This window comes from Cotesia typhae, unplaced genomic scaffold, assembly GCF_013202065.1.
Source record: "Cotesia typhae breed Kobodo isofemale line unplaced genomic scaffold, CoteBio_Ctyphae contig_59, whole genome shotgun sequence".
In the NCBI taxonomy this organism is placed as follows: Eukaryota; Metazoa; Arthropoda; class Insecta; order Hymenoptera; family Braconidae; genus Cotesia; species Cotesia typhae.
This window is the reverse complement of record NW_027423761.1, coordinates 1,782,215-1,926,393: the sequence shown is the minus strand read 5'-3', so window position 1 is coordinate 1,926,393 and position 144,179 is coordinate 1,782,215. Positions and strand designations below refer to the sequence as shown.

General features: G+C 27.9%; 2 protein-coding genes and 1 long non-coding RNA gene across 6 annotated transcripts; 1 reads left to right on the top strand and 2 right to left on the bottom strand.

The window, feature by feature from the left end:
- Positions 1-31,840: 31,840 nt before the first annotated feature.
- On the top strand, positions 31,841-117,178 carry Eip93f (Ecdysone-induced protein 93F). Of its 4 annotated transcripts, none has more exons than XM_074250636.1 (11): positions 31,841-32,173; positions 70,435-71,191; positions 83,383-83,939; positions 86,465-86,776; positions 86,869-87,108; positions 88,762-88,841; positions 91,474-91,876; positions 95,804-96,044; positions 97,397-98,240; positions 99,638-100,890; positions 114,575-117,178. In XM_074250636.1, exons 2-10 carry the CDS (start codon positions 71,098-71,100, stop codon positions 100,881-100,883), a joined length of 4,017 nt encoding a protein of 1,338 aa, XP_074106737.1. In that variant the 5' UTR covers positions 31,841-32,173; positions 70,435-71,097; the 3' UTR covers positions 100,884-100,890; positions 114,575-117,178. The 4 variants fall into 4 exon arrangements, with proteins under 4 accessions (XP_074106737.1, XP_074106738.1, XP_074106739.1 ...); XM_074250637.1 differs by lacking the exon at positions 31,841-32,173 and adding an exon at positions 50,359-50,492 and having other exon boundaries at positions 86,471-86,776; XM_074250638.1 differs by lacking the exon at positions 31,841-32,173 and adding an exon at positions 50,359-50,492 and having other exon boundaries at positions 99,638-100,571.
- Positions 48,133-48,786, bottom strand: LOC141532339 (uncharacterized). Its single transcript, XR_012480076.1, has 2 exons — positions 48,647-48,786; positions 48,133-48,527 (listed from the first exon to the last, which is right to left on the bottom strand). It is a non-coding gene; the product is annotated as an uncharacterized LOC141532339 (long non-coding RNA).
- Positions 117,179-122,615: 5,437 nt separating the features above from the next.
- On the bottom strand, positions 122,616-128,847 carry LOC141532275 (O-acyltransferase like protein-like). Its single transcript, XM_074250551.1, has 6 exons — positions 128,769-128,847; positions 126,404-126,569; positions 126,135-126,331; positions 124,736-125,043; positions 122,967-123,109; positions 122,616-122,881 (listed from the first exon to the last, which is right to left on the bottom strand). Exons 1-6 carry the CDS (start codon positions 128,822-128,824, stop codon positions 122,657-122,659), a joined length of 1,095 nt encoding a protein of 364 aa, XP_074106652.1. The 5' UTR covers positions 128,825-128,847; the 3' UTR covers positions 122,616-122,656.
- Between the last annotated feature and the right edge of the window lie 15,332 nt (positions 128,848-144,179).

Genomic DNA, 144,179 nt, shown 5'->3' with positions numbered 1-144,179 from the left:
CAATTTATTAGTGATATTTCAATTTTTCTCTTCGAGTAACCAGGTTGCCTTAGGAAAGTATACGATACAAGTTTTATTTTGTAGCACAGAAAGAAAAATTTCTTGACTGGAGAACAAAATTCTTGGCTCAAGAAAATTTTCGAGTGCCTGAAGGAAGACCGAAGTTGTGTTGGCTGAAGTTAAAATTTTTCTTGAAATTCTATTCTTGGTGGAAGTAATTTCTTTTTAATTCAAATGATCATAAATACTTGATACAATAAATTTTTATATTTGATCAAGATTTTTAGATACTTTAGGGAAGCAGCGCCACCTACTTCAGCTGAGAAAAAAATTTTCTCACCTTGAGAAAATTTTTCTCTTGAATATTTGATGCCCATTTTGGATTATTTTAGCGTGCAATTATACATATTGAATGAAAAATAATGATTCAATATTATTTGATCTTCCTATTTGACATGTTAATCAATAAAAATATTAATGAAAATTTACTTCTATCGAGATATTTAATTTTTTGGAGCAAAAGAGAAATTTTTTCAAGACAGAAAAATTTACTTCTATCAAGACCTAAATTTTTTGGAGTAAGAGGCTGAATTTTCTCAAAACAACAAGATTTTCTTGACAAATAAATTTTTTTAGATCAAGATACATATTTCTTAAAGCAAGAGAATTAATTTTGTTGGAATAAATGAAATTTCTTGTGTCAAAAAAAAATTTTTTTTTTCGCTCAAGAAAAGAATTAAAAAGAAAAATACTTTTTTGGCTCAAGGAATCCTTTTTTTCTGTGTAATTGTTACTAACGTCGATTGAAATTTATATTTTGTTCAGCCAATAAATTGAATATTTCAAAATTCTTGAAACAGAAAAATTTTAATTGAAGTAAACACTAAAAATCGGAGAAGTAATTTGAAAGGTTTTAAAAATGGTCAAGTAAATTGTGCTCTATAGGCAAATTGTACTTTTGACAAAATAAAACCTGTATCATACTTTTCTAAGGCAATCCGGTTACTCGAAGAGAAAAATTGAAATATCACTAGTAAATTGATTAATATACTGACTTAAATTAAGTACAGGTTAAATTTCTATCTTATTAATATTTGCGACAAAATTCAAAACTAATTGAGGTTATAATATCATCCAAAATGATTCAATATTATTTGATCTTCTCATTCGACATGTTAATCAATAAAAATATTAATGAAAATTTTCTTCTATCGAGATATTTAATTTTTTGGAGCAAGAGCCTGAATTTTCTCAAAACAAGAAACTTTTCTTGACTTAAATAAATTTTCTTGGATCCAGATACGTATTTCTTAAAGCAAGAAAATTAATTTTGTTGGAATAAATGAAATTTCTTGTGTCAAAAAAAATTTTTTTTTTCGCTTAAGAAAATAATTAGGAAGAAAAATATTTTCTTGGCTGAAGTAAACCTCTTTTTCTGTGTAAAAGTACAATTTGCCTAAAGATTATAATTTACTTGACTATTTTTTAAACCTTTTAAATTGCTTCTTCTGTCTTCAGTACTTACTTCAATTAAAATTTTTCTATTTCAAGAATTTTAAAGTGTTCAATTTATTGGCTGAACAAAATATAAATTTCAATCGACGTTAGTAACAATTAATATTTTCGAAAAAATGACGATTGCATAACATAACTTTTGGTTATTAAACAAAATAATGTGAATACTTTATTAACGTATAAACGTGAGTTAATAAGTAAAATGTTAGATCAGTAAGAGAGGGTATGCAGAAAACGAACAAAAACCAGTCAGTCGTAGTATTTGGGACAAGGTCAGAGACCTTTGAGCCAAGACGCCAAGCAACGATGCATATTATGATTCTCTTGAGCCCCTTCTTATTTTCCCACAAAATTGCACTTTCACTTTGTCACTCATACATTCTACATGGATACGTATGACAGGCTGTTGTTGTCATTGTTCGCAATATGATTGGCAATAACAAAATTTTAACACAAAACTTGGTCTTTAAAACTTTAACATGGAACAATCAAAATAACCGAAAACATTATTGTAATACTATACATTTACATTCGATTCAATGTCTACCATTACTGAAATGTTGATAATACGTGACAATAAAAAAAATATGCTACTTGGATAATACTCAATCAAACAATCGACAAATATTATTAATATAAAGAGAAATATACTATTGTTCTTCAAGTTTTAGAATCAATATAAAAATATATGTGTGCATATGTTTATATCGACATGTAGATATAATTGGGTATCATGTTTATGATTGCACGCAGAGTTTGAAGAATTAATATAGCTAATGCGTACTGATTTTCATGAAAGACAATTCGGAAAATTGAAATAAATTAAACTAGCAACCTGTAGTCGATATAGGACTCCAGATATTCAAGGATTATGAATGAGAAAACTTTGGCATAATTTTTTGAAATTTTTAATCACACACAGAAAGAAAGAAAGTCTTGAGTCAAGCGCAAATTTTCTTAAATCAAGAAAATCTTAACTAAGATTGACAATTTCTTGAACGAAGTTAAATTTTTTTAAGTCAAAAAAATTTTTTCTTGCTCTAAAATAATTTCGGTCTTCCTTACAATTTTCTTGGTTCAAGAACCTTTTTTTTTCTGTGTATAAAAAGATGTCAAAAATTCAGCTAAATAAGAAAATACACTAAAAAAATTAACTTGAATCAAGAGAAAAATTCTTGAACGAAGAAAATAATTTTGAAGAGTTTCATTTTCTTAAATCAAGACAAGAAATTCTTGAACTAAGTAAAATTTACTTAAACCAAGAAAAATTTCGTAATTTAAGAATTCTTTCACTCAAATCAAGAAGATGAAATTCTTCAAAATTATTTACTTTATTCAAGTAAATTTTTTTTTCTGTGTATGATTTTTAAAATACTGTGATTTCGTATGAAATACCCATATGGTTTTTAACTTTAAAAAATATTTCAGAGAAAGTCCAAATGATCCTACATTATAAAATACATGAAAGTCTTGAAGTTAGTCAAAGGTCGAAACTCGCAAAAAACGGGTCATGATTCATTATTGGTTAAAATTAAGGTGCGCGCGTAGCGCACTATTCAAATTTCTAGTAAAAATAAAAAATATAAATAATATAAAGTCTACTTTGTAAGTTTATGACTTGAAATAGGTTAAAAAAACCTTTTTTATCTCCATAATAATTAGAGTAGCCATAACAATAAAATTGGCAACGATTAATTTGAAGTATAAAATTATAATCTTCTAGAAATGAAAATAGATCGATAATTTATATAAAAAGTCATGCTTAGAATCGAAAAAATCTTAGTCTAAATCTCAAAGAAAAAAAACCTTTTTTTATATCTTATTATTTTGGAAATTGAATAAAAAACGCATTATTATAGAACCAATAAACTATTCAAAACTCCTACAAAAAATTGACTATCATTGAAAAATGTATGAAACCGAGAAAAGACATACCCAGATGGAAAAATATTATAATGATTTGCGCATTATAATGTCATTATAATGCGTGTCAAAAATATTTATTTTTCCGAAACTTCCCATCAAAAATGTCCAAAATACCAAAAACTCTGTGTTAAGATAATTAGGTTTGAGTTCTTTTTCTTGTTTTTCAATAAACAGTTATTATAAAAATTTAAGACGATATAATAATTATTAATTAATAAATTAATTTAGCTCAAATTTCAGCATTTCAAGGTCAAGAAACAATATTTTGACGCAGTGTTCCCGAATTGTTGTACAATTTTTTTGTGAAATTGAGTAAACCTCCTTTGATTTAATCGTTTAAGTAAAGCTTATGGAAAAAACGTTTTAGTGCTGAGTTCCTGATCCTTCAGAAAATTTTATTTTAAAGTTATCAATTGACCTCTCTCGCTATGACTGTTTCCAGCTCAAACTTAATTATCTGAAAGCAGAGATTTTGGTATTTTTTAGATTTTTTATGGGAAATTTTGGAAAAATAAATATTTTTGACACGCATTATAATGACGTTATAACGTCATTATAATAACATTATAATGCGCAAATCATTATAATGATATTATAATATTTTTCCATCAGGGATAATTTCTCATCAAGATCTTTCTGATGATACAAAATTTAACTAAAAAAATTTCTTCAAAAATAATAATACGATATCTCGTTTCAAAAAATTTTTATTAGTCTCTTGATTATCACCATAATTATTAAACCTACATAATGAAAATGTTAAATATTTAACACAAAATTTTTTGAAGCAATGACGCAAAATTTTTACTGTGCAGAGAGTACGTAAGAAACAGCTTTTAAAATTCTATGGGAACCAACTACATACAATAGAGCTAATTTTTATTGTTATATAATACTTAAAACTTCCAAGGTTATGTCATTATATTTTTCCGCATGTAAAAAGGAGTAACATAAAAACGAGGGTGCGCCGGAAAATAAGGTGCAATAGGTGTATGTATAATATTTTATTGCGAATAATCGATTGTCAACGTTTATGTTCACATATTGGCATGTGTACATAGTATTCAGTAATAGCTTATACTCGTGCGTTCAGAACTAATGAATAAAAAAATGAACTGAATAAATACATACTTATATTTAAACGACAATCAATGATGCATAATGAAAACTTTAAAAAATTCAAATGTTTAAAAATTTAGTGTTTTAAATCATTAATTTGCCGTTTTAACAAAAATTTCAAATCCTAGTATTCGTCAAACTATATAAATTTGAAGATAATTATTTTGGTTGAAGTAATGAATTTAAGGATGAAAATTCTTATCAATTTAATTTCTACCTGAAATAAAAAAAAATCAGAGAATTACACTGAGAGAAAATTTCTTTCGGAAAAAATGGATATTTTTGTGACAAGAAATTAATTTGATGGATATTTTAAAAAGTTTCACTTCTTAGCGGAGGAAATCAAAATTTTTCTCATTGTAATTTTTTTATTCAAAAAAGGTTTTTTAGATTTAGAAAAAAATATATTTCGATGGAAATTTGCAAGTTGTTTATCTAAATTTTTTTTTTTTCAAATCAAAGAATTTTTTCATCAAGAAAGTTACTGTGAGAGAAATTTTGATTTTTTCAGCTAAGTAATGAAATTTTCAACAGATTAATTTTTTATTGCAACATTGATTACTTTTTTTAAGCCAAGAAAATATTTTTCTTCTTAATTATTTTCTTGAGAGAAAAAAAAATGTTTTTTGACACAAGAAATTTCACTTATTGACCAGGCATTGTAAGAACTTGATTGAAAAAAATTTAGTAGTTTAATTTCAGATTCAGTACGTAATTAACAATTTTTAATTACACTTAAAATAAAAATTTGCGCATGCACATAAAAATATACAATTGTTAAACGGAAAAAAAAAAATATATATATATATATATATATATATCTGATTCCGATGTAGAATGCTAATCATGAATTTGTTACATACACACAGAAAGAAAAAAAGTCTCGAGTCAAGAGTAAATTTTCTTAAATCAAGAAAATCTTAAAGAAGACTGAAAATTTCTTGAATGAAGTTAAAATTTATAGAATGAAGTTAAATTTTTTTAAGCCAAGAAAATTTCTTCTTGCTCCAAAATAACTTCAGTATTCCTTATAATTTTCTTGGTTCAAGAAATTTTTTTTTCTGTGCACTGATAAAAAAATCAATTTGACTCAAGAGCCAAAATCTTAAACCAAGAATACCATTTTGAAGAAAATGATTTTTTTGAGTCAAGAGAATTAATTCTTAAGTCATTAATCTAGGCCTAAGAAAATTTTCTTGTTTCAAAAATTTATTCCTCTTAGCTCAAGAAAATCATTTTCTTCAAAATGGTATTTTTTGTTCAAGATTTTAGCTCTTGAGTCAAGTTAATTTTTTTATCAGAGAAGTGTGGAATATATTTATTGATTGAGTGTGTAAAAATATGTAGATCAATTATCTTTAATTTTTTTTCAAAGTATTTTATAAAATGCTAAATCAAAATTGTTATTAGTAAATTTAAAATTATTAAAATATATGTATTTTAATTTATGTAAGACATTGCCGTGATACGAATAAAAGCCATTCATTCATACAATTGTTATTATTCTCTAAAATGAAAATTAAAAAATTTTCATATTTTTTAAAATTATTATTTAATTAATTGAATTTAATACTTTCAGTGACCTACACAGAAAGAAAGAAAGTCTTGAGTCAAGCGTAAATTTTCTTAAATCAAGAAAATCTTAAGGAAGATTGAAAATTTCTTGAATGAAGTTAAAATTTCTTGAACGAAGTTACATTTTTTTTAGCCAAGAAAATTTCTTCTTGCTCCAAAATAACTTCGATCTTCCTTATAATTTTCTTGGTTCAAGAAATTTTTTTTTGCTGTGTATATGAAAAAAGTCTTTACTTAAATTTAATTCAAAATTTATTAAAATGAAAAATAAAATATCCAAGCTCTCTTTCGGACGTATTTAAACAAGTGTTAAGGCAAGTTAATAGCTTACAAAGACCATTTTCTAGTTTTAAATATTTTTGTATAAACTCTAATTTTCTTGTTATTTATACACTTTGCGAACAAAGTAAAATGAGGTCAAATAGATATCGAAATGTCAATACCATAAATATCTATGTACAATTCTTACGAAATTTTGGGATAGGTATTAATTTTACGAGCAATTGATACCATATACTTTCACAATACAAGGATAGTTTTATAATTTTGTCAACTCCCGATGACAATCACAATAAAATTCAAACAATACACTGCTACTTTTAAAATTTTCGATTATCTGTCTGTTTGTCCTTTTACTACTCTCACGCAAACGATTCAAGCCTATCCCCTCCACCCATTAGTACACGTACAGTGGTTTAGTCGCGCACGCAACACTCGTGTGAGTATTCACCCTATAAATTTCTGAGTTTATTCCTACACAGTGGCCCCCGCCTATTTTACATAGATGTTTATAAACACATCTTAATGACTCTAATTTTTACAATTTTGTCATATTTATAAGACAATATTAAAAAAATTAACTTTTTCAATAATAATGCGTTTTTCTCACCCTGAGAAAATTTTTCTCTTGAATATTTGATACCCATTTTATATTATATAAGCGTGCAATTTTACATATTGACTGAAAAATAATGATTCAATATTATTTGATCTTCCTATTTGACATGTTAGTCAATAAAAACATTAATGAAAATTTACTATCGAGATATTTAATTTTTTGGAGCAAGAGAGAAATTTTCTCAAGGCAAGAAAATTTACTTGACTTAAATAAATTTTCATGGATCAAGATACGTATTTCTTAAAGCAAGAGAATTAATTTTGTTGGAATAAGTGAAATTTCTTGTGTCAAAAAAAAATTTTTTTTTTCGCTCAAGAAAATAATTAAGAAGAAAAATACTTTTTTGGCTCAAGGAATCCTTTTTTTCTGTGTAATTGTTACTAACGTCGATTGAAATTTATATTTTGTTTAGCCGATAAATTGAACATTTCAAAATTCTTGAAACAGAAAAATTTTAATTGAAGTAAACACTAAAAATCGGAGAAGCAATTTGAAAGGTTTTAAAAATGGTCAAGTAAATTGTGCTCTATAGGCAAATTGTACTTTTGACAAAATAAAACTTGTATCATACTTCCCTAAGTCAACCCGGTTACTCGAAGAGAAAAATTGAAATATCACTAGTAAATTGATTAATATATCGACTTAAATTAAGTACAGGTTAAATTTCTGTCTTATTAATATTTGCGACGAAATTCAAAACTAATTGAGGTTATAATATCATCCAAAATGATTCAATATTATTTGATCTTCCCATTTGACATGTTAATCAATGAAAATATTAATGAAAATTTACTTCTATCGAGATATTTAATTTTTTGGAGCAAGAGGCTGAATTTTCTCAAAACAAAAAAATTTTTTTGACTGAAATAAATTTTCATGGATCAAGATACGTATTTCTTAAAGCAAGAAAATTAATTTGTTGGAATAAGTGAAATTTCTTGTGTCAAAAAAAATTTTTTTGTCAATATTAAAGAAGTGAGGTTGACATTACAAAGTTCATATTTTTAATGAAAGTAAATACAATTAATTAATATTGAGCTGTTTAATTGTGATGATAATTAATTTAGCAGAAATGTGATAATTTTAATAGTTTTTGTAACAAATAAATTATGAAAAAAGAAAATAATTAGGAAGAAAAATATTTTCTTTGTTCAAATGAACCTTTTTTTCTGTGTATTTATCAACTTGCAAATTACTCATGAAATAATTTCTAATTTTCATAACTTTTTAATTGATCAAAAATATATCCAATCCAATTTTGAAGCAAATAAATTGATAAAATAAAATTCTAAATTAATCTTAAAGCATAATTTATAAAAAATTTTGTAAAAACAGTGATTGTTATAATAAAATTTCTATGAAATAAATGGCTAATTACCTCCTACTAAGATTTAATTTAAACATAAAATTGATGCCAAATGCCTTAGCAACATTCACTTATCGTCCTTGTTGTCTTGTCTTGATGGGAGAACGTTAGAGACACAAAGTTGTAAAGAACGGGCAGCAGCGATAGTTTTGCCAACGTGCAGCTGGTTTTCTTTGTCGTGGCAGTTTGGCATGAGGTTCATTGGTGGTTTCCACACGATGCTCCCGGCCCCCTTCCCCTTGTCCTCTTGTATAGCCGATCGACGTACTCAGATCGAGTGGCAAAAGAGACAGAGGGGAAGAGTAACCAGCGTCGAGTTATTTCAACTTGGAGGCCGCCCGGTTCCAAGTCGTATTAGAACGCTCACAGATTATTACTTAGCGCGGCCTCGTGATCCTGAGGCATCCATAATAATCGCGTATATACGATACATACATCGTTTACATCTGATCACGTTGATTGAACAAAAAGGACTATCGACAATGCTTACATGTATTGCTCTTGCTAAAGTTTTAGAGCGCTCTTCTCTATCTATAGAAGGACCCTCTTATTCAAACCCAAGAAAAAATAATAATAAATTTCATTTTTATCCTCAGCATCAGCCTTCTTACAACAAAATCACTTCAGGATTACTATTAGAGACGGGTAAAGGTAATTTTCATTGAGGGTAAAAAATAAGTTTTGTAACTTCAAAGCATCTGTGTCTAAATCATTTTTTCATATATTCTAAATCCGTTCTACTTGTTATTTACTCTCCATCTAAAATATTATAATTGTTTTTAAGTGTTCTAATTTTTAAAACATTTTTTAATTGTATTTTTTAATTGAAAGAGTATCTAAGTTACTTGGATTTGCGTTAAACTGCGAAAAATTTTTATATATAATTTTTTTAACTTCACCCGGGTTGAAAATACTGCACGGAAAAAAAAATATTGATACTGAGGCCATTTATTAGATACCTACTCGTAGATTCTTACTGTAGCAATGTGTAATCCTACAAGAGCACTACTGTAGGGCTACTGGAGCGATCTATTAGTTGGCTAGAATCGCTAACCAATATTTTTCTTACAGAGCCCTTTTACCAGACAAAAAGATTTAAATATTTAATATTTTATATTTAATAACAAAAAATTTTATTATTCTATCGATTTAATCTTTTATTAATTATTATTGAAAAATTATACGGATAAATAAAAAAGAATAAGTAATTAAAAATTATAAAATAGATTACATATTAAATTAACAAGTTTTTGATAATACTTATTCATTTTTCATGGACCATTTAAAAAAAAATTGTCACAACAATTTAAGAATTTTCAAAGTTTTATATATTTTTTGATGGTCAATTTTTTAAGAAATTTTTTGGAGGAGTTTTAAATAATTTATTGGATCTATAAATTTGCTCCACCACATTTTTCATTAAATTATTCGGATTTGATCCTGTCATTGCACTAATTATTTTCAACTTTATTTAAAAACTACCTAAACTATTAATACCTCTATCGGAAAGAAAAAAAATTAACAAGCCAAAGTTTTCTTTAATCATAATCCATAACTCTCGAGAGTCGCATATAAATTATAGGTTGCTAATAAATAATTACAGTAATTTTGGAGGTGATAAAATGTGTCAAAAAACAAGACTGCGCGCAGAATCTGAGACTTCAACGAAGCATTTACCTCTCACAGCAATCCCGTATGGCTCTCCCAGCGCACCAACTTAGCTATTTTAGCCAACTACTGTATTCCTGCCAGAACGATCTAATAGATGGCTCTAGTAACTCGCTAACAATTGGTTGAGTGGGGATAGCTACTATAGCATTACAATATTGCTCTGAGAACGATATTTTTTTTCCGTGTAAAGGGACTCTTTTCTAGAGACTCTACCATAACGTCTTCTTTTCACGGCGTAGGCCGCGAAGTTTTACCCCCTCCTTTTTTTTACAAACTTTTCGAGTACACCCAGACGAAATTGAGAGAGATTGTAAAAAAAAAAGTCACATTCTAGTGTACCGATCAATGATTTTAAGTAAATTTTAAATAGTTAGTATTAAGTGGCGCTAATTATTTTTCTGCTGGCAGTTTATTATGAAGCGGACTTAATGTTGATAAAATAACGACCACGCCATAAATAAATATTAATAAAAAGATAATTAATATAAAATTAAGTTTTTTTGCCCTTGTGACACTTCATAAAATTTAAATATGTCATTGTATGCCTCCTATCCCTCAATAGTTAAACTTATGGAGCGATAATAACAAATAATATTGTATGTCATTCAGCCGTTTAGTGGCGATTTTGACAATGACTTTTTTTCAATATTCGCTTTAATGTTTGTGACGCGAATGTTCGAAAAAGAGCGTAAATTTCCGTCCTCGGCTATGCACCTCGGACGTTAAAATTACGCCTGTTTTGAACCTACCCACCACAAATCTTAAGCTCATATCGAAATATCGTCGCTGTCAGAAAACCGCCAGTTCACGGCCTTATGACATAAATGTCTCTTCTTACTACCTTAATTCGTAATTTTAAATGGTTAAGATCCAAATGAGATTCTTACTTGGAAAATAATAGTTCATAACAACTGTGAAACCTAAAAAATTACTTGTTTTCGGACTCGCATTGCTCGTCAAAAAAGCTTTTTCTCTAGATCCTTCTAGACGACTGATGTAATGATCAATTCAATTCAATGTTTTAAATAAAGAAGCAATCGAGTGATTAAATATTAAACGCTTCAATAATTTTATCATACTCTTAATAATTATCACTCTAAAGTTTAATTTGAAAGTTCCGCAGAAGATGTTTTTATTTATTGCTGGCTACTTGAACAGAATTGTAATGGTTTTTAAATAATAATTATTTCTACAAAATAAAAATTAAGAAAGTGTTTAATTATAGAAATGTTTCTATTAATTACCAATTTATTGGAACTGTTTATCTCAGAATAAATGTTCGTTTGATACGTCGTTGGTCGATCTACAACTTTGTAAAAGAAAAAACTTATCTATTCTCCAAGTATGGAAAATATAAGATGATAGAAAATTTTGCTAAATAAGCTGACAGCAATTTTTGAAATTACATAATCGAGTATTAAATTTAGAGCGAATAAAAATGATTTAATTGAAAAAACGATGTGCTCATAGTGTTTAAATTCAACTCGTCAAACTAGAAAACATTTTATCCAGAATCTAGTCAATTGCATACCATCTTTACACTCCAAAACCTGTTTAAAATAGCATCTTCTGCTGTCTGAATGCTCCCTGGAAAAAGATAGTTTTAATAATTTCCAAAGATTATCGACGAATAGCTTCAAAATGAAAGTTTAAGTACACTAAACTTAGAATGTTTTAAAGTTATTAAACTTTTAACTTTGTCAAGAAAATCTCTAATTTCACTCTCACGTCTTTTTGTCACTACAACTTGATTAATAAAATTTTCTTTCGAATCTAGTTGGGTCATATTCTATATGTCAAGTCTACCAATAGATTCGGACCCTTTCAATTTGGACAAAATTTAATCGAAATTTTTTTTTTCATCATAATAAAAATAATTCCCAAAGAAAAAAATAAAAAAACTTTGTTTTGAAAATTACTCAAAGTTGAATATATTATTATTTTAAAAACTTTTTATGAATTTGTAAATATTTACTAAAAATTTTTTTAATCCAAAATTATCGGTAAAATTGTTGTGCTTAAATGCTTTTCAAATATTTTCTATAAATCTAATAATTATTTAAAACAATATTTGACTATCCTTATATCTAAAATATATAACAGATATGATAATGCTAAGTGCGCAGGCGCTAGAAAAAAATGGCGGAGATATAACTGGATATAATCCAAGATTATACTGAGTATAATCCAAACTATCCAGGATACTATCTTGGATTATATCCAGTGTAATCTTACGCGGTATAATCAGAGATATTACTGGATGAAATGGAAGATTACCGTGAGTATAATCCAGATATCACTCAGTATAATCTGGATTATACTAGCTACTATCTGAAAATTTTTTATCACTGATATCACTGAGTATAATCTAGGATGATATTCAGCGTCATATTTTTCTTCTCGTGTACATTAAATTTTAATTTTTGATTTTTTAATATTAAATGTTTGTACTATCAAAAAATCCTGGAATTTTTTAAATATTTTTTTCTTAATTCAAACAAGAATTTTTAACTTTTTAACAAAATAAAAATATTTTTGATCACAGCAGTTAAAACGAACTCTAAATAGAAAAAAAAATTTTTTATATTGATATTGTAAATGCGTCCAGTCTTGAAGTTTTCAAGAATAAAATGTTTGACTATTTATTCAATCTAGATGTATAAATATAGTCTATAAATGTTCATAAGATTGTAAGAGAAATCGAAAACATAATTATAATTATATTATAAAATTATAATCAGAGTGATTATTACATCTGTAAAATTGTTGTTATTAATTTTTTTTTTTTTAAATTGTAATTTATTGTATTTTGTATTTTTACTTACCATTTGGCCAACAGGCTTTGACATAAATAAATAAATAAATAAATCAATCAATTGTTTCAACTCATTCCATATTTTTGCTAGGACAATTAATTTTTCCTAAAGTTCTACTGAAGTTCGTTGATGACTTCAATAACATCATTATAGCAGTTTTGCCAAGAAACCTTGTTTTAGACATTTTTTATTGATTAAAAGCCCCTATGATTTCGTATAAGTTGAATTTTGACCTTGAACATCTTTTGAAGTATTCAATATTTTAAAAAATTCATCGGAGACCTTTTTCTGAAACGTTGAATTTTCTACAAAAATTAGAAAATTAAATAGCGTGCTACGCGCGTGCATTAATTTTAATCAGTAATGAAACGTGGCCCGTTTTTTGCGAGTTTCGACCTATGACTAACTTCAAGACTTTCATGTATTTTATAATATAGGATATGCTCTGGTCTTACTGTCCTAACGAGCCATTAGAAAGTTACTTAACTTATAAGTTCAAAAAAAATTTGAAGTTTGAACTTTCGCTCCTTCTCCATGATATCTTAGCTGCAGCTCAATTTTTCCATTAGTTACGAACAAGAAAAAAAAATTAACCTGTTACATCAAGAAGAAGGAGAACTGCAATAGTTTCGGAGATATTGAAAAAAAAAAAAAAAATTGAAAAAATGTTAAGATTAAAAATTTTAAATAACTAACAGAAAGAAAATTTTTTTACTTTTTCTTTTAGAAAAATATTTTATAATGAATAAAAAAATTTTCAACAAATTTCATCCAAATTAAAAAGGATTGTTGTTATGTAAAAAAAAAAAAAACCGAGTTACTTTGGAGTGGTAAAAAATTATTTTTAATTTTTTTTAATTATCAATATTAATTTTCTCGCTTATTCGCTTTATAAAAGTCTGTATTGCTAGTTAATAAATCATTTCTTATAACAATTTTTATTTTGTAACTTATTCACAAGATGAAAGAAAATATTCTCTGTATAAATAAGAAAATACCGAAATTTTGTATGCCAATATAAAACACTTATCTCTTCAGCAAGGACCATTTTTAATGTCCATCTATAATAAAGATAGTGAGAATCGAAAACTTGTGATAATTATCACTTGTTAATACTATTTGCCTTCTCTGAAAATACTTGCGTGACTCTGTGTTTCTGAGGTAATTTACTTGACGATTATATATATTTATAGTAGCATATTAGGTTCAACACTTGTATTTTGCGTAGATCAAGTAGATAAGTACACTGAGAAAAGAATTAATGAGTTAAAGTAAAATATTTAGAACCACAAAAATTATTTTAAAGAATTTTAATGTTTTTAATCAATCAGAAAAATAACGCATTTGAAAAGGTGAAAGGGCGCATTGCTACAGGTAAGTAGAGATCCTTGCAAAAAGGGCGGATAAAAAAATTTTTTCTTGCCATTTGTTTAAAAATCATTTAAAACATAAAGATCTGTGAAAAAAAAAATTGAACCTCCAAAATTAGAAGGACGCAAGAAAATGTTTTTTAATACAAAAAATGTTGACAAATAATTTCACTGGACAAGTTAGATACAAAAAACGATCTACAGAAAAATAAAATTGAATCAAGTGAAAAATTTTTGAACCAAGAAAATTTTCTTAGTTTAAGAATTTTTCTACTTAAACCAAGATGAAGTTCTTCAAAATTATTTACTTCAATCAAGTAAATTTTTTTTCTGTGTAGTAAACAAAGAAAAATGAAAATAATTTTTTAGCTTTATGGTTACTCAGTTTCGGACTATAAAATTCATGACTAACATTTTTTTGACCTGTAACACGTTCATTTTATGAAAGTTCTTTAAAAATTGAAAATTGAAATTATAAGCTTTTTTTTTTTTTAAATTGTCAAAGAGAAACTGATATTGAGAGATTTTTTTCTTCAATTGTTGTCTTATATAATTTTTTTTAACATTAAAAAAATTTTAATTTTTTTGTGATTTTTCTAAAAATATTTCTAATTTTAATTTTAAACGATCATCATATACTTAGAATATGTCCCAGTTGACTGCAAAATTTTTCGAATTTTTAAGCTTAAGATTAGCCTTTTAATAAATTGCTCAAAAAAAAAATTAGAAAAACGGTTGACCCTAAAAGCCATTTTTGCAACTTCCCGCTAACTTCATATCTAAGCGCTCAACGTATCAGATATTGGGTTTTTGAGCTCTTCGAGCTCAAAAATATAGTTTTTGTGTTATTTTGAGATCTCCGCGCTCAAATAGATAGCTGTTCTGTGCTTTTGAGCTCAAAAGTCTGATAGAAGTTTCATAGAACACTATTTTTTGAATTTACAAACCACAATACCATAACGACTGTCTCGGATAGCTTCTGGTAGAGCCCTTGGCGCGTAACCAATCGATTCGGGTTCGAGTCCTGATCTGGGTTGTCCAAATTATTTTTTCGGTTACCGAAAATTCCTACTGAGTAAGATCCCCCCTTTCCCTTCATACTTTATTTCCGCAGCTCCCAAATTTGTCTTTAATGACAAATTTAGCTATGAATTATGGCTGAACTATTCAGTACACCTTTTTAGCTTTGAAAAATCGATGTTTAATTTTTATGAGTCTACAGAAAGGAAGAAAGTCTTGAGTCAAGCGTAAATTTTCTTAAATCAAGAAAATCTTAAGAAAGATTGAAAATTTCTTGAATGAAGTTAAAATTTCTTGAACGAAGTTAAATTTTTTTAAGCCAAAAAAATTTCTTCTTGCTCCAAAATAACTTCAGTGTTCCTTACAATTTTCTTGGTTCAAGAAATTTTTTTTTCTGTGTAGAATATGTCTATCGATTGGCGATAGAATAAAAATTATGCATTCTTTTATCATTTAACACGCGATACTGAACTACGGAATTTTTTTTTTTTGATCAGTGTACAAATCCAACATGATTACAATCAGCTCGGAAAAAATTTGCAAGTGTCGAGAGAAACAAATTATAGTCCGAATAGTTTTTGTTGAGTAAATACTTCGTATTATATGAATTTAAATCCGTTTCTATTAGTTCTAACTTATAATAAACTTCACACGTCAGCATTGACTCACTGTTGACGTGTTTTTAACTATAATTGTTTAATCTCTCATGTATTGCATTACCCAATCAAGTAAAAATTTAATCGAGAGTTGAAATGTTCGAACATTGATCATAAAATCTCGTAAAGTATTAATTTCATAGATGATATTACAAATAAACGCTTTTAGAAATTGGATAGATTTATTGTTCAATTTGTGCAATAAGCGTCGAAGAGTAAAATAGTGCCACCATACTCTTTGAACGATATGCAAGGAATTAAAAAGTCGAGCCAAGGTTTTTCGTTAGTTACGGAATTTCATTCTGATTTATACGTTGCAATATTAGAAACTTGTATTTGGATTTTTTGTCAGATGCCAATATTTCGTTTGTTATCTGGAAAAGAAATTTTCTTAGTTATTCATTCAGTTTTCCATTCTGTTGACAAAGATTACATATTTGATTTATTCATTTGGAATAAAATCAAACTTCTATATTTATGGGAAGTAAAAAAATTGAAGTTTTCTAAATTTATTGTTATGCAAAAGCAATTCAATGAAATAATAAGATTTTAAATAAATAAAAAAAAATAGTAGTACTATCACAGGATCAATTACAAATAATTTATTGGATAAGCGTGATGGAACAATTTTATGGAACCAATAAACTATTCAAGACTACTCCAAAAACTTCATATATATAATTAACTATCACTGAGAAATATTTAAAAGCGTGAAAAGGTATCAGTTCTGACTAAGACTTTTCTGATGATTCCAAATTTAACTATAAAAATTCCTTTAAATATAATAATATATTCGTCAAAAAATTTTACTCACTCTCTAAATCCCGTGTAAAAAAAAATTGTCCCAAAAATGTCCCAAGCTTGGGACATCCAAACGTGACACAATTTGGGACAATTTTGGGACATCTTAGAAATAACCAGAAATTTAAAAATAGTGCATTTAAGTAATTTGTCGTCAATTTTACGTATATTTTTGAAAATTTTAGGAATACTTCAATTTTATGACAATTTTACTACAATTTTAAACGTTTATTAAATGATTTAAGAAAAAATAATTTATTTTTGCAGAGCTGTAAATTTGTCTAGAAATTGATGGATAAAACATTTATTGACTATTTTTGGGACAGATTAAGTACAATTTTGGGACAATTTTAGGACATTTTTGGGACATTTTCGGAACAATTTTGGGACATTTTAAAAATATTTCCAGAACAATTTTTAACGTTTTTAAAATGATTTAAAGAGAGACAATTTATTATTGCACGGTCATGAATTTATCGTAACATTAATGAATGAAAATTTTTAGGACAATTTTGGGACATTTTTAGGATATTTTTAAGACATTCTTAAAATATTTTTAGAATTTATCTACAACCGTGCAAGAAGCAATTGTCTTAAAATTATTTGAAAAACGTTTAAAAATGTCCTAAAAATATTTTTAAAATGTTCCAAAAATGTCCGAAAATTGTCCCGAAAATGTCCTAAAATTGTTCCAAAATTGTCCCAACAATAGTCAATAAATGTTTTATCCATCAATTCTTAGACAAATTTACAGCTATGCAAAAATAAATTTTTTTTTCTTAAATCATTTAATAAACGTTAAAAATTGTAGTAAAATTGAAGAATTGTTCTGAAAATTTTCAAAAACACTTGATATTTTGTTAATCACAATACTTATTTTGATAATCAGAATACTTATTTGATTTTACTTTGTATTCTGATCATCAAAATGCTTTTTTTTTTTTTTTTTTTTTGTGGGTTTATCGCGAAAATCGATTCTATTTAGAACTACTTCGAAAACCTATCGTAATAAATTAACTGTTGCTGAAAAGCATATGAAACATCGAAAAGACACAAATTCAGGTCAAGACTTTTCCAATGGTACTAAATTTAATTTAAAAAACTCATTTTATCATATACATACGCCTGAGACTCCTATTCTCTTAATTATATAGATTACAGTAATAAACAAGATCATCTAGGATTTTGAATTTCTTATTTTTCCAATTCAGCTAATATGACATTAAAGTTGGCAGTCACTTTCCAATTTTTTAATTTTATTTAACAAAAAAAATTTATTCCAAAAAAATATCTTCAAAAAATTGCATTTTTTATTTTTAAAAATTTTTATGTGTCAATTTTTTTCATAATTTTTTTGCCATATTTTATTTGGTAAAGAAATTCTTAAAATTATTAAATATCTGCTAAATTAATTTTTATAAGCTAATTGCAAGACTCAAATATCATGATAGCAGCTCAATTTTCACGATTCATGATCAATAATCATATTTCAATAGAGATGTTGGTAATGAAACCAGTGTTTCACAGTTTATTAGCATCGTTCTTTATGATAATTTTTTTATACGATGACTGTGTTCTTATGTAATGGTATAAATCCGATGGTGAGTGCAATTTTACTTATTTTTTCATTTTTAATTGAATTACCAACCATTTAACAATATTTTTTATTTCTTATTAACCATTTTTTAATTTTAAAAAAGTAGAAATGATATAATGTAATTTAAAAAAAAAAAAAATCTTTTATAGTGGCTTAATTATTACCATTAATCGACATTTCCATAGTCGTTACCTATTTTTAAAATATATGAACAGCAAATCATCAATCACCTTATCAGCTGCAGAAAATTTTAGCTTAATTCGAGATTTTAGTTTGATTAAAGAGGCAAAATTGCACTGAAATTAAGTATATTTCAATAACCTGATTAAAATTTATGAGGATTCATTTAATTAAACGGCGCCAGCAATACAAATAAATGTTCTTTTTATTTGCTATCCTATGCTATTGAATTGTAATACTAATTCCTGAAGGATATTCTAAGAGTACAAGGTTACTGTCAATTCCAACCAATGTGACATGTAATAATTCTCTCTTCATCGACAATGGACACCTTGAAAAAGAAGTTTATAACTTGAGACAAGCAGTCCTATTCTGCCGTATTTAAAAAAAAATTGTAGCTAAATACGCGTGAGAAAATTAAGTTTACACAGAAAAAAGGTTCACTTGAGTCAAAAAAATATTTTTCTTCCTAATTATTTTCTTGAGCGAAAAAAAATTTTTTTTGACACAAGAAATTTCACTTATTCCAGCAAAATTAATTCTCTTGCTTTAAAAATACGTATCTTGATCCAAGAAAATTTATTTAAGTCAAGAAAATCTTCTTGTTTAGAGAAAATTCAGCCTCTTACTCCAAAAAATTTAGAGACAATTACTCCATGAGATAATTTCTCTCTTGCTCTAAAAAATTAAATATCTTGATAGTAAATTTTCATTAATATTTTTATTGATGTACATTAGCCTGAACATCTTGATAAAATTTAACAAACAAAACATCTTGTAATCTTAGTAGGGAAAAATGATATAGATCAATACTAAAATGTGACATCTATAAAGAATTCATTTTTATTCAATCATCAAATTTTTGATTCCAACCTTAATTTCTACACAGAAAGAAAAATTTCTAGACTGGAGAACAAAATTCTTGGCTCAAGAAAATTTTCGGGTGCCTGGAGGAAGACCGAAGTTATGTTGGCCGAAGTAAAAATTTTTCTTGAAATTCTATTCTTGGTGAAAGTAATTTTTTCTTAATTTAAATTATCATAAATACTTGATACAATAAACTTTTATATTTGATCAAAATTTTTAGATACTTTAGGAAAGCAGCGCCACCTACTTCAGCTGAGAAAAAAATTTTCTTACCAGAAAATTTTTCTCTTGAATATTTGATACCCATTTATATTATTTAGACATGCAAATAATCATATTGAATAAAAAAAAATGATTCAATATTATTTGATCTTCCTATTTGACATGTTAGTCAATAAAAATATTAATTAAAATTTACTTCTATCGAGATATGTAATTTTTTGGAGCAAAAGAGAAATTTTTTCAAGACAGGAAAATTTACTTCTGTTAAGAACTTAATTTTTTAGAGTAAGAGGCTGAATTTTCTCAAAACAAGAAGATTTTCTTGACTTAAATAAATTTTCTTAGATCAAGGTGCGTATTTCTTAAAACAAGAGAATTAATTTGTTGGAAGAAGTGAAATTTCTCGTGTCAAAAAAAAATTTTTTTTCACTCAAGAAAACAATTAGAAAGAAAAATATTTTCTTGGCTCAAGTGAACCTTTTTTTCTGTGCAAAGATAAATTATTCCGATCAATCTCGACTGATGAAAAGTTAAAATTTAATATCCTGACAAAGTTGCACATTGACATCACGTGTTTCCGGATTCTTATTCACCACTCCAGCTTCGTTTTCTAGGACAGCCAGTTTTTCACGCATTTTCGCGATAGCCCAAGCCGCCGACACTTGCTAACATAGCCTTCTTTCTTGTGTTCTCAATACGTTTGCAATTGGCAATCGACCTTTCGTCCTAAATATATTAGAAATTTTTATTAATTATCCTGTAGAAAAGTAGCAAATCTAATGTAATTACAATTATGTTTTATACAATCAAGTAATTTTTTGCTCTATGTGTTATTTTTATTATGTGTTATTTTTATCAGCAAGTTATTTTGAACTCCGTCGTAATGATTGTACAATTGCATACGACTGTATATATATAAACATTTAATGCAAACACTATATTATATACCTCTTTCTCACTACATGCATCATGTTTATACACGGACATGCACCAAGAGCGGGTATGTGGCACAAGGCCGATATTAGCATCTCTACCGGTATACCCCTACCATATTTGCCCCATCGCCACGGCACAAACTCTATCCGCGGAAACCTGTATTTTGGTTATCTTGTGACTATGAACGCCATCATTACTGCCTTCAATTCACAATCAAACAAAAGTACTCTATCTTCCCTTCCCCTCCCTTTCTCTTTATTTTTATTATTCTTCAAATTTAGTATGTACTAAGTATCTCTGTTTTATTTTTTTTATTTAACCTGCACATTTTTTATTATTGTACTTTACAGTACTATTCATAAAACATCCTCATCATTAATTGTTTTCAAGAATAATGATATTTGACCGTAGAGTATATTGTAATATTAGCAAATAACAGAAACGATAAAAACAAACTGTCATTAAATAATTATTTAGAGCTAGCTAACTATTATAAAGAAAAAATGTTTAGTTTGTCGTAATTATTCAATTAATGAATACATTTTCAAATTATTTCACTCGTGCCAGCTAAGGCGATAAATTTAATATCATTAAAATAACGTTAAGACGAATAATAATCGAAATTTCGTGATAAATAATTTTATAAAATTATTGTTGCAACAATGGATCAATTTAGAGATATTTTTGTTAAGTTAAGTTAAGTTAAAGTAGTTATTCTGCAAATAACATCATAAACGATCAGTCGTGTTGCAGTCAAAGTCATCATTGTGCATCTGCGATCGGTTAAATAGATAAATGGTAGCCAGCGAGGGTAGATACGCAATTACGGACAAAACGTACCACCTGCCAGATCGAGCGTCAACGTAAAAAGTATTGTATGAAAACGATAAGCTTGAGAGACATACAATAAGTATTATATAGAATACATCGCGCAGCTCAGCTACATAAAAAGTATATGCCCTGGGTTAAGGCAATCGATAAAGACCTGTGCGATCGTTACCTGGCGACTTTAGTACATATTGCACTAAAAAACATTCGCCATGAGTTCAGTAAGATCTCTCAGTTACGCCATTATACAGGTTTCGATGTGTGTTAAGGTATACACTAAGACTTTCAACAGGAGTTATCATTCTGAAAAAACTTAATGTACAACAATATCTTTACTTTTTGCACAGTAATCGTCAAACTACTATTTTCAAAGACTGAATTTTTATAATTTCAAATAAAAAATTAAGTTTTTTTTTTTTGGTTAGTTTAATACCATAAAAATACTAGACAAAAAGTTTTAACATTTTTTTATTAGCTTTCAAAGTAGCGTAAAATTGATTTTTCAGATAAGAGTGTTGCGAATGTAATTAAAGAATCGATTGTATAAAAATTAGCATCGAAAAACCCTAAACAGATAAAGATATACATTTGGAATTACATCTATTCCATCTATTACTCTCTTCGAAATTATATTCTTGGTTCAAGAATTTTTCTCTTGAATCAAATTATTTTTTAACTTCCCGCTAAGAAAATTGAAAATTTTCAAAAATCGGGAAGTTGTTGTTTTTACCCCGTTTTCTGAAAATCAAGTTTTCATCAGATCTTGACGTTTTGAGGTCTTAGCAAGCTTCTCTAACTATTCCCGCGATGGTGTCTGCAGGTGTGTGTGTGAGTGTGTGTGTGTATCTCATAACTTTTGTAACGGCTTGGCCGATTTGATCGCGGTTGGTGTCAGTTGAAAGGGCTTAACCAAACTTAGATTTTGAATACAATTTAGACCGATTCGGACCGGTAAATTTTGAAGAATCTTAAAAAACTAGGAAAAAAAATTTTTTCAAATCAAGTTTTTTTTTAACTTCCCGCTAAAAAAATCGAAGATTTTCAAAAATCGGGAAGTTATTGTTTTCACCCCGTTTTGCCAAAATCGAGTTTTCATCAGATATCGACGTTTCAAGGTCTCAGGAAGCTTCCCTGACTACTCCCGCGATGCTCTCTCTCTCTCTCTCTCTCTCTCTCTCTCTCTCTCTCTCTCTCTCTCTCTCTCTCTCTCTCTCTCTCTCTCTCTCTCTCTCTCTCTCTCTCTCTCTCTCTCTCTCTCTCTCTCTCTCTCTCTCTCTCTCTCTCTCTCTCTCTCTCTCTCTCTCTCTCTCTCACAAACAAATTTCTTAAGGATTTTGGTTTAATTGAGTTCAATAGTTTATATAAGTGACATTTTATCAAATTTTGAATTATAAATCTCTAACTGAGGCCTACCTAAAGCGGTTCGTTTTTCGTTATATGTACATAACGACTGCTTTACATATATCAGAAAATAAATCAGTGTTTAAATAAGTAATAAATATTTAACCGTGAAATCACGTTTTTTTTTTTTTTTTTTTTTTTTTTTTTAATATATAGAGTGTAATTCTGTTGACTCAGCTATGTATTAAGCTATTTTATTCGCATCATTTTAATTCTTGTTCAATCAAGCAATTGCAACAACTAATATCATTTACGGTTCTCTCAAAATACATGAGTAATACTGAAAACGTGTTTTTTCACACGCATTAAGTCTTACTGAAAGTTGCATGAACTCACGTATTCACATATTATCAAATCAAGAGGATATGGTGAATGTGGAATTGAAAAAATAGAATATTTTTTTTACAAATTATAGCCATAAGTACACGATTAAACATGATGAACAACTAATTTTACACCTTTTGTTTTCATTTAAATTAACTTTTTACTTAAAACTTTTGCCAATCGCTTCAACATTAATTTTTTTCATTAAAATTCATATTAATATAAAATGAAACAACATGTTGTTGGTGAAGCCGTGAATTCTGCTCAACATAAGGGCTCTTCAACATCGATAAGTTCGTATGTAGGGCAAAACTATACACACCATACATGTTATTGATACGTGCAATGTAAATTATTAATTAGCTTAACAGACCAAAGAACAATGTGTTAAAAATGTACTTAGCATATCTACTGTAAAAGATACATTGTATCAACTATAATACTTTATATTTAATTGTTTTTTTCTCCCAAAAAGATTTTCAATGTCGTTAAGGAACACCAAAAAATTCTTGAGTGAACTAAAATAATTTTTTTCTATAAAATCAAAATTTCTGAAATGAAGAATAAAATTTATTTAATACAAGAATTTTTATGCTCCAACCAAAAATGTTACTTTTTTGCCCCGAGATGATACTCTCTTATGACAAGAATGAATTTTCTTACACCAAGAAAGTTTCCTTGACTACACCCTCCCCCCCACTAAGAGCCGAAGCTTTGACGCTTAGTGGCGATAGAGGAGTGCTAAGTTAGTCAAAAAAAAAAAATCGGGAAACTATTAGCGCTACTTGTAATGAAAACTAAATCATAATTCCGACGTATCTATATGGCTATAGATGGAAACTGCAGGGCTGACAATCAGAAACTCCAGCGTTCGAGTTCTACACAGAAAAAAAGGTTCACTTGAGCCAAGAAAATATTTTTCTTCCTAATTATTTTCTTGAGCGACAAAAAAAAAATTAGAAAAACGGTTGACTCTGAAGGCCATCCTGTAACTTCCCGCTAATTCTATACCTGGGCAGTTAAAATTGCACTTATAACGTTTTCGAGCTCAAAAGTCTGATTAAAGTTTGATAAAATTCTATTTTTTAATTTTTAAACCGCAATTACTTTTGAATGAATAAACCGATTTTTACGCGGTTGGAGGTATTTGGCGTAGCTTTTTAAGCATCACACACACACACACACACACACACACACACACACACACACACACACACATACACACACACACACACACCAACATATACGGAAAAAAATATTGATACTGAGACCATCTGTTAGATACCTACTCGTAGATTCTTACTGTAGCAATGTGTAATCCTACAAGAGCACTACTGTAGGGCTACTGGAGCGATCTGTTAGTTGGCTAAAATCGCTAACCAACATTTTTCTTACAGAGCCCTTTTACCAGACAAAACGATTTAAATATTTAATATTTTATATTTAATAAAAAAAAATTTTATTATTCTATCCATTCAATCTTTTATTAATTATTATTGAAAAATTATACGGATAAATAAAAAAGAATAAGTAATTAAAAATTATAAAATAGATTACATATTAAATTAACAAGTTTTTGATAATATTTATTTATTTTTCATGGACCATTTAAAAAAAAAAATTGTCAAAAGAATTTAAGAATTTTCAAAGTTTTATATATTTGTTGGTGATGGTCAATTTTTTAAGAAATTTTTTGGAGGAGTTTTAAATAATTTGTTGGATCTATAAATTTGCTCCACCACATTTTTCATTGAATTATTCGGATTTTCTCCTGTCATTGCACTAATTATGTTCAACTTTATTTGAAAACTACCCAAACTATTAGTCTCTATTGGAAAGAACAAAAAATTAATAAGCGAAAGTTTTTTTTTTAATCATAATCCATAACTCTCGACAGTCGCATATAAATTACAGGTTGCTAGTAAATCATTACAGTAATTTTGGCGGTGATAAAATGTATCAAAAAACAAGACTGCGCGCAGAATCTGAGACTTCAACGAGGCATTTACCCCTCACAGTAATCCCGTATGGCTCTCCCAGCGCACCGGCTTAGCTATTTTAGCCAACTACTGTATTTCTGCCAGAACGATCTAATAGATGGCTCTGGTAAATTTCTAACAGTTGGTTGAGTGGGGGTATCTACTATAGCATTACAATATTGCTCCGAGAGCGATATTTTTTTTCCGTGTGTATTTTGAGAATAACTTTGCAAAGATTTGATATTTAATGAAACTTTGGGATATTCATTTTTAATGTAGATTAACTAGAATAAAGAAACTTGATCCCAAATTTTATTTATTTTTCCCGGTCAAAAAACTTTCCGAAAATCGCCGATTTTTTCGACCATTACAGTGGCTATCTCACTTAACGATACACTAGTTCATACTTTGGAGTATTGAATATCAACAGAGTGTAATACAGGGCATATATGGACATATGGACCAATATAACAGAGAGAGATGAGCGAAAGAAAATTTCTTGGACTAAAAAATGAACCTCTGTTCACTTCTGATAAAGAACTTAATTTTTTCGCGTAGACTTTCATCAACAATAAAAAAATGACAAGTAAATCTTAATCTCAAGTGTATCCAAAATATATGTTGAAGATTATTTTGATAACAAGCTATAAATATACGCATGTTTTTAATTTTACTTACGAGATTGACAAAATAATCTCTCTAACATCTGGTTACTTACTTCAATTCTTTAAGCCTTAAAATCTGCACTCAACGTTAGTCAACAGACTATTCTCAATCTCCGATGGAATTTAAATAATCAGCCTAATACATGAAAATAAGTAGCGTAAAATATATTTAAGATTTATTCTAACTTTTTAAGGTTTGATATTATTACAAAAACAGTAAATTTGAATAAAATGATCAAATAATAACAGATGAATACTTTAAAAATAAAAATTACAATTTCACAGTAAGCCAACCAATTATTGCAAGTGCAGTAGGCTATTGTCATTCAAATTATTATCTGTTATTGCACGCCCCATAGCGCGAAGTGGTTTATGTAGTGCTGTATTCCTGACATGTCAAGTTGAAGCAATTTTGTGGTTTTGAAATGATGCCATCGCGACCATATTGCAATTATGCGATAACATGAGGAGACACACATCGAGAAAACCATCTGCTCAATCTACCTTATAGTTTGTAAAAATCATTTTGTTTCTACTTTGAAGAAAAAAACTTTTTGAAAGAAATTTTAGGTAAATGTCTGAACATCTGTACCCTGATTTTGTATGAACTCATTATAACTACCGAAAAAATTAATACATCCAAACCGAGTTTGTTTTATTAGTTCCAGAATTTGATAAACTAGTGCTCTATTTCATATCAAGTCTAGTTTACGTAGTTTCTTTTTTTTTAAATAAATTTTATCAAATTTACCATGATCCATTTCCTTATTTTTCTCACATGAAAACTATGACGCAACTTCATCAAGCTAGATTTTTTTAGACTGCGTGAGCATATGATAATAAAAAAGACCGCCAATAATTAAAAAAAAATTAGGAAAACGGTTGACCCTAAAGGCCATCCCTGCAACTTCCCGCTACTTTCGTAATTAAGCGCTCGAAATTGCACTTATTATGTTTTTGAGCTCTTCGAGCTCAAAAATATAATTTTGATGTAGTTTTGAGCTCTCCGAGCTCAAAAGACTGATAGAAGTTTAATAAAACACTATTTTTTGAATTTTCAAACCGCAATAACTTTTGAATGAATGAACCGATTTTCACGCAGTTGGCGGCATTTGACGCAGTTTTTCAAATTCTATGATTCATTTTTAAACACAAATTGATAAGACCAAAAGTTTCTGTGTAATTCGAAAAAAAAAAAAATGCTTTTATTCGATTTCTTTCGTCAACGATAACTCACGAACGAATCAACCGATTTTGACCGGCTTGGTGGCAATCGACGTGGTTTTTTGATGTTAAGAGCTGATTAGTTTTTGGAATTGATCGATAGAGCCGTTTAAAAGTTATTAAAAAAAAACTTGATTTGAGAAAAATTTTTTTCGTAGTTTTTTTAAGATTCTTCAAAATCTACCGGTCGGAATCGATCCAAATTGTATTCAAAGTCTAAGTTTGGTCAAGTACTTTCAAATGACTTCAATCGCGATCAAGTCGGTCAAGCCGTTCAAAAGTTATGCGAGGTTTACAAACATACATACATACATACATACAGACACCATCACGAGAATAGTCAGGGAAGCTTCCTAGGACCTCAAAACGTCAAGATCTGATGAATACTCGATTTTCGGAAAACGGGGTGAAAATAATAATTTCCCGATTTTCGAAAATTTTCAATTTTCTTAGCGGGAAGTTAAAAAGTAGAAAATACTCTAAACAATTACTTGATTATTTTTTTTTTCTTTTAAAAATCAATTACAAAATTTGTTTTCTTCTTAAAAAATAAATGAGCATTAAGAGACGTACACTTTTGGATTTTCCAAATTTTTCTTCAAAGTTTAACTTTTTTTTTTTTTTTTTTTTAATATTCCTCATTATTAATAACAATTACTGCGCTAGTAATTGTCGTTTGAATGCCGCCAACCCCGTTTCGATCAGTCAAGCCATAAAATATAAGGAGTCGACATACTCTCTCTCTCTCTCTCTCTCTCTCTCTCTCTCTCTCTCTCTCTCTCTCTCTCTCTCTCTCTCTCTCTCTCTCTCTCTCTCTCTCTCTCTCTCTCTCTCTCTCTCTCTCTCTCTCTCTCTCTCTCTCTCTCTCTCTCTCTCTCTCTCTCTCTCTCTCTCTCTCTCTCTCTCTCTCTCTCTCTCTCTCTCTCTCTCTCTCTCTCTCTCTCTCTCTCTCTCTCTCTCTCTCTCTCTCTCTCTCTCTCTCTCTCTCTCTCTCTCTCTCTCTCTCTCTCTCTCTCTCTCTCTCTCTCTCTCTCTCTCTCTCTCTCTCTCTCTCTCTCTCTCTCTCTCTCTCTCTCTCTCTCTCTCTCTCTCTCTCTCTCTCTCTCTCTCTCTCTCTCTCTCTCTCTCTCTCTCTCTCTCTCTCTCTCTCTCTCTCTCTCTCTCTCTCTCTCTCTCTCTCTCTCTCTCTCTCTCTCTCTCTCTCTCTCTCTCTCTCTCTCTCTCTCTCTCTCTCTCTCTCTCTCTCTCTCTCTCTCTCTCTCTCTCTCTCTCTCTCTCTCTCTCTCTCTCTCTCTCTCTCTCTCTCTCTCTCTCTCTCTCTCTCTCTCTCTCTCTCTCTCTCTCTCTCTCTCTCTCTCTCTCTCTCTCTCTCTCTCTCTCTCTCTCTCTCTCTCTCTCTCTCTCTCTCTCTCTCTCTCTCTCTCTCTCTCTCTCTCTCTCTCTCTCTCTCTCTCTCTCTCTCTCTCTCTCTCTCTCTCTCTCTCTCTCTCTCTCTCTCTCTCTCTCTCTCTCTCTCTCTCTCTCTCTCTCTCTCTCTCTCTCTCTCTCTCTCTCTCTCTCTCTCTCTCTCTCTCTCTCTCTCTCTCTCTCTCTCTCTCTCTCTCTCTCTCTCTCTCTCTCTCTCTCTCTCTCTCTCTCTCTCTCTCTCTCTCTCTCTCTCTCTCTCTCTCTCTCTCTCTCTCTCTCTCTCTCTCTCTCTCTCTCTCTCTCTCTCTCTCTCTCTCTCTCTCTCTCTCTCTCTCTCTCTCTCTCTCTCTCTCTCTCTCTCTCTCTCTCTCTCTCTCTCTCTCTCTCTCTCTCTCTCTCTCTCTCTCTCTCTCTCTCTCTCTCTCTCTCTCTCTCTCTCTCTCTCTCTCTCTCTCTCTCTCTCTCTCTCTCTCTCTCTCTCTCTCTCTCTCTCTCTCTCTCTCTCTCTCTCTCTCTCTCTCTCTCTCTCTCTCTCTCTCTCTCTCTCTCTCTCTCTCTCTCTCTCTCTCTCTCTCTCTCTCTCTCTCTCTCTCTCTCTCTCTCTCTCTCTCTCTCTCTCTCTCTCTCTCTCTCTCTCTCTCTCTCTCTCTCTCTCTCTCTCTCTCTCTCTCTCTCTCTCTCTCTCTCTCTCTCTCTCTCTCTCTCTCTCTCTCTCTCTGTGTCTCTCTCTCCCTTTTTATCTCTCTCTCACACACAAACACACACACATATACACACACAATGTAGTCAGAATAACTTCTTAGGACCTTACAACATGAAGATCTAGTGAAAACTCGATTTTCAAAAACCGAAGTGAAACCAATAAATTCCTGATTTTTCTAAATCATTGATTTTCATACCGGGAAGTCAATTCTCGAATATCAACTCTGTGCGCACACTGTCTGACACACACAAAAACAATATTTTCTCTCTTAACAACCTGTTAATTCATAATAATGGACAATAAATTATGCTCAGTCAATAATGCTTATAACAATTTCGAATAAAATATTGCGGTTTCGATAACCGATGGTCGTTCCACCCAAATTCTAAATTTTTTAATTTAAAGTACATAATCTGATTTAAATTTAAAAATTGTGCTCTGTAAATATATTTTAATCGAACCGAAAAAATTTATTGACATTTTAAATTATTTTATACCATTATATTTTGAAATTTATGTATTATTAATCCTAATTTAACGAAAATAATTGACAGTTTTCAATTGTTGATTTACAATCTACAGGTCTGGAGTTCATATGTGTTTGAGTGCATGTAACATGCACGGAAAAATCGGACAATGTTGAGATAAGACAAAATATTTAGATAAAATTTAATCAGTGAAATACAAAGTACTGAAGGAAAAAAAAATATTCTTAAGATCAAAAATGAAAGCAACTTTGGTTGTTGATTATCTTGTAAATGATAGCTTTGTTGAATACTTTTTTTTTACCAAGAAATTAAAAATTTTCTTAACAAACGAAGGGATGTATTTTTTCGTAGTCTACAATTCTACTGCATATAATGAAAGTCATTAATTTATTTTATAATACAAATTATTATTGTAAAATTTAAATTTTGGTAATTGTTTAGTTTTGCACTCATCTTACTTTTTGGTAGATTAAACCGAAAACAATTACATTTTGTGATTTCTTTTAATTTATTACAAGAATATTTGGGACATCCAAACGTGACACAATTTAGGATATTTTTAGGACAATTTTGGGACATCTTAGAAATAATCAGAAATTTAAAAATAGTGCATTTAAGTAATTTGTCATCAATTTTACGTATATTTTTGAAAATTTTCAGAATACTTCAACTTTATGACAATTTTACTACAGTTTTAAACATTTATTAGGATATAGGATATAAAAATAGGATATAAAATATAGGATATAAAAATATCCTAAATTTGTTCCAAAAAAGTCCCAAAAATGTACTAAAATTATCTCAAAATTGTCTTAAAAATTTTCATCCATTAATCTTACGATAAATCTATAACCGTGCAAAAATAAATTGTCTTTATTAAAATCATTTAAAAAACGTTTAAAATTGTCTTAAAAATATTTTTAAAAAGTTCTAAAAATATTTTTGAAATGTCCCAAAAATGTCCCAAATTGTACTTAAACTGTCTCAAAAATGGTCAATAAATGTTTTATCCATCAATTTCTAAACAAATCTACAGCTGTGCAAAAATAAATTTTTTTTTCTTAAATCATTTAATAAACGTTTAATATTGTAGTAAAATTGTCATAAAATTGAAGTATTCCGAAAATTTCCAAAAATATACGTAAAATTGACGACAAATTACTTAAATGCACCTTTTTAAAAATTCTGGTTATTTCTAAGATGTCCCAAAATTGTCCCAAATTGTGTTACATTTAGATTTTTTTTTACACGGGAATTATAAAAATACATTTTTCAATTAGCTTTAGAACTTTTGTTGTTAAAACAAAATTTTTATTTTGACACCAAGTCATTAATAAAATATGTCCACGAAAGTTTAGCAATTTCTAAGATTTCTTCAGTATTCTACACCGATACAACAAATTTATTTTTTAAAAAATGGGCTTTATTGTGACAAGGAATTAATTTTTTGCAAATTTAAAAAAATTTTATTTTTAGCTAAAAGAATAAAAACTTTCTCACAGTAACTTTTCTTGAAAAAACTTTTTTTTTAATTAAAAAAAAAAACAAAAAAAAATTCAGACGGCTTGCAAATTTACACCCAATGTTTTCCCTGAATCTAGAAAAATTTTGATTTTTTGAGCTAAAAAATAAAACAGTTTAAAATTTTCAACAAATTTGTTTTTTATTAAATTACTAATTTTTTTTCAAAATAAATTTTTTCTCATCATTTGCGTGAAAATAAACAATAGTTCAGTATAATTTAAATCAAAAAATTCATTTAAATTTTAATCCTTCAACAATTTTAATTTCGATATAACTTAAAAAAAAAAAAACCTAGGATTGTTAAAAAACTCCAAATGTCATTTTATATTTAAAAGTATTGTGTGGGCCATGAAACTGAATTTTTTCCATAAAAAAATTTTTTTTTATTTCGTAAACAAAGAGCCATGTTTTTAACAGATAATCCTCAATAATAATAATTACCGTAGGAATAATTGTAGTAGATACATATTTTCCCTCTTTAATAGAATTCATTTATATAGCAGTATAGTAATAACATATATAGTTTTCATGCTCATGGACTCGAAACTTACACGACAGCAGAGAAAAGATAGGTGGGGATCCACACCAAGTTCTTCACCGACAAGTCCGCTTTGCATTTCCCTATACTTACGCTCGCATTTGTTCGTCGTTCGATGTGTGTGAGGTAGGTTAGTGAATCGGCGAGCGTTATCTTGATGCACAGAACGTGCAGACGGTCAGTATACTTACATGTGTGCATTACAAATGAAACGAACAAATGGAGTTTTTTAAATTATTTGTTATTCGAAGTTGTTGAAATAAATTCAATAATTAATTTTTTATTTTAATTAATTATTTCCAATTACATTTGTTAATTGTCAACGAAAATTTTTAGTGATTTAAGTGAAAAACTGTCAAATGATGACATTTAAATCATTTTTAAAAAATCAGTACAAGTTTTTTTGAAACAAAAAGTTAAACTCGTTTTATTGGATACTTAGTTTCTGTGTGAGTGCAAGCCAAGTGCATACGAAGTGCTTAATACTTAGTGGTTATTTGGATATTCATACTATGAAAAAATAATTTTTAATAGTTGTATAACTCCACTGACATTTGGTAAGTCTTTAATAGAACGAAAAATAAAAAAATTACTTAAATAAAATGATTTTTTTTACGTATATAAAATTCAACGCAAATATAGCCGCTCTGTTTCTCTGTTTATCCTCTTCTGTCTCATGATTAGTCATTAAGTAAAGAGGTAGCTATTGATTCGAGAATTTTTTTTCCGAAGTGCACGTAATGAATAATCATCGAAGGGTGGAACATTTATACAGGAATAAAAAAAGCTGGATAAAAAGCAAAAAAAATCAAAAAGTAGAGAAATCAGTTTGAAAGCATCTCCATACTTCATTTTCTTTGCCGATGTTTATTCGCCGTCGTTTTTCATGCGCTTGCATGGTCTGATTCGCTCGAGTGCAAATAGGGAGGGTTGTTTTATTTCTAAAGTCCGCAAATGCAAGTACAAAGTAATATATATATATATATATATATATATATATATATATATATATATATATATATATATATATATATATATATATATATGTATATTGTATGTTAACTTATCTTATTTAAAGATAAAAAAAAAATAAATGCACAATCTAAAAATATTAAATATTAATATTTTATCTTGAATTTTAATTTTTATTGGTAGTTTTAATATTGAAGAGAAACCAATTTTAAATACAGAGCACATTTATCCACCGAGTAAATTAATACACACTTTCGGTTGTATGTATGTGTGTAATACATCACTACGTAAGGATAAGTCATTAAACGTTTAAATTAGAGAAGACAGAAGTAGCTTTGTTTCATGAGCACTTGGTGTGCAAGTAATCGTTGCTAGTAACTGTGGTGTATATCATTTTCTGCTGATAAATATTTTACCATAAAAAAAAATTTATTTTTTTAAATTTATCGATAATAAAAAAAATTTTTTTTATAAAATTCTAATAGTTCTTTTTTAAAATTATTATGTTTATTTTGGACCAAAAAAAATTATTAAAAATTTTTTTTCTAATTTTGAGAAATTTTTAAAAAATATTAATTTTCTTAAAAATTCTTGAAAATTAATTAAAAAATTTATTTTAAAATTAAAATAATAATTTTCTTATTTCGACTGATGGATGACTTGTTTAAAAATTATGAACGAGTGTGTGTATATTGTGAATGTGTCGTTAGCATTTCATTGTGATGGTAATAATAATGAATACAATCAGTATTGTTAAAAGAAAACCTCAAGCAAAACATGAATAATTTTTTTTATTTTTTTTGAGAAGCGACATAATATGAAAAAGCGATATTGAAGAAAAAGAGAGTGTAGTTATTTTGGAATGACCGTGGCCCTGCTCTCGAGCCATTCTCTTTCGTTGAACATTCTGCATCAAAGAATGCATAGCACGGGTATATGACCGTTTCGACTTTCAATGTTGTATATAATACATGTACCATGTACCCGGTAGTTTGGCGGTAGAACCGTAATGCAGCTGGTCGCCAGACAAAAGAGAGGGGTGACGCACGTTATGGAGAATTTGGGGAGGGGGTCAGTAGTACTGAAGGCTTAATACTCGACACTGTATGGCAAGTTAACCCAGGTCAGTGTACGAGGACAGCAAATAAAAAAAAAAATAGCAGAGGGCGACGACCGAATTTACTCATTGTATTAGGGAGGAAGCAAGAGAATTTCACACGCCCAGGAACAGTGGAGAGTTATGAGTTTATGAGGGGTCAATGTTTTTGGATGAGAAATAATTACATCCGTTGTCAAACAAACCAACAATCTGTCGATGATAAGGAATAATATTTGCTGAAATAATTTATAATTTTGTTTTTATTATTTTTAGATGAATGCTTTATTACAATTTTACATTTTATTATTCATGTATGCGAGGAGATACTTTGCATTTTAAATTGAGTTATGTGATTCTTTTATAATTGATTGTTACTGATGATTATATGATCGAATTTTTCGACACTAATAAAACCTAACCACTTCACAAGCCGGAAAAAAATATTGTGACACTTTTCAAAATATTAAAAAATTTTAAGAATTTAAAACTTAAATTTCCTTTTTTAAAATCCCGTGTAAAAAAAAATTGTTCTAAATGAGTCATAAGTTTAGGATCCTAAACGTGACACAATTTAGGACATTTTTATGACAAATTTATAACACCAAACCGAAATGAAATTTCGATTTTAGAAAAATATTGTCGTAATTACTCAGAGAAAAAATATTGTAAAAAGTACTTTTATGACAATTTTAGGATACTTTTATGTAAAATATAAGAATAATACTATGACAATTTTAAGATATTTTTAGGACAATTTTAGGATACTTTTTTGTAATTAATTGTAATAAAAATTTGATACTTATAAAAAATACGTTTCTAAAAACATTTTATGTCCTATGATTGTCAAGTGTCATAAAATTGTCCTGAAAATGTTCCTAAATCTTTCATGAAGGTATTTTAAAATTGTCATTAAAGTCTCCTAAAATTGTCATAAAAGGGTCCTAAAATTATCCTAAAATTGTCATAAAAGTGTCCTAAAAGTATCCTAAAATTGTCCTAAAAGTATTCTAAAATTGTCATAAGTGTCATAAAATAGTCAAAAAAGTATTTTAAAATTATCCTAAAATTGTCATAAAAGTATCTTAAAATAGTCATAAGTGTCCTAAAATGGTCATAAATGTATCCTAAAAGTATCCTAAAATTGTCCTAAAAGTATTCTAAAATTGTCATAGGTGTCATAAAATTGTCCTAAAATTGTCAAAAAAGTATTTTAAAACTATCCTAGTTTTATGTAATAATAATAAACAACACGTATTTTTTATAAGTATCAAATTTTTATTACAATTAATTACAAAAAAGTATCCTAAAATTGTCCTAAAAGTATCTTAAAATAGTCATAGGTGTCCGAAAATTGTCATAAAAGTATCCAAAAGTTGTCATAAAAGTACTTTTTACAATATTTTTTCTCTGAGTAATTGCGACAACATTTTTCTAAAATCGAAATTTCATTTCGGTTTGGTGTCATAAATTTGTCATAAAAATGTCCTAAATTGTGCCACTGTTAGGATCCTAAGCTTATGACTCTTTTAGGACAATTTTTTTTACACGGGATATAATTATAGACATTTCTTAGATTTGAAAAAAATTAAAATTTCTCTCACAAAAAAATATTTATACTTAATTGATAAAAAATGTGACTTATATAGAAAAAAAATATATTGACAGCCAATCCCCTTTTTTTCTCGTATCGCACTCACTGCAAGAAACGGTACTATCTTCGTTGCACTCATGACTATAACGCTATTGCAATAGATAATTTAAAAATATATTATGTAGCACAGCGTTTTTTTTTTTTAATTCGTTTGCTTTCAAAATTTATCTAGGAGAGAAATATGAAGCTGCAATCGTAGGGATCCACTGTTAATAAAAAATCTTTAAGAAAGAAAAATTAAAGTTGAGCAAATAAATTTTTTTTCTGACTGGCGAAAAAAAATTTTTTCAAAATTTGGATTTTATTTTTAATATTGACAGAAAAATTATTTTTAGACTGCCAAAAAGTTTTTCAAAATTACAATTTTTTTTATCAAAAAAAGTGTCATTTTATATACTTCTTTGTGGCATCTATATGAAGCAATATTCTATGTAAATTATATAACTTCTACACGGCGAAAAAAACATAAGGGTTTTTCCTATTTTTTAAATGTTAACATAGTAATTTTTCCAATGGTAACATAAGAATTTTTTCGTTATTAACATGATAGAAATATTCATGTGACATAGGAAAAATTCATTTATGACATGAAAAAAATTTTTTTTTAATTGAAAAAAAATAGAAATCGAAAAGACACCATTCTGAAATTTTCAGGATAATTGTAGAAAATGTCAAAGTTTCATATGAAAGAAAGAAAAAAGAAATTTAAAATGTTTATTATCAAGAAATTCGGAATTTTTTCGGAAAATCTAAAAAATAACGATGAAGATAAGTTCGAATAATTTTTTTCTATTTTTTCCCAAAAAGATTTAATAAAAAAAATTTTGAAAAAAAAAAACTTCCCGATAAGTCAATTTTTGAAAAAGTTATGGCAATTTAAGCCACACCGTCCGTAATCTGCTGGATTTTTAATTTTTTCGAAATGTAAAGCAAAATTTGAAAAAAATTTCCTCGAATTTTTTTATCACAAACCGAGTATATATCACTGTTTTACTTTTAAAATATCTGAAATTGCTCGAATGAGAAAATTGTTATGTAAATTTGTAATTATTAAATTAAGTTACATAAATTTTAGTGATAAATGAATTTTTTCTATGTCACATGAATATTTCTATCATGTTAATGAAGAAAAAATTCTCATGTTAACATTGGAAAAATTTCTATGTTAACATAGAAATTTTTCCTATGCAAATCCCTGTTTTTTTCGTCGTGTATTATTGATTTATTTTATTATAAATTTTGATAGTTTTCAAAAACATACTGGCGATTTGTTAGAACAATAATTGAACAAAAAAAATTGTTTTTTAATTGAACATTGATATTTATTGACTGTTTGTTTAACTTCAAATTTCTAAGCCCAAAATTTGAAAACAAATGTAATTCGAATTTTTGAGCTTGGATTGGTAATTTTCAAGATAGAAAATTAAAAAAATATGTAAGCTGAAGTTTCAGGTACAAAAATTTTAATCATTAATTAGAAAAGGTGTTTTAATCAATAATAACAATAACATTGGTAATAATAATAACTTATCGGTCTGACACAATCCAATCATGGCGCTGCAACATGCTGTTGTCCTGTTGCTCCCATAGGACTGGTCCTGTTGCTTCCGCAAGTAAAAACCTGTTGCTGCTCCAGAATTTTGTCCTGTTGCTCCCAGAGGACAGCGTCCTGTTGCAGCAACTATTTATATTTATCATTCATGATTTATTCACCTGTCTATGTTATTAAGTAGAATCATTAATAAGAAAATGTAATTTTTTTTTTTTTTTAATTTATTTTATCTTTGGAAAATATATTCTTTTTCTCCTTTTTTTTAGGACCCCATTTAGTTCCCAAAAATTAGAAAAATTTTTTTTGGCAGCAACTGAAAATTTTTGTTAGTTATTTTGAAGACAATTAAAAAAGAAAATTTTCAACGTATAGATAAAAATAAAATAAAAATATGTATCCAATGTTTTTTTGCTCTAGTCATACTTCCGCAGTTGGAATTACAAAACATTTTGTTCGATACGTTATGTGCAAAGTGAGAAATCCGATACACTTGAATTTACGATATGAGCTTCAGATTATACGGTGCATCCACAACGGATTTAAGCCTGGACAAAAAAAAAGAGAATTTTCGGTTCAATCATCAATTTTATATTATAGGATGTGCATTATGCATTTAATTACTTATACTATGAATTTGGAAGGATTTTTGAAATTTTGCTCGCACGACCCAACTACCTTAATGATAATTAACTATTTTTTTGGTCATAGTCACAAACATATTTAGTATCAAAGTAACGATACTTTTTATATACACACAAAAAAAAAATTAACTTGAATCAAAAAAATAATTTTGAAGAATTTCATTTTCTTGATTTGAGTAGAAAAATTTTAACCTAAGAAATTTTCTTGGTTCAAGTAAATTTTACTTGATTCAAGAATTTTTATCTTGATTCAAAACAATAAAACTCTTCAAAATCATTTTCTTGAATTAAGAATTTTTCTCTTGATTCAAGTTGACTTTTTTTTCAGTGTAAGAATCTACATTTATTAATAAATAATCATTTATTCGTAACCATGTTTAGTATATGAAACATTTATAGGGAAATTTTTTCAAAAATCATTTAGATGTAAAATGACCGTCAAAATAAATTTCGTTTATTATTAGGTCAATTTATTAATAATTTATTGCGTGATAGCCGTCATTGTATTTAAAAAATGACCAATAGTCATTTATCAAGTTGGTCAATTGACGAACGCGTTCTCTGCCTTGCATCTCTACACAGAAAATAAACTTCTCGCACCAAGAAAATTCAAAGGAAGACAAAAGTTATTTCGGAGCACGAAGAAATTTTCTTGGCTCAAGAAACTTTGACTTTATTCAAGAAATTTTCAATTTTCCTTAATATTTTCTTGAGCCAAGAAAATTTACCGTCCAATCAAGAATTTTTTTTTTTCAGTGTAGTTCTTCCGGTCGAGCAACCTTTCAAGTTAAAAAATATTGACTCCAGTTAGAAATGCCCAGGAGATGCAAAAGTGATTGAATCGTTCTATCTGTAATTAAAAAATTATACAAAGAAGTATTTTTATTTTTCTTTTGTTATGATTCAATTCCATCGGTTGAAAATTCGAATGCATCTTCAAATTAATTCGATATAAGAAATAAGACGAGTTACCTTCAAAAATACACACATGATCTATTAGCGACCATAATGAAACACATGAATTTGTCAAATGAAACAATTTTACAATGACAATAACATTCATGCGGCACAATTGTATAATGCAAAAAAATCAAGTAGACTTTTGTGTGAGTTTCTTTGATATACCCCGGTAGCTTTAATCTTCAGGCGTCAAGATGAACGTTAGAGTGGTTGGCACGGCGCCATTGAAAAGCAGGAAAAACGACGCTGAAAGTACTACTCTTAGCCTCGTCGCTCCTTTGCTCTGTGGTACTCGGAGTTTTTCAACCTCTTTCAATGATCGTAGACCGATAGTAGTAGGTAGAGTAATTTCTAGGATTGACGAGCAACAAGTAGATACAGTTTTACTACTGTACACAAACATTTTCTCAAGATAACTTCAATATATATGTTCTAGCTTTATTGGATCTTTTTCTTAGTGCAACAACATCCCTCTACATATCTGAGTAATGATTGGTCATGAAACTGCTTAGTAGCACGTAAAAGTTGGTCTTAATTGTAAGCATAGGTACACAATAAAAAATTTTAAGTCAAAAGATTTTGTATTAAATATTTAACACTTTAATGTGTAAATTTAATATTTATTGTGTTAAATTATCAAAAAAATGTGTTAAATATTTAACACAAAAATTGCATGCCTTAAGCGCGAAGCGCGCAGGTACACAGAAAAAAAAGTTCACTTATATTGAGCCAAGAAAATATTTTTCTTCTTAATTATTTTTTTGTGAGAAAAATTTTGATTTCTTCAATTAAAAAATTAAATTTAAAAAAAATTTTCAACAAATTCATTTATTATTAAAACATGTCTCATTTTTTTCAAAAAAAAATTTTCTCTCAGTGTAATACAACAAAAGAATTTTTTTTCCTACTTTCTTTCTTAAGCGAAAAAAAAATTTTTTTTTTGACACAAGAAACTTCACTTATTCCAACAAATTAATTCTCTTGCTTTAAGAAATACGTATCTTGATCCAAGAAAATTTATTTAAGTCAAAAAAATGTTTTTGTTTTAAAAAAATTCAGCCTCTTACTCCAAAAAATTTAGTTCTTGATAGAAGTAAATTTTTTTGTCTTAAGAAAATTTCTCTCTCGGTCCAAAAAATTAAATATCTCGATAGAAGTAAATTTTCAATAATATTTTATTGATTAACATGGCAAATTAGAAGATCAAATAATATTAAATCATTTTTTTTTCATTCAATATGTCAAATTGCCCGCTAAAATAATATAAAATAGGTATCAAATATTCAAGAGAAAAATTTTCTCAAAGTGAGAAAGAAAAGCACAGAAAGAAAAATTTCTTGACTGGAGAACAAAATTCTTGGCTCAAAAAAAAATTTCGGTTGCCTGAAGGAAGACCGAAGTTGTGTTGGCTAAAGTGAAAATTTTTCTTGAAATTCTATTCTTGGTGGAAGTAATTTTTTCTTAATTCAAATTATCATAAATACTTGATACAATAAATTTTTATATTCGATCAAAATTTTTAGATACTTTAGGGAAGTAGCGCCACCTACTTCAGCTAAGAAAAAAATTTTCTCACCAGAAAATTTTTCTCTTGAATATTTGATATTGATTTTATATTATTTTAGCGTGCAATTATATATATTGAATGAAAAAAAAATTATTAAATACACACAAAAAACAAATTTCTTACGCCAAGAAAATTTTAAGGAAAACAAAAGTTATTTTGGAGCAAGAAGAAATTTTTTTGGCTCAAGAAATTTATCTTGTCTCTTAAGAGACTTTGACTTCATTCAAGAAATTTTTAATCTTCCTTGATATTTTCTTGAACCAAGAAAATTTACACTCCAGTTAAGAATTTTTTTTTTTTTTTCCAGTATATTATTTGATCTTCCCATTTGACATTTTAATCACTAAAAATATTAATGAAAATTTACTTGTATCGAGATATTTAATTTTTTGGAGCAAGAGAAATTTTCTTAAGACAAGAAAATTTACTTCTATCAAGAACTAAATTTTTTGGAGCAAGAGGCTGAATTTTCTCAGAACAAGAAAATTTTCTTGACTCAAATAAATTTTCTTGGGTATTTCTTAAAGCAAGAGAATTAATTTTGTTGGAATAATTGAAATTTCTTGGGTCAAAAAAAATTTTTTTTCGCTCAATAAAATAGAAAGAAAAATGTTTTCTTGGTTGGAAGTTAAATAATCAGAATCAAGACCTAACTCGAGAATATCATTGGAGTTCTTAACTGATAGTAACATTAGTAAATAACCGTTACCGAAGAATTGCCAAAATTTGGAATACTAGAGTTATGACCTAACATAGTTTGTAATACCAGAACTTAATTTGACAAGGAAAAGATGTGATAAGCCCTTATTTGAGCGGAACATTGGAAAAGATTGATCAGTGCCAATTAAAAGCAACCGAAACTTTGTCGAAGTTTAGATAACCACACTCGAACTCAACTAGGAAAGTATGTGACAAAACCTTAATTAAATATACCACTGGAAGGGGAAGTTCTAACTAATACTTAATTGTAGTCATCAAGATCTTGCCGTTGTGAGGAATACCGTATAAGTGAATGTATATTAGAAAAGAAACTAGTGTCTAATTAGGAAGCCGAATCTTCCTTTTCTAAAAAGTTGATTGACGGAAGTCAAGGTCATTTTTATAATCTTTTTATTTACAAAAAAACAAATTTAGATAGACAACTTACGAATTTTCATTCAAAATTGTTTTTTCCAAATCTAGAAGACTTTTTTTAGCAAGGAAGTCATCCCTGATTAAGAAATCTAATTTGAAATGATTTAAAAGCATCTGATTTGAATACTATATAGATATACCATTAACTTGAAGGTAATCATTTCAAATTATCTTTTTGAATCAGGGACTCTAAGAAAAATTTTGATTTCTTTAATTAAAAAATAAAATTTAAAAAAATTTTCAACAAATTCATTTATTATTAAAACATAAAAGTCTTTTTTTGTTTAGAAAACAATTTATTCTTCATTTCATTATTAGAAAACTTTTCGATCCAAAAGTGTAGCATTTTATTAATTCAAGAAATGGTTCTTGTACACAGAAAGAGAAAAAGTCTTGAGTCAAACGTAAATTTACTTAAATCAAGAAAATTTTAAGAAAGACTGAAAATTTCTTGAATGAAGACAAAATTTTTTAAACGAAGTTAAATTTTTTTAAGCCAAAAAAATTTCTTCTTGCTCCAAAATAACTTCAGTTTTCCTTATAATTTTCTTGGTTCAAGAAATTTTTTTTTTCTGTGTATCTCAATTAAGAAGTAGTATACTCCAGTTAAGAGCGTCGCCGTTCTTACACAGAAAAAAAGGTTCATTTGAGCCAAGAAAATATTTTTCTTCCAAATTTCTTTCTTGAGCGAAAAAAAAAATTTTCTTGATAGTAATTCGTTTTTTATTCAAATTATCATAAATACTTGATACAATAAATTTTTATGTTTGATTAAGATTTTTAGATACTTTAGGGAAGCAGCGCCACCTACTTTAGCTAAAAAAAAATTGTTCTCACCTTCAGAAAATTTTTCTCTTGAATATTTGATACTCATTTTATATAATTTTAGCGTGAAATTATCCATATTGAATAAAAAAAATGATTTAATATTATTTGATCTTCCAATTTGAAATGTTAATAAATAAAAATATTAATGAAAATTTACTTCTATTAAAATATTTAATTTTTTTGAGCAAGAGAGAAATTTTCTCAAGACAAGAAAATTTACTTCTATCAAAAACTAAATTTTTGGAAGCAAGAGGCTGAATTTTCTCAAAACAACAAGATTTTCTTGATTTAAATAAATTTTCTTGGATCAAGAAACGTATTTCCTAAAACAAGAGAATTCATTTTTTTTGGAATAAGTGAAATTTCTTTCATAAAAAAAAAATTTTTTTTTGCTCAAAAAAATAATTTGGAAAAAAATTTTTTCTTAGCTCAAGTGAATTTTTTTTTTCATATAGATCTGTTATTGTTTTTGATTCTTTTATCATCTTGATCGAATTTTCGTGTAAGATTAAATAATGTTCGATTTATTTATTTTCTTAATAGAAAAAAAATTTCGAAAAAAGTGAAAATTTATAATTTATAACTGTAAAATTTATATACATGAAGTTTTATTCATTCTGCACAGAAATAAAATATTGATTTAAAAACTACATCATAAATAATATTACAAAATTGCATTTCAAAGTACACAGTAAAAAATTTTACTTCATTGCGTCAAAAAACTTAGTGTTAAAAATTTTTGTGTTAAATATTTAACACTTTTATGTGTAAATTTAACATTTTTTCTGTTAAATCGACAGAAGAAAATGTTAAATATTTAACACAAAATTTTTTGACGCAATGATGCAAAATTTTTTACCGTGTAGTTAATCTTAGAATTACTTTGAATTTTTATGACAAATTAAATTTTTTCTCACCTATTATAGTGACACTTTTTCAGATTTAAAAAAAAAAAGTAACCATTTAAGAACTGTTATTCGTACTTTATAGAATAAAAAATTATTCTCAGTTTTTTCAGAGAAATATTTTCACAAGGGCCATGTTGGCTTTAGAATATAAATTCATAATAACCATCAAATTCGAAATTTATAGATTGCTGTATTTACCATAAAGATAATCTGTTGCTTTTGCAATAATTTTTTTTTAAATATTAGAAAAGTAAAAAAAAAAAAATACTATTATTTGATATTTAAAAAATAAAAAAATATATATTTTTTTTTTCACTTTTACGATACATATACATTACTCTTTTAACAATATATTGCAAGAGATTTTTAAGAATACTTTTCTTATCATTTATGTACATTTAAATTCAAGAGCATGAAACATCTACTGTCTTAGAAAAGCAACACTCTGTCTGACCTTGCAGACCAGCTATCCAGAACTTCCTTCTACCGTCTATAAGCTTGAAAAAATTTTTATTGTTAATACTTATAACATAAAATTGAATTTGTGCATTCCTTTTTTCTCTTAGTGACTTAAAATTTATTTTTTCTAAAGTAGACTGTAAAATTAGCAAATTTTCCAGTCTACATAGCAAAGAATGGCAAAGAAGTTTAAATACTTCTTAAAAATTTAATCAATAAAATTCTTGTAATTTAATTAAAAAAAATTTTTTTCAACTTATTCTGTTGTCGTTTAATGAAATTCGATAGCATTAACTTTCTCAGTTTAAATTTAAAATCAAGTTTAAGTCTTTAAATTAGCATCAACAAAGATTCCTTTTTAAATATAATATTATTTAATGAAGAATAAATTTAATGATTACAACTGCAGTTTGTCTTTTAACAAATGTTCTTAGCGTATATGTGACGCACAGTGACGCTGTATATAGTGCACCACGGCTGATACGATAAGCAGAGATATACGGTCAAGGCCTTTTTGCAGCCGGCGTCCGTTCCCTTTCCGACACGCTGGATACCCGTTGAATGCCGGGGTCGTTACTTGTGCAGTATTGCATATACCAATGAAAGTATTAACCATGCAGTCGGAGGTTCCTTGGAAATTACGAAAGACAGAATAAGTCAATTTTTCGGCGACGAGCATACACCACTTGCTTCGAGCCTTTTTAGCAAGTGCTGGCCAACAGCAGATCAACAAAAAATAACCGGTAAATTGGTTGACCTACTCTGCATGACCTTGAGACACATGAAACAATGAGAGCTGGAGAGTTTTTATTTCGTTTGAAATCGACAGTAAATTCATTTCAATTATTTTTATTATCCGAAACCGGACTCCAAAATTTTACAAGCGTCGTTTTATCCACACAAAAAAAGAACCAAGAAAATATTTTTCTTTCTATTTTCTTGAGCGAAAAAAAATTTTTTTTTGACATAAGAAATTTCAATTATTCCAACAAAATTAATTCTCTTGTAAAAAATACTCAAGAAAATTTATTTGAGTCAAGAAAATTTTCTTTTTTTGAGAAAATTCAACAAAAAATTTTGTTCTTGATTGAAATAAATTTTCTTGCCTTGAGAAAATTTCTCTTTTACTCAAAAAAATTAAATATCTCGATAATAAATTCTCATTAATATTTTTATTGACTAAAATGTCAAATTGAAAGATCAAATAATATTGAATCTTTTTTTTTTTTTTATTCAATATAATTGCACGGTAAAATAATATAAAATGGGCATCAAATAATCAAGAGAAAAATTTTTTCAAGGTGCGCGCCTACACAGAAAAAAAAATGTTCTTGAATCAAGTATATATTTTTGAAGAGCTCAATATTCTTGATTTGAATAGAAAAATTCTTGATTTAAGAAAATTTTTCTTGATTTAAGGAAATTTTACTTAATTCAAAAATGTTTAGTCTTGATTCAAGACAATTACCCTCTTCAAAATTATATTCTTGGTTCAAGAATTTTTCTCTTGAATCAAGTTAATTTTTTTTCTGTGTAAATTTGAACCAATAATGAATCGTGGCCCGATTTTTGCGAGTTTCAACCTTTGACTAACTTCAAGACTATCATGTATTTTAATTTAGAGGATTTTTACTTCGGTCTTCCTTCAGGCACCCAAAAATTTTCTTTTAAGAATTTTGTTCTCCAGTCAAGAAATTTTTCTTTCTGTGCACGCATTCTAGATATGCTAGAAGAATAAATAAATTGCTGGTATTTTTATCGTTAATTTTTGGGTCACCAATGCATTTAGTATTGCTTATATTATATATTTATATATAATACTTGTTCTTTTCGAAACTTGCATAATTTAATCATTCGGAATAAATAATTCATGATGATAATTTTATATTTCCTTGATAGATAAATATTCAAAATATGACTGTACATGAATAAAATGGTCGTTAAATAATTGAATTAATATTAAACATTTTTTTAGAGAATAAAAATTTTTTGCCTATTTAAATTCAGAAGAAACAAGATGGAATTAAAAACTGTATCTCGGACAAGTATGTGCCATAGGTATACATCAATGGATACCATATTTCTGTTTAATCTATAAACTGTATCGCTCTAATGCCCCTGAAGATTTTGTGAGGCTCCGCCTTCCACTTCTATCCGACCCATTCTAAACAAATGAATCATGCTCCAAAATGGCTGACTGAATTTAGACGTCACGTGGCTTCGACACACGCACTAGAAGTTGTATACATACACACATGTGTTGCGGGATGTCGAGTTGGGTGAGCAACTCACGCGAGCCTCACCAAACACATGCATACCAAACACATACCCAATGAAGACTATTTCTTCCCTCCGCTAACACTCATTCAATATGTCTTTCTCTCTTACATACGTCCTGCAAACAATTTAATATTGTTTCGGAATAAGAACTTCACTATTATACACTGTGCTGTACGATATCATACCATGAACTCGCCATAGAGTCATTCGATCACGTTCATATTGTTCTTTCTTTTGTTACGACTTAATAACCTTTCATTAATTTTTATTCACTGTTCCAAACCACGAGTATTACCTACACATTGCAATCATTATCAATGACTATTATATACAAGATTATCAATACATATCTATTATCATTAATGATAAATTTTTGATGTGTGTGTCTGATGTACAGATCGAATATGTCGATTTTGAGTTATTAGTCATACGTTACAAAATTTTATTAGTTATTGTTATTATTTGTGTAAAATTTTATTTAAAAAAGACATCAGCTTGAAAGTGTAATAATTTAACAAAAATGGTGGATCTAAAATATTTGAGAATGCGTGATATTACTGCAACAGTGTAAAAAGACCTCGAAAATCCACCTCCGCAATCGCCGTGGGCGGACATTTTTCGGGACGTGGCTTAGGCATTGGTTCGCTCGAACAAGAAGAGAAAGGCTTGATGCTTAGATGTGTAGTAAATAAGGGGGAGAGTTTAGAAGGCCGCCATAGAATGTAATGTCAAGTATAGGGAATTGGTTTTATGCTACACACAAACCCAATGGCGCAAACTTCTTTAAGTTCTCTTTTCTGAAATACATTAATTTTAAAGTTAGTTTATTGCGTCGAGTGAGATACATTTACAGTTGGAAGGGGGCTTGCAAAGCATTGTACGATGGTATTTAATCTTTATTCTGGGTTATAAGTGCTATTAAACTGCCATTTTTTATTTTTGCGAATTCGGTTTAGTTCAAGTGATATTTTATCTTATCTGTTTTGAAGTTATTTAATTGCTGTCTTTTTCTTTTACACCACATTCGAATGTTAGCAATTTTTAATCTGTTCAAATACGTGAAAATCAGTATTTTTTAATTTTATATAGTTATGAATGGTTATATTGTGACGCTGGGAAGAAACTTCACTTAATTAAAGAGAAAATTTTGAACCAAGAAGATCATTTTCAAGAATTTGATTATCAATTATTATATGAACTGGATCAAGTGATTCAGTCAAGTTAAATTTTATTAGCTGCGTCTCATTGTATATGCCATATATATTTATACTTCTTTATATGCGATCTAAAATGGACTCCAAATAATTTCTTTACTTAATTCGACACAAGCAAATTTTTGAAAAGGATTTTCCTACACAGAAAAAAAAGATTAATTTGAATCAAGAGAAAAATTCTTAAACCAAGAAAATAATTTTAAAGAGTTTCATTGTCTTGGACCAAGACGAAAAATTCTTGAACCAAGTAAAATTTATTTAAACCAATAAAAATTTTTTGGCTTAAGAATTTTTTTACTCAAATCAAGAAGATGAAATTCTTCAAAATTATTTACTTGATTCAAGTAAATTTTTTTTCTGTGTATCTCAAGATTTTTTAAGGCTAATTTTTCTATTACACTAAAGAAAATTTATTTTTTAAATAAATTTTTGAAAAAAGAAAATAATTTTGAAGAATTTTCTGGTGATGAATCAAGTAGAGAAATTTTTGTACTTTCAATTTACTTGAATCAAGAAATTTTCCACCTATCTTTTAAAATGATTTTCTTGATTCAAAATTCTCTCATTGTTCTATTAACAAAAACTTTTCGAAGTGAATCAATTTCAATAATTGAAAATTTCGAACTAAAATAATGCAACTAATCAAAAAATCAAAATTTTTGCATGAAGAAAATTGGTGACCAAAATTTACATCTTAAACGTTGCATGATAATATTTAAGTCCATATAGAGTCTAGAAATATGTTTGTACACGTAGAACAAAAATATGTTACAAGTCAGTGTCTTTATAAAATATTTAATTGTTTTACACGCCAGTCTTCTAAGAATTGCATTAAACGCGCGGAAAATTCAAGTTTGAATTTCGACTAAGTCAAAATCGGGAAATTAGGAAGATTTAGGTAATTTGACTCATAATAAATAACAATAATACCATTGAATATAAATTATAACAATTTTTAAGTTAATTTTTTTTTTTAAATTAATTTGATAATAAAATTTAAAAAAATGTTTAAAACGAATTTTTATTATTGTATCGTGATTGTACCGAAATTCAAAGCAGTAATAGCTTCTTACGTCAAAGATTTTATTCTTAAAGCTACTCCGTCAACTTCTGAGTAATCAAATCTAGACCGCAACAGTTGTTAACTATCAGAAAAATTTTTAATTCCATCGACCTTGGCATGATAAAGAACGAAGTTTTTGATAGAACCACAGAAATCAAATCGTTAAAATAATTGTAATAAAAACAAAGTAATTACAGGAATATTTATTAAAATGAGTCCACTGTAAGTTCTTTTTAAATTTAGACACTTCAATATTTTCTGAAGAAATCGATATAACGACCTCAAAGTTGGGTGGAGCTGTTGCGCAGAGTAATTTATTTACTTAATCAGTTTCGCATTGATGTTGGAGTTCTAAGATTACTGATGGAGTTATGTTGCAGAAAAAAAATTTATGAGAATAATACATCAGTGCAGGCATGCAGATACTATTTCTCCATTTTTAGTTGATGCGTTGAATTTTTTAATCATATTAGTATATAAAAAGTACAATGCAACGAATTGTCTTCTATTAAGAGTGTCATGGTCATATAAGTATATCTATTCAGCGGATTGGTGCCATTATGATATCAACCAGAGCACAAAACTAAAAACAAAAATATATTTTAACTAAAGAAGAAAAAAATAATAAATATATTGTTAGTAAAAAATAAGAATTTATTTATTTATTTATTTATAATAAAGAAAATGATTTACTGATTTTACCTTGAAGTAATTTTTCCTGATTGGCACTACCGAGCTGAAAATTCAATTGAATTTATTGATAATTTCTGCGTTGCATTCTACTAATACAATAATACAAATATCTCTTATTCGGGAGTGTATATATGTAAGTAGTATATAAGTATGTATGTGCATAAGATAGAATGAATGTTGCATACTGAAAGTGGTATGAACGAATCCGGCTAGTCGATTATTAGTATTGGTGTCTACTACTTAAAAGACTGGTGTAAGCGTTTATGGAAGTAGTATTATTGCGGATAGTGTATGTGCATGTGCATGAGGACGAAAATGCATTGGGAATAGTTTGGTACAACGTCAACGTCGGCGGAGGGCGCACGAGTAGTTATATTAAAGTCTGTAGTGGTGAGTCTCATATCGTTGGTGGTTGGCGGGATGCGAGGAAACGTAACTAGTGGTGGGGTTGCTCAGATGGAGGCGCTTGTAGCACGAAAGTTGCGCTGACGGACGCGGATACAGTTACGGGAGCGCAGCGCGACCCAACGCAACTCGCAAACGCATATCTAGACGTAACAGTCAGGAGAGCCCTGAGTACTCTCCCTCTCTCTCTCTCTTTTTTTTCTTTCTCTCTCTCTCTCCCTTTTTATCTTTGTGGCCTCCTTTAGTATATCCTCACAGAGTAAAACCTACAATAGAGGAAGAGGAAAATGTTATTTTGAGACAAGAGAATAATAATAATAATAATAATAATAATAATAATAATAATAATAATAATAATAATAATAATAATAATAATAATAATAATAATAATAATAATAATAATCATAATAATAATTAATTAATTAATTAATTCGACGACTCAAGGAAAATAAGTGATTAACGTGAAAAACCAGAGCAAGGAAGTTGTTGTAATTTTGGTGATAAACGTCTACAGTGACAAAGTGTTTAAAGTTTTTAAATATTAATTAATTTATTTATTAATTAATTAATTTATTAAATATTTTAAAATACTTTAGATAAAGTGAAAGGTTAATCGAAAATTAATAAACTACCAAGTGAATAAAATATAAGAAGCTTTTCGCTTGACGAACCAGTGCTCACAAACGTCATCATTGTCCTCGTGTTCGTGCACGGTTCAAGTTCGTTTTGTTTAAATATATATTATCTAAAGTATTAATCGTGTTGCTTTACTGCTACGATTACCTGATGATGCTGGCTAATGTCAATGTACTATTTTGTATTTTATTTTCGCTGATATAATATTAACAACAGGTTGTTTAATATAAAAGTGAACCCTCCAGACAGCCCGGTTATGATATCCGCGCACGCTGACGACTAACAACGATGTTCTCTTTGTTTTCGTTGTTCTGCGAGTTTGCGCTGGCGCTTTTCTTTCCGACGGCGGTAAATCACTATTTTCAATTTAATTACAACATTTTTGAGTGCGAACAAGCGAATTGTTAAATTTTTAATTAACTTTTATTAAAAAAATAATATCCAAGTACAATAGACTAGAAACAGTGAATTTTGTTAAATAATTATTTTAATTTATGATTTTAATGACATACAATAAATTTAATTTTTTTTTATTTTGCTACTTTTTAACGAAAAAAAAAAATATCGTGGTAAATAAGTGTTTTTTTTCTATTTTTTAAATAAAGTTTAAAGTTACTCCAAAGTAATTAACATATGCATTGTGTTTCCGACATCGTGAGTATCTCATTGTGAATATAATACAAATGCAATTAATATTTTTTTCACTCATCAGTTTATTTATTGTTTGCCGACATCGACGTCAGTTTACACTTATTAAAACCGATCAATAGATAATACATGTGTAGCTGAATTTACATCAAAAGTTAAATCGAAGGTGCGTGACAAGTTTCTTTTTTTAGATAATAAATAATCGATGATATCGTCACATTTTTGATACAATGTTCTGGCTTGTATATTTAATTAAAAATAAAAACGCAAATTAAAGGCCCAAGTAATTTTAAGGGATAGTTTGACAGTCTAACATCATCCAGGCTAGTAAGCAGTTGTGCACTATTTTCCTTGCAAATTTAGATATTTATGTCACAAGGCCGTGAAGTGGCGGTTTTCTGACAGCGACGATATTTCGAGATGAGCTTAAGGTTTGTGGCGGGAAGGTTCGAAACGGGCGCAATTTTAACATCCGAGGCGTAGCCGAGGTCGGAAATTTATGCTCGTTTTCGAACATTCGCGTCACAAACATTAAAGCGAATATCGAAAAAAAGTCATTGTCAAAATCGCCACAAAATGGCCGAATAACATACAATATTTTTTGTTATTATCGCTCTATAAGTTTAACTTTTGAGGGATAGGAGGCAAACAATGATATATTTAAATTTTATGAAGTTTCACAAGGGCAAAAAAACTTAATTTTATATTAATTATCTTTTTATTAATATTTATTTATGGCGTGGTTGTTATTTTATTAACATTAAGTCCGCTTCATAATAAACTGCCAGCAGAGAAATAATTAGCACCACTCAATAGTAACTGTTTAAAATTTACTCAAAATCATTGATCGGTACACTAGAATGTGACTTTTTTTTACAATCTCTCTCAATTTCGTCTGGGTGTACTCGAAAAGTTCGTAAAAAAAGGAGGGGGTAAAACTTCGTGGCCTAGGCCGTGAAAAAAAGACGGTATGGTAGTCTCTAGAAAAGAGTTCCTTTACGGACGCCACCCAGCGCTCAAAAGTTGAACTTTTGAGTATAACAAAAAATCTATTATTATATTTTTTAAAATATTGTAATTTCTTTTAATTAATATAATCTGAAAATCTATATTCTAAATGTAACTAAAAGCAGCAGCTGACTTCTGACAATTGTAATCTCGAAAAACTAAATTTTTCTTCAGTGGATATTTTTATAAATATAAACTCATGAAAATAGAATACCCAATAAGTAATATCTTTATTAACTCCCTATAAACGAGCAACAATGGTTTAGTTCCATTCGTCGACAGTGATGCTTGTCCTTATTCTGTACATACACTAAGATTTTATTTCGAGTTGTTGTTTCGTCATAACGAATATTCTCATAAGCACAAGGGCGAATCTGAGGGTAAAGAGTAGGAAGAGAACCAAGTGACGAGGGGAATGAGAAAAATGAGGGAGCCTACAGCAAATGCTGTTTCATATACGAACGTACATGCACACAAACGTATGAACGTATGTGCATGCACATACTCGATAATGTATGTAAGAAAATAAAATGCATCTTCAAAAATATAATGCAAACAAAGGAAAATAATAAAATAAAAAAAAAAATAATAAAAAAGAAAAATATTTTTTTAAATGTTAAAATTTTTCTTGAGTCATCCGATCGCGACGTATAGATATTTAAGTATTAAATATACGACTCTTGGCCACTAAAATGGACGAAAGTATACTTTTAAATCGTCACTGCGACGACGCTACTTATCCCTCCCTTATTAATTGCACTCCTACTGAGTTTTTTCTCTCTTTATTTTTAATTTATTGTTTTTTTTTTTTTTTTTATTTCTTATAACATAATACGCTATATCTCTGCATTACTGTGAATTCGAAACTGGTACTGACAAACGAGCTCACAACATTTTCTTATCACATAAGCCTTTGTCAGCCATTTGTGGTATATCATGAATTTTTTTTTCTCTTTCTATCTGTTTCCTCTACGTGCTCTTATAATGCCACAATGTGCACGTTTAATTACTACATGATTCAATCATAAAGTTTTATTACTTTTTAACTTGTTTTACATTTTGAATTTCAAGGGCATGTTCATATAAACATAAATTTAACTAAAGACTAGTAAAATTGCTGGTAGCAATTATTTTTTGCTTTTACAAAACCTTTCAGTACACGTATAGTTGCTTAACAGAAATTAACGCTATTGAAAGACGTGATCTCCTATTTTATTGTTAGAATTCTTACGTTATGCTCTACCGGCTGTCTGCTGCACCACGTGCACGCGGAAACCTGTCGCACCTTCAATGTACATACAACATACATGCTTACTCGCTGCAAACTTGAATACGAGTAGTCCGGAATGGACCAACGCGCATCCGGAAAATACCGTTGAGCATGCGCTTATTCCAACACAATCTGCTATATCGAATCTGTTCAACAGTTTGTTTCCATTTCTGTTTTTTTTTTTTTTTTTTCATTGCTTTTTTCGTTTTTTTTTTTACAATAACATTCAACAATGAACCGTGTCCCAGGCCGACCGAGTTATGAAGTTTCAATTTTATATAGTAATAATAACACCGTGACATGCATATAAATAACACAAACCCATGCATGTGGATAAAAAAAAAAAAAAAAACTAACAAAATTACATTCAAACCGAAATTTTTATTGCCTCCCATGAGTATATGATGTTCATTGAATAATGGTAATAGTGTTAATGGTACTTGGACGCTACTACCATTACACGAAACGAGGCAAAAACGGAACGTTTAAAAATTATTAATTACAATAAAATTTTATTAACACTGGTAAACCTGGTAGGTATGCTCTTAATTTATTGATCAATTTTCATTTTAAAAGCTCTTTTTCCACCCGATAAATGACAAAATTCTAATAGCTTCTAATAAATTTTTATTTAAAAAATTCCGTGTGAAAATAAATCGATGACCTTTCAAATTTTTTTTGTCTTTCTAATGAGCTCAGAAAAAATAATTATGCTTTTTATTAATTAAGTTCAATACTTTTTTTTGTCGGGTTTGAAACATGTGAAAAATCAATACGGTTACGTAATATTCGAGGAAGGGGTCGTTTATAAATTACGTAAGGCATTTTTGGTAAGTTCCACTCTCCTCTTTCTGTCGTGCAATATCATAAGATTTCGATTCCTCTAAATAAAAATATGACATCAAAACTTAGATTGTTTAATTTGGCAATCGGAAGAATAAGAAACATTTAAGATTCGAAAAAACTGTTTTTTTAAATAATTCAAAGCTTCTTTATTACTCATTTAAAATATTTAAGATCAATGACCATTTATTGATTGATTGCCAGTTCTTCATTTATTATTAAGTTTATGTCATAGTAATTTATAGTACACAGTTAAGGGATTTTTTATTAAGTTAATTATATCAAGTAAAAAAATCAAGAATCTTTTTTTCTATCCGAGCATTTCCGTCAAAAAATGGTAAATTTAAGCTAAAAATGTAAAATCTCCTTAACAGAACTGAAAAAAATTTTTTTTTGTCTATTTAGGTGTCAAGCATGTGTAATTATGCAAGTAGTTTTAATATTACTTATTTTCACCCATTATTGGTTCTTTTCACATTTACAATACGTTGGGTACGTTCAATATCTACGTTTTTAACGTCTATTACGTTCAAATGACGATTTTAACGTTCAATACGTTGAATCTACGATTTAAATTTCAACTCGGGTATTGAGGGCAAAATAAGCACCTCTCAAAATAGGACTCGCAGTAATTGTTTAAGTTCAATAGTTCTTAGAGACAGAATAGTTTCGAAGGATAATTATTAACAATGTTACTGTAATACTTGGCAGTCGTAACTATCGACAAGTGAACTTTTTGCTTTGCTTAATGTACAATATACGATATGTAAATGCACACTATATATACAGTTATACTTTTTATTTTACAGAGAAAAAAATTGATTTATTATATATTTTAATTCGAAATTCTTTTTAAGTAAAGAAAAATAGTTATTTTAAGTTTCTGATTTTAATTAAGTTAATTATTAATATTATATTAATACTACTATAGCCTTTTTAACTACACTTTTAATAAAGATCAGTAATATTGTGCACATTATTTTCATTACAAGGATTTACTTCTATCTAGATATTCAATTTTTTGGAGCAAAAGAGAAATTTTTTCAAGACAGGAAAAGAACAAAATTTTTTGGAGCAAGAGGCTAAATTTTCTCAAAACAAGATTTTCTTGACTCAAATAAATTTTCTTAAATCAAGATACGTATTTCTTAAAGCAAGAGAATTAATTTGTTGGAATAAGTGAAATTTCTTGTGTCAAAAAAAAATTTTTTTTTCGCTCAAGAAAATAATTAAGAAGAAAAATACTTTTTTGGCTCAAGGAATCCTTTTTTTCTGTGTAATTGTTACTAACGTCGATTGAAATTTATATTTGGTTCAGCCGATAAATTGAACATTTCAAAATTCTTGAAACAGAAAAATTTTAATTGAAGTAAACACTAAAAATCGGAGAAGCAATTTAAAAGTTTTTAAAAATGGTCAAGTAATTTGTGCTCTGTAGGCAAATTGTACTTTTGACAAAATAAAACTTGTATCATACTTTCCGAAGGCAACCCGGTTACTCGAAGAGAAAAATTGAAATATCACTAGTAAATTGATTAATATATTGACTTAAATTAAGTACAGGTTAAATTTCTATCTTATTAATATTTGCGACGAAATTAAAAACTAATTGAGTTTATAATATCATCCAAAATGATTCAATATTATTTGATCTTCCCATTTGACGTTAATCAATAAAAATATTAATGAAAATTTACTTCTATCGAGATATTTAATTTTTTGGAGCAAGAGGCTGAATTTTCTCAAAACAAGAAGATTTTCTTGACTTAAATAAATTTTCTTGGATCAAGATACGTATTTCTTAAAGCAAGAGAATGAATTTTGTTGGATTAAGTGAAATTTCTTGTTTCAAAAAAAAATTTTTTTTCGCTCAAGAAAATAATTAGGAAGAAAAATATTTTCTTGACTCAATTAAACCTTTTTTTCTGTGTATGCTAATCCTTACTATCGAATATTTCTATAATATTAATTATTCTATACGAATCACATCGAATTAGGAAATTAGGGAAGAGTCCGCCATTAAAATATAATTTAATTATTCCATCTAACATATCCTTATTTTTTTGGGTCTTGAAACGAAAAACTTATTGCTATCAAAACTACTAAAAACATTAAATTCTAGAAAAAACTAGTTGGAATTGCGTTAACGCCCGCGCAACCATACAAATGTATCTATCTCCATACTATACCCTCACTAATTATCCCTATGCCCGTAACCGTAATCCCACTGTGGCCAGTTAAGTGTAAGGATAATAAGGTCTCAGTGATAAATTACATAATGCAAAGTAGGAATAAAATCCAGTCAAGTAATTAATTTCGTGATAGGATAATATAAAAAAAATTATAATGTATAATCTATAATATTTTCTTTGATCATAAAAAATATTTTATAAATACCATCGGGATTCGTTGAATGATTTTGAAATTGAGTCATCTAAGCATTACAATAAATTTGCACTTCTATCTAAGCCTCAGCGGTTTCTCTGAGTTCTACTGCAATAGCCTTTTATAGGGTAAGCATTATTCTGCTCCAAATAATTCAGATTTTCGGGTTAAAATCACTCAAACATAGTTTTTTTCATTCGAAAAATTTTACACAATGACAGAGTCAATTTATAAGGTGAAAATTTATTAATAGAGAAGCTCATTTTAAAAAAGGTATCTTTTCATATTTTTAAAGAGTAGTTTTTAAAATTTTTAAATATTAATTACTTCGAAAATTATAAAGATTTCTAACTGAGAATCGAATTGTAGCTTTATAACCGATAGAACTTCATAGCTAAATTAAAAAAGTTCAATAAAAATATTTATAGTTAATAATAATCAGTTTTTTGTCTCAATTGATTAAAAATTTTTCTTCACATATTTTGATGATATGTGGCTATTTTTTTTTTTTTTGCTGCGATGTTAATGAGATACTTCTGCATCCATATTGATCATCTTACACTTGTATATCTTGTTCTACTGGCTACTTTAGAGAAAGCTATGTTCACCCGGTATTTCAGTAGGTTAGAGTAGAAAATTCGGTACGACCTCAATTTTAAGGATTACGAAAATTTTTACTTTATAACATTAGTATCTATTGTACTGAAAACAAGTTCGTTGCACCTGCGTTATTTTTTATATTTTTCACTTTTAGAAACATTCATATTAATTCTTAATTAACTCTTCTGAAGCACTATTAACCTCATTAAATGAATAGAATGGAAAAAATTAGATTTTTCTAGACCATTGCAACAAATAAAAGAGTTTTATCGGGTTCTAGATCTAAAGACATTCAAAAAAATCGAAAAGAATTTTATTGGCTGATTTTGATGAAACCATTTATGAGTGATCAATAATTAAAAGAAGGTGTACATTATCGAATATTTGAACACGAAGATCTTATGACAGGTCATTATCTTATATATATAAAGGAGACTTTCTATAGATATAGTGACTCATCACGCTATCTCTGGAACTATAAAACCTAGAGACTTGAAATTTGGCAGGAATATTCCTTTCGCTGAGTAGAGATCAGCTAAGAACGGATTTTACAAATTTCCACTCACAAGGGGGGTTGCGGGGGCGTTAACAATAAAAAATTCCTGTTTTTAAACTATAGCTCTTATCGACTCCAAATTTGGTAGGAATCTTCTGTAAGAGATGTAGAAAAAGTCTATAAACGAATTTTACGATATCTCACCTCACAGAGGGTTGCGGGGGTGGGTATTAACAATCAAAATTTTTAATTTTCAAGCTATAACTCCTACAGACTCCATATTTTGTAGGAATTTTCTGTAAGTGATGAAAAAATAATTTATGAATGAATTTTACGATATTCTACCCCAAAGAGGATTGCGGGGACGTTAATAATGAAAAATTCCCGTTTTTAAACTATAGCTCCTATCGACTCTAAATTCGGTAGGAATCTTCTGTAAGAGATGTAGAAAAAGTCTATGGGCAAATTTTACGATAGCTCATCTCACAGGGGTTTGTGAAGGTGGGTGTTAACATTAAAAATTTTTAATTTCCAAGCTATAGCTCCTATAGACTCCAAATTCTCATTTCAAATTTTTTTCTTCATGTCAATTATTATTTATTTTTGAAAAAAAAGCCACGCAAACATTATAACAATTGCACTTTGAAAGTTACAATGAATATTAGCTGGAATAATTACACGGATAAAAGGTATATGCTAATTCGATGAAATTTGGAATTTGTGAAAGTCAAAACAATACTCTAATTAAATTTCAAGTTTAGATCTAAAAATACAATTCTATAAAATCCCCAGTGAAGCGGGCGGGTAACAGCTAGGATTACATAAAAATTTGTGAGTCCCAAGGGATAGAAACACATCATTATCTTTGATTCCGTTATAAGTAACTATCAAGAATCCCAAGGAATTATCAATATAAAAAATACGATTTTTTTCCTACAAATTCTGTTCGAAAGTCAAGAATATTATTTTAACAAATGTTAAATGAGAAATCCAACGTTGTATTGAGTAAACTCCAGTGAACGATTTTTCGCACAACTTACAGAGTGTAAAAAGTAATTGTGATCACAAAAACGAAACATAGTTTGCCTGCGATAAGTTGAACGATAAAAAGATTTAATGTAAATAGAAGCAAAACGAACGTTTCAAAAAAATTTTTTTTCTTATTACAACTTATACATGAAGAATTCCAAAAATTGTGGCAGAAAATAAAATTTGAAATTGAATCTTAGATAAGAAACCAGAATAAAGGTAGTGTAAATTCCTGCAAGAAGCATGCAAATGATATTAATGATAATTTTGTGTAAATCGTGTTTACATAAAAGTAATAATTCTTAAATGGCACCTGTAAATATGAACTTCTTATTACTTTGTTGAGTTTTTTATCGATACTAAAATTAATAGATTTTTTGTATTTACTGTCACGAATATTTAAATAAATATTTTTCTTGAATGAAGAAATTTTTTTTCAATGCACGCTAAATGATGTAAGAAATTCGTCAATTTTCTAATCATCGAATTGTAATGTTTTGGTACAGGTTGAGGTAGTGTGAATTTATTCCTGAATCCAGTCACAAAAGTAATCCCAGATTGTAACTCCATAGTACTAGTATTATCACGGAAAAATCCTGTAGAAGGAGTAAGACTGTACATTACTTACGGGCGGTACTCACTGTTGCAGTCGAGAAAAAAAATATCCTCGAGACTTCCTTCTGTAGCATTTATAACAGTTTTTTTCCATCTAAATGTTTCAGAGTGTCCCGTGTTAGCAATTGTCATAATATTCTCTCAAGTACATTTTGTTTAGGAGTGATAATTACTCAGGTGTTCTCACAGAAATTTTTAGTTGGTAAAGATTATACTTTTAAAAATGTTATTTTTAAAACATCATCAATTCTGCTGGTTTTCGTTCGTTGTTTTTTTTTTCTTTCCACAGTCAAGCCCTTTAATTATCATTGATTTTTAATGATTCTAGAGTATTGTCGTCGTGATCTGAAGTCAATGATACTTGCATTCACTGCACATGTAAAAATTAAAAACTGAAGCTTTGTGATGCACTTAATTATCATTCGAGTGTATTTTACTAATTATGAGCTAATTAACAATACTTTTTTTTCTTCCATCTCTTAAAAAAAATTTTATTACTAGATCATGTTAGATCTAAAAAATTGTATTTTTAAATCTAAACTTTAAATTTAATTAGAGTATTGTTTTGACATTCACAAATTCCAAATTTCATCGAATTAGCATATACCTTTTATCCATGTAATTTTTTTTTATCTATATAAATAAAAATAAAATGCCGCATGTATATCCACGCATCTTTTGAGAACGGCTGGACCGATTGAACTAAATTTCTTTTGTTGTTTTTAGAATTTTTAGGAGAAGGTTTGTATGTAAAAAAATTTTTTAAAAATCCTCCCTCAAAGGGGATTGCGGGGGCGTTAACAATGAATAATTCCCGTTTGTAAACTATAGCTCCTGTAGCTCCCAAATTTGGTAGAAATCTTTCGTAAGAGATATATAACTAATCTATGAACGAATTTTACGATAGCTCGCTCCACAGAGGGTTGCGGGGGTGGATATTAACAATGAAAATTTTTAACTTTCAAATTGTAGATCCTACAGACGGCAAATTTAGGTAGAGTCTTCTATATGTGATGCGGAAATGATCTAAGAGCGGATTTTACAACAATCCACCCCCTATAAGGATTGCGGGGGTGGGTGTTAGAATATTAAATTTCCATTTCCACACTGTAACTTCTACTACAGACTTGAAATTTGGCAGGAATCTTTTATTTGACGATGAATAATGCAAAATTTATTACTTATGATTTTATTAATTTTAGTTATTGCTCTAAATTAATTATTATTATATTAAACTTATTGTTCGAACTTAAAAATTAATTGATCATTATAATAAAATAAAAAATTGTAACAAAAACTTTAGTTTATATATAAAAAAATTTATTCTTTTAATTTCAAGTTATCGTCATTATTAATTTTTTTTTTAATTCAATTATTATTTAGAATCGGTTTTAACTGCTGTGGTCATATCGCCGACTTTAACTGTTGGGGGTGTTACGTTGGGGTCTTTTTGGGTTGTAAAAATCTTAACCTACGCGGCAAGGGTCGAATCTCAACCAAGCTTGTTTTTTAAGACCAGCTGGGGATTCGAACCCACGCCTGGCCAGTGAGTCAGTCCAAGTGGTCTACAGGCCATGCGCCTTAGACCACTAACGTCACCGGTTCGTCGTTATTTAGTAGACACCTCAGTTTTTCGTTTTCCATACGATACATTTTTTATACCTTTATCCAAGGATCACTATTCATCACCTTCATAAGGGTCCTATATTTCGAAATGTTTGATAATTGAGACTCAAGGAAAAAGAGTATAAGATCGATAACTTTTTTTTTTTTTTTGATGTTGCAGTCAGCTAGACTTATGTAAAGGGTGCTCAAAAGGGATAAGTATGATCCACGCCAGTAGTTTTCGTCGCTTTTTAAAGTCTCGTCAGTAGGGGTTAAAGAAAGAGGACGAAAAAAAAGAGTGCGAGTATAGCGGAGGGTTGGGTACGCCTGCCAGTTACTTCTATACTTGTTTTACGACAAAGGCGCTCGACGCATTTTTATAATTGCATTTTTAATTTGAAAGATTCTTCGACGCGTTTTTTTTATTCGAGACATTTTATGATAATATTTAAAATATGTTACTTTATAGTATTTCGAGCTTAGTTATTCTATTCGCTGCAAAATTTTTTTTAACAAATCAAATTCATAAGGGATAAAAATACATGCATGACATAAAAATTGATCGTTGTATGAATACTAATTCATTAATATCGTTAAATACAAGTTTTGTAAGAGTTGCAGTTTCAGATATAAAATTTACTAGATACAGCTATTGTAATAACTGTTATTACCTGTAAAAAATTTTTCTGATATGCCAATATATAGCTTGATGTGAAAATTGTCATATCATACCATATTTGGCATGAATATAAAGTTTCAGTACAGACATGGTGAGAAGTATTACGTTATAAGCATATTGCGTTACTCATGCTAAAAGGGCGTATAAAAAAATCTTTTTCTTCTCTCCAATCAACTTGTGAAGGTAGAAAAGTAAAAATCTGGTTGAATAACGAAAATACACTGATAAAAATTTATGTTGACTCAAGAGATATTTTCTTGATCTAAGAATTTATTTTGGAAGACAAATGATTATTTTGCTTTAAGAATTTCTTGTCTTGATTTAGATTTTCTTGGCTTAAGAGCTATATTATCTTCAATCGATACATTTAGTTTTTCAACTAAAATAACATTGTCGTTTAAAAAACTTAAAATAATTCATCAAAGTATATTTCAAAAACTAAGTAGTCTTTAATTGTTACACTGAAAAAAAATTATTTCTTGGAAATAAGTAAATTAATGACTCAAAAAAAAAGCCATTCTTAACACAAGTCGGTAACATCTTGAATCAATGTTATCGCCTATCTTGAACCAAGAGACAAAAATTCTTGAAAGAAATATATCTATATCTAGTTTCAAGAGTTCAAATTTTGAAGAAAAAAAGTTTCTTGAATCAAGATTGTTTTTTTATCAGTGTAGTATATAGTAATGCGGAACAAACGTGGACATAAAATTGGGGTCTAGGGGCAAAGCCCTCTCAGACCAAAAATAATAACTGAAAAATTAAAAAATATTAGTTATCAATAAGAACACTTTATATTTGATAAGAACAAGAAAAACAACAGTAACATGAAATAAGTTTACACATTGAAACAATTAACACATAAAATTAAATTACATTAAATTTAGCTGTCACTATAATTTTGTAATTTTCTTTTACAATCAAATTTGTTCCAAAAAATTATTCATAAAAAATTGCATTTTTTATTTTATAAAATTTTTACATGTCAATATCAAAAAAAAATTATTATAATTATCACATTTCTGCTAAATTAATTTTCATTACAATTAAACAGCTCAATATTAATTAATTATTTTTACTTTCGTTAAAAATATGAACTTGGTAATGTCAACCTCACTTCTTTAATATTGACAGTAAGATTGTATTTTTTTTTTTTTTTGTTATTTATATAAATTTCTCTCCAATCAACTTGGGAATGTAGAAAAGTAAAAATCTAGTCGAAAAACGAAAAAAAATTTTTTTTTGACTAAAAAAAAAATTTTTTAATGCCTATGGGACATATATGAAAAACTAGTAAATTTTTACTTCGGCTAACACAACTTCGGTCATCCTTCAGGCACCCGAAAATTTTCTCGAGCCAAGAATTTTGTTCTCCAGTCAAGAAATTTTTCTTTCTGTGTAGTTTCGAAACTTTCAAACCTCAACACAATGACTAGATAACAGATAAACTCTATTAGAGCTTTCGTCATCCATCAAGGGAGTCAAATTCTAAATGAGAATGATATAATACATCTTGTGTCCCTATCCTTTTTAATTTCACTGAACCACAATCACCACAAGGTCGTACTCATTTGGATTTTCATCCGTCGGTGATAAGAGCCTTGGACCAATCCACCTAAATGATACCGAATTATCAACGCGCCGGTATAACATAGGTCACTAAGGAGTGAAATATTCTTTAAGTGGTCAAAAATGATAGTTTATTGAAATTAATTAACGAGAGAGTTCAATATATTTATTTATTGATTTAATTTCGATGCCAAGGCAGAATAGCCAGATGGCAAAAGTATAAAAAAGAGTTACAATAAAAGTACACGTATGACTAATAAAGATTTAAAATTTCAAAAATTTTAAATATTAAGAAATAATCGTTTTTCTTTAAATTGGAATATAATTGTAAAAAAAAAAAAAAAAAAAATAGAAGAAAAGTTTAAATTGGAGCATAAATGTTGATCATTTGAAAATTTAAGAGTTAAACTCAGTGGTATGAATTTTATAAGATGATAATCTATATATGTAATAATTATTATACCGGCACACAAAAAAAATTAAGTAGAATGTGCATTTGACCGGACCTACCTACGGGTACGTATTTTGGTCCGCTGAATCCGAATTCGAGGCCAGTTTGACCCCTACACCCTTGAAATTTCGAGAAAACTTCAAAAAACCGTAAGAATAATGAAAATTGGCAGTTTTAATGATAAAAAAATGTTTTGGAACCAACCCGTGTAAAAAAAAATTGTCCCAAGCTTGGGACACCCAAACGTGATACAATTTGGGACAATTTTGGGACATCTCAGAAATAACCAGAAATTTTAAAATAGTGCATTTAAGTAATTTTACGTATATTTTAAAAAATTTTCGGAATATTTCGATTTTATGACAATTTTAAACATTTTTCAAATGATTTTAAGAAAGACAATTTATTTTTGCACGGTTATAGATTTATCGTAAGATTAATGAATGAAAATTTTTAGGACAATTTTGGGACATTTTTGAGACATTCTTAAAATATTTTTAGAATTTATCTACAACCGTGCAAAAAACAATTGTCTTAAAATCATATGAAAAACGTTTAAAATTATCCTCAGAATTTTAAAAAAATTTCCTAAAAATATTTTAAAATTGTCACAAAATTGTCCTAAAATTGTTTCAAAATTGTCCCAAAAATGGTCAATAAATGTTTTATCCATCAATTCCTAGACAAATTTACAGCTGTGCAAAAATAAATTTTTTTTTCTTAAATCATTTAATAAACGTTAAAAATTGTCATAAAATTTAAGAATTATTCTGAAAATTTTCAAAAAAATACGTAAAATTGATGAAAAATTACTTAAATGCACTATTTTAAAATTTCTGTTTATTTCTAAGATGTCCCAAAAGTGTTCCAAATTGTGTCACGTTTGGATGTCCCAAGTTTGGGACATTTTTTGGACAATTTTTTTTACCCGGGAAACTAAGCGTGATTTTTATGTATTTCGATCCGCTGAATATGAATCGAAACTTTATTGAGACCCCGAGTCATTTTAAATGTGAAAAAATCACACAAAACTCTCGAAAATTAATATTCGAAAAATATTGATATAACTATATTCATTATAATTTATATAAAAATTATTCCGAAATTTTTAAGCTCAAAATCTTTCTCCTGACTTTCTAAGAACAAAGATCAAATCTTTTAATTAATTAATTTTCATGCATAAAAATCGAAATTAACAATCACTACTGTAAATTCATGCCCAATGGATTTAAGCAATTAGTTTCTCTCGTGTCGGTGTGGAGAATCTTTCAGTAGTGTTCCAATTCCATACTCCATGAGCATACCGCTTAACCGTGAGAAGATGTCGTATTGCTTCTCTACCTTTTGGGAGACGTTCATGTTTAATTTTATCACTCATTTATCATATGTACGTCTCGCATTTACACTTACAACTTTTCCTATAACTCGCATTCTAAAACGTGCAAAGATATTACGAGATGCAAATATACACATTCTTGCGTCAATGCTCCGGTAATATCAAAGAGAAAAATAGATAAACTACGAGTTATGATCTTTTTGTTTAAATTTGTAAAAGTTCCTATCAAACATAATATCTGTGAAATATTTAGAATATTAAAAAAATTTTACTGGACTCTCTGCAATTTTACCGAGATTTTTTTATTTTTAAAAATACAATTGCTGTCTTAATTAATTAATTATTTTGCTAAGCAAATTTTTTTCTCCTCCATCCATTATTCTAAACTATTTAATCAATTAATTTTTTATAAAATTAAAAAAACACTTTTTTAATAGTTTTCATGTTACAACCAATCGACTTCGTACAGTGCATTGTAAAATAAATATTATTTCCAAGTTATTTAAATATTTCTATAATAAATGTAATTATTACATTAATTCTTAAAATTATTTAAACCGTATTAAGTACTGGTAAGAAATTATCTTTTATTTTTTATTTATTTATTCAATAATTTAGACCCTGAAGCCAAAACTCCCTCAGTGCCTTACAATATATATACATTTGATTAGTTTATTTTTTTTTTAATAATTAGAAAAATAATAAAAATAATTTTATTTTGGATGCCGAATGATCTTTTTCTGCACGACTCATCATGAAAAGCATTAGAAAGTGCTTGACGATTGAAAAAATTTTTTTCGCCTTATTTCGGCTACTTTTTTTATTATTATACCCTTTTTACTTAACGTAATCAAGATGTTATGCATGCTATTGTCAAGATAATTTAATGAAGATTAGTATCGTACTTTTAGAAAATTGATAAAGTGCAATAGAAAAGGAAAAAATCATTAAAATAGTTTAAAATATTTTCCCGTGAGTCAAGTATGAAACCTATAACCACTGTAACTTGCCAAAAATCCGTTAGTGGAGTAAAATTTTTTTTATTAATTCTTTGAAGAAATTAAAGATCCCCTATTACAAATGGTTATGTAACTCAGTGTCGTTTAATTACAATTATTAAAATAAAAGAATCAAAAAAACCTATACCTATTTATTATTTCTTTTTTTATTTATTTAGCTTTTTTTTATTTATTATATAAAAGAGACTTTTTATAGATATAGTCACTCATCACGATATCTCTGGAACTATAAGACCTAGAGACTTGAAATTTGGCAGGAATATTCCTTTCGCCGAGTAGAGGTCAGCTAAAAACGGATTTTACAAAATTCTACCCACACGGGGGGTTGCGGGGGCGTTAACAATGAAAAATTCCCGTTTTTAAACTATAGCTCCTATCGACTCCAAATTTGGTAGGAATCTTCTGTAAGAGATGTAGAAATAATCTATAAACGAATTTTACGATATTTTACCTCACAGAGGGTTGCGGGGGTGGGTATTAACAATCAAAAATTTTAATTTTCAAGCAATTTTCCGTAAGTGATGAAAAAATAATTTATTAACGAATTTTACGATATTCTACCCCAAAGAGGATTGCGGTAGCGTTAATAATGAAAAATTCCCGTTTTTAAACTATAGCTCCTATCGACCCCAAATTTGGTAGGAATCTTCTGTAAGAGATATAGAAAAATTCTATGGGCAAATTTTACGATAGCACATCTCACAGGGGTTTGCGAAGGTGGGTGTTAACATTAAAAATTTTTAATTTCCAAGCTATAGCTCCTATAGACTCCAAATTCTCATTTCAAATTTTTTTCTTCGTGTCAATTATTATTAATTTTTGAAAAAAAGCCACGCAAACATTATAATGATTGCACATTGAAAGTTACAATGAATATTAGCTGGAATAACATGGATAGAAGGTATATGCTAATTCGATGAAATTTGGAATTTGTAAAAGTCAAAACAATACTCTAATTAAATTTAAAGTTTAGATCTAAGAATACAATTCTATAAAATCCCCAGCGAAGCGGGCAGGTAACAGCTAGTTTTATATATTTAGCTTTTTTTTTTTTTAATTTATTATTTCTTCATGATTCTTATAAATTTTCTATATTTTTAATTTTCATTTTTTATCAGTATTTGATAGTCATTGTTTTTAAAACTCTTGTAGAAAAAAATTAATTTTAAAAAATATTTATCAATAATTATTAATTTTACACCATGATTTTAAATTAACTAAGCTTTTAAGCTTTAATTAATTTCATATTTTTATTAGTTTCCTTGGTAATTTTTGGGAAAAAAAAGTAATATTTTTGCATAAAGATAAGTAAAGTTAGAAGCGTTAAATAGAGTCTTAAAAACTAATAGCTAATACTAGTTTCTGCTTTAAGCTTAAGCAAACAACAATGCACTAGATGAGTAGACTCTCAACAGCAGTCATCACTATCACAGTTACATTTCTAGTAGTTTTTAAAATACCATAATAAAAAAAAATACAGAACTCTTTGAAGTATAACTTGAGCATGAGAAAGTAAACGATAGTGTGAAAGAGCAAGCACTTGAAAGATGACAGTATAAAAGAAGATCTTGTAGCAATTTGACATTATTCAGCATACATCTCTCAACATAACTTTTAGATACAATTATAAGTGCCACTGCTTCCATAGAAAAAGACGAAATATAAATTCATACTTTAAAATTATAATGACAAAACTTAACTAATTAAAAATATTTAGAAGATATATAGGCTAAATTTTGAGCGTAAAAACTTATTTCTATAAATTCTTGAAGCTGTTTAACATCCCCAAGCTTTGAAAAATTAACACCCACACAGAAAGAAAAATTTCTTGACTGGAGAAAAAAATTCTTGGCTCAAGAAAATTTTCGAGTGCCTGAAGGAAGACTGAAGTTGTGTTGGTCGAAGTAAAAATTTTTTTTGAAATTCTATTCTTGGTGGAAGTCATTTTTTCTTAATTCAAATTATCATAAATACTTGATACAATAAATTTTTATATTTGATCAAGATTTTTAGATACTTTAGGGAAGCAGCGCCACTTATTTCAACTGAGAAAAAAATTTTCTCACCCTAAGAAAATTTTTCTCTTGAATATTTGATACCCATTTTATATTATTTAGACGTGCAAATAATCATATTGAATAAAAAAAAATGATTCAATATTATTTGATCTTCCTATTTGACATGTTAGTCAATAAAAATATTAATGAAAATTTACTTCTATGGAGATATTTAATTTTTTGGAGCAGGAGAGAAATTTTCTCAAAACAAGAAAATTTTCTTGACTCAAATAAATTTTCTTGGATCAAGATACGTATTTCTTAAAGCAAGAGAATTAATTTTGTTGGAATAAGTGAAATTTCTTGTGTCAAAAAAATTTTTTTTCCGCTCAAGAAAATAATTAGGAAGAAAAATATTTTCTTGGTTCAAGTGAAACTTTTTTTTCTGTGCAATTAACTTTCTTGATAAATAATAATTTTTACTAATGATGCAACTTCTGTCTAATGAAAAGTAAACTGCGCAACGTAAGCCTGAAAAATCAATCAAGTTTAGGTACTTTACTGACTAAAAAGTAACTTAGCACTGTGAGCTTGTTCATCGTCACCATAAACGTGGCGGTGTCTCGCGGATGGGTGTAGAACGAAAAAATTGCGCAGGTAGAAAGCACAAAGGAGAAGACCGTGGGTAACAGAGATGGATGAAAGAACGCTTACCACCTAGCTACTACCTATTGATCGGCGATTCTTTTTCTCTTCTTACATATTAGACGCGCTCTTCTCTTTTCTTCTGGTAATTCTGTCTGTACGAAAACGCCCATACAAGTTTTTACTGTTTGCGTCGTCTGTGTAACTCTATTTTTTTACTTTTTTACTGCTTATAATATACATCTCACTTTAATCATTCCTTCAGTATTTCTTTGAACTTTTAAGCTTGCTAAAAAAATCCAAAATTTTTCTTAAAACAAAATCGCGCTCAATCTTGTCTGCAGACTGCTTTTTTTAACGTCTACATTTCTTCCGTCTAGAACTTTATCCTATTTATTATCGAATACGATGCTTTATAAAAGACCGTCTATAAATTACGTCACACATGGCGAGGTAGGTCACCTTAGGTTCTCTGACAAAATGTGACTGAAAGCTCCCCGAGGATATTAAGTATTGTGATCTCAAAAAAGTTAAATATTTAAATAATAAATTTTGCGATCTATGGATTGATAGGCAAAGGCTGTTTTTTATTATACTGATGTGACTCGACCGAACATTATGTGAAACTATCCATATAACTAACCATATAACTAACCGTGTATGAAGTACTTTACTATCTTCAAACAAGATCAACATTATTTATCCTAGAATTTCTGTCTCTTGGATGACGTACTAACGTTGGTTTAAAATATTACCGATTTATTTTTACAATGCTGTCAAAATAACCGGACGTACTACTTTTTATATCGTTAAAAAAAGTTTTTAAATATGTTTAAGTATTTCGTATAAGGTAATTATTTTTGAACCAAAAATATAAGATTGGAAAAAAATGCAAAATTTTTTGTCACTACCAGAATTAAGTCAAAATTTTAATTTTTAACATTTTTGAACATTCCAAAAAAAAAAAAATTAACTCCTTTTTAGTATATTTCATAGAAATCTAACTATTGCATTGGTCCTCACTCAGAATTTTCAAAAAATTTTTGTACATTCTTATTCAGCTCGTTAATCTGAGTCAGAAAATGTAGGGGAGGGTGGGGCAAGACGGCCCACCTAAGCAGGTTTTTATTTTTTGTGCATAGCTTTCTACTATCAAGTGGATTTACTCTCGTTCAACTTTAAGTCAATTCACCGGAATTTTTCGAAAATTAAAAAAAAAATTTTTTTTTTGGGGCAAGATGGTCCACTTCCAAAATATAACGAAAAAATATTAGAAAAATAAATTCTTGGTCAATTTTTGAGGTGGGCCTCCTTGCCCCAAATGGGCCGTCTTGCCCCACCCTCCCCTATATGGTTCAAAAGCTTATATATGTATCTATATATAGATATATACGATATAACCGGCCTTGTCTCTACTCTAACTCTCTCAATTTTTAACAGATCTTCATTAAACTTAGCGTTCATATTCTACGGATAATTACCGAGGATAAGTTAGAGAGTTACTAGAGCCATCTATTAGATCGTTCTGGCAGGAATACAGTAGTTGGCTAAAATAACTAAGCCGGTGCGCTGGGAGAGCCAAACGGAATTGCTATGAGGGGTAAATGCCTCGTTCAAGTCTCAGATTCTGCGCGCAGTCTTGTTTTTTGACACATTTTATCACCTCCAAAATTAATGTAATTATTTACTAGCAACCTGTAATTTATATGCGACTGTCGAGAGTTATGGATTATGATTAAAAAAAACTTTGGCTTATTAATTTTTTGTTCTTTTTAATAGAGATATTAATAGTTTGGGTAGTTTTTAAATAAAGTTGAAAATAATTAGTGCTATGACAGGATCAAATCCGAATAATTTAATGAAAAATGTGGTGGAGCAAATTTATAGATCCAACAAATTATTTAAAACTCTTCCAAAAAATTTCTTAAAAAATTGACCATCAAAAAATATATAAAACTTTGAAAATTCTTAAATTCTTGTGACAATTTTTTTTTAAATGGTCCATAAAAATAAATAAGTATCATCAAAAACTTGTTAATTTAATATGTAATCTATTTTATAATTTTTAATTACTTATTCTTTTTTATTTATCCGTATAATTTTTCAATAATAATTAATAAAAGATTAAATCGATAGAATAATAAAATTTTTTGTTATTAAATATAAAATATTAAATATTTAAATCGTTTTGTCTGGTAAAAGGGCTCTGTAAGAAAAATGTTGGTTAGCGATTCTAGCCAACTAACAGATCGCTCCAGTAACCCTACAGTAGTGCTCTTGTAGGAATATACATTGCTACAGTAAGAATCTACGAGTAGGTATCTAATAGATGGCTTCAGTAAAAATATTTGTTTTTCCGTGTCAATATGAGCTCTCCGAGTTCGAAGAGATAGCTGTTATATGCTTTTGAGCCCTTCGATTTCAAACACCAAAACTTTAATGAAATTGAAAAAGTCGTGTCATAATTATTAATTTATAAATTTAACAATTATTATATTCTAAAAATAATTATTCTCAGAGTTTAATTAATGATATTTATATATTTTTTGTTTTTGTTTTAGGTAAAACAGGAACCTTCAAATATCACTATCAAATCATACTGTCGGTGCAATCATATGGTTGCAGGGCAACAAGAGAGAGCATAAGAAATAAAAATAATCTTCAAAGAAGCTAGAACTGCCAACAGCAGCTACGGCAGGAAAAAGATCCAAGTTACAAACGATAAGAAGACGTCGAAAAAGAAAAGGTTGTTTAAAATCTGGTGGAAAATCATCTTACGTGATCAAATGTATACGCGAGTGGAGCGCGGGAGCGAGAAAGTAACTAATATAACTGAAAGCATTAACAATCACATCCACAAAATAAGTAATCTTTAACGCATTTATATACCATTAATGAAACCTCGAAATATCTGTCACTTTCTCCTCCCGCGCCACCACTGGCCGATTAAAAAAACTCAACTCGGTTAGCTAAATCATTAATTGTGACTAAAACGATCGACCGATATTTTGAAGAAAAACGCGCGTAATAAGATATTCATGTTATAAAATAAAGAGAAATGACAAAGCAGAAGTAACATCGTTACATAAGTTGCTGACTACTGAAAATAAGTGGAAACAGAAAGCTGATACCTTGGTAGACTTCAACACGGATACAATAAAATATTGGTTGCATGCGCATCCCGCACAGGGGCCATACCTACACTCTAAGATGTGATTTTGAAAATGGCGGATTGTCCCTATGCTCGCTGCATACAGGAACGCAGACACATTCGAAGAGAGTTGCTGCGATGGACAAAAAATATGGTTTTTGTAGTCGGTAAGTGTTTTTTTACATCATTTTTTATTTACACACGTCCTAAGCATCATCATACTAAATCAACTACACAGAAAAAATAATTTTCTTGCGCCAAGAAGACAATAGTTATTTTGGCGCAAGAAGAAATTTTATTGGCTCAAGAAACTTTGACTTCATTCAAGAAATTTTTAATCTTCCTTAATATTTTCTTGAGCCAAGAAAATTTACACTCCCGTCAAGAATTTATTTTTTAGTGTAGGGAAGGGTGGGGCAAAACGGCCCACCTGGGGCAAGAAGGCCTACCTCAAAAATTGACCAAAAATTTATTTTTCTAATATTTTGGAGGTGGACTATCTTGCCCCAAAAAAAAAATTTTTTTTTGAACTTTTTGATGGTAGAAAGCCATAAAAAATAAAAACTGGCGTAGGTGGGCCGTCTTGCCCCACCCTCCCCTACATTATAACCTTTTATTTTTTTGGAAATTTTTACAATTTATTGCATTAAATTTGAAGAACTACTTTGAATTCAAGGTCACTCAAAGGTACCAAAATTTTCAAGTTCTTGGCCAATTTTTCAAAATCAAAATATTGATTTGAAATTATCAAAATAAGGAAAAAAAATTCGATTGCGAATTTAAAAAATTCGTACAAATTCTGTTAATTACAAAACAAAAAATCTTGATCCCAAATGACTCACTGAAAATCCAATAGTTACAAAAGTGACCACAAATGAGCATTTAATCTCGGAAATTAAAACACGTTGAAGTATTTTAAAAGTGACTACAATGCTTCAAGATAGGAACAAAACACTTCATGTGTGTTCTTTTAAAACACTTGGATTTGTAGTGCTCTGAAGAATTTTGCTTTATCTTGAATCAAACAGAAAACATTTGAATAAAAGAAAATTCCCGGTTTAAGGAAATGTTACTTAACTTAAGAATTTTTGTACTTGCAATTCGAGATAAAGAAACCCCTCAAAATAATTTTAAAATTTTATCACAATTAATTTGATGCTAAAAATTGACACGTTGCAAGAAACTCATTAAAGTTCATTCCGAAAAAACAAAGTGCAAAAAACTTGATAAATTTAATATTTTTCCGCTTAATCTTCTTGATATCTTACATTACACTGGGTCGGCTTTTTTATGATAAATAAAATTTAGAATGTTATTATATGATGTAAGCAATAAACTTGAGTTGCTTTTTAAGAAATTACTGCTGTCTTTATTTTTGCTAGTAAAAGACAAATTTAATACACCTTATCGGGCCACCCTGAAGGATAGAAAATCAAAATCGATAAAAAAATAATAATTTTATGTAGATATCCAATCTATATATATATATATATATATATATGAGACTTTCTATAGATATAGTTACTCATCACGATATCTCTGGAACTATAAGACCTAGAGACTTGAAATATGGCAAGAATATTCCTTTCGCCGAGTAGAGGTCAGCTAAGAACGGATTTTACAAAATTCCTCCCACAAGGGGGGTTGCGGGGGCGTTAACAATGAAAAATTCCTGTTTTTAAACTATAGCTCCTATCGACTCCAAATTTGATAGGAACCTTCTGTAAGAGATGTAGAAATAATCTATAATTGAATTTTACGATATCTCACCTCACAGAGGGTTGCGGGGCTGGGTATTAACAATTAAAATTTTTAATTTTCAAGCTATAACTCCTACAGACTCCAAATTTTGTAAGAATTTTCTGTAAGTGATGAAAAAATAATTTATGAACGAATTTTACAATATTCTACCCCAAAGAGGATTGCGGGGGCGTTAATAATGAAAAATTCCCGTTTTTAAACTATTGCTCTTATCGACTCCAAATTTGATAGGAATCTTCTGTAAGAGATGTAGAAAAAGTCTATGGGCAAATTTTACGATAGCTCATCTCACAGGGGTTTGCGAAGGTGGGTGTTAACATTAAAAATTTTTAATTTCCAAGCTATAGCTCCTATAGACTCCAAATTTTCATTTCAAATTTTTTTCTTCGTGTCAATTATTATTTATTTTTGAAAAAAAAGCCACGCAAACATTATAACGATTGCACATTGAAAGTTACAATGAATATTAGCTGGAATAATTACATGGATAAAAGGTATATGCTAATTCGATGTAATTTGGAATTTGTGAAAGTCAAAACAATACTCTAATTAAATTTCAAGTTTAGATCTAAAAAGACAATTCTATAAAATCCCCAGCGAAGTGGGCGGGTAACAGCTAGTACCTAATAATTTTGATTATTTGAAACTTTTATTAAACAATACACTCATTTTTTTTTTTTTTTTTTTGAAAGGTTTGTTTGAATGATAAAACTTTGAATAGATACATTCTTTCGTAACATAACGTGATGCTACAAAATAGATAAAAGTAGACGTGTGGACTAAGAGACCTGTTGCGAGCAGTGAATGCCAAATGCTTTTCGGCTGACTATGCCTTTTCTTGAACTCCCTAAATTAAATACTGTCACCGATCATCGTTGTGCTGTACTTTTTTTTTTATAATTTATTATTAATCTTCGTTAAATGCTGAACCATGCAATTATTTAAGGACTCAAATTATAAAATATATAACTCAACTTTTAGTCTGATGAACTTATAAAAATAATTGCAAAATAAATTTTTGAATTTCTAATAATAAAAAAAATTTTTTCCGTCGAACCGAATCTTAAAATCGTGCAAATTTATAAAAAAAATTTTAAATTAATTTAATCTCAAAAACTAAACAAAATTAATCGATAAATTTCGCGAAATCAAAAGCCAGTGTTTTGTTTTACAAAAGAAATGATAAAATAATATTAGCGATGCACGGGCGTCGGCTGAGCGGAAGTGCTGCGCAAAACCACGTACCTTGACCACGGACAAGCCGCCGCCCAAACGCTTTTCTTTTACTTTACAAAATCTCTCCCTTCTTTCCAGCAATAGTTCTATCTTCAACCCCCTTCACTCAACCCGAAATGTACCCTATCATCCCTCCACGTCCTTGTATCCCTTCTACTCAGTCTATCCCCACTCACTACCCTTAACTTTCTTCCCCTCGTCTTTCTCGAGTCTCTGTTTCCTCTCGACACGTTTCCATCTTCCGCTGGCCTAATCGACCATACGCTTTATCGTAACAAATGTGAAAACTCTCGAAATTTTCTTGCTAATTTGTCTAACCAACTAACGTCATTCTTCTCATTTCACAGTGTTATGTTTTTTAAAAGATATACAGAATATTTATTTAGTGTTGTGTATTAGTGACGATGGAGACAATGTTAAGTTTATAAAAAAGTTTTATTTGGCTTAAACAAACATTCCTGTTTTATTAGACATGATAATATTTTAGGTAAGGGTTTTACTACGTTGGCTTTTTGCATGTTTTTACTTTAAGATCTTATAGTAGAATCAAAGTCATTTAAAATCGTATTCTTATCATTATCACTTTTTTTTAACTATTTTTTTTTTTTAAATTGAAACATTGAAACATTACAATTTAAAAAGTTTTTTCAAGTTAAAGCTTTCAATTTCAAACAAAAAAATTTACGTTTTTAAAGAAAAAAATTTTTTTTATTTCTTTTATATGCTTAAATTTATATTTATTTTGATTACAAAAATATCTCATATAATTTTTCTTAGATATTTTATAACGAGTATTTATAACATTTAAATTTTAATAAAAAAAAAAATGAGATTAAAATCTGAGCTAATTAATTGAAAAAATTCAAAAGGAATTATTTTGCGCGCTAAAAAAGTGACAATTTAAAAAAATAATTTTTTTTTTTAATCTTTCGTATTAACAAAATTAAAATTTTTTATTTATTTTTTATTACACAGAAAAAAAAATTTACTTGAATCAAGTAAATAATTTTGAAGAATTTTATCTTCTTGGTTTGAGTTGCAAAATTCTAAGAAATTACACTTGGTTTAAGTACATTTTATTTCATTTAAGAATTTTTTGTCTTGATTCAAGACATTGAGCTTCTTCAAAATTATTTTATTGGTTCAAGAATTTTACTCTTGATTCAAGTTAATGTTTTTTTCAGTGTATAATGGACCAATTTTACATCTGTTGTTAAAGAAAAATTATTTTGAGTAATAAAATTATGGCTATGGAAAAAATTCGAACTTAAATAATTATTGTAATAATTGTAATAATTGTAATATTCAATATTAATAGAGGAGCTGATTTTCAAAAAGATAACTTTTCATACTTTAAAAGAACAGTTTCTTGATCCTTTAAATATTAATTACGTCGAAAATTACAAAGATTTCTGTATGAGAATCGAATTGTAGCTTCATAAACGATAGCACTTTATAGCAAAATTAAAAAAGTTCAATAAAAATATTGATAATTGAAGATAACCAGTTTTTTATCTCGATTACTCAAAAATGAAAAGATATCTTTTTGAAACTCAACTCCTCATATAATGCAATTAAACAACATTTAATAAAGCTTAATGAATTTATAGATAAATATTTTCTTATTTTTTTTTTTCAATAAATAAATAAAAAAATTTAAAGTTTGATTTAAAAACTTTCCAAGAGTAAAAAAATATGCAAATGTCTTTTTAAAATTAAAAAAAAAAATAAAAATTTTTTTTTAAATTTCTTTTTTTTAAAAAAATTTTTTTTTTAAATTTATTTTTTTAATTGAAATTCAATATTTATAAAATTTAATTATTTGTAAATTATCTTAAATTATGTCAATACACTGATAGAAGGATTTCTTAGTATTTAAGAAGATTTCTTTGTATTTAAGAAATAATTTCTTAAACATAATTTATTAGTATTAAAAAAATATTTCTTAGTATTTAAGAAATATTTTTTGAACACTAAGAAATAATGTTTGAAAAATAATTTCTTAAATACAAAGAAATCTTCTTAAATACTAAGAAATCCTTCCATCACTATAGTGATCAGTTGCTTTCAATTCAAAGGTCATAAACTAGGCTACACACTGAAAAAAAAAATTAACTTGAATTAAAAAAAAAATTTTTGAACCAAGAAAATAATTTTGAAGAGTTTCATTGTCTTGAATCAAGACGAAAAAATCTTGATTTAAATAAAATTTCTTAGTTAAAGAATTTTTCTACTCAAATCAATTTGAAAAGCGTTTAAAATTGTCCTCAAAATATTTAAAAAATGTCCTAAAAATATTTTTAAAATGTCCCAAAAATGTCCTAAAATTGTCCTAAAAATTTTCATACATTAATCTTACGATAAATCTATAACCGTGCAAAAATAAATTGTCTTTCTTAAAATCATTTGAAAAACGTTACCGAAAATTCCTACCGAGTAAAGGTCCTCCCCTTCCCCCTTATCCTTTATTTCCCTAATTCCCAAAAGTTTGTCTTTAATGACAAATTTAGCTATTATATATGGCATTCAGCTATGAAGGGGAAATTGTCTTTAAAATATTTTAAAAAAGTTCTAAAAATATTTTTGAAATGACCAAAAATGTCCTGAAATTGTCCCAAAATTGTACTTAAACTGTCCCAAAAATGGTCAATAAATGTTTTATCCATCAATTTCTAGACAAATCTACAGCTGTGCAAAAATAAATTATTTTTTCTTAAATCATTTAATAAACGTTTAAAATTGTCATAAAATTGAAGTATTCCGAAAATTTTCAAAAATATTTGAAAACTTTGAAAACTTGTGATAAATCAACTGTTGCTGAAAAGCACATGAAACATTAAAAAGGCACAAATTCAGGTCATCCATGACCTTTTCAATGATACTAAATTTAATTTAAAAAATTCATTCTGTCATGTAAATACTCCGGAAACAAAATTTTCTTTACTTTATTAATTATATTGATTTTAAGACATATAAGATTTTATTTAGACCATTTTTAACTTGCCAATAAAGTCATTAATTTTTTTTAAGCTAAGTTTTCTAATAACTGTTTCAACACAACATCAACTGTAGCTTTTAAAAGGCCATAAACTGAGCCCTTACTTAAAAAATTTAAGGAATTGTAAAGTTTGGAATCTTGGATTACTTTGAAAATAAATTTTCTAAATTCTAACAGAAATTTATTTTAAAATGAGCTTTTAACAAACTATCCTAGCAATTAACAAGCTTACTCATCAAAATTGATTGTTAAATGTATGTTATAAAATCGGCTAAGCTTGAACTCGCATATTATTTAATGAAAGTCAATTACTATATTCTTTTCACTTGAATGGCGATATTTTCTTAACTAAATAAGCTTTTTCGTTAAGTCGTTGAATATTTAATTGAAAGTCTATTTTGAATACTCCAATGCTGAAGGAAGGCCCTTTGAGATTCAGGAAAACATTTACATCTCACCGTCTCCTAATGATTATATTTTAAAGAAAAGAATAGGAATACTATGCATGCGAGTATTACTTTTATGTCCAGACTTCGACCCTCTTGGGGGTAGACAGAAGCCCCACCACAGTTTGTCCGGCATGATTCCTACGGCAGTAATCAATGTGACTTATTACGATGACACAATGATGTCTTTTTTATAGGCAATCTTATTTTTTAAGCAACTTATACACAAAAAGATCAATGTTCGTTGCTTAAATCAAATGATGAGTATTCAATTTGAAAAAATTCATCTTTCTCTAGTCAACTCATGAATTTTTTTTATTATCGCAATATACATAGTTTGGGTACACTGAAAAAAGTCTTGAGTCAAACGTAAATTTTCTTAAATCAAAAAAATCTTAAAGAAGATTGAAAATTTCTTGAACGAAGTTAAATTTTTTTAAGCCAAGAAAATTTCTTTTTGATTTAAAATAACTTCGGTCTTCCTTACAATTTTCTTGATTCAAAAAATTTTTTTTTCTGTGTAGAAGATTCATGAATTTTTTTTGAACAAATTAAAATTTTATAAAAAATGCTCTTATAGAAAATCGATATTTAAAAAATCTTTATACTAGCAGAGAGTTTTTTCTCTAATTTTCCTTTGTTTAGAGAAATTCACGAAGCTACAATAGCTGGGACCAGCTCTTAATTCAATAGAATAATTCTAAAGCCAAAAAAATAATTTTGAATAATTAAATGGAAAAATTCTTGATCTAAGTAATTTTTCTTGATTAAACTAAATTTTACTTAATTTCAGAATTTTTCTACTGACGGTTGTACAAATACCATAAATGTCGAATCGACGGTCTAATTATAGCAATTGGTCTAATTCCTTATTTTTCAGAGGGTGAATTTTTTAGAGAGCAATAGTTTAATTATTTTTTAGTGAGCAATAGTTTTTTTATAAATTACTGAAATGATCTAAACCAAAATATTATACACAGAAAAAAAAGTTCACTTGAGTCAAGAAAATATTTTTCTTCCTAATAATTTTTTTGAGCGAAACAAACATTTTTTTTTTTACCCAAAAAATTTCAATTATTTCAACAAAATCTTACTATTACTTACTAATACATAAAATTCCATGAAATTTTGAACGGTACACGGAAAAAAAATATTGCTCTCGGAGCAATATTGTAATGCTATAGAAGCTGTCCCCACTCAACCAACTGTTAGAGAGTTGTTAGAGCCATCTATTAGATCGTTCTGGCAGGAATACAGTAGTTGGCTAAAATAGCTAAGCCGGTGCGCTGGGAGAGCGAAACGGGATTGCTGTGAGGGGTAAATGCCTCGTTCAAGTCTCAGATTCTGCGCGCAGTCTTGTTTTTTGACACATTTTATCACCTCCAAAATTAATGTAATTATTTACTAGCAACCTGTAATTTATATGCGACTGTCGAGAGTTATGGATTATGATTAAAAAAAGCTTTGGCTTATTAATTTTTTGTTCTTTCCAATAGACATATTAATAGTTTGGGTAGTTTTTAAATAAAGTTGAAAATAATTAGTGCAATGACAGGATCAAATCCGAATAATTTAATGAAAAATGTGGTGGAGCAAATTTATAGATCCAATAAATTATTTAAAACTCCTCCAAAAAATTTCTTAAAAAATTGACCATCAAAAAATATATAAAACTTTGAAAATTCTTAAATTCTTGTGACAATTTTTTTTAAATGGTCCATAAAAATAAATAAGTATTATCAAAAACTTGTTAATTTTATATGTAATCTATTTTATAATTTTTAATTACTTATTCTTTTTTATTTATCCGTATAATTTTTCAATAATAATTAATAAAAGATTGAATCGATAGAATAATAAAATTTTTTGTTATTAAATATAAAATATTGAATATTTAAATCGTTTTGTCTGGTAAAAGGGCGCTGTAAGAAAAATGTTGGTTAGCGATTCTAGCCAACTAACAGATCGCTCCAGTAGCCCATACAGTAGTGCTCTTGTAGGAATACACATTGCTACAGTAAGAATCTACGAGTAGGTATCTAATAGATGGCTTCAGTAACAATATTTTTTTTTTTTCCGTGTAAATCTCTAATCGAGGGTACGACCTCAAACAAAATGTTAAAAATATTAACAGAAGTAAAATACGAGGAATTACAAAGCTTCAAATTTCAATTAATTCTGATTCGGAAAAAATGAAAAAATAAATAATTCTAAAAATATAAACAAAGTTAGCCAACAATAGCGTACTTACTTTTAAATATAAATAGCTCGAGTTTTACATTCACGTTGTGAGCTTTTGCATAAATAAATCAATATTATAAAATATGAGCAGTAACTATTTAAAAATCTTAAAAGCCTTGAAAGCTTACGCGCAGAAAAGCTTTATTAAAATTCCTTAAACTAATAGATACTGATTTACGAAGCAATAATTTCGCTCTGTTCAAGTTCGTACATATTGTAGTATCTATTTCGATGTTGAAGAAATTATTGAATAATTCAATAGAAGTTTCACTCTATTTAAGCAAAATCAAAATTGGTTTAAATTGTATAAATTAAAAACAAATACAATAAAGTTTTTACAATTGTTGAAGTTTAGTTTATTCTGATAGCTTAAATTCTGAACATCTTTTGAACGGGATAGAACGTTATTTCTATCTAAATTGATTTACAAGTTAATCGCCAAAACTAGGGTCATATCCACGAAGTACCATAAATGTCATAATATGTGATAGTTTCGTCCCGAATACACAAGCAGTCTCTTCAGTAGAGCTACCGCAACATATTCTACCTTAGACCATTTACCTCAATCAATACAAGCTAAGCTAAAAGTCTGGAAATAAGCTTGATGTAAAGAAGCAGAAACAGATGCTAATATAAATAAATGAAAATTTTTTTTAGTTAATTAACATACATGCCTTTAAATACGGTGGATAATTTTTTCTTTGTATTTTATACAAGGAATTTACTCAAATTAAAAGTTAAAAATTCTTACATCAAGAGTATATTATTGTAAGTTCTCCATTTAAGAATTATATAAATTCAATAAAGTACTTTACTGTTTTCAAACACTGATAGAAAATTTATGTTGACTCAAGAGATATTTTCCTGATCTAAGAATTTATTTTGGAAGACAAATGATTATTTTGCTTTAAGAATTTCTTGTCTTGATTTAGATTTTCTTGGATTAAGAGCTATATTATCTTCAATCGATACATTTAGTTTTTCAACCAAAATAACATTATCGTTTAAAAAACTTAAAATAATTCATCAAAGTATATTTCAAAAACTAAATAGTCTTTAATTGTTGTACCGAAAAAAAATTATTTCTTGGAAATGAGTAAACTAATGACTCAAAAAAAAGCCATTCTTAACACAAGTCGGTAACATCTTGAATCAATGTTATCGCCTATCTTGAACCAAGAGATAAAAATTGTTGAAAGAAATATATCTATATCTAGTTTCAAGAGTTCAAATTTTGAAGAAAAAAGTTTCTTGAATCGAGATTGTTTTTTTATCAGTGTAGTATATAGTAATGCGGAACAAACGTGGACATAAAATTGGGGTCCAGGGGCAAAGTCCCCCCAGACCAAAAATAATAACTGAAAAATTAAAAAATATTAGTTATCAATAAGAACATTTTATATTTGATAAGAACAAGAAAAACAACAGTAACATAAAATAAATTTACACATTGAAACAATTAACACATAAAATTAAATTACATTAAATTTAGCTGTCACTACAATTTTGTAATTTTCTTTTACAAACAAATTTGTTCCAAAAAATTATTCATAAAAAATTGCATTTTTTATTTTATAAAATTTTGACATGTCAATATCAAAAAAAAATTATTAAAATTATCACATTTCTGCTAAATTAATTTTCATCACAATTAAACAGCTCAATATTAATTAATTATTTTTACTTTCGTTAAAAATATGAACTTGGTAATGTCAACCTCACTTCTTTAATATTGACAGTTAGATTGTGTTTTTTTTTTTTGTTATTTATTTTAATTTCTCTCCAATCAACTTGCGAATGGAGAATATATCTATATCTAGTTTCAAAAGTTCAAATTTTGAAGAAAAAAAGTTTCTTGAATCAAGATTGTTTTTCTATCAGTGAACAAAGTATATGCATATATTTCGTCCGACAATTCAATTCTCTTAATTTAAGACACACAATTTTTTTCAAAAATACGGATGAAAATTATAATTTTTGATTTTTTGCTACTTTTTATTTCATAAAAAAAAAATAAATATTTTTATTGTACATTTTAAATGTATTTGCTAAAGTAATCTTCAGCTCCAAAAATTATGATCTTAATGAACTTCAGAATAAAAATTTAAATTTCCTATGACAAAATTATTTTCATTAATTATAACAAATACCGCACTCGAATAAAATTTTAGAAAACTTCTTTGTCGTGAGATGAAAAGAATTGTTCTCGGGTAAAGAATTTGATTGTATCAATGGAAGATAATTATTAATATACCCTTGAATCAGCTACAAAGCGTAATATCTATTGATAAGTAACAAAATGGTGTACATTTCAAAAATTCAATTTTTCTTCTACTCAAACATTCACATAAACATAGTAAAATTACACAGTTAAAGTGCTACGATCGTACTGTGGTATCGCGATAACTTATAAATTTTAACGCAATACCTTCCCGTGTAAAAAAAAAACTGTCCTGAAAGAGTCATAAGCTTAGGATCATGAACGTGACACAATTTAGGACATTTTTAGGACAAATTCATGACACCAAACCGAAATGAAATTTTGATTTTAGAAAAATATTGTCGCAATTACTCATAGAAAAAATGTTGTAAAAAGTACTTTTATGACAATTTTAGGATACTTTTATGTAAAATATAAGAATAATATTATGACAATTTTAGGACACTGTTGTGAATTTTAGGACACTTTTATGATAACTTTAGGACACTTTTATGACAATTTTAAAATATTTTTAGGACATTTTTAAGACAATTTTATGACTACTTTAGGATACTTTTATGACAATTTTAGAATACTTTTTTGACAATTTAAAAATTTTCATAAAAGTATTTTAAAATTGTAAAATAAGTGACCTAAAATTGTCATAAAAGTATTTATTTATTTATTTATTTATTAGTAATAAATGCCAAGGCATAAGCCAAATGGCAAGGTATGGAATACAAAATAATTTTTTTGTGACTGTAAATTTACAAAAATAATACAGATAATACATGAAATTAACAAGTGTATAAATATAAAAGTAATAGAAGAATGTGTTATGCTTAACAATATTAATAATTTGAAAAGTGCATTAGTGGTAATAATTTTATGATTAAATTGTAGTGAGATTTAAATAAGTCAATTTCTTATTTAGTATCCTAAAGTAGTCATAAAATTGTCCTAAAATTTTCAAAAAAGTATTCTAAAACTGTCATAAAAGTATCCTAAAGTAGTCATAAAATTGTCATAGAAGTATCTTAAAATTGTCATGTGTCTTAAAATTGTCTTTAAAATGTCCTAAAGTTTTCATAAAAGTACTTTTACAACATTTTTTCTCTGAGTAATTGCGACAACATTTTTCTAAAATCGAAATTTCATTTCGGTTTGGTGTCAAAATTTGTCCTAAAAATGTCCTAAATTGTGTCACGTTTAGGATCCTAAGCTTACGACTCTTTTAGGAAAAATTTTTTTTACACGGGTTTAGACACATGTTCTTATGAAACAAGTTTAAAAAAAAATTTTTTTTTAAACTTACAAGCCCGAATGACCTCTTAAATCTACTAATTTAGTTATAAAGAGAATTTAGTTGAAATCCTAATGAATGAGTAAATATGAAGAACGATTGAAGGCCGTGAATCTTAAAATAACCGGACAGTGAGCTTATGATTATTTGATGTAGTTCTGGTCATGTCGCAGGTCTGGAACGAGTAGCAGAAGAGTTGATGGGCCGTAGGAGATGGAAGCAGTATCAGGATACCCTGTACAGCAGCACTCGCAGCGAATCAGCTACGCAGCCACATCATCGGCTTTATTCGACGTTTTCAACGGTCGGGAACTCAAGTACTGGGAGTTTAAACCAGGTGAGCCATCATCGAACGTCACTAGGCCCAAGCCCAACGGCAACAACAACTCCGGAATCAATAGTTACGAAACAACTTGCCGATCACAAAAGCGACGAAAGTCAGCATTGTTTCAAACCCGAAGACATAAAGCTCAAGGTCGAAACGGCAGTAGACAAAAACGGTATTTTCTCAGAGTCTTTGCAACATGGAGAAGTTTTTGTCAACTTAAAACAGAATTCAAATCAACGATTAGACGACGAAAAGACCGAGAAGAAAAACAACGAGAACGATTTGGAGAGTGCGGACATAAAACTCAATCTCGAAGACGAAAAGGTGACTGCGCCAGTCAGCCCGTTACGAGAAAACAACAAAGGTGCAAAAGACGAGCCTATAGATACGACGGAGACAAAGGTAAATTGTAAATCATTTTTACCTGTTATTATTTTAGTCGTTAAGTACACACACTGATAAAAAAAATTGACTTGACTCTAGAGCCAAACTCTTGAACCAAATATTCTATTTTGAAGAAAATGATTTTCTTGAGTCAAGAGAATAAATTCTTGAAACAAGAAAATTTTCTTAGACCAAGAATAATTTCTTAGCTCAAGAATTTATTCTCTTGACTCAAGAAAATCATTTTCTTCAAAGTGTTCCGAGTTTAAATTTAAATCATAGATTCAACGTATTGAACGTTAAAATCGTCATTTGAACGTAATGGAAGAGAACCAATAATGGATGAAAATAGTAATATCAAAACTACTTAAATAACTGCACATTTTTAATTTTCTTAGCAGGAAGTAAAAAATTATAATTTTTTTTTTAAAAAATCCAGTGGTACAAAATTGTATAAAAAGTTATCATCTATATATATATATATATATATATATATATATATATATATATATATATATATATATATATATATATATATATATATATATATATATATATATATAGGAGACTTTCTATAGATATAGTCACTCATCACGATATCTCTGGAACTATAAGACCTAGAGACTTGTAATATGGTAAGAATATTCCTTTCGCCGAGTAGAGGTCAGCTAAGAACGGATTTTACAAAATTCCTCCCACAAGGGGGGTTGCGGGGGCGTTAACAATGAAAAATTCCTGTTTTTAAACTATAGCTCCTATCGACTCCAAATTTGGTAGGAACCTTCTGTAAGAGATGTAGAAATAATCTATAATTGAATTTTACGATATCTCACCTCACAGAGGGTTGCGGGGCTGGGTATTAACAATTAAAATTTTTAATTTTCAAGCTATAACTCCTACAGACTCCAAATTTTGTAAGAATTTTCTGTAAGTGATGAAAAAATAATTTATGAACGAATTTTACAATATTCTACCCCAAAGAGGATTGCGGGGGCGTTAATGATGAAAAATTCCCGTTTTTAAACTATAGCTCCTATTGACTCCAAATTTGGTAGGAATCTTCTGTAAGAGATGTAGAAAAAGTCTATGGGCAAATTTTACGATAGCTCATCTCACAGGGGTTTGCGAAGGTGGGTGTTAACATTACAAATTTTTAATTTCCAAGCTACAGCTCCTACAGACTCCAAATTCTTATTTCAAATTTTTTTCTTCGTGTCAATTATTATTCATTTTTGAAAAAAAGCCACGCAAACATTATAACGATTACACATTGAAAGTTACAATGAATATTAGCTGGAATAATTACATGGATAACAGGTAAATGCTAATTCGATGAAATTTAGAATTTGTGAAAGTCAAAACAATACTCCAATTAAATTTTAAGTTTAGATCTAAAAATACAATTCTATAAAATGCCCAGCGAAGCGGACGGGTAACAGCTAGTTTTACATACAGATTTATGAGGCCATTTTTGGTATAAAATCGTATGAATGATATTTCATAAAATTTTACATAATTTTAGGAACTATTTTGAGGGTAAAAAATTTCGATAAAGCATTTTCGTCAAAAAAATAGTAAATTTAAGCTAAAAATGTAAAATCTCCCTAACAGAACTGAAAAAAAAAAAAAAATGTTTTTTGTCTATTTAGGTTTCAAGCATGTGTAGTTAATTAAGTAGTTTTAATATTACTTATTTTCACCCATTATTGGTTCTCTTCACATTTACAATACGTTGGATGCGTTCAACATATACGTTTTTAACGTCCATTACGTTCAAATGACGATTGTTAACGTTCAATACGTTGAATCTACGATTTAAATTTCAACTCGGGGTGATTTTTGGTTCAAAAATTTGGCTCTTGGGTCAAGTCACTTTTTTTATCAGTGCACCAAATTATTAAACCATTTCTTCGGAAGACAAAAAGAGTAAGTTACAAGTTTGACATGAACATCAAGCAAACGGGTGCTCTTTCCCCTTGGTACACGTTCTCATAAAAATGTAAATTGTATTGTGTTACCTTTTTGCATTAATAAAAATTTTACTTTATACAAAAAATTTATTATCATACACTGAGAGAAAAAATTCATTTAGATAAAAATGAGTAATGTTGAAATTTTATTTCTTAGCTGAGGAAATAAAAAATTTTTTTTAGAAACTTTTTTTATTGAAAAAAGGTTTTCTAGATTTAAAAAATTAATTTTAAATGGACAACTTGCGAATTTTTCACCTCTAAAATTTAACTTAATTGGAATTTTATAGACTTTGTTCTACATAAATTTTATTTTTATACTATTAAATTATTTCAAAAGTATATCTAATTTACGCCGAATTATTAGAGCTTCAATTTAAAAACAAAAAAATTTATTTTCCTATATCGGATATTTAAAATTAAATTGTACTAGTTTTTTTTTACGGATTAGATGTTTGCCTGTGGAGAGTTAAAGTTAAAAACGTTCAATTTATTGATTAATTTTATTCGATATTGAATAAAATGTTTTTAATCCAAATATTATCGTTTTTTTTTTTTTTTTTTTTTTTCAAGGAACAGGTGGCAGAAAGTTTATCGAACCAAATACAAGGATCACCGTGTCTATTGCGGGTAAAGAAAGAAGAAGAGCTTCAAGAATTACCGCTACAAGTGAATTGTGGCGAAACAATCAGAAGCATCACAGATTCCGAAATAAACAAATCAGCACCAGCAATAGGAAGTGCAGAAGAACAACAAGCATCAATAGGTTGCCCTCCGTTACATTTCCATCGGCACACCAGTCCACCACCAGAGGACTGGAAACCTCTAGACAAGTGTTGCTTATGTCTCGATGGAAAATTATTTCACGAAGATCAACCTCCTCTTGTTAGTAATCACTTCTTATCTTTTAAACTAATTTTATTAAAATATATAATATCAGCATTTCCAGTTTATTCTCAATTAATTGTCTGTTACAGAGTCCTCAAAGCGAAAGCAGCGGTAGTTCGAGATCTGCAGAGTCACCCATGTCTGTGCAAGTCGACCCGATGGCAGCCTCCGTGGTTGCAGCCGCGCTCAGCGGAACATATCCGACCTTATTGCCACAGTGGTGTCTACCACCGAGAGAAACACCTCTTATGGTTGTACAATCTCTTCAAGAAACCGGCCAGTTGTCCGATCAACCACTTGATCTCTCAGCAAAACCGAAAAGTTCTCAGGTTTGTCATTTAAAATTTTTTTTTTTTAATTTCTAACGAACGGTCAAAATTTTCTTAAGTTTTTTATATTAAGGTAGTTGTCGTGGTTAAGGCATATCGTTAAAAAATTCTAAATTTTTGTATTCTTATTAAGGACATGATGATATAATTGCCCTAAAAATTTGAAGTCGATTGACCACCTATAACCCGAGATTAATTCTTTGGCCGTCTAATTATTTATAAATCAAAAATTAAATTTCAATAATTTATGAGAAAATATACACAGAAAAAAAGGTTCACTTGAGCCAAGAAAATATTTTTCTTCCTAATTATTTTCTTGAGCGGAAAAAAATTTTTTTTTGACATAAGAAATTTCACTTATATATTCCAACAAATTACTTTTCTTGCTTTAAGAAATACGTATTTTGATCCAAGAAAATTTATTTAAGTCAAAAAAATCTTCTCGTTTTGAGAAAATTCAGCTTTTTGCTCCAAAAAATTTAGTTCTTGATAAAAGTAAATTTTCTTGTCTTAGGAAAATTTCTCTCTTGCTTCAAAAAATTAAATATCTCGATAGAAGTAAATTTTCATTAATATTTTTGTTGATTAACATGTCAAATGGAGAGATCAAATAATATTAAATTATTTTTTTTCATTCAATCTGTATAATTGCACGCTAAAATAATATAAAATGGGCATCAAATATTCAAGAGAAAAATTTTCTCAAGGTGAGAAAATTTTTTTCTCAGCTGAAATAAGTGGCGCTGCTTCCCTAAAGTATCTAAAAATCTTGATCAAATATAAAAATTTATTGTATTAAGTATTTATGATTATTCGAATTAAGAAAAAATTACTTCCACCAAGAATAGAATTTCAATAAAAATTTTTACTTCGGCCATCACAACTTCGGTCTTCCTTCAGGCACCCGAAAATTTTCTTGCGTCAAGAATTTTGTTCTGCAGTCAAGAAAGTTTTCTTTCTGTGTATATCTACTGAGTCGGGCAGATTACAGTCTTACATAAAAATTATGGATTCCTTAGCTACAAGCTCATATTTTTGCGGCGCGTAAAATCTCTAATTTTTTGACATTATTGTACCATGACAACTACCTTAAAGAGGATAGCCACTTTGACGGCCGAAAAAATAAGTGATTTTCGGGAATTTTTTTGATCGAGAAAATAAATAAATTTGAGGATCAGATTTTTTTGTTCTCTTAAATATACTTTAAAAATTTACATCCTAAATTTATGTTAAGAAATATCAAATCGTTATCAAGTTATTAAAATTTTTGTCCAGCCGAAAAAAAATTTACATTATAATCTGTATAAATGTGATTATCGTTGCACACAGCCGATTTCTTTTTTTATTTTTCTTGAAAAAAAAATAAGCAACTGAAAATTTTTCCATATTTTTTACTTTTTATTTGGATTGATATTTGTTTGAGCAAAAACGGTCGGTCTGTCTGCTCTCACTAGAGTGACTTTATCTCCGAAAATTTTCAAAATTTTTATCTACAATTTTATACAAATTTTAATTGAAAGCAAAAAAAGAAATTTTTTTTATTCGTACAGGGGCTCTCCCTCTTCAAAAGACCAAAAATTAAAATTTTCTGTGCATATATATTAATAACTTATCAAAATGATCATAAAAATTGTACAAAAAATTTTATTTTAGGAAAACAACATATCTGTGCTGGAACAACAAAAAATACCTCTGAGAATGCCGACAGGGTTAGATCCTAAAAGTTTATTTGCGTATGTATTATTTTATTTTTATATACACAAAAAAAAATTAACAAAAAAATTAATTTGAATCAAGAAAAAAATTCTTAAACCAAAAAAATAATTTTAAAGATGAAATTCTTCAAAATTTTTTACTTGATTCAAGTAAATTTTTTTTTCTGTGTGACCAAAAAAAAATAGTAAACTATTTAATTTTAAGTAAATTAATTTGTCGCTGTTTTTAGTAACGAAAATTTTAACTGGTACCAAAAATGACTTTAAAAAAATGATTCTAAATTCTGCATTTTTTAATAATTCAATAGCCGGTGACCTCAAGTATTGACATCTATTAAAAAAATTGAACAAAGTTTTATAAGCAATAAGTAACTGCTAAATAATTCGATGCAAAAAGTTTTATAAACTTTAATAATTCACATTTTTCTTGTAAAATAAAATTACAAGTATTCATGCATAATAAAGAAAAATGTAAACCTGAATTATTATTATTAGTTTTAAAAAAATCCAATAAATTATTAGCGAAAATTGCATTGCTTTTGTATCGTGAATTTTCATACCCCGATATTTTAGCGCGTAAAATTTTTTATCGTCTTCTATTATTAGCTGCACTGTAATCTGTACCTCCTGACTTAACAAAAGAGTGAAAGAGTTGTGCAACAACCGGCAGAAGAATGAGAAAAAGATAGCAAATACTCAAGCTGGTTCATACCCGCTAACCGATAAGATTACAAGAGAGTAATGTCTTTCACCTCGAAATTCGTTAAAGACTCATTCGGTCGGTTCAACTCCCTCGTCGTTTTCAGTACGTTTTATAAAAAAGTTTATAATATTAAAACGAAATAAAATAAATATTTAGCAAAACAGATGCTCAAGTTCATTCACTTAGCAATTGATCATGGGTGGATGCCTTGATATCATCAGCCAAATACAAAGTTTACCAAACTGGATATGTACTTTTATCAGTATAAATTCAGAGTCAGGCAACGCGCAACATGCTCTCGAGAGCAATGCACTCACATTATATCTCATATGAAGGACAAGATTTTAAAGTTAGCCCTGGGTTCATTTACACTTAATCTTATCACATTTTATTTAAAAAAAACTTTGATAATTTGTGTATCATTTTTTTTGTTTATATTTTTAATTGTTAAAACAACTTTTAAAGAATATCCAATTAAATAAATTTATTAAAAAATTAAAACATTAATTTTTTACAAAATCTTGTCCAGTTCTTAAAAATATTTTATTTGGCAAAGAATTTTGAATCATGAAAAATCAACTCAATTTAATATTTTTTGAATATTTAATATATAGTATTTTTTATCAAAGCAAAAAATGATAAGAGTATTGATATTTTATCTTATTAATCCTGATGTGCATAGATAATATTTTGAAAGAGATTTTATCATTTTTTAGTTAGTTTTAAATGTTTTTGTTAATCATAAGATAATGCAATATATTAGATAATTATGTTGGGTGATTTTATCGAGATTTAATTGACAATATAATAAAATATCTGAGTTAACAAATACTTGTTTTCTTGGTTTAAATAGAAAAATTCTTAAACTAAGAAGTTTTTCTTGGCTTAATTGAATTTTATTTGATTCAAGAATCTTTCGTCGTAATTAAAGACAATGAAACTGTTCAAAATTATTTTCTTAATTCAAGAATTTTCATCTTGATTCAAGTTAAATTTTTTTTCCGTGTAGAAACAAGTTCATATTTCATGAAAAATTGAATATTTATAAACTTACAGAAAAATTAATAAATATTTTTTTTTAATTTTTGTTTTTAAATCGTTCAAAACCCAAAGATCTGTAAAAAATTAATTTGAGCATATTAATTTTAATTAATTAAAATTAATTAAAAAGGAGCAAATTAAAAACAATTATTGAGTTGCGTGCACTGAAAAAAAAAATTAACTTAAATCAAGAAAAAAATTCTTGATCCAAGAAAATAATTTTGAAGAGTTTAATTGCCTTGAATCGAGACGAAAAATTCTTGAATTGAATAAAATTTACTTAAACCAAAAAAATTTCTTAGTTTAAGAATTTTTATACTTAAATCAAGAAGATGAAATTCTTCAAAATTATTTACTTGATTCAAGTAAATTTTTTTTTCTGCGTGGTTACTCAGTTTCTGAATATTTAATTCACATGACTAAACTTTTTTTGACCCACGTCACATTTTTTTTTAAAGTTCATTGAAAATTAAATAATGAAAAAAAAAAAATTTTTTTTTTAATTTATAAAAAATGTACAGATTTTTTCTTTAATTATTGTTTTGGATTATAGATAGACCATAAGTCAGAATAATTTTTTTCAAAATGTTCATTTTTTGAACTTCCATATATCTTGTAATTTTTTTTTTAAGCATTCCTAATTTTAATTTTAAAAGAGTACATAATAAAAATTCGACTCTTTGATTGCAACTTTTTTTTTTTTAATTTTCAGGCTTAAGATAAGCATTTTAGTAAATTGCTCAGGAAAAAAAAATTTATTAAGGTCATAAAATTTTTATATTAAGATAAAAAAAATTGTGCGCCCTTTTATCTTTTGACACGTGATATTTCGGGCGTCGATAAAAATTACACAAAAAAAAATATTTTTGATTCATAACATTAAAATAAATTAATTTTATTAAACAGCTCATCTTTCCGCGCCAAACCAAGATTGACAGGTCCGGTTGGAGCCGGTGGTGTGTCTGTAGTCGGTGGTGGAAGGCGAACTTACACAGAAGAAGAGTTACAAGCTGCACTCAGGGATATTCAAAGTGGAAAACTTGGAACGCGAAGGGCAGCTGTAATCTATGGAATACCAAGAAGCACCTTACGTAACAAGGTCTACAAGCTTGCAATGGAACGTGAAAGAGACGCGTCTCTGACTAGCACCCACTCACACACCCATGAGTCTGGTGTTTCAGCATCAACCAATACATCTACTACCTTATTAACAACAACAACAATAACTACAACAACAGCAACAACACCATCTACACCAAATACGACCCAAAATGCCTCCGCAAATACTCCGTCCTCGCCAATGGATGAGGTAGGTTTTGGGGATGAAAAAATTTTAATTTAACAAATAAATTATGTATAAATATTATGGGAGAAAAGTTATTTTTACAAGTTCTATTTATTACATAGAGATATCTATAACATACTTTCATTTAAAGTTATCCAGAATTAGAATCTTTCTAGTATTTATATTTTTTCGTCATTAATTTAAAAAAAAATAATTATTCTACGGAAATTGGAATTAAAAGCTTATCAAGTTAGAAAACTGAATCAGTAGCTTGTAATTTAAAGGAGATAGCCACTGTAATGATCGAATTTATTTGACCGGGAAAATAAAAAAATTTGATGACCAGGTTTTTTTTTTGTTCTAAGAAATCTTAAAAATCAAAATTTTTAAAAATCTGTTACTCTAAAATACGTTACTCTAAAATCATGTCGCGTTACTGATGCCATAAGGGCGTATAATAAAAATCCTATTTTTTTTCCGAGTCCAAAAAAAATTTTTAACTTTGAGAAAATTTTTTTTTTGCATTTCTTAACGTTTCATACAAAAATACGTTGATTCCCGAAAAAAAAAATTTTTATACGCCCCTATGGCATCCGAGGTGGGTCCCGAGAGCCATAAGGGCGTATGAAAAATTTTTTTTGGATACCGATGTATTTTTTCATGAAATGTAAAGATATGCAAAAAAAATTTTTTTTTCAAACTAAAAATTTTTTTTGGACTTAGAAAAAAAATCGAATTTTTGTTATACGCCTTTATGGCATTCGAGGTGGCTCCCGGGAGCCACAAGGGCGTATAAATTTTTTTTTGCATTAATTTTGATTTAAAGCAAAAAAAATTTTTTTATTCATCACAGTGGCTAACAACCTTAAATACAAGTATAGAAACAATTACTTTCAAATTTTAAAAAATGAGTTTTATTTTTTTTTGTAGCATAACAGAAGTCGTTTATTAAAAAATAAATATTTTTTAAAACGCATACAAATTTATACTGTTAAGTAAAAAGTTACTTTTCTTTTCATTAACATTTTTTCTTGTAAATTTTCAATTTTTGTGATAAGAAGTAGTAAGATGCGTTACAAGGCTGACATCAAAGAACTACTTCTAAAAAATTGAAACTGTAGCTCCGATTTATTTATGATTAATTACAGTATTAAATTTTTTTGTTGCAAAATTAAATTTTTCTTTGAAAAATCGCAATTGTTTCTACAGTAAGCTTCCAACAAATAAAATTACTCTATTTACAGAATAACAAGATCCTAGACGATTCTAATTCTGTATAAAAAATATTTTTCGGGTGTTATCATTAAAATTAAAATACAAGTAATATTCCGTATAGGAATCCTCTACTTAACTTTTAAATTGGGATCATCAGTATGAAAATAATTTAACTAACTATCGCGAAATGAATAAAGTTTCGTACTTTACTTACAAGTAACTCGATTTCTCGTTTGTTATCTCGAAGATGAAATTATCTTATACTCTTTAAATCTCCAATATATATTTGATTAGAGAGAAGGAATGGAGCTTCCCCAAAACGAACCTCTAGCATGACTAACAATTAATGAATCCGTATAGAGTAAGCATCTGCATGATTTACACATGAGCACCGAAAATAAAACTTATAACCGGTATACTTCTAAATTACTTTAAATATCCGTAGTTTTCTTTTAATTCCGCATGAACTATCATTGTTAATATCGTTATCAATATTTGTAGTTAAACATTCGGCTATTTGATGTCCGAAAAATTCTGAAAATCGAGGTAAGTTTTGGGCAAGCATTCACAAAGATAATTCGTATAATTATTCTTCTATTATCATTATACTGAGCTTAGGTTCGTTTAATTTTTTTTTGCAATGCATTCGATACATATTTTTTCATATTATTAAATGTATTTTGTGTAATAAATAATAAATAATGCTGAATACCAATTTTCGCGGTGTACTGCTTGAAATATCATTTAGATGCACGCATAAATAGAAGACTTTTCGAAGTCAAATTTCATTTTTAACTTTTTTTAACCAGAAAATTTATTCTTAAAAAATTTCTACTTTATTTTTTGATAATTTCGGTCTCAAATCTTCCTTAAAAAAATCACAATTTATTTAAATCAAAAATGATGAAATGAATATTCTTTTCAATGAAAGAAATTCAATTGTGATATCTGCGCGAAACTGAATTAATTAGAGCAATAATTCAATGGAACAACATTTATTCCAAATAATTCTCATTACAAATCTAATATTCTAATTAAAATTGATTTATCAAGATAAATGAAATAATTATCAGAATTTCAAACTTCAAATAAGTTGTCTCAGTATGACCTACTAAAAATAATGTACACAGTATTGTGTCACAGTGATAACTGCAGTCAATATTTATTTATTTAATTTAATAAAATTTATACATTCGTGTAAAATACTATCAATTTTGCTCGATGTTATCTCATACCTGCATGACGCTTGATTATTGTGCGTCCAACTAAGATACAGTGGAGTCTCTCCAACCTTTTTTGTTCTCTAACTTAAACGTCAGAAATTTAAAACTGATCGCAGAAAAAGTTGCAGAGACTCCACTCTATTCGAAACACTAATGTAAACTAAAACATCAAACACTATTTCTTCAAAACACCCGGGTCGAAAAATTTAAACTGATTTTGAGCAAAATGATCTGCATTTGAACTTATTGATCTGTATTTGAATTTTTAAAAACATTTTCATCTGTGTTTGATCTACTATTCAAGTTATTTATCTGTTTTGAGTCTAAACAACCTTTTAGTAAAATAATTGAGCAGCTATAAATATTTTATGCTGTTTCTAATCTAATGAGACTAAAAAGTTTGATCGGTTTTTAGTCTAGTTAATTTGTACTTGGACTTTATGTATTGTTTTCAAATTCAATATGAAATCTTATACTGTTTTTGATCTACAATTTTAATTCTAAATGTTCAAAGACCAAAAGTCGACTAAATTGGCGACTTATAATTTTGTTGAGTCTTAAGTATATTATTAAAAATTATTACAAGTCGCATTTATTTGAAAAAATAAATTAATTTATAATATATTGATGCGCTCTCTTGTTTTATGAACTGATCGTTGATCATAATCTTACATCTGTCATATTTATTTGTCATAGCTTAACATTTCATCGGCTATAAAAGTTTTGTATCTGCGAATATTAGTTGCAGTGATAACTAATAAATTTGTATTAACATACGTAAAATAATTCTCATCGTTTCATTCGATCTAAATCTATAGTTTTCTAATCATCGATATTAAAGACAATGTGAATACATCGACAAGATTAAAATGTTGACAAGATGACAAGATTAATATTAAACTTTGTAATTTCACGCATCATTTAATGAGCGGTATTCACTATTTGGTAGTGCGAAGTATACCGTTTGGTATACATTGTACCACGAAATAGTGAATAGTCACTATTTTAGTTTCAGAGAATGAAAAGCCGTGCCCTGTAGAGGATCTTCGAGGACACGAATAAAACGATAATAAATAAATAAATAAATATATTACTATTGTTATGATTATTTTCATTATTATTATTATCGAATTCGTAAAAGGTCTGTTTTTGATCTACAGGCGATCAAAAACTGAATAAAAATTATGGAACGTTTTGGTCTGTTTTTGACCTTGATGTGATCAAAACCAGCTAAATGATTGTGACAAAAAAAGTCTGATTTTGGATTTGAAACAATAGAAAACAATTTTATTGTAAAATTAAAAATTGTCTAAAATTAGTCTGAATTGGAAATAGTACGGGTTAAAACAGATTAAATTTTTTGACCCGGGAGATACATTGGAAATTTATTTATCACACAGTCGTACAAATTTAAAAATAAACGTTAGAACAATCATCTATTTGAGAATGATAGTATTAAATACTTTTGTAAGAACTGTTTAATGGAAGATAAAAGATATTAATTTTTCTGCAGGCGGATGACAAGGAACTGTCTGGTGCTGAAGACGAGAAAGAAGTAGAGAAAGCTTTATTAAAACCTTTACTTTCACTGGAAGATCTCGTAAGATTTTCGGCTTTAGAAGCTGGAGGTGGAGACTCACTTAGGACTCTGCTTCAACGTGGCCAAGAATCCGGCACGGAATGGCCAGGCTTTGAGCATCCTAACATCGGTCCATACATTCAGAAAATGCTTGCTGCTGCAGCACCATTTAAAGGTTAATATTTTACTGATCTAATACACCGAGAAAAAAAATTTATTTTAAAAAAAATTTTGAACAATTTTATTTTTTAGCTAAAGAAATAAGAAATTTTTTTCAGTTATTTTTTGATGAAAAAAAATTTTTTGAATTTAAATCAAAATTTGCAAGCTCTGACAAGAAAAAAAATTTGAAACGATTCGAAATGATAAATATATAGAAATAATTTTTGCATGGGTTGAATCGTTTTAATTTTTTTTTTTTTTAATAAGGGAGTTGTCTATTTAAAATCATTGTTTTCCAAATCAAAAAAAAATTTTTTAACATCCCGCTAAGAAAATTGAATATGTGTGTATGTATGTAAACCTCTCATAATTTTTGAACGGCTTGGCCGATTTGATTGCGGTTGGTGTCATTTGAAAGGACTTGACCAAACTTAGGTTTGAATATAATTTGGACCGATTCCGACCGGTAGATTTTGAGGAATCTTAAAAAAACTACGAAAAAAATTTTTTTCAAATCAAGTTTTTTTTTTTAATAACTTTTAAACGGCTCGATCGATCAATTCCAAAAACTAATCAGCTCTTAACATCGAAAAACCACGTCGATCGCCACCAAGCCGGTCAAAATCGGTTGATTCGTTCGTGAGTTATCGTTGATGAAAGAAATCGAATAAAAGCGTTTTTTTTTTAATTACACTGAAACTTCTGGTCTTATCAATTTGTGTTTAAAAATTTATCATTGAATTTGAAAAACTGCGTCAAATGCCGCCAACCGCGTGAAAATCAGTTCATTCATTCAAAAATTATTGCGGTTTGAAAATTCAAAAAATAGTGTTTTATAAAACTTCTATGAGACTTTTGAGCTCGGAGAGCTCAAAACTACATCAAAATTATATTTTTGAGCTCTTCGAGTTCAAAAACGTATTAAGCGCAATTTTGAGTGCTTAATTACGAAAGTAGCGGGAAGTTGCAGGGATGGCATTCAGGGTCAACCGTTTTCCTAGTTTTCTTTTTTACTAGAGTTACTGTGAAAAAAATTTTTAATTCTTCAGCTAAAAAATAAAATTGTTTGAAATTTTGAACAAATATATTTCTTATTTTATTGTTAATTTTTTTTAAATAAATTTTTTTTCTGTGTAATTAATGAATAAAATTAAGTTTCTATCAAACTCAAAAGTGTAATTAGGTCACTTTTAACAGAATATTTTTTTTTTTAAACTTACTCGATCTGCAGTACTAAACACCTACGAGCAGTAATTGTAAGCTTTCAAAAATCGATAGAAACTAATTTCAAATATTTTATTAAGTTATTTGTAGTTATTTGTAACAACTAAAATGAACTATTCTCTAATATTTATTTATTTTCAGACTTGGAGTCTCAAGACTACAAAATACCTGAAGCTATGAAACGGCTAATGACTGAAGACAAGAGAACACACAATAACCTGAACGGAGATCAAAATCAGCAACAGCTGGTTCATTCCCATCAATTCCATCAGTCATCACAAGTTCAACAAAATCTTCCTATGACGAATAATGATTTTAATCCGGCAATTGAAGAAGAAGCGAGTGACAGTGCTCAAGGCAGAGCTATACTGAAAATTCCGTCCTACAAGCCAGCGGGCACATCAGGTTCAAGCAAAAATAACGGGGAACCAACATCAACTGCATTTGCCCAAGGTTTTGCAGCGATATCTGGTACTGCAACGAGTCCTGGTCTTATAGAACGCGCAAGTCCAGCCTTCTCAGGCACAAGTAGTCCCACCAATTCTCTTGTTGGTAAAGCAGTAGGCGTAAATTTTCGTGACGTTATAGCTAAAAGTATTAGCTCAAAGTTTCAAGAAGGACAATCTAATTTGGCTGGTCAGCCCTCGGCTCCAGGCCAAGCCGCCGCAATACTCAGTGATTCGAATCCGTATAAAAGAGGACGGTATACACCACCTCAGCAGCCCCAATCTCAGCAGCAGTCACAAATACAGCAACAAAAACTTCAATCCCAAGATAGCAAATCAAAAGCTAGCTCTGGTGGCAAGGGTACTAGACCCAAAAGAGGAAAATATAGAAATTATGATAGGGATAGTCTTGTTGAAGCTGTTCGCGCTGTACAAAGAGGAGAAATGAGCGTTCACAGGGCAGGAAGTTACTATGGTGTACCACATTCCACTTTAGAGTATAAAGTTAAAGAAAGACATCTTATGAGACCAAGAAAAAGGTAAATAACTATTGTAAATAATTACGTGTGAAAAAGGTAAAAGGTGCGCAAAAAAATTTATTTTAAAATCGTTCAATGATCTGTAAAAACATAATTTAGGCATCTTATAGCTAAAAGGATGTATCTCAAGACATGTGCCCTTTAAGCTTTGAAAAAGTTGTGCCTAAAGCTATAAGGGCAAAAAAATTTAAGTTTTAATTCAAAACGTTGATAAACAGTTTCAAAGTGCTCAATTATTGTAAAAACACTATAAACACTGGACTATAAGAAAACTGGTACAAAATTTACAAGTTCCCATCGTAAACGTAGTAAAATTCATTGGAAATTTTTTACCGTGAAGGAACAAAACGACAACGATTGCTTAGTTTCTCAAAGTTCATAAAAAATTGAACAATAAAAAAAAAAAAATAAGGAAAACGGTTGACCCTGAATGCCATCCCTGCAACTTCCCGCTACTTTCGTAATTAAGCACTCAAAATTGCGCTTAATACGTTTTTGAACTCGAAGAGCTCAAAAATATAATTTTGATGTAGTTTTGAGCTCTCCGAGCTCAAAAGTCTCATAGAAGTTTTATAAAACACTATTTTTTGAATTTTCAAACCGCAATAATTTTTGAATGAATGAACTGATTTTCACGCGGTTGGCGGCATTTGACGCAGTTTTTCAAATTCAATGATAAATTTTTAAACACAAATTGATAAGACCAGAAGTTTCAGTGTAATTAAAAAAAAAACGCTTTTATTCGATTTCTTTCATCAACGATAACTCACGAACGAATCAACCGATTTTGACCGGCTTGGTGGCGATCGACGTGGTTTTTCGATGTTAAGAGCTGATTAGTTTTTGGAATTGATCGATCGAGCCGTTTAAAAGTTATTAAAAAAAAAAACTTGATTTGAAAAAAATTTTTTTCGTAGTTTTTTTAAGATTCCTCAAAATCTACCGGTCGAAATCGGTCCAAATTATATTCAAAATCTAAGTGTGGTCAAGCCTTTTCAAATGACACCAACCGCGATCAAATCGGCCAAGCCGAAACGGGGTAAAAACAATAACTTTCCGATTTTTGAAAATTTTCAATTTTATGCCATAATAAATCAGAATAAATTTTTTGAAAATTCAAAAATGTTAATTGTTTTTGATTTTTAGGCTAAAGATAAGCATTTCAGTAAATTTTGCTCGGAAAAAAAATTATAAGCTTTTTTAGCTTAAGATCATAAAATTTCAAATTTCTAAAACTTCCTTAAAAAGGAAAAAGAAAATCAAATGTTTAATTTTTATGCCCAAAATACCAATCGATTGACGATAAGAAAATAAATCATGCGTCCTTTACCTTTTGGCAAGCGTAATAATTATTATTCATAAGATATTAATAAATTTTAATTTATTTAATTCCGCAGAGATCAAAAACCTCAGGATGAGAAAGCTAAGGAATCGACCACTACCACTGCAACGGTGCGACCTGGTCCTCAGGACAAAAAAGCTCCTTTAAAAACTCAAAAACCATTTGCAACTGGTCCAGGAAGTATATCAGGTCCAAATGGACTAAAAATTCCGCCATTTTTAGAAAATCTGCCGCATTTGCCGTTCCCCCATCCATTTAACTTTTGGGGCCCACCGCCATTTATGTCTTCGCCCTTCATTCCTGGTGCTTCTAATGTACCGACAATGCTCCCTGAGCAGTACTTTGCAACACAAAGAATACGAGGCTTGCAGGAACAGCAGAGAAGTGCAATAGTACAGCAGCAAAGGGATAAAGATAACGCTGGTACTGATTCAGAGCCAGGAACGTCGAATTCCCGAGGTTCGTCGATTGTAAAGACGACCCGAGAAATGGCAGAGAGTCTTTACGACGGCAGTGGTGTAAACGGAAGCTTTTTAGATAATCTGATCAGATCGAGTCTTGAAACAGGTATTCCAAGAGAGCAGCGGTTAAGTACAGAAGGTCAATCATCAACCCCAGTAGGACACTATCACTCAGACGTTATTGGAAGCAAAGCTTTGTTGGACCAACTCTGTCGGAATCCTAGGAGGACGCCCTTATCCAGAGGCGCGCAGGACAGCAGTGAAGACGAGAGTTATCGAGGAGCTACGACAAAATCGTTGCCTGAGAGACCTGAAAGAGTTCCTACCGTTGACTTGAGCCCTTCACCCGATGGGACGAAAGTTGATGACCAAACAAACGACCGCGTTACTTCTCCGGCGACCCCAATGGTCGTCTCTAGAACTACCAGTCGAGACGAGGATACTAGAGATTCTAAAGTAGATTCTAAAAGCAACAGAGAACAAGAGGTTTACAATGGCGGTAAAGATGACCGCGGATCTAATAAAACGGTGAGTTTACAGCAACAACAGCTGAATAACTACTCGGATGTACACAATCTCTATCCCGTATCAACCGAAAAAAAAAGTGCCTGTGATAGTAAGCTTAAAATAGATCATTCGAATCAGAAAACTCAACATTCCTATTCGCACCAAAAGGAATTTGCAAATGTAAGCGGACTAGTGCAATTGCAAAAAGAGTATACCGGTGCAAATAGTAGATCTACCGACGGAAACCAACCGACAAACTCTCAGCCGGCGACCCAACCTGCCCAGGAGCCTTGCAACCCTCCACTGAGTATGGAAGACTCTATAGAGCAGTAAACAAAAAGTTAGTATCATCAATCGTTAACAAACAGATCAAAGAAAACAAACAAAATATTATATAATTAGAAATCAGTTTTGATTAGACTTAATTATTACTGAACAAGTCATCATCTTCTTTGACTCAAGTATTTTATCTTTTTATTTAAATTGTCTTATATTATTTTTGTTATTGGCGAATTAAGATTTTAATAAGTTAGGTAAAAATTTATAAGCTACGCAATTTAAATTTAAACTTTTAAAAATGCGGGTGATTAAATTATATAAAAATTTATCAATTTTTACTCGTCAGTGGTAAAAGTATTTATAATTAGTTCTAAAATAAATCTAACTTATGATGATGATAATAATTTATAAAATAAAATTAATTAAAAAAAAACGCGCAGGTCTATTGCGTGGTTTAGGATATATAATTACTGAATCCTATTCGAAGAGATGCAACAAATGCCATATTTGGCTACGATAGACATCATACCATTTATCATAAACTTAATTACTCAAATTACACATAAATATACGTGGAAGTAAACTTCATACATCGATAAATATATCTAGAGACAACCTAAATTAACTTGCAGACAAAATACAAACTGTATAACACAAGACAAATAACAAAACAAAAAAGATACAAATGCGCACGATCATTTAAAACACCCGCACACTTACTCATTGTGAATACATACTAATATTATTTGAACTTTAAGTATGTGATGGTTCATAAATATATATATATGTTAATATATACAAAGGGCAGGTGAAAAAATAATGAAAATTGACACAACATATTTTTTCCTCTATCAATGTAAAACTAACTAATATAATTACCGATAATTAACATTAATTAACTATTAAAAAGCAACATAATTATATTTAAGAATATTATAAATATATATAAATATATACATATATTTTTGATCATTACGAAATATGAGATTAGAAAAAAAAAAAAAACTAAACTAATAAAAAATAGCAAGCCAAAACTTTTATTGGCGTGTGCTATTTAAGAAGAAAGCGTGAGCTGAAAAAAAAAATAAAATCAAGAAACTAAGGCATTTTCACATGGCGACAATATTATGTAGAGTCTCAATTCTTCTGGGTGGACATAATGATAAATAGAAAAAAAAAATAATAACATATGGAATAGAATTTTTTAAGTAAAAGTTATATAAGATTATAATAAAACTTATATTCTTGTCTCGCTAATTATATGTAGTTCAATAAAAATAATATCTATTGCTGAATGACGAATAAAATAGTTAAAATTATTTTCGAGTTCGACAAAACAAAACATCATTATTTACACTTATTAATAAAATGAATGAAAGTTCATTAAAGAAAATCAAATTTTATCCTCAGGAATTTTATTTGTCATTTATCAATCGATAATTATATTGGCAGTGTTTTGCTGTCGATGATCGAAAAACAATTTAGAACAAAGTATTAGAAAGATTGAAAAAAAAGAAACAATTTAAAGATAATAGGCTAATTAAAAAAAAAATTCTGAAGAAATTTCTACGCGGGTTTTTTTCGAACAATTTCTATCAGTCCGAAATTTTTTATACAAATGGAAAATTTTCTACCGTAAATTGTATGGTAATTTTTTTCCATTTAATTATTAAATTTAATTAATGAAAGACTCAATAGGGTATGTGAAAATGATATCAATGGATCAAAGTAGATAAAGAAGAGTATAAATTAAGGCGCGGATAGAATAATGTTTGAAACTAGTATGATCGAGCAGCATAATTTTAAGTAATTTACATTATACAAACAAGAAATATAAAATACTAACCAAAATGAAGAACCAGAAGAAATTAGGGCCTGAATATTTGCTAACGTTTCAAAATTATTAAGGAAATCACGTTTTTGGCGCAACAATTTTATCAGAAATTTAAAAAAAAAAATGATGAATAACGAAGTACCTACACGCTAAATAAACAAAAATTTCCACCCACTCATAGTACTAAGCCTATTCTCGCAAGTTCTCATATTATTATATCTATTTAAGTATACTACGGATAATGTGATGAGAAAAAAAAATTACTGAGGATGAAGAAAGTATAAAAAAACTATCTTGGACATAAACATACACATAACAGATATTATTATAAAACATTTAAATGTTCTATTGGACCAAACTTTCGTATAAAATGAACAAAAACTTATAAAAAATAAATTACCATAATGTTAAGAATGAGTATGTAACCGTAACTATTATACTGTACATGTGTGAACAACCGTACAGAACTTTTTTATGTACTCGTAAATAGATACTCGTTTTGGATTTCGCACTTATCACGGCTCATATGACTGAAACTTTAACGTGTACAATATTACGACAAGTATAAGGTAGAAAATCTCAAATGAACTGGCCACCAAAGTAATATTATTTATTTTTAATTTTTTTTTTTTATTTTTTAGTGGCTAATTCATTTTTGTCTTCTTCCTAATATTTAAACAACATTTCACATTTTATTAAATTAATCTCTTTGCTTACATCAAGTCTTAAAAATTTATTTAATTAATACTATTAGAGATATTAATTTTAAATTTTTAATATGTGTAATATTTATAAAAAAAATTAAATTTTTCTAAAAAGATATTTTTTTAAAAAAAAGAGTTTTAAAATATTTTTTGATTTGTTAAAAAAAAATTATCGATTTAAAAATTTTTTTATTTTTCTATAAAAATATGTTTTAAAAATTAACTAAAAATTTGAAAAGCGTGCTACGCGCGCGTGCCTTAATTTTAACCAATAAGATTCCATTTTTTTGCGAGTTTCGACTATTGACTAACTTCCTACTCTCATGTATTTTTATTGTAGGGATTTCTCTAAAAATATTTTTTTTTATTAAATCACTAATGTGAAATGTTATTTTTGTTAAATACACACACGTATAAACAGAGATAGAATAAATTTAAAAGAAAGTTCGAAATCGATAAATAAATTTATATTCTATGAAAATTACCAGCTTTTTTTATTTTAAACAGCAAAAAATTTTTTCATACTGAAATTTTGAAAATTCTTTAAAATTACAATTGTAATAAATTTAAATTAAACTTACAAAATATTTTACCGCTAAAATATTTTTGAAAAGGTATTAAATAATTTATTTGTCTATTCGAGCGAGTGTGTTTTAAAAATGCAACCCATCTCTTAAAAAATCCATCGATAGTGTGTATTTAAAAGTTGTACTATAAAAATAGCATAAAGAGCAAGGCTAACTTAATTATAATAATAAAAACTTAACTAAATTCATCTATCCAAAGAAAATGAAAATTCCAAGTTATCGTGTGTAAACATTAAGGTCTCTTTTAGGATTTAATCAAAACAACTAACGCAAAAAAGCATTAATGATTATTGTATGTAATTGTAATTAAATAATCCCGTCATTTTCATCACTTTGTGCTAATGTATCAGTCATTTTTAAAATGAATATAATCCGAGCAAAATTACAGAAAAAGTATAGCGTAAGTTACTGTTGAATAAAAGTTAAATCTTTAAAAAAATTTAAAAATCTCTTTAAATACGAAAAATGATACAAAAAAAAAAAAATTACACATAGTTCTTAGTAATTTTTGATCTTACTATTACAAACAACTCTTCTTTTATTGTGATACCATATTCTGATCCATTTAATAAGTATTTCTTCAAACTTTTAATGAAAAATTAAAATATCGTTATATGTGAAATCTATATTATGGTATACATATATCATTGATTGTCGTTATTAGTTATCATTATGATTAATTGAAAAAAAAAAAAAAAAAAAAAAAAAAACGATACAGTTATCGAGTTTAATATTATTACTATTATTATTATAATTATAAATATATATATATAAATAAATATATTTATGTCGAGTTATTGACAATCGACATTTAACTGAAATAAAAATAATTCATATAAAAATTTGATTTTTTCAATACGAAATTAAAATATTTAAAACTATAAATTGTAACTAAAGACTTTTTTATTTTATTTAAAAATAATTAAATCACCAGGAAAGATTCTATCGAAAATTGATTTCCAAAGGAGATAGCCTTTCGAATTAAATTATTAAATTGATAATATTCAATGCCAAATATAGTTAGGATATTAAATCTAAATAAAATCAATGCATTGAAAATTGAAAATTAAAAATCTTTTAACTTATTATTTAAATTTTTAAATTATACATTAAATCGTTCGTGATATTTTAATTTTTTATTTAAAAATCGATCGAGCTATCACTTTTTGTAATCATAGACGATGTGCTAATGATTCAGTGTGATGAGTTAATTAATGAGAAGGGCAAAGTTTTAAGATTAAATGAAAATATATTATATTAAAATATCTGTGATGTAAAAAAGTAACAAAATTTTGATGTATATTTTTCACAAACATATTGTAACCTCCTAGTATATATGTTTAAGATAATTAGTAATATATTATTAAATTACTATACGAAGAAAAAAAATTAAGATACATTTACGAGATTCATCTGGTCGTTAAATGGGACCAAGATGGCGAATATAAACCGGAAAGTCGAGTATGAAAAAAAATCCCTCGAGTCATTTTAAAAATTTTTAAATTTATAACTCAAATGGAAAAAAATTTTTCGTAGTAATATATTTTGATGATTAGCCTTGAAAAGTTGCTTTTTAATGCAAAGCACAATAAATTTTCGGTATTTATTTATTTTTTAAACTAAAATTAGCGACTGAGGGAAAAATAGTCCGATTGGCCCTGAAACAGCTCAATGTCAGCTACCTCACAATATTTCACGTTTGGTATGGTTCAATCATGATGTTCAAGTATCATGATGATCTAAGTTTTCAGAATCAAGCTTAAAAATAAAAATAGAGATGAAAATAAAAATCATACAATATATTGCTCATTATTTTCCTAAAAATAAATTTAATAAAAAGTAATTATAACTATATTGTGGAGGTATACGTTTAAAAAAAAAAAAGAAAAAGTCATACATTACATATTTTTATGTTTAAATGTGTATCTATGGTATTTATTAGATTATCATTGTTACTTGAACTAGCAATGAAGAGGATAGGGGGTGTGAGAATGGTCTAAGCAGTTCCACATTGTGCCTAAGTTTTAAAGTTAAATTTTTACCAACACTTGCAGTTAAATATAACGATATAGATGCAAAAATTTAGTTCTAACGACAATACATATTAAAAAAATGATTAAAGAAATAGTTGAAGTACTACAGTAAAGATTGGAAATAAAAATATGAAGTAATCTATAAAATATAAGAAAATCATAGTAGAAATAATTATGTATAATTTATATAACAACTATACTAAAGTATAAATAAATGTTGTTTAATATAAATTATATATAATTTTTAGAAATCAATGATTATACATTGGACTACACGGAAAAAAAAAATATCGCTCTCGGAGCAATATTGTAATGCTATAGCAGCTATCCCCATTCAACCAACTGTTAGAGAGTTACTAGAGCCATCTATTAGATCGTTCTGGCAGGAATACAGTAGTTGGCTAAAATAGCTAAGCCGGTGCGCTGGGAGAGCGAAACGGGATTGCTGTGAGGGGTAAATGCCTCGTTCAAGTCTCAGATTCTGCGCGCAGTCTTGTTTTTTGACACATTTTATCACCTCCAAAATTAATGTAATTATTTACTAGCAACCTGTAATTTATATGCGACTGTCGAGAGTTATGGATTATGATTAAAAAAAACTTTGGCTTATTAATTTTTTGTTCTTTCCAATAGACATATTAATAGTTTGGGTAGTTTTTAAATAAAGTTGAAAATAATTAGTGCAATGACAGGATCAAATCCGAATAATTTAATGAAAAATGTGGTGGAGCAAATTTATAGATCCAACAAATTATTTAAAACTCCTCCAAAAAATTTCTTAAAAAATTGACCATCACCAACAAATATATAAAACTTTGAAAATTCTTAAATTCTTGTGACAATTTTTTTTAAATGGTCCATAAAAATAAATAAGTATCATCAAAAACTTGTTAATTTAATATGTAATCTATTTTATAATTTTTAATTACTTATTCTTTTTTATTTATCCGTATAATTTTTCAATAATAATTAATAAAAGATTGAATCGATAGAATAATAAAATTTTTTGTTATTAAATATAAAATATTGAATATCTAAATCGTTTTGTCTAGTAAAAGGGCTCTGTAAGAAAAATGTTGGTTAGCGATTCTAGCCAACTAATAGATTGCTCCAGTAGCCCTACAGTAGTGCTCTTGTAGGAATACACATTGCTACAGTAAGAATCTACGAGTAGATATCTAATAAATGGCTTCAGTAAGAATATTTTTTTTTCCGTGTATATATATTCTACAAGAATATAAGAAAAAAAAAATAATAATAAAAGCAAAATGATACCTCCTGCGTTTTAGGGCCATTTAGTCGCCATCTTGTGTTCTAATTTACGTTTCATTAAATTACGTCGAAATAAGTGCAATTAGTTACACGAAAACTATTAAGACAAGTTGAGAATCGTGCAGGAACGATTATGCATACTTGAGCCATGGTTATTGAAGTGTGTGTATGTGTATACATATGTGTAGATGTGTAAACATATATGTATATAGATACACATAAGTGTTTGTACGCGTGAGTGTGTTTGCGTGTGTAAATGTGTGTATATACTTATGTGCATAAGAAAAAGACAAAAAAAAACGATAAAAAAAACTGTTACGTGGTAGGTTATCGTTTTTTGAAAATTCTATTTTCAATTTATGCATTCTCGAATGTTGGGATTTTCGTGATCAACGAAATGCTGGCCTGTCGTCCATATAGACACACATTCAGACCTCAGTTAAAGCCACCAAGTTTTAAGCAGTAGTGCATTTCCGACGTCAATTAACGAAATTTTTTATTTTAATATTTATTAGTAGTTGTCTTCTTGTTATTTTTTATACAATTAGATTTTAATCGGAACTTAATATGCACGGCGAAAAAATCATAGAGATTTTTCCTATTTTTCTAATGTTAATATGGGAATTTTTTCTTTGTTAACATGATAGAAATATCCATGTGACATAGGAAAAATTCATTTATCACTAAAATATATGTAACTTAATTTAATAATTACAAATTTACAGAACAATTTTCTCATTCAAGCAATTTCAAATAATCTAAAAGTAAAACAGTGATCTACAGTCGATATACAGATTGATATACAGTCGGTTTTTGAAAAAAAAATTCGAGGAAATTTTTTTTTAATTTTGCTTTACATTTCGGAAAAATTAAAAATCCAGCAGATTATGGACGGTGTGGCTTAAATTGCCATAACTTTTTCAAAAATTGGCTTATCGGGGCGTTTTTTTTTTCAAAATTTTTTTTATTAAATCTTTTTTTTTTGGGAAAAAATAGAAAAAAATTATTCGAACCTATCTTCATCGTTATTTTTTAGATTTTCCGAAAAAACTCCGAATTTCTCGATGATAAACATTTTTAATTTCTTTTTCCTTTCTTTCATATGAAACTTTGACATTTTCTACAAATATCCTGAAAATTTGAGAATGGTGTTTTTTCGATTTCTATTTTTTTTCAATAAAAAAAAAATTTTTTTTCATGTCATAAATAAATTTTTCCTATGTCACATGGATATTTCTATCATGTTAATAAAGAAAAAATTCCCATATGTTAACATTGGAAAAATTACTATGTTAACATTGGAAAAATTTCTATGTTAATATTGGAAAAATCCCGATGTTTTTTTCGCCATGTGATTAAATGATTCGAATGATACTAAAAAGTGTAAAAAAATTTATAAATAAGATTAGAGATGTTGATACTATTCTGTTGAATATTTTGTTAGTTGTTATTTAAGTATAAACATCTAATTGGCTTTAATTCAAAACTAAGTTTCACAGTCAAATTATGACTCTAAAATATTATATTAAAAGTGGTTACATATGTATACGATATGACGACCGGTATTAAATAAGATATTTACATTACTTAGGTAAAAAATAAAAAAATAATTTTTAATTGATGTCGGGCATGTTGTAATACTTGAGCGCGAGAATGACAACACAGGGAAAATCCACCGCTTTGCAAAACTTTTCACCGTGTTCATTTTTTCTATAAATTCAAAATTTAGCTGGGAATAATAATAATTTCTTAAGTCTTAAAACTGGAATACTAAAACAAAACTTCTGACATATTCTTCTTTGCAATTTAAATTATTAAATTATTTATGACTGTTTTTTATTACGCACGTGTGATTTTTTAAATTCGGTGGAAAGTCTATTTGCAGTGGCTAAGCCTAGTTTAAATACATTACTATAAGATGTTAAATACCACTTTTTAAAAATGAGTACTGAATAATTAATCATTTAAATATCAGGCAGTACTAAGTTAACGAAGCTTTAGTTCTATGTATATATGAGAGGCGTTCCATGCCAAACCACCGAGCTCGTTACCTAAAATACTTGTTATTTTATTTATTTTTTTAAACTTTGTGGCATTTATTATGAGTAATTTTTATTTTTATTAGTAAGAAATTAAACAAAAATTCAATTTTATTTAATCGTTCCAATCAAAATTAAATTCTACTTCTATTTTTTACTTAAACGATTATATTTTTGCTTAAACACTAATTTCTTCTTTAAAAATAGCAAAAGAAGAAAAAAATTTTTTTTTAATGAAAAATTAATTTGTTAGAAATTTTAAACAATTTTGTTTCTGTAGCTGGAGAAATAAAAATTTTCTGACAGTAATTTTCTTTTTGAAAAAAAATTTCCTAGATTTAAGGAAAAATAATTTTCGATGAAAATTCACAAGATTTTTATCTAAAATTGTTTTTTTTTTACAAATCTAAATAAATTTTTTTACTGCGAGAAAAATTTTTATTTCTGCAGCTAAGAAATAAAATTATTTAAAATTTCCACCAAATTAATTTTTCTTACAAAGTTGCAAATTTTTTTTCAAAAGAAATTTTTATCTCGAAAATTTTTTACAAATAAAGTTACTCATAAAAAACGTTACGAAATATATATATAAAAAAAGAGCAGGATCAAAATCATTGGGGTAAAAAGCTCGATGGTCTGATATAGATCTCTGTATATATAACTATATATGTATAGTGTTTTTCTATACTCTCACTTCATCAGCCCAGCCTCGTTGTTTAATTTTGTAATAATAATTTATTCCACAAATGACTAATCTAAAATGGGCGGTACATTTAAAAAAAAAAAAAAAAAAAAAAAAATGTATTCTTTAATAAAGACGAAGAGTGATGAATGTTAAGGCATAGTAAACTACAGCGGACCAAGAATCTTGGTAGATTTGGTGCTAGTAGAAAAATATTTCTTTTAATTGTGCGTCGATAATTGAAATAAATATATAAAATTTATGTAAATATTTTATTATAATGTTATATAAATATGTTTCTATCGACGCATTAATTTTTGTATAAGAATTTATAAAACAAATTTTGTTTATTATCGAAAAAAAATAAAATAAAAAAAAAAGTAAAGACACAGGCTTGAAGATGATAGCAGTGGATTGTATAAATAAAGAAGATTATATGTAACTACGTTTATAAACAACGAGACCGGGCTTTTTATTCTACAATGGACTTTAATTAAAAGTAACATTAAAATGAATCGATAAAGAAATATAACGAATATAATAAAAAATCCCGAAATTCAGTATAAAATATGTATAAAAATATTGAATATCTCCCTGTCGTGCAGCAACAAAAATACTTAAATAATTCAGAATTGTAAAACCATATGCCCCCAAGCAAATACCTTCCTCTGCGCAATAACTCCTTACAGTTTGATAAGTTAACACATACAATAATCACATAAAAACACACGCTACAGAATATAATAATACACAGTTTTTAAAATAACACATAAAAACAGTCTGCTCTTTACAGTCAGCATGTATTAATCAATACAGTATCCAGATACAAGGTCGTCTCCTTACAGTCTTACAATGAATCGCTTTTTTTCAGTGCTACAAGTTAAATTCACAATATTTGTTTCAATTTCTTGTAAAACTTTGAATTTTCATACAATAGTAAGATCTTCGAGATACAGATTAAAACAAACCAGTAAAAGTACACCGACGCGTAACATAGGTGGCGCATTACAGGGCACTTGGTGCAAGACACTACCGTGTCCTTAGAGTTATAGAAGAACCAAATAATTAACAATACAATATGTGAAATTGCTTGTAGAACTGTAAATTAACGCGGATCAAAAACTCTATCATCGATTGCAAACTCATCGATGTTATGGAGCAACAAAAAACCGGCTACAACATTACGAACAATAGAAATGCTTATAACTTTATATACATTGTCAGCTATCTATAATATACTTACGAAAATTAATATAGAAGCGTATGGTCAGCATTTGCTACATTAAAACTATAATAATAAAAAAAAATCCAAAAAAGCATATTTGTACAATTAATAAAAGGTCATATGCAACAATGGTGGAATAAAAAAAGTGAAACTTTTAAATAATATATATTACAACAGAATAATAATGCAGATTGCTTTATTTTTAACAGTTGATAATTGTCTTCTGTTAGTAAATAAAACAAATGTCCCCTTCAAATCAAAACCTGCAGCCAACATAAAATATACAATAAGTACAGAAAATACAATCTACTGATAATTAATTATATATATATATATATATATATATATATATATATATATATATATGTATAATAATTATACATTTAATTATTATATATACATATAAATATAATACATATATTTAAATTTGAATATATACATATATAAATATCTCTATATTAACGAAATAAAAATTATATTATTCATAAAAATAAAGTACTGTATTACTATTAATGTTGAATTTAAAAATAATACAAAATAACATTCCAACCATCTATGTGCCACACGATTTTTTATATTCTCTTGAAAAATAATAAAAGTGATAATGATAATATAATTATAGTAATCGTCAAGTTACGCAGTGACTAAGTGGGAGAAATATCCACTAATTTTTGATTTCTTTTATTTTACACTGAGAAAAAAATTAATTTTTAAAAAAATGAGTAATTTTGTAAGAAAAAATTAATTTTTTAAATAATTTTATTTCTTCGCTGAAGAAATAAAAATTTTTTGTTGAAAAAAACGAATTTTAGATGAACAATTTTTGAATTTTCATTCAAAATTTTGTTTTCCAAAATCTAGAAAAATTTTTTTCAACAAAAAAGTCGCTAAAAAAATGTTATTAATTTTAAAATTACTCATTTTTTTCCAAACGAATTTTTTTTCTCAGTGTATTGAAATTTATTAAAATTTCGGCATAATCCTGAAAAATAATTCTCCCGCTTTTCGATTCCTCTCTTATGAAGTATATAACACAAAAAAAAAAAATAATTTAATTATAAAATGCATTCCTTTTGTGTATATTAAGACCAACAAACTTATTTGTTACTTGTGACGATTGCAAATAATATATAATTATGACTTTCTATAAGTATTTAAAGATAAATATTATATATAATGTATGGAATTATATGAGAAGAATGGCGATTACAATTGTAAATTTTTTTGATTTATTGTATGGTTAAAAAAATTTTTTTGTATGCTTCTTAGTAAATTTTTCTTACTGTTAAGATAGATAAAGAAATTATTAGGAAAAATGTAAAAATATAAATTGATCAACACAAGAGAGGGCATTAATAACTAAACCTGAAATGTAATAACAAATGCATTAAAGTTTAAGTACGCTGGAATTTACTGTGTACACTTTCATTGTTAACAATATATTTTTCAATCCATCGGAGAATGACATATACATATACATATTCATATTCATATTCATATACATATACATATAAATATACATATGTATATATAATAAAAACTCACATTTTGTTCAACTATTAATTAAATAGAATTAAATATACAAACTATTATAATAATAATAATAAAAACTCCTCAAATACAAACAAAACAATGATGCAAATATTCTCACATTAAAAAGTAACTTAACATTCAATAATATTAATTAAATAACAGTTTTCTCATAATCATTATCCAGCAATCATCATATTGAACTGATAAAATATTTTCACTGTTTTCATCACCAGTTTCATTGACTCAACTATCAATTCACTTACAGTTATTGATAAGCATTTACTAATTGAATTACAGAACTAGCACTTGATTAATTGCTGTAAAAATGAATAGTCATTTAAATTATTTCTTTAACAACAAAATATATCTGAGATTCGGTAAAAGTTTGACGTAAAAACAAAGTTAGAATTCATTAATATTCAAGTTTATATTTACTATTTATTTGCAACGGTACTTTATTTCGAACAACTATATATATACACTTGTAAATGAAAATTGTGATATTTTGAATAATAATTCTCATTAACTTCTTTAATTGTAGCTTGAAAATGTCAAAAGTATTTGTTTCCCGCGATACAATAGTAACATTACTGAAAAACACACAACTTACCCGAAAAGTATAAACTTACTGCATATATTTATGGCAATGTGAAAATAATTATTAAAATGGACTTTCGTACTTACTAAACTTTGACACATTGTAACCAAAGTATCATTCTATGGAATATCATCATTTTAATATGTCATTTTTAATACTTTAAAGTTTATTATCTCTTGTATCATTTTATTATTATTTTTTTTTTTTTTTTAATCAAAAAATCTCTCAAAGCAAAATTTTATAAAAATATCTTACTCTGGATTTAAAAAATAGTTTGATTTTATTCAAAAGGTAAAATTTGAAATTAAAAATAAAATATTTTTGACATTGTTTCAAATAGTAAAAGATCAAAAAACAATCAAATGTGTTCGCGTTATTTGTACAAATAAATAAAAAATAATGATACCTATTTTTTCGAAAAATTTTATGAACGATCAAATTTTTTTGATCGCGTTTAAAAAAGGAACAAATATCATTACAGATAATTCAAAAATCGAATAACCGAAAATAAACCACGTTTAAAATTTTGCTTTAACAAAATGACATAATATTTAAATATTTTTATCACAATCCGTAACAACATTGTTTTGTGAATTTCCAAACAATTACAACTAAAAATTCTTTGTAAAACTTTTATTAAAAATAAATAAGGTATAATTAACAATACAATGTCACATTCGCTAGGAAACATTTGATAAATTATGTAAAAAGAACTTAATTTTATTTTCCAAAGACTTTTTTGTATTAAATAATTTTTCCATAACTAAATTTTTTCATTCCATTAGATATGAATAAATTATTTAGCTTATAAGATTCTATAATTATTTAATCTTTATTAAAAAATTATTTATTTTATTTCTGTTAGATGCCAGTTATTATAAAAAACATCGCATCTTTATCTGTATTCAAAAAATCGATTTACCGACCTGACGCGTATATAGATATGAATATTTAATTTACAATTATACTTATAAATGTATGTATTATTTCGTCCAATGTATTTCTTAAGTTACTATCATACAAAAACATTTTTTTATTTTATTCAATATAAAACGAATAATATTATTAAATAATTGTTTTTATCTGCAATCATATATTGTTATCATAGTTGTAGACATTTCTATAATTATAAGTGTTATTATAATCATTGTAATTCAATTATTATTATTATTATTATTATTATTATTATTATTATTTTTATTATTATTATTTTATTTTTTTTTGTTAAAAATTTCTAGAAATCAGTTAATCGGTCTTGGTGAAGAGCTCTTCAGGTCACAGACAAGGGCCCCGAGTGCAATCGATTAAAATCGAAATATCGTTAGAGAATAATGATAAAATTATTAATTATTTTTAAATCGTTCAATAATTTATATTTCCTTAATATACCCACCGCCCATCTTAAATATTATTTTATAGTTAAATTGCTCTGTATGTAAAAAAAGAGCGGTATTTTATATAAGTTTTAAATCGATTGAAATTTTCTTACGTACCTCAACACATGTAAGTTAATATTAAATCAACATTCGAATTTAGTGTTTTTATACATCTATATGCAGGTAGTTTAAAGTGTGTCAAGAGGTATTTTTTATATTATATATCAATTTTACAATTATTATTCACGGGAAGTTGAGAATAATTAAAGATTAAATAAGAAGAGTAGTAATGTCAAGTTATTTAGTTACGTTGGTGTTATTTTATAATTATAAATATTTTTTTCTGATAATTCACATCATTTATTATTATTATTATTATTATTATTATTATTAACACAATTTTTTTGTTTACTCTTTCTTATACTAAAAATATAAACTATCTTTTCATTAAAATAGTAACAAAAGTTCTTTTGTCAACGTATAAATATATATATATTACCATATCAATATTGCATTACAATTCTTTGTTATATATAAACAAATCTGATGAAATTTCATAATTGTAACAGATTGTTTATGTTTAAAGTATTAATGCAAATTAATAAAAAATAAAAAGTACACTTTTCATCTATAGATCCATTAATATATGCAGAAATACATCATCATTAAAAAAAAAAAAGGATTGCAAATTAATATATTGATACATTTCATTAAAAATAATATAATTATAAACATTCCTAACAATCGAAAATTTTCCATCATTTAAAATTTTTATAAATGTACAAAAATAGTTAACATCAATAAAATAATGATGGAAAATAGATTGTTAAATAATCTTTTTCATTCCTTGTAATTGTTATACTTTTGTTAGCGTTTATGTTTATAAAAATAATTGTAATTACTTGAAAAAACAAAAAATGTGAACGTATACGATTGTCTTGAGATGTTTATATAATCTTAATTTATAAAGAGTGTAAGAAATGCTTGAAACAATGTACGCGTCGATTTTAAAAATGTTTCTAAATTATGTTCGTATAAAAAAATAAAAACTAATCAAAAAATTTTATTATATTACACTTGTAATAAAAATTTTAATGTAAAATATTTTAATTTTTATAAATATTTTGAAAAATGTTTTTTTTGTTTTCTTTTTTTATTGATTGTTATCAAAATGGTTGTGAGATTGTAATTTTTAAAATATGTTTTAAATTGCGGGAAAAATTTCTTGTACTGGAAAAAAATCCACGACTTTATATTGTATGCAAGAAAATTATAGAGAATTGATTTAATTATTTTCACTGGAAAAAAAGTACATATCAAGCTCTACATTTTTAAATTTATAATAAAGATAATAACTGGCATTTTCTTTTAAAATTTTTAGTACCCTAAAGCATTTTATTTTGCCTTGTGAATAAACCGTGGTTTTATGAATATTCATGAGCCAGTAGAGCTAAAGTATATGAGACTGATTTAATAGTAAAATTATTCACAAGACATAAAAAATGCTCCAATCAAAAAAAAAAATTTTTTTTTTCATATTATTAAATATTGTAATTTTCCTTCATAATAATGACATAAATAATCAAAGTAATATTATGCATTCTACTCTACGTTATAAAAAACAATTATTTTGTTATCTTTTAAGATAATTTACAGTAATAAACAATAAGATCTTGTAAATGAAGTGACAATTAATGCCAGTTGTAATTAAACAGAAAAACACTGAACAGAAAACATAAAACCCGAATTAAAGAACAATGACAAACAGCAAACATGAAATGATTCATCAGTATATGATTATGGTACAGCGGAAATATGATAAAAAAAAAAAAAAAAAAAAAAAATAAAAATAAAAATAAAACCGATGTTGAAAAGCTTAATAAATGAAGAAACATAGAAAATTCCAACGACTTAAAAATTTAATATTAACAAAATAAAATTTACCCATATACTTTCATGCTATATCACTAAATACTAAATCCATACGACACGTATATATACGTAATACAAAAAAATAGATATAAATTCTCATAGCACTTTTTTATAATATATGAATGATAGTTTTTTTTAATTAAAACAAATGATTACATACGCAAATAAATAATTTAAACCATGAAAATGTATGAATATAATGTTTGCAGTTAGGTGGGACCAAAAATGACTTTATATCTTTATGTGCATATCTAAGCAACGTATAATTTTATTTATTAAGCATCCATTCATAACTGCTAAACAAACCAATCCATCACTCTCGTATTTTAACTACGATTATGGATAGTTTAGATGTAATGAGGTAAATACCTTATTTAATATTATTAATATAATTATTATTCTTATTATTTTTATTTTTATTTTTATTTTATAATTATTATTATTATTATTATTTGTAAAGATAATTATTAACTTTATGCTCTTTATTCATATTATTAATATTATTATTATTATAGTAAAAGGATTATATTATTATTTCCAGAGTTGTATAAGATACATTTATTATAAAACCGAGTAGAATCGTACGTAATCTATAAATATTAATTATTTTTATCTATATGATTATCATTATGAAACATTTTGTTGTATTATTTTCAATAAAAACCTTATAAAAATTTTAATTTTTTTTTTTAATAATTTTAGTCGCATTTATTAGATTTTATACGAAAACATTTGCGTTGAAAATGCACACAGAAAAATAGAAAGTCTTGAGTCAAGTGTAAATTTTCTTAAATCAAGAAAATTTTAAAGAAAATTGAAAATTTCTTGAACAAAGTTACATTTTTTTAAGCCAAAAAAATTTCTTCTTGCTTTAAAATAACTTCGATCTTCTTTAAAATTTTCTTGGTTTAAGAAATTTTTTTATTCTGTGTATGAACTGAAATTAATAATAATTTTGAATGAATTTAATTGAATTGATTGAATGAAATTAATAACAAAAATAAAAAAAGAATCATTTTAATTGACCAAAACTTTTGTTTGTAAACAAATTTTTGATTAACTCTAATTTATTAAATTTAAATTAATGATCGATTCAATTTTAAAAAGAGTATTTGGTTTTATGATCAACTGCTTGCTTGCAAAACTGAAAAAAATAATAATTTACTGAGACGCTTTAAATTTTTGACGGTACATCCATGAAAAAGTTAGGTCTGATTATATCTACTCTATTCTCCTGAATAACTACTAATTTATTCGCTCCGAGAATTAGCACCGGAGGTGATAATTCCAAGAAGTTCACTCTCAATAAATTAAAGTAGAGAAGAAATATTTATTTCGAAAAAAATAAACAATTTTGTAATAAAAAATTAATTTTTTGAAAATTTTAAATAATTTTATTTCTTAGCTGAAGAAACAAAAAATTTTTTTACAGTAATTTTCTTGTTGAAAATAAGTTTTAGGAAAAAATAATTTTCGATGAAAATTCTTAAGTTGTCTATTTAAAATTGTTTTTTTCCGAATCAAAAAAAATTTATTTTTAACAAGAAAATTGTTTTGAGGAAAATTTTGATTATTTCAATTAAGAAATAAAATTATTTAAAATTTTCAACAAATTTTTTTTCTAAGTGTATTATTGGCAAAATTACTTACCATAAAAAAATTATATTAAAATGACAAAAAAAAAAAAAAATGTTGAAATAACAATATTTCAATAACAAAACAACAAAGTGCTACTTCTCTTTTATTAATTTATCAAAGAAACATTCTTTTTTATTCTGCTAATTTATTTTCCAATTCTGTCGAAGAATTTTTTAAACATTACAGAAAATTTTTGAAGAGCTGATTTTCAAAAGGGTATCTTTTCATTTGTGATTAATTGAGACAGAAAACTGGTTATCTTCAATTCTAAATATTTTTATCGAACTTTTTTAATTTTGCTATAGTGTGCTATCGATTATAAAGCTACAATTCGATTTTCATTTAAGAATCTTTATAATTCTCAAAGTAATTAATGTTTAAAAATTCAAAAGACTGCTTTTTTAAAATATGAAAAGATACCCTTTTGAAAATCAGCTCATTTGTTAGAAATTTTATAATTAAATTTTTGCATTCTAAATGGTCGAAAATTCTGAATCTTCGGAATTTATTTTTAACTGTAAAAAAAAAAAAAAATCTACCGAAAAATTACCTTAAATATAATTTTCCATATGATACATTTTTGCATAGATTAAATATAAACTTACAAAAAAAAATGTAAATATACACTGAAAAAAAAATTAATTTGAATCAAAACAAAAAATTCTTGAATCAAGTAAAATTTTCTTTAACTAAGAACAATTTCTTTCCATAAGAATTTTCTTCCTGAGATCAAGAAGATTAAATCCTTCAAACTTTAATTGATTCAAAAAAAATTTTTTCTTCTTCGTTTAAACTTAACTCGGAGCAAATTCATGAATTTCAAAACTTAAATCCTTAAAATTATTATCTAAAAAAAAATTAAAATTTTTAATCAAGGATTTTTATTTTGAGCAAGCAGACAAATCTATTAAAAATAAACAGATAAAGAAAAGCACTGAACAAGTTTTTTCCCTGAATAATTATTTCTATTATTTAATAAATTATTTATTTATCGACATAAGCTTGACTTAAAATATTTTTGATTGAATTCTCTTAAAAAGAAACTTAAAACAAAACAATGTGAATATAAAACATATAAATAATAGAATGGTTGAAAAGATTGATACACTCATTATAAAATAAACACATGTACTTGGTAAGTTATTAATACTGTGCATTGCCTTTTGACTCTGGTGTCAAAATATAACATGCATTCAGCAGATATAAGTGATTGCAAACATTTTTTACTCATTATTATGTCAATTTGTTGATGCTATTTATTTTTTGCTTAATCGTACAACATTTATTATTCAATAATCCTATAAATAATTAAAATAATTAAATTTTTAATTACTCATCAAGACAAAATGCTCTTAAGCGGTAGCATTTTTAATATTTAATTAATTAAAGTATGTTTTAATCGTAAGTTCAATCAGGGATATTACGATAAATAAATTCTGCTTGATACCGATCCCAGTCAGGATTCTTCGTTATTGATCTGTGATTTAAATCTGTATACTTTATTATCGACTTATATTTAGTATTTTGACATAGAATCCGAGATTCATAAAGAAGAAAAAAAGAGAAAAACAAAACAAAAAATAAATATAAATAATTAGTTCAAAAGTTAGTGGATATATTGTAATTATGAGAAAAGAAACTCATTTAAATTTTCGTTTTAAAAAAATTAAAATGAAATATCGACCAACTAAGATGTTTTTAAGGATTAAATATTTCATAGTCAACTCATTAAGAAAAAAAAAAAAAAAAAAAACACTACCACATTTTAAATCTAAGACAGGCATGGGTAACCTTAACTCTATTAATTTAGCTTGAATCCTATGATGATTAAACTATTTCCTCATTGCATCATGATGTCTATACATACAACAAAGGTTACCCATATCTGAAGATCTTAAGTGTACGCTACTACTCATAATAATTATTTATAAAATAAAAGTATACATTATAAATAGTATATATTATACATAATATATAGGGTGGGTGAAATTATACGATTTTTTCGCTTTGGAGTGTTATTTTCTGAAAATATTGACCAAAATATAAAGAAATTAATAAATTAAGTATGATAAATACAAATTATTTTTTGTTTATTTGTCAATCCATCTACCTTATTTTTTATAAAAAATAATTTATTAATATGGTTTTTAAAGTACGTACACGGGAAGAACAAGATGACACTGGATATCATCCCAGATTATACTCAGTGATATCTGTTCTGAAAAAAAATTTCAGATAGTAGCTACAAAATCCAGATTATACTGCGTGATATCTGTATTATACTCATTATAATCTGGATTATACTGCGTGATATCTGGATTATACTCATTATAATCTGGATTATACTAGCTACTATCTGAAATTTTTTTCACTCAGTATAATCTAAGATGATATCCAGTGTAATCTTGTTCTTACCGTGAACACTGATGGAAAATAAATCTTGATTCAAGAAACTTTTTTTCTTCAAAATTTGAACTCTTGAAACTAGATATAGATATATTTATTTCAAGAATTTTTGTCTCTTGGTTCAAGATAGGCGATAACATTGATTCAAGATGTTACCGACTTGTGTTAAGAATGGCTTTTTTTTTGAGTCATTAATTTACTTATTTCCAAGAAATAATTTTTTTTCGGTACAACAATTAAAGACTATTTAGTTTTTGAAATATACTTTGATGAATTATTTTAAGTTTTTTAAACGACAATGTTATTTTAGTTGAAAAACTAAATGTATCGATTGAAGATAATATAGCTCTTAAGCCAAGAAAATCTAAATCAAGAGAAGAAATTCTTAAAGCAAAATAATCATTTGTCTTCCAAAATAAATTCTTAGATCAAGAAAATATCTCTTGAGTCAACATAAATTTTCTATCAGTATATCTAAAGGGAAAGTTAAACATTCATAGAATTTATTAATTCGTTCATATGATCGTTTATATGAATACACTGGCTATTACCCGCCCGCTTCGCTGGGAATTTTATAGAATTGTATTTTTAGATCTAAACTTGAAATTTAATTGGAGTATTATTTTGACTTGCACGATTTCCAAATTCCATCGAATTAGCTTGTACCTTTTATCCATGTGATTATTCTAGCTAATATTCATTGTAACTTTCAATGTGCAATCACTATAATGTTCGCGTGGTTTTTTTCCAATAATGAATAAAAATTGACACGAAGAAAAAAATTTTAAATGAGAATTTGGAGTCGATAGAGGCTATAGTTTAAAAACGGAAATTTTTAACTGTTAACGCCCCCGCAAACCTCTTTGGGAGAGAAAGTTCTTAAAATCCGTTCTTAGCTGACCTCTGCATGGCAAAAATAATATTCCTATCAAATTTCAAGTTTATAGGTCTTATAGTTCCATAGATATCGTGATGAGTCAATCGATTTATAGAACAGCTCTTATATATAGATTTACACTAAGAGATAACATTTCTCTTGAAAAAAAATGAGCAATATTTTAAACAATTTTATTTTTTAGTTAAAAAAGTGAAAATTTTTCTCAAAGCAACTTTGTTGATGAAAAAATGTTTTTTAGTTTTAGAAAAAAAAAATATCTTTTTTTTTTCAACAAAAAAGTTACTATGAGAAAAATTTGATTTCTTCTACTAAGAAGTAAAATTTTAAGAAATTTTCAACAAATTATTTTATCGTCCCAACAATGCCCCTTACTATTACTAAAAAATGCCCCTTACATTACTAAAAAATATTTTCTAAGGAGAAATCTTTAACTTTCCTTTTAATTTCAATTAAAATTTAGAATATTTAATTAAATTACTTAATTTACTATGGTTATAATAATAAGGTAAGTATTATAAAAATATTAATATTGCTAACAATTTTATTTATCCTCTAAAGCAAAATGATAGAATAAAAGCAAATTGAATTATTTATTATGTAATGTCTAATTTTTTATTATTATACACAGATAATAGTATATTGTGCAACTAGTGCGACAACACACACACACACACACACACACACACACACACACACACACACACACACGCAGAAATATCTCCAGCCAGACCGTCAGCAAGACTTCAAGCGATACTTCTAGAAAGACTGTCAGTGAGATCTCAAGTGTGACAACGGATGTTTTCGGGGCCTGCCAGGTAATTTATCTATTTAAAATCAACCAAAAGTTTAACTTTTATTGTGAGTGACCCAAATATCAGTATTCTTATATGTTCAGGTCTTTATTTTTTACATATTTTTAAAGTAGTTCAAGTGTCGTTATATTATACAAGACATAAACTACAGTTCATAGTTATAATATGAAAATATTGATTTATTTTCTCAAAATTATTGTTGGTGTTAGAATTTTTGTCTCCCAAAAATAAATTCTGACATGAAAGACAGTAGAAAATTTACTCATAAAATTTCAGATTATTTGATTTGTTTTCAATAGAAAATTTTTTTTTTGAGTATCTTTTTGGATTATTAGTTTCATTCTCAACCGAAGATTGGCTTATCCTTTCAGTTCCATGGGCGAATATTAATTTTTCTAGTACCAAAAATGGAGACTCGAACATGAGGCAAAAGACAAATCCGCCGAAAATGCAGATAACTAGATCACTGACATAAAAATTGACCTGCAAAGTAGATTAAACAATAGTTACTTAATAATTAAATAATATTCATTTAGGGTAAAAAGTTGATGAGTTGTAAAAATTTTACCATCTGAAACTCGTTAATGTACATAGGAACTCTAACAGATTTTATTTCCATGGTTTGCACTACGTAGTGAAGAAGGTAAATTGAGTATGATATTCTACCCAAGGGCAAGTACATCGGAAATGACAGGAACTGACATATAATACCTGAAAAATATAAGACTAACATAAATATTTAAGATTTATTTTGTCAAAACCTTTGTTAAATAATCTCTGATAATTTGGTCAATATTGAATTGTTTTTTTTTTCTGCTAGTGTAGTCCAGCTGGCCATTATGATGATATCATGTACAGCCAATGTTTGTTCGGCAATTAGTCGAGTCCTCACAGTCAAAGACAATCGGAAATTAACCTGGCGCACAGCGAAAATTATTCGATTATGGTAGGACTCGAACCCGTGCTTGATCAGTGCTCATAGTTAGAAGTCAAGCACGTTATCTGCTCGGTTTCGCATCGAGCATTATAGCGCGCAGTGTAGGGATCTCAAACTTTCTGCCCTTGTATTGCAATATACTATTGTTGTATACAATTACAATAATAATATATCATTAATTACATACCCAGGGAAGTAAAGTAAGAAATGTCTGAGATCACATGTAATAATTGATTTGGTTGGCTCATCGACAATTTGTAAAAAAGTGGCGTTTCTTTCGTTCACGAGTGAATTTGAATACATACTTTTATAAATAAGTTGTACACGGAAAAAAAAATATTGCTCACGGAGCAATATTGTAATGCTATAGCAGCTATCCCCACTCAACCAACTGTTAGAGAGTTACTAGAGCCATCTATTAGATCGTTCTGGCAGGAATACAGTAGTTGGCTAAAATAGCTAAGCCGGTGCTCTGGGAGAGCCAAACGGGATTGCTGTGAGGGGTAAATGCCTCGTTCAAGTCTCAGATTCTGCCCGCAGTCTTGTTTTTTGACACATTTTATCACCTCCAAAATTAATGTAATTATTTACTAGAAACCTGTAATTTATATGCGACTGTCGAGAGTTATCGATTATGATTAAAAAAAACTTTGGCTTATTAATTTTTTGTTCTTTCCAATAGAGATATTAATAGTTTGGGTAGTTTTTAAATAAAGTTGAAAATAATTAGTGCAATGACAGGATCAAATCCGAATAATTTAATGAAAAATGTGGTGGAGCAAATTTATAGATCCAACAAATTATTTAAAACTCCTCCAAAAATTTCTTAAAAAATTGACCATCACCAACAAATATATAAAACTTTGAAAATTCTTAAATTCTTGTGACAATTTTTTTTTAAATGGTCCATAAAAATAAATAAGTATCATCAAAAACTTGTTAATTTAATATGTAATCTATTTTATAATTTTTAATTACTTATTCTTTTTTATTTATCCGTATAATTTTTCAATAATAATTAATAAAAGATTGAATCGATAGAATAATAAAATTTTTTGTTATTAAATATAAAATATTAAGTATTTAAATCGTTTTGTCTGGTAAAAGGGCTCTGTAAGAAAAATGTTGGTGAGCGATTCTAGCCAACTAACAGATCGCTCCAGTAACCCTACAGTAGTGTTCTTGTAGGAATACACATTGCTACAGTAAGAATCTACGAGTAGGTATCTGATAGATGGCTTCAGTAATAATATTTTTTTTTCCGTGTAGGACTTCTTCAATAAGACTAATCGGTTCTCAAATATAGTTTAATTAATCAACGACCTTTAGTTTCGATCAAACTCTGCACGTTATTAGTTGGTCAATCGAAAATATCAAGATCAAACTGATTTTTTTCTTACCTCCCTCTCCTACTAAAGATATGTAAATAATCCAGCAGATTCCAAATGCCCAAATATGTTTTCCAACTCCGGCATTGAAAGTTTTAAAGTAGATATTCGACTGGTAATATTCTTGCTGGTAGATCCTGTACGTAAACAACGAGTATGCAAAAGCTAAAACTGCTAAAATCCAACCTGTTTTCCGTAGTCCAGGCGTAGGAATACCGTGATCAGTTGCTAACAGGTACCCTGTTAAGATTCCTAGTAACCACGGCCCAGCACGGTTGGAAGTGAGAACGTAAAAGTGCAGCAATGTCTCGTGGTCATACCTGAAATACCGTTTAAGTAATCCAGATTTTATTAGGTAGATTTCGTTAGAAATCTAACTATTGCATCAGTTCTTATAGTGGAATTTTTACCTGATTCTGCTCGCATATGTCATAATTAGTCAAGTAAGTTTCAAAAATACCATTAGGTAAATATTTTATATATGTATATTAGGGTGTGCTAAAATGTAAATTCCTTTATGGACCTTTTAAAATTGGTATTTTAAGTTCCACTTTTAACAGGAGTTGTGTTTGGGCATTTCCTGAGATATTTTGGGGAGAGAGGATTTATTCGATTTTCATAGAATTTAAACAGCAGATTTAATTGGGTACTTCCGGCCAAATTTTGAATTTTCAACGGAAATGCCCAAACTAAGCTTCTGTTAAAAAGTTCTATGAAAATCAAATAAATCCTCTCCCCTCAAAATATCGCAGAAAATGCCCAAACACAGTCCCTGTTAAAAGCGGAACTTAAAATTCCAATTTTAAGAGGTCCATCAAGGAAGTTACATTTTTGCACACCCTAATGAATATATTAGGGTGCGCTAAAATTCAATTTCCGTGAAGAACCTTTTGAAATTGGAATTTTAAATGAAATTTCCGCATTTGACCGCAAGTGCCCGAACAAAGCTCCTATTGAAATTCTATGAAAATAATTTAAATCGTTTGAACCCAAAATATCGGAGAAAATGCCCAAACACAGCTCCTGTTAAAAACGGAACTCAAAATTTCAATTTTCAAAGTTTCTTCACGGAAATTGACTTTTGGCACACGCTAGTATGTATATATTTAAATACATACACAAACTTTTGAACCATATGCATTTTCTGAATCTGCTTGACGAGCTGAGTCGTAATGTGGCGAAATTTTTCAGAAGTTCCATCATAAGGACCAATGCAATAGTTAGATTTCTATGAAATCTACTAGAAACAAAAGAATTGAAAGACAATGCTTGTCTTTTTTTCTACTAACGAGAAAAATCTATTTAAAAGTATGTCGTAAAAAAATGAGGAAGGGTTGATAAAATAAAAAAAAATAAGTAGCCTATAAGCATTAATAAAAAAATCTTTCTTTAAAACCAAGAAAACACTCACTTTTCATCTGGAAAAAAGTACAACTGGTACTTGTTAAGTGCTTCTATGACAGCTGGCGTGATGACTGATGCAACAATGGCGGTACTCAGAATAATTAATCCTAATTTATGTTTCTTGTATAATGGGTAGACGATTAATGGACTCACCCAGAATAGTTGCATATCTACTGCCAGGTACCAAGTATGGATTAAACACCTCTAAAAAAAATTCCTGGATATTTATAAACATGCGCATTATCAATTGATAAGAGATTAATTGTAAATACTGACTAGATCATGTGAATAGACATAATTGTGGATATAAAGTAGCTTTGCCCACCACTTTTCTTTACAACAGTCACTTTGGATTTTTGTCGACTGCCATAATGCTCCTGAACCCATTTTTGGAAGTATATATGTCGCTATTGATAACAGTGCCATGAATGATGGTGTTAATCTACAGTCAATCATTTATTATTATAAATCAACAATTGTTATCAATCATGAATTACTTTCAGTTAATACAATTTATCATTAATGAAATAAAAAAAAAAATAGAAAAAATTTTGGAGATAATCAAACAGGAACTTTAATAACAAATTATAGGAATTTTCTTGTGAACTAAACCCGTCAACGTATCGGTAATCTTTACTCCCGTGATGAGCAAAATGCACAAAGTGTCCCACCCTACGTTAGTAACCAGGAAAATCTAGTCGAGGTATAGCCGGCTATCAGTTAAAACGTTTGAGTCGCTGAAAAAACGACTTCTCAGCAGATGTTGTAAGGGTGATAAAAAAAAAAAGAAAGATATAAAAGGAAGGAACCTATTAATTGTAGCTATGATGTTGAAAAAAACAATCGCCCTTATTGAGATACTGGGATGGATTCTTTTGATAGGTTATAACTATAGTTTTTTTTAACTAGGGGAAACTAATAAGTAATTAAGGGTTTACTTCTAAAAAGAATTTCAACACCAGTTACCTTGAATTGATATTTTTATTAATTTATGCAAATACTTTGGATTACCCGGGTCGAAAAATTTAAACTGATTTTGAGCAAAATGATCTGCATTTGAACTTATTGATCTTTATTTGAACTTTTAAAAACATTTTCATCTGTATTTGACCTACTATTCAAATTATTTTTTATCTGTTTTAAGTCTAAACAACCTTTTAGTAAAATAATTGAGCAGCTATAAATATTTTATGTTGTTTCTAATCTAATGAGACAAAAGTTTGATCGGTTTTTAATCTAGTTAATTTGTACTTGGACTTTATGTATTGTTTTCAAATTCAATATGAAATCTTATACTATTTTTGATCTACAATTTTAATTCTAAATGTTCAAAGACCAAAAGTCGACTAAGATGACGACTTATAATTTTTTTGAGTCTTAAGTATCTTATTAAAAATTATTCTAAGTCGCATTTATTTGAAAAAATAAATTAATTTATAATATATTGATGCGCTCTCTTGTTTTATGAACTGATCGTTGATCATAATCTTACATCTGTCATATTTATTTGTCATAGCTTAACATTTCATGGGCTATAAAAGTTTTGTATTTGCGAATATTAGTTGCAGTGATAACTAATAAATTTGTAATAACATACGTAAAATAGTTCTCATCGTTTCATTCGATCTAAATCTATAGTTTTCTAATCATCGATATTAAAGACAATGTGAATACATCGACAAGATTAAAATGTTGACAAGATGACAAGATTAATATTAAACTTTGTAATTTCACGCATCATTTAATGAGCGGTATTCACTATTTGGTAGTGCGAAGTATATCGTTTGGTATACATTACACCACGAAATAGTGAATAGTCACTATTTAAGTTTCAGAGAATGAAAATTCGTGTCCTGTAGAAGATCTTCGAGGACACTAATAAAACGATAATAAATAAATAAATCAATATATTACTATTATTATGATTATTTTCATTATTATTATTATTATCGAATTCGTAAAAGGTCTGTTTTTTATCTACAGGCGATAAAAAACCGACTAAAAATTATGGAACGTTTTGGTCTGTTTTTGACCTTGATGTGATCAAAACCAGCTAAATGATTGTGACAAAAAAAGTCTGATTTTGGATTTGAAACAATAGAAAACAATTTTATTGTAACATTAAAAATTGTCTAAAATTAGTCTGAATTGGGAATAGTACGGGTTAAAACAGATTAAATTTTTATATGAAATAGATACACATAATAAAATAAAATTGAATGAAAAATATTAAAAATTTTCATTTATCATAAAACAGATTAAATTTTTTGACCCGGGACTAATGCTATTGATATCTTATGGCTACCACTACTAATGCTCTATGTATTGAATAGTTGTTGATGTCTATATTGTTGGAGCTGTCTGCCTTACCGACGTATGATTAGTTATCGTAGAAAAATTATATCAAATTGATATCAGATTGTTTGGGAGAACATGATACGGCCTGAGGGGCCGAGAGTAGGGATAAGCAAGTGTGAGAGAGGGATTGCATTCATTTTACAACACATCCCCTGGTAAGGAGATAATAATAATAGGGAAATCCACACAAGTTACACGGGACCGTAGCACATCCTAATAATATATATTAGATAGCTCATGCCCCGAAATAAAATTTGGTTACTTTAAAAAATTACTTTCTCACCTCATGTATCGATGGACGTAATAAGCGAGAAGATTAAACTTGCGTCCTTTAGCCATTTCTTTGAAAAACAAATATGAAGTTAAGAATCCGGTAATCACAAGAAATGTATCAACGTAATTGATCACTGAGAAGACGATTGCGGCGCCAAAAGTATGCAACCACTAACCATAATATTTAATTAATGTTTTGGAAAGTTTACATCAAAGTTAATTATATATAATCCGTTAAGCAATTACCTCATCCTTTTCTTCAATATTTAGAACACTGCCTGAGTCAGAAAGCAGGAATCTGTGTCCTAAGATTACCCCGCACATAGAGTAAAATTTCAGGCTTGCAATGATTGGTAGGCTATTTTTATTTACATTCATGCTCAGAATGCGTTTACCGTTGTTAATAAATGAAAATTTGCTGAGAGTATTAACAAAGTTACTGTTAATACTTGTGATTTGTGATAGTACATCGCAGGTGGTGCACATTAAAAGGAAGGTTAGTAAAGCTCCAATTACGCATCTGAAATATTTAACCACTGATTTATAATTGATAACTTGGTTATTTTGTGTTTTTTAAAGACTGAAATTAAAAAAAATTTTTTTCGTAGAAAATATGATATTTGGTGAAATCCCGGTAAAAAACGATCAGCGTTAAAAACATCCAGGCCTGATCATACGTGACCGTGCCTGTTTATATCTGAACAATAATAAGCAGTCTTTTAATTATAACTTATAATTAGATCTGATGAGACTTGCATAGTCAGATGTGATAAAAATTTTTTCTTTGAACCCAGATGGAAAAATATTGTAATGTCATTATAATGATTTTCGCATTATAATGTCATTCTAATGCGTGTCAAAAATATTATTTTTCCGAAACTTCCCATCAAAAATGTCCAAAATACCAAAAACTCTGTGTTAAGATAATTAGGTTTGAGTTCTTTTTCTTGTTTTTCAATAAACAGTTATTATAAAAATTCAAGACGATATAATAATTATTAATTAATAAATTAATTTAGCTCAAATTTCAGCGTTTCAAGGTCAAGAAAAAATATTTTGACGCAGTGTTCCCGAATTGTTGTACAATTTTTTTGTGAAATTGAGTAAACCTCCTTTGATTTAATCGTTTAAGTAAAGCTTACGGAAAAAACGTTTTAGTGCTGAGTTCCTGATCCTTCAGAAAATTTTATTTTAAAGTTATCAATTGACCTCTCTCGCTATGACAGTTTCCAGCTCAAACTTAATTATCTGAAAGCAGAGATTTTGGTATTTTTTAGATTTTTTATGGGAAATTTTGGAAAAATAAATATTTTTGACACGCATTATAATGACGTTATAACGTCATTATAATGACATTATAATGCGCAAATCATTTTTCCACTTGGGAAGTAAAAATTTTTTTTGGTAATCACCAAAAGTGCAAACTGATGTTTATCATTACGTTTAAAAAATTCTGAATTAATTAGAAATAACAATGGGCTTTCAGAGCTAATCATGCATAAATCGGGATAAAAAACGACCATGGTTGGCATGAGCAGCTAAGCAAGGTCGGTTTGGCTCCCCGATATAAAGTAGATTACTACACTATTGACATTGATTTTCTGCCTTATCGACGGTTGTTGGTAGAGTTTCTGTTTATATCGATGATGGGTTTTTGTGTTATTTTTTACCGATGGTTGGAGTGTTGTCATCGATTTGGTGATCGATATTTACCGACTTAGAATCCTCATTTTAAAAATTTTTCTTTACATAATTATAGTGAAAATCGTATATATAAGTTTTTGACATATCTAAAATACAAAAACCTACATAGATTGGTTTATAGAATTTCACTTTTACAACATTCATTTCAATAATTATCATACTTTTATCAAAAATTGTAAGACTATGAAAATTTGGTTTGCAAATCATATCAGATGCACCATATCTGCCAGACCATCGTGTAACTATTCTGACATCTTTATATTTCCTAACATTTTCCATAGTCTTACCAAATACTGCATTGTTCATTAATTTATAAAAATCTTTTTCAAATTCATTTTTTGCTGCTTTTCTACAATCAGTGTTCTTATCTATATACGGTTTTAGCCATGGTGACTCTTTAAATCTTAAAATTCTACCCTGATAGCCAGCGCTTTCTCAGTAAGTAGTTGGCTTCTAGCAATTACGGTTAACTTGACATCGAGTTAGCGGTAATTTTTTACATGACAACAGTTGTAAGCAAATTGACGGAAATCTACGGCCGAAACTTGAATACAAGTTAACAATCAAACTTGTAGTTAAATTTCCGTTCAACTTTATTACAATTTGACAGAAATACTTGTACAGCAAGTCTTGACGTCTGTTTGCAGAGTAAGTTATAGGTAACTAATAGTTAATCGCTTGCTTTACCAACTCTTTCCGTCAAGTTAGCTTCAAATTGCGGACGTAGTTTGACAGTAAGTTACAGGTAAGGTGGCTATCAGGGTATGTATTTTCATTAATTTTAATCCTAATTCTAAACACTGTTTTAAATTTCTATAATGTATTACATAATTTTTTTTATCATATAAAGTAGTTGCTAATCTTGTTTGCTTTTGTTCTGGAGGTAAAAAGTGTTCTGGACATAATGGTAAATCTTTATGTAAATCATATAATTCTTCCGGATATTTCAGATCAACATCGAGTATATAGCCAAAACCATCGGTATTATTTAAAAACTTATCAATTTTTTGATTAATATAAAAATTTAACTCAACCCATTCAAATGAGTCTGTTGGTAAAGGCATACTTATCGATGCACCATACAAATTATTAACATCGAAATACATTAAATACGATTCCGGTTTATTTGAATCCGAACAAAAACAGTTTCACTGTAAAAAAATTGCGCCAAGTCCACGTTCATAAAACTCATCTCAATAACGTTTGCACTTTACAAAAAAAAATAAGACTCAATATAATAATTGTCATTCTCTACAAAAAAAAGTGAAATACGAAAAAATACCAAGAAACTGTCATAATGTTAAAAAAATTGAAAGAAAATTTGTTGAAAATTTAAAAATTAAAAAAAAATTTTTTTATCGTACTTGGCGCGCGTCATTGAGTACCCCAAATTTTTTCAGGATAAATAAACATCCTTTGAATGATTAAAAATTTATAATTAAGTCAACCTATAAAATGCATGAATTTAATTAATCAACTATTATTATTTAATAATAAGTTTTACAAAATTTAGGTAAAATTGACATGTCATACATATGTTATTTGAAATTTTTTAATCTTCCAGACATCATTTATGATTTTACTAAAACGCCCTCTCGTGTTTGGTTATGAAAACTACTTCAAAGTAGATACAATTGAGTGCTCTAGAAAAGAAAACATATGGCCGACTAAATTGAGAAAATGCGGTGTGATTGCCAATCAAAATGTGTTAATTACAATTAAACTAAGCAATATCAAGTTTCTTCATTGAAGCTTAATGACAGAGCTGAAAAAATTGAATCCAAAAATTTTATATAATTTCAGATGATTTCACCACACCACCATATTGATAGTTATGTCCACTAAAAATTTAAAAAAATTTAAAAACGGATTTTTCACTGAAACTGATAATTAATCGAGTAAGCAGTGTTTTTAATGAGTTGAGTATGCTTGACTAATGTAAATTTATAAGTATAAGAATGTATGAAATCATATATTATGTAATTAGAGCTGATCAGCCCGAATATGTATAACTATACATAATTACATAAATTCGAGCAAAATCGTTTTTTCTCGGGTTGAAATTCTTCCGAAAAAATTTGGGGTACTCAATGACGCGCGCCAAGTACGATAAAAAAATTTTGTTTTAATTTTAAAATTTTCAACAAATTTTCTTTCAATTTTTTTAACATTATGACAGTTTCTTGGTATTTTTTTGTATTTCACTTTTTTTTGTAGAGAATGACAATTATTATATTGAGTCTTATTTTTTTTTGTAAAGTGCAAACGTTATTGAGATGAGTTTTATGAACGTGGACTTGGCGCAATTTTTTTACAGTGAAACTGTTTTTGTTCGGATTCTCCTTACCTCTACCCTCCATAATAGAAACTAAACCCAAACAATGTGAGCTCTTGTAGATATTGACTCTAGTTAATAAATAATACTTAATTTAAAAAAAAGTTAATTTAAAAAAATTCATATGTAAAGTTGATAGATAGTAAATTCTAGAGATTTTATTTAAAAAAAAAAATTTTAACATTTTATGTGATTGAAAAAATTTTCAATTCAAATTATGTACTTTTACCGCGGAAAATTAGTGCACAAACAATTGTAACAATAAAATCACGTTAAACTTTTATTTCTCGTAGAGTAACTAATAAGCATTAATAAAATTCCACCAAAGTATATCCTTTGGTTTAGATTGATAGACAAATTATCAATCATAATATTTATATTTTATAAAATCGTAAAATAAATTTCCATGGTTTTTATAATATTGGTGATGATTGTTACTATTTCTTTTATTTTCGATTTCGAACTTTCTAACTACTTGTGTTAGAGTAACATTGACGAGCCCTAGTGAGCCTCGACGCAAGCTCATAACTTTTTTTTTTAACTGTAGTCTCCCATCTAGTGGAGAGTTACCATACATTCTCGAATTATTTAGTCTGTGGCATGTCACTTTCTCCATAAGAAAAAAGTAAAAATCTAAAAATCTGGGTCGCTATAGTTTGTGCTAGAGAATTTAATTAATTATAAATATAATTTATTATTTTCAATGACCATTATCAATTAATATTGATAATATAACATATAATGTATAATTATAGAGTAATATTGGAGAAAAAAAAGTTCTGTAGAATTAATAAAATTTTACAACCTAAAAATATCGTTCTGCTTACGGTAAACATATTCGGTAGTCTGGCGCTCCGTTTACAACGGAATTTTTGAACGGAACTTGGCGCCAGATTCTACCGAATTTGTAGATCAAATTTATCACCCATATATCCACAGATTCGGTAGAATCTGGCGCCAAGGTCCGTTCAAAAATCCCGTTGTAAACGGAGCGCCAGACTACCGACTGTGTTTACTGTAAGCAGAACGGTTTTTTGAGGTTGCGAAATTTTATTTAATTCTACGGTACTTTTTTTCCACTAATTTTTTATTATAACAGTTGTTCATTATTTATTTTACTGACTTTTTTTTTATGTAAAAAGTGACATGCCACAGACTAGATAAAATAAAAATGTGTAGTAATCTTCCTATAGATACGAAACTACAGTTAAAAAAAGTAATTCACAGCTTACATTTACGGCCGCCAGAATGCACTGGAATTATATCTACATAAACTGTAGCTTCAAGGGAATAGTTTGCGGTAAAAAATGCAGCCAACGCGAGATTTGTTAGTACCGTAGAAAAATAAATCCAATCTTAAAGGTGCTCACACACATGTTAATAAACTAAGGTAAATTGCTTGCAGTTATCCTTTTATTTATTTACTTTGAGATCTCTACGAGAAAGTATTGCAAATAATTCTATATAATAAACTAACGATGTGGCTAAGGTACAGCAAGCAAACGATACGACTCCGCTCACAAACACCACCGTATGAATACGGAGTGTTACAAATCCCGGGAAATTCAAATTTCATACGTAATACATGCTTGTAGAATGGCACATGTACGAATAAGTCGTACACATACTACAGAATAAATTAAGTAATAATAATAATAATAATAATTATTATTATTATTATTATTAAACCCCAAATTTTTTTCTTTTAATTTTTGATTTTTTTATCTATCACGTTTTCAGCTTTTCGTTTGTTCTTTATTATTCACTCTCAACATTTGATCGTTCTCCATTTATTTATTTTAAAAAGAATTTATTAATAATGTACCTTTAAGTTAGCCCCCCTGTCGCATTTTTTAATATTTTGGTAGCAATTTGGGTCATCAAGCCTCTAATTTTGATTGTTCATGTATATTTAACATTTGTTCCTACTTCACATTTTTTATTTGTTGTTTAATTAACATTTTTAATTAGCTTTATGTATGCATTCTAAATATTTGCACTGCGCATGCGTCAACTATATGTATATAGACTTTTAGCGCGGTCTTTTGAAAATTATAGTGACAAGCACATCTCATGTGTAAAAATTAAAAATTTACGAGTGTAATTTTTTAGGAATTACTATTTAATTAATTCAAATAATTAAAAAAATTGTTAGACGTCAGCCAATATCAATGTCATTAAGTAAATAAATAAATAACTAATAAATATTCACTTCATTCTAAATTTTTTAAAATATCGAGAGAATTGTTAATCAATGCATATACATTTTTTTTTTTATTTTCATCAATTCTATTTTCATGAATACTACGAAGTATTAAAAAAAAAAAAAAAAAAAAATCCATAACAATTAACAAAAAATTTCAATACTTTATTAAAATAAAACTTATTATAAAATTATTAAAAACTACACGTTGCCCTTTTCTCCTGTGACCTCTATAATTGAAATAACAAGAAAAATACACTTACTCTAATCACTGTGCTGGTCAATATAATTTTCAAAAGTCCGCACTGAAAGTCTAAACGTAAAGTTGACGCATGCGCAGTGCAAATATTTAGAATACAAATATTCAGCTTATTAAAAATGTTAATTAAACAAGAAATAAACAATTTGAAGTTGGAACAAAGGTTTTTTGTACATGAACAATCATAATCAGAGGTTATTCCCATTGGATAGTGTACCATTCTATGATTTTGTTGGTCGTTGCCGATAGGTTGCATTGTTATCCAATCAAGTGGATTTCAAATAATTGTAATCTTTAGGTGAAAAGTCTTACAATTATGCGCATGGTATATTGTGTCATTTACTTACTATAATGTCATAATAACAATAACACTAATAATAAAAATTATGAGACTGAAATTAATTATATCGGTAATACCAAATTGAGGTTAAAAATATCATTATCATTATTATTACTGAATGAATAATTATTGTTATTATTAAATTAATGTGTATTAGAGTATTAAATCCAAATCAACAACTTGTTTAATTCAAAAAAATGTTAAAATTTTTACTGTATATAAATAAAAATGTAAAATCCCTATTAATAAGATAGTTAATCGCTTTTAACCGCGGAGTTTACGCGGATCAGTCACGTTAAGTTTTTTAATGCTACTCGCTACTATGAGAGAAACAGAATTTCAATTTTTTTATTAGGATTTGATTATCAAAATTAACGAATAAACAACCTATCATATTAGAATAGCTTTGCCTGCATTAATTAATTCATTTATGAATTTTCAATTTTGCGCGGGAAAAATTTAATTTTGAAATTAAGAATGTTAAAATACTTTATAAATACAAAATTTCTAGAACAAATTATCAAACAACTTCATATGTGGATGGTTTTCAAACCTATTCTTTCTATTGAATTTCATTTATTAACTAGACTAAATACACAACAGGCTAAAGATTGTTTGAGTTTTACTTTCTTCCTTCAGGCCAGCAGTTCAAGATTTAGGCAATTCTCATTGGATAGTGTACACATTCTACGACTTTGTAGTCGTTACCTGTAGGTGGCATTGTTATTCAATCGAGCGGATTTCAAATAATTGTAATTTTTAGGCCATAGGTATTACAATTATGCGTATGATGCATTGTCCCCTTTATGAACAATAATGTCATTGTAACAATAACAATAATAATCATTATAAAAATGAAATTTATTATATCGGTAATGATAAATTGATGTTAAAAGTATCATTATCATTGTTTATCTCATTACCAAAATAATTATTGTTATTGTTAAATTAATGTGTAGTAGAGCATTAAATCTAGATTAACAACTTTTTTAATTCAAAAAAATGTTAAACTTTAACTATATATACATAAAAAATTTAAAATCCCCATTGATAAGCTAGTTAATTGATTAAAACCGAAGAGTTTACACGTGTCAGTCATGTCAAGTTTTCTAATGCTACTAGCTACTATGAGAGAAACAGAATTTTAATTTTTTTGTGAGAATTTGATTTTCAAAATTAACGAACAAATAACCTTTTATATGATAATAGCTTTACCTGCATTAATTAATTTATTTACATATTTATAATTTTGCGCGGGAAAAGTTCAATTTTAAAATTAAGAATGTATTAAGAGGCGAGCAAAAAATTACACTTAACAAAAAGATATGAAATCCGAACAAAAACAGTTTCACTGTTAAAAATTGCGCCAAGTCCACGTTCATAAAACTCATCTCAATAACATCTGCACTTTGCAAAAAAAATAAGACTCGTTACAATAATTTTCACTCTATACAAAAAAATACCAAGAAACCGTCATAATGTTGAAAAATTGAAAAAATTTGTTGAAAATTTAAAAATTAAGAAAAAAATTTTTTATCGTACTTGGCGCGCGTCATTGAGTACCCCAAATTTTTTCGGACGAATTTTAACCCGAGAAAAAACGATTTCGCTTGAATTTATGTAATGTAAATATGTATAATTATATATATATATATATATATATATATATATATATATATATATTATATCTTATCAGCTCTAATTATATAATATATGATTTCATACATTGTTATGTTTATAGATTCACATCATCGAAGTATACTCAACGAATTAAAAACACTGCTTACTGGATTAATATCAGTTTCAGTGAAAAAATCCGTTTCGAAAATTTTTTCAGATTTTTAGTGAAAATAACTGTCAATATGGTAGTCTGGTGAAGATATCTGAAATAACACAAAATTTTTAATTCAATTTTTTTCAGTTCCGTCATTAAGCTTTCATGAAGAAACTTGATCATGCTTCGTTTAATTGTAATTAACACATTTTGATTATGTGTTGATGCGGCAATCTCACCGCATTTTCTCAATTTAGTCGGCCATACGTTTTATTTTTTAATCAACTCAATTTTCGCAGTGATTCCACGACAGTCAACGTATGGAGGCGTATTCACTTGTAAGCAAATTGCATAACCGAACAGGAGAGGGCGTTTTATTGAAATCATAAACGATGTGCGGAGAATTTAAAGATTTCAAATAAAATACGTATGCCATGTTGATTTTACCTAACTTTTGTTAAACGTATCATAAAATAATATTTCATTAATTACATTTATGCATTTTATAGGTTGACTTACTTATAAATGTTGAAACATTAAAAGGATGTTCATGTATCCTGAAAAAATTTGGGGTACTCAATGACGCGCGCCAAGTACGATAAAAAAATTTTTTCTTAATTTTTAAATGTTCAACAAATTTTTTTCAATTTTTTCAACACTATGACGGTTTCTTGGTATTGTTTTGTATAGAATGAAAATTATTGTAACGAGTCTTATTTTTTTTGCAAAGTGCAGATGTTATTGAGATGAGTTTTATGAACGTGGACTTGGCGCAATTTTTAACAGTGAAACTGTTTTTGTTCGGATCTATTATTCGCTAATGCACACCTATTTGTACACTGAGAAACACCACCTCTGATACCTTTTTCAATGAATAACATAATTTCCGGATCATCTAGTAATTCTAATTCTACACCAGTATACTTTAACATCGCATCAAAAGCTAGTCCTGGAACTGTATAATAGTGTAACGGATCTAAACTATATGTATTCAAGCAATTACTTCTAAAATTTTCAAATACATCAGCTAATAGAAGTACATCAGTTTTAAGATACAAATCAGAATATTCTCCCAATGTTTTTAAATTAAATTCTTTTCATACTGATTGAGCAAAAACATATTCTTCATCTGATATATTTTCGTTTCATAATTTAGAATAAAAATGTTGAATTTCAGGTAACTGTTTATCATTTAATTTATCATTACTGCTTATGTACTCATATGGAAAAACCCCTTTTTCTAGTGACTAATCTACATTTTTCTGGATCATCATAATGAAGTTTAGTTATTTTTTTATCATTATCTTTTAGGTTTGATGCTAATTTATTTAAACTTGAGGCCATAAATTTAAATGAGTCTATGAATCTTAGATTAATGCATGTTTTATCAACATACTTAGTGAAAGAAATATAACGCTCTTTATTGATTGGTAATATTTCAATTTTACCTTTGAAATTTGCAGCTAAAGACTTTATTATAAAATGAGAGTCATAACCGAATATATTATGGAAAACTACTGGTATAGTATGTGATTTTTTATAATTTAAATTACACGATAAATGAGCAGACCCTCTGTAATATCCAGTAAAATGATTATGATCATAACATTTATCCTGAGAATTTATAATTGACTTTTGACAAATATAGCAAATATTCGCGCGTTTATGAACTTCTAATTGCTGTTTCGTTAAAGGTTTCATAGGTATTGGATTTTTTAAGTATGAATCTACTTCAATTGCAAAATTTTTAAGTTTACCCACAAACCAATCAATGCAATTTTCTGAACGATTAATTTCAAATTTAGATAATTTATTATCATAATTACAAAAGCGGTAAAATGCAATGCTATGAGGAATATGAATATCTGTATCATCATCAATGGGTGTCAGTGTACATTCTAGATCTGCATAAATAACAAATGGTACAGTATCCTGATTTTGAAAATTTTTAAATTTTATTTTCCTCTGTTGGAAACACCATGTGAACTTTATTAATTTTTAAACAATCTTTCTTATGACGTTCAAAAGATTCTCTTATTTTAAAATGATTTAAGCACCGATCACAGAAGAAATGTTTCTCTTCCGATTTTGTTACACTACTTCTTACTAAAGCTGATCAATTATTAATTAATGCAAAATGATAAATCGGTTTATAATCCTCGTAATCATCGCTCTTCATATTTAAATTTATATTAGTTTGTATTATTAAAAGATGAATGGTTTTTATTTCAGAATTTATAGATTTACTTAAGTATACCGGAATTATTACACATTCATCAGATTTTTTATCGGATTTTTCACTAGAAAAATCAGATTCTAAGCCGTATACATTAATATATAAATTGTTCATTTTTTCAAATTTCGCAATATCTTTAATTTGAATTGGAAAATTAATTCCATCGTATTTAAGTACCTCACCAAAATGTGGATAAGAAGTAGTCCTCTCTCTGTGACTCGTCCTTGGAGGGTAAATAGCAGCTACAACACACCACAGGAAGCAGTATTCAGCAAAGTTTTCAATGTTCAAAACTGCATGTCGGTTGATTATCTTCTGGGGCATCCTCACATAAGTTGAGATTCCAGCATAAAGAGCTTGATATTTTGACATTGTTATTACTAAATTTGAGATTTCTGATAAACGCGATCCGGATTTTTCTTGACAGAATTCTTCAATTTTTCTTATCAAGGCATTGGTTACGTGATTTCTATACCAGTCAGCAATATCTGTAGATACAAATATTTCACGATTTTGTGTTACGAATGATTTTACTTCTTCTTGGTTGGTAGTAGGAATCTCAAATTTGCCATAAAATTCAACATTAACTTTTAAACTGTTCACTTTGTTTAACATCTCTTGAACTTTTGCACAAACAAGATTCTCAGAAAAAGTCAAAAATTCCCCCACATTTTTGTGAGTACGGTTGATTACCGCACCAGTCTTAATGTTATTTGAAAAGGCATTTCCAAGATCTTGCCATTTAATAGAATTATTTTGTTGATTTAAATCCCCACCCGCAACTTGACCACTCAATAGTAAAAACTGCTCACCAAACCAATGCAGAAGAGTAATCTGTGTTCTAACACTGCGTTTTACATGCACACTTGTTTGAGGATCTAATAAAATAGTATTAAAGTAGTTAATAGTATCCTGACAAACATTAAAACACCGATCACATTGTTCACCACTCACTGGGTTCGATTTTAAATCATTATAAGATTGGGACACTGTATCCACCAGGCTGTGGATAGCTTCTATTATTTGTTGAGACATATTTGCAAAAAAATAATTTGCAAAAACAACTTAATGCTAGTATAAATCACTAACAATTGTTAATAATTTGTAAAAAAAAAAAAAAAAGGGTGCGTGTACTTATGTACACGTGTAAGAAGTTATACTTCTTTGGCATAATAATTTTAATAGTTTTTTTAATACTTTTAACATTTAAAAAAAAATAGGTTTTGATTGTATGCAAATAATTAATTACAATAAAATAATCCAAGACTGGAAAAGGAGTTATTATAGTCAATAAAGTTCAGTTTACATTTGAAAAATTAATTAAATAAATATTTATTATTATTCTCTTACATTAAGTGTAACATAAATTCTATTATTATTCGAATGTTGTTTTTAAATTATGTTTATTATTATTAATTATTAATTATTTTATTATATTATTCACTCAATTTAATAATAAATATTAGAAATTAATATTTAAATTTGATGTTCAATTTTAATTTTTTATCACAAATTTTTCACTTAATGTTTTATTAAATTTATTTATTTTTTTTTTAAATATTAAATAATTAATAATAAATATTTAACGTTAATAATTTAATAATGTTTAGTATGAATTATATTAAATAATAATTTTGTCATTTATATTACTAAATAATACATACAGATAGAGTTAATCTAAATTGTATTGGAGCACTTAGGAAGGTTGATGAGCACAGTTTTTTCACAAATATTTTCTAATATTAATTAGTATTGATTTAAATATTTAATTCAAATCACTTCTGATTATAACACGTGTTTTAAATGTAGAAACTCAAAGCATGTGGATAAATAATATAAATATAAATACACAGTGAACACAAGCATCGTGCGTGCCAACATGCGCCACTAATAGAGGTTCTATTTCTGTTTTGTTGGTAGCATTTTTTCCTCAACTTAATGAGCGATTTAGTGGGCAACTTCATTTCTGTTAATTTTGTGTCACGGTGTGCGCGCGCATCGTAAAATTTCACTCTCATCAATTTTTCATAACGCGCCTAAAGAAGTATAACTTCAAAAATTTGCAATAAATTTGCAAAAAAAAAAATTTAATGCTTGTATAAATCACTAATAATTGTTAAATCAAACTTTTTAAATCATATTATATATGCTAGGTGTGAGATTCAAACTTTTCAGACTGAGATACGCAAAGTGTGAGATTCAAACTTCTTCTGTAAGTCAAGGAAGTAATCTCAGAATATTTATATAAAAAATTATGCGTTTATGATATACATATACATTCATACATGTATGCATGTATGAGTAAAATAATAGTAAGACCACCTATGATTAATAACAGATGCACTAGTAATCATCATTGGAGGTTTAAATAAATGGTAGTCACACTCATAAACACCATTGAATTGATATTCATTAGTAATCTCAGTGACACAAAATTCTTTTACTGTAAATGAACCGTTAGGCATAATATAACCGATAAAATCAATTAAGTATTCCATATTTCACTCTTTTTTTATATATTGGTTAATTAAAAAATTATAACTTTACAGTCCTTTACTGGACTATCCTCACCATCTTCAGGTTATTTAAAGGTTAACAATAATAAGTTTTTTACTTGAAAGAAATCTACTTTAACTTTTCTATTATTATGGGTAAATTCTTTCTTCTGTACTATAACTCTACCCTGAGGAGTATTACTCGAAATTACACTGTCACTGGATGAAACACTGACTTCATCGAACTCGATTTGCGCTGAATGATCACATGAACCATTGCATGAGTGAAATCTCAAAAAAAAAAAAAAATATAAATTCTTAGAAACAAAATACATAAATTTTAGTATAAATAATGATTTAAAAATTACCTCAATCGTTTACGATTCATTGTAGAGTTACTGTTGAAAGAAACGTAATTCAAGCTTTTGAAACTTCTGTGTAATTTCTAACAGTTTTCGGTTTAAATTAAGTTTATCCACACAGTTTAAACAAGATACTTTTGTATACGCAGTTTTAAGCAAGTCGTCAATTACATTTAGTTTATCCACACAATGTGAACAAGATACTTTTGTATACACAGCGTTACGTAAGTTGTCAGTTGTCTATTAGTTTCTTGGTTATTTCAAGTCTATCACCACAATTCGAAAAGTTCACTTTTTCGCGAGCAGCTTTAATCACCTCTAAATTTTTATGTAAATCAATAATTTTCCCAACAAATATCCCGATATCTTCGGGTGGAATGTCACCAAAATAACTTTCTATTAAATCGTCAAAATCCTCCCAGTAAGGTGGCTGACTTCGGTGAAAAGCGCGTTCTAGATCGGTCAAGTTATCCATGAATTATACAACTGATTCAAATGACAGACTACATCAATACCGACATCGCAATTTCACCACCAGAGCGGCGTAAGTATCGAACTTTCTCGAATCAACAGATTCGGTAGAATCTGGCGCCAAGTTCCGTTCTCAAGCCAGACTACCGAATGTGTATATACCGTAAGCAGAATCGTTTTTTGAGGTTACAAGTTTTTTTTCAAATTTAATTTGATTTTTTTTTTATATAATATTTTATAATAGTAGTTCATGCTTTTTATTACGCGTATTACTTGATTATTATCAATTATCTTTATAATTTCTATTTAAAATTATTAAAAATAATCAGCACAGACTATAGCGACCCAGATTTTTAGATTTTAACTTTTTTCTTATGTAAAAAGCGGACGGCCAGAGACTAAATAATATAACGATGCATGCTAATCTTAGAATAGATGGGAAACTACAGTGAAAAAAGATATTTGACAGCTTGCAATTACACACGCCAGGCGGCGCAAGAATAACTTTTACATGAACTATAGCTTAAAGGGGATAGTTTGCCACCGGAAATGTATTAAATTAAAATTGTCAATTTTTATTATAATTACAAAAAAACTGAAATCCGAACAAAAACAGTTTCACTGTAAAAAAATCGTGCCAAGTCCACGTTCATAAGACTATTAAGAAAAAAATTTTATTTCTTTACAAAAAGATATAAAATAAAAAATTAAAAATCTAAGTAACCGATATGGTTGTATATGATTTTCGAAAATTAAAAAATTTTTGTAAATTTAAAAATTAAAAGAAACAATTTTGGAACGTACTTGGTGTGCGTTATTGTGTACTTCAATTTTTTTTCAAGTGTCCTAGTAGATACAATTTAGGAATTTCATAAAAAGTGAAATATTTCGTAACTACGCACACTAAATACGTTCCAAAATTGTTTCTTTTAATTTTTAAATTTACAAAAATTTTTTTTTAATTTTCGAACATCATATACAACCATATCGGTTACTTGGATTTTTTAATTTTTTATTTTATATCTTTTTGTAGAGAAATAAAATTTTTTTTTAATAGTCTTATGAACGTGGACTTGGCACGATATTTTTACAGTGAAACTGTTTTTGTTCGGATATACTTATACTTAAAGTCATTTGAATATATACAAAATTCATCATCACATCAAATAAGTGCATATCACATCAACACCACAGCTGATACACGCTATCAGCTCTGCTATTGGGGTGGTAGCATTTTGACCT

What these genes read in the sequence shown, in the direction of transcription:
- Eip93f (XM_074250636.1), top strand. Translation starts at nt 71,098, where the DNA reads ATGGCGGATTGTCCCTATGCTCGCTGCATACAGGAACGCAGACACATT. An exon ending in AAATATGGTTTTTGTAGTCG is followed by an intron (nt 71,192 to 83,382) that starts GTAAGTGTTTTT and finishes GTCATGTCGCAG; the next exon opens with GTCTGGAACGAGTAGCAGAA. An exon ending in GATCCTAAAAGTTTATTTGC is followed by an intron (nt 88,842 to 91,473) that starts GTATGTATTATT and finishes TTTATTAAACAG; the next exon opens with CTCATCTTTCCGCGCCAAAC.
- LOC141532275 (XM_074250551.1), bottom strand. Translation starts at nt 128,824, where the DNA reads ATGGCTAAAGGACGCAAGTTTAATCTTCTCGCTTATTACGTCCATCGA. An exon ending in ATGTCTATTCACATGATCTA is followed by an intron (nt 126,332 to 126,403) that starts GTCAGTATTTAC and finishes AATTTTTTTTAG; the next exon opens with AGGTGTTTAATCCATACTTG. An exon ending in ATCTTTAGTAGGAGAGGGAG is followed by an intron (nt 123,110 to 124,735) that starts GTAAGAAAAAAA and finishes TATATTTTTCAG; the next exon opens with GTATTATATGTCAGTTCCTG.